General features: G+C 37.5%; 4 protein-coding genes across 4 annotated transcripts; 2 read left to right on the top strand and 2 right to left on the bottom strand.

Annotated features, from left to right (window-relative positions):
- Window positions 1-9,553: 9,553 nt before the first annotated feature.
- On the top strand, window positions 9,554-17,648 carry LOC139723775 (uncharacterized). The gene is made up of 6 exons (XM_071634984.1): window positions 9,554-9,746; window positions 10,085-10,155; window positions 10,528-10,750; window positions 12,045-12,167; window positions 13,083-13,256; window positions 13,738-17,648. Exons 1-6 carry the CDS (start codon window positions 9,644-9,646, stop codon window positions 14,226-14,228), a joined length of 1,185 nt encoding a protein of 394 aa, XP_071491085.1. The 5' UTR covers window positions 9,554-9,643; the 3' UTR covers window positions 14,229-17,648.
- A 7,800-nt stretch (window positions 17,649-25,448) lies between these two features.
- LOC139723748 (ras-related protein R-Ras2-like) lies at window positions 25,449-64,351 on the bottom strand. The gene is made up of 6 exons (XM_071634961.1): window positions 64,247-64,351; window positions 53,424-53,511; window positions 33,314-33,416; window positions 30,921-31,029; window positions 26,029-26,147; window positions 25,449-25,455 (listed from the first exon to the last, which is right to left on the bottom strand). Exons 1-6 carry the CDS (start codon window positions 64,349-64,351, stop codon window positions 25,449-25,451), a joined length of 531 nt encoding a protein of 176 aa, XP_071491062.1.
- Window positions 64,352-70,044: 5,693 nt separating this feature from the next.
- On the top strand, window positions 70,045-97,486 carry LOC139723764 (metallophosphoesterase MPPED2-like). The gene is given in 9 exon segments (XM_071634976.1): window positions 70,045-70,847; window positions 72,568-72,752; window positions 76,205-76,354; window positions 77,242-77,391; window positions 91,714-91,833; window positions 92,972-93,080; window positions 95,388-95,409; window positions 95,411-95,504; window positions 97,032-97,486. Coding segments are annotated over 9 exon segments (1,095 nt in total). The 5' UTR covers window positions 70,045-70,836; the 3' UTR covers window positions 97,286-97,486.
- Window positions 97,487-119,968: 22,482 nt separating this feature from the next.
- On the bottom strand, window positions 119,969-134,437 carry LOC139723774 (charged multivesicular body protein 2a-like). Its single transcript, XM_071634983.1, has 6 exons — window positions 134,353-134,437; window positions 127,436-127,692; window positions 126,813-126,992; window positions 124,970-125,100; window positions 122,550-122,611; window positions 119,969-121,986 (listed from the first exon to the last, which is right to left on the bottom strand). Exons 2-6 carry the CDS (start codon window positions 127,601-127,603, stop codon window positions 121,859-121,861), a joined length of 669 nt encoding a protein of 222 aa, XP_071491084.1. The 5' UTR covers window positions 127,604-127,692; window positions 134,353-134,437; the 3' UTR covers window positions 119,969-121,858.
- Between the last annotated feature and the right edge of the window lie 9,742 nt (window positions 134,438-144,179).

Here is a 144,179-nt window from a genome sequence, read left to right as displayed (position 1 = left end):
AGTACCTGAAATAAATGAGCTAAATCTTATATGAATGTAAGAATGAAGGACTTGGGTCATTCTTACATTCATACTATAGCGCCCTCTCTCGTCCTTCTCTCATCTCTATAGCAGAATATCATGTATATGAATCAAAGAACGACCCAAGTCCATATGATTCAAAGAACGACCCAAGTCCATCACACAAAATGGCCTCTCCACAACTAATGTAAATGTTAATTGCCATAATAATATATGTTCTAATTTGTATATACAATGTTGCCTTCCCATCACAGTTAGATAGAATATTATTGGACAAATAAAAAAGATATGAAGTTTTTTTAAGTTTACTCGAAATGGTCTTCCATGGACTTGGGTCGTTCTTATATTCAGATACTCACATACTTAATATTGATTATACTTAGAAGCAATGTAGTTTGTCTTGTATGTATACGGACTTTTCAGGCAAATTCCAGTGTATAAACAACAGTGAATTTTTCATATTTTTGGACGTTTCTTGTATGAAACTTGCTTTCTTCATGTCATTAAATAACTTAATTGATTCCTCATGCAACATTTCATTTTTACTCTGAAAAAAAAAAATGTTATTCTGTCCCTTTCGTTTTATTTCATTTATTTATTTCAGCACGGCACATGATACAGCCAGACGGCTGTTCTTCCTCATGTCCGTGCGTCATGAGGTAAAAATGACATACTTTTTTTCAAAACATATTCACATGTACATGAAACGTATACAAAATACAATTAGATGAAACAAATCAGAGCAAAAGTAAAAAAGAAAGAAAAGCAATAAATTCATACTCGGTTTATTTGAAAAAAAATGGGGGAGGAGTACAATTCATTGTGGTGTCAGATGCAAATTTGAACTCCGTCTATAAACGCAAAAATTGTTTGGTGTTTTACGCATGTTGGCAATGTATTCCACATAATTTTGGGCCTTGATAACTATAACTCCTTTGCTTGAAGCAGGTTATGATTTGATTTGATTTGATTTGATTTATTGATTCCTGTATTATCATTGTACGTGAACATACATGTACATATACATTGTTGGAGACATATACATAATCATCACTTGTTAACGGAATTTTTTTTTCTTCACTGCCTTTACACAATGTACAGCAAAGAATAATACAGTTTTGATATAATATGGTAACTTGAATATCAGCGTTGTATTCCCCTGTGCATGTTGTGTAGTATGAAATTTATGGAATTTAATGATTTTCGTTGTTAATCCAAGACTGCCAACAAGATGGCCGCTAATGACCGCCATGGGACACGTGCATGTTAAATAATTAACTAGATATTCTAAGGGTTACAAAAGTGTGTTCAGAGGGTGCAAGGGGGAGCCCCTTTTCCTGTCATATTACCAGTGATTGTAGTACTCTTGAAGATTTCCATGACTTTTTGCAAATATTTGAGACAAACAATCCACGAGACAGAAAGCAATGCTATGGGTGTACACAGATGCTTGACATCGCTAGAGATTGCAGTGACAAGTGATTCACGAAGGAGGAACAAAAGATAGGGTCAATCACAATAATCTTATTCCCTTTGAAAACAGTGTTTGATGCCGCTATTATACTCCATAATATTTAAGTGTGTACCAAACATGATCTGCTGTCGGGCGTAGAGGGTACAAGGAGGTATCACTCATTTTCTCAAAATTTAGACGCTATATACTTGAAATGATTTTATTTTAAAAAAGCTATTGTTCACATTTTGTTACTTTCTAACAATACTTAATATTGATTATACTTATAAACAATGTAGTTTGTCTTGTATGTATACGGACTTTTTAGGCAAATTCCAGTGTATAAACAACAGTTAATTTTTCGTATTTATGAACTTTTCTTGTATGAAACTTGCTTTCTTCATGTCATTGAATAATTTAATTGATTCCTCATGCAACATTTCATTTTCACTCTGAAAAAAAAAATGATTTATTTGTCTCTTTCATTTCATTTTATTTCATTTATTTCAGCACGGCCCATGATACAGCCAGACGGCTGATCTTCCTCATGTCCGTGTGTCATGAGGTGAAAATGACATACTTTTTTCAAAACATATTCACATGTACATGAAACATATACAAAATACCATTAGATCAAACAAATCAGAGCAAAAGTAAAAAAGAAAGAAAAACAATAAATACATGCTCGGTTTACTGAAAAATAAAATGGAGATGGGGTGCAATATCACTGTGGTGTCAGATACAAATTTAAACTCCGTCTATAACCGCTAAAAATTGTTTGCTGCTTTACGCATGTTGGCAATGTATTCCATAATTTTGGCGTTGATAACTAAAACTCTTTTGCCTAAAGCAGGTTTGATATTATGGTAACTTGAATATCAGCGTTGTATTCTCCTCCAGTGTATATTGTGTAGTACGAAATTTATGGAATTTAATGATTTTCGTTGTAAATCCAAGATGGCCAACAAGATGCCCGCTAATGACCCCATCTGACACGTGCATGTTAAATAATTAACTAGATATTCTAAGGGTTACAAAAAAAGTAAGTTACCAAAGTGTGTTCAGAGGGTGCAAGGGGGAGCCCCTTTTCCTGTCATATTACCAGTGATGGTCGTACTCTTGAAGATTTCCATGACTTTTTGCAAATATTTGAGACAAACAATTCCACGAGACAGAAAGCAATGCTATGAGTGTACACAAATGCTTGACATTGCCAAAGACTGCAGTGACAAGTGATTCACGAAGGAGGATCAATGATAGGGTCAATCACAATAGTCTTATTCCTGTAGAAAACAGTGTTTGATGCCGCTATTATATTCAAAAATATCTAAGTGTGTACCAAACATGATCTGCTGTCGGGCATAGAGGGTACAAGGAGGAATCACTCATTTTCTCTAAATGTAGACGCTTTAAGCTTGAAATGATTTTATTTAAAAAAGCTATTGTTCACATTTTGTTAATTTTTAACAATAGAAGACCTGAATATAAGAACGACCCAAGTCCAATTTTTGGCCAAATTCAGTTTGACATGGGAAATTGTAGCTTTTGCATGGACTCATCTTGTGTATAAATGATAAATCCTAATTACCCCCAGAAGTACCTGAAATAAATGAGCTAAATCTTATATGAATGTAAGAATGAAGGACTTGGGTCATTCTTACATTCATACTATAGCGCCCTCTCTCGTCCTTCTCTCATCTCTATAGCAGAATATCATGTATATGAATCAAAGAACGACCCAAGTCCATATGATTCAAAGAACGACCCAAGTCCATCACACAAAATGGCCTCTCCACAACTAATGTAAATGTTAATTGCCATAATAATATATGTTCTAATTTGTATATACAATGTTGCCTTCCCATCACAGTTAGATAGAATATTATTGGACAAATAAAAAAGATATGAAGTTTTTTTAAGTTTACTCGAAATGGTCTTCCATGGACTTGGGTCGTTCTTATATTCAGATACTCACATACTTAATATTGATTATACTTAGAAGCAATGTAGTTTGTCTTGTATGTATACGGACTTTTCAGGCAAATTCCAGTGTATAAACAACAGTGAATTTTTCATATTTTTGGACGTTTCTTGTATGAAACTTGCTTTCTTCATGTCATTAAATAACTTAATTGATTCCTCATGCAACATTTCATTTTTACTCTGAAAAAAAAAATGTTATTCTGTCCCTTTCATATTATTTCATTTCATTTATTTATTTCAGCACGGCACATGATACAGGCAGACGGCTGTTCTTCCTCATGTCCGTGCGTCATGAGGTAAAAATGACATACTTTTTTCAAAACATATTCACATGTACATGAAACATGTACCAAATACAATTAGATGAAACAAATCAGAGCAAAAGTAAAAAAAAAAGAAAAAGAAATGCAATAAATACATGCTCGGTTTATTTGAAAAAAATGGGGGAGGAGTACAATATCATTGTGGTGTCAGATACAAATTTAAACTCCGTCTATAAACGCTACAAGTTGTTTGCTGTGTTACGCATGTTGACAATGTATTCCATAATTTTGGGCCTTGATAACTATAACTCCTTTGATTGAAGCAAGTTTTGATTTGATTTGATTTGATTTGATTTGATTTGATTTGATTTGATTTATTGATTCCTGTATTATCATTGTACATGAACATACGTGTACATATATACATACATTGTTGGAGCCATGTATATACATAATCATCACTTGTTAACGGAATTGTTTTCTTCACTGCCTTTACACAATGTACAGCAATGAATAATACAGTTTTGATATAATATGGTAACTTGAATATCAGCGTTGTATTCCCCTGTGCATGTTGTGTAGTATGAAATTTATGGAATTTAATGATTTTCGTTGTAAATTCAAGACGGCCAACAAGATGGCCGCTAATGACCGCCCTGGGACACGTGCACGTCAAATAATTAACTAGAAATTCTAAGGATACTAAAAAGTAAGTTACAAAAGTGTGTTTAGAGGGTGGAAGGGGGAGCCCCTATTCCTGTCATATTACCAGAGATGGTCGTATTCTTGAAGATTTCCATGACTTTTTGCAAATATTTTGGACAAACAGTTCCACGAGACAGAAAGCAATGCTATGAGTGTACACAGATGCTTGACATTGCCAAAGACTGCAGTGACAAGTGATTCACGAAGGAGGATCAATGATAGGGTCAATCACAATAGTCTTATTCCTGTAGAAAACAGTGTTTGATGCCGCTATTATATTCAAAAATATCTAAGTGTGTACCAAACATGATCTGCTGTCGGGCATAGAGGGTACAAGGAGGTATCACTCATTTTCTCAAAAGGTAGACGCTATATACTTGAAATGATTTTATTTAAAAACAAATTATTGTTCACATTTTGTTTATTTTCAACAATACTTAATATTGATTATACTAATAAAATAATACAGTTTGTTTTGTATGTATACGGACTTTTAGGCAAATACCAGTGTATAAACAACATTGAATTTTTCATATTCTAGGACTTTTCTTGTATTAAACTTGTTTTATTCATGTCAGTATACATCTCCATTGATTCCTCGTGCCATATTTTATTTTTACTCTGAAAAAAAAAATGGTTTATTTGTCCCTTTCATTTCATTTCATTTCATTTATTTATTTCAGCATGGCACATGATTCAGCCAGACGGCTGTTCTTCCTCATGTCCGTGCGTCATGAGGTAAAAATGACATACTTTTTTCAAAACATATTCACATATACATGAAACAAATATACAAAATATAGATGAAACAAATCAGAGCAAAAGTTAAAAAAAGAAATGTATTTAAAGAAAGAAAATGAATACATTCTCAGTTTACTGAAAGATATGGGGAGGGTACAAAATCATTGTGGTGTCGGATACAAATTTAAACTCCGTCTATAACCGCTAAAAATTGTTGTTTGCTATTTTACGCATGTTGGCAAAGTATTCCATAATTTTTGGCCTTGATAACTAATCCTCCTTTGCCTAAAGCAGGTTTTGATGTATGGCAACTTGAATATCAGAGTTGTATTCCCCTGTGTATGTTGTGTATTACGAAATTTATGGAATTAATGATTTTCGTTGTAAATCCAAGATGGCCAACAAGATGGCCGCTAATGACCGCCATGGGACACGTGCACGTCAGATGATTAACTAGATATTCTAAAGGTTACAAAAACAGTTTAAAAAGTGTGTTCAGAGGGTGCACGGGGGAGCCCGTATGCTTACAAGACTACCAGTGATGGTCGTATTTTTGAAGATTTCCATGACTTTTTGCAAATATTTGAGACAAACAATCCACGAGACAGAAAGCAATGCTATGAGTGTACACAGATGCTTGACATCGCTAGAGATTGCAGTGACAAGTGATTCACGAAGGAGGAACAAAAGATAGGGTCAATCACAATAATCTTATTCCCTTTGAAAACAGTGTTTGATGCCGCTATTATACTCCATAATATTTAAGTGTGTACCAAACATGATCTGCTGTCGGGCGTAGAGGGTACAAGGAGGTATCACTCATTTTCTCTAAATGTAGACGCTTTATTCTAGAAATGGTTTCATTATAAAAAAAATTATTGTAAGCATTTGAATATTTGACAATACTTAATATTGATTATATTTATAAACATCTTTACATTGGTTGCTTCTGTCCCTAACTCTCATTTTGGAACTATTTTTGAAGCACTAAGGGTGTGTGGTTGTTTTTGTTTTTTTTTCATATTCAAATGCTAAAGAGTGGTTTCAGCATGTTTAAGTTCGTAATCGTGCTATATGCATATGGTCCATATAATGTACGAAATATATTGATGATAATGTTGACTTATTCTGATAAAGAAAAAATGTGTCAAAGCGTATCAATCTGGATCTGCCGGGGGCGGGGTTGTGGAGTGGCAGGGGGTTTCCACTTTTAAGGATGTTTATCAGTATGCTTGTGTAAATAATACGATATGATGCATCCTCAGTATACAATTACCTCCGCCAAGGGAGGAGGTTATATTTTCGTTACCGTTTGTTTGTTTGTCTGTGTGCAAAATAACACAAAAAGTAGTTAATGGTTTGGGATGAAACTTGTAGGAAAGGTTGAAAATGACACAAGTAACAAACGATTAACTTTTGGTAGTGATCCGAGAAGTTTTGGGAAATCTATGAAGGATTTTTGATATTTTGGCAGGTAGGATCAATGAACTTGGGAGTTCAGGCTGCGCGTATTTGAGGTTTGCATGCGCCCACTTAAGTGCGTGCGTTCTGCTAGGGCGAGGCGCGCCGTACAGCTGAGGGTTTATGACATATCAAAGGCGTCTATATTGGAAAATCGGGCGATTTTTCAGTGGGTGGAAATCACTGATCTCTATAGAAGAGCAAGATTGGCGGAGGTCTGCGCTCTCAGAGTCGTTTTCTAGTTATTGGTTAATTCTGATGCAAAAAGAAATAAGTCAAGATGTGGCATTGTTGCGAGTTGGAAATCCATGGGTTGCACTTTTTGTTGCTTGTTTGTGTGTTTGTTTATTCGTTTTCGCTTTTCGAGGGTGAGTCGTGAGGAGTGAGGGAAAGTCTGTCAGGCGTGTAAGCGTGAGTTATAGGCGGGGTCTTACGGTAGGTCTGGAGACTTTTTGAGAAATGGTAAACATATGTGTAAAAGGGCCCTTGTCTTGCACTAAGGGACCAATTATTGTGATGCAGATCACGGCCAATTAATTGATCCAACATCTATATGAATGATGAACCTGAATTTTCAATTCCAATTCATGTTCACATACCTCAATGAAAAAAAAAATGATTCATAACAAAAAGGAATGATACATGATGTTCAGCTTGGATGTGCAATAAGAATGTCACTAGCATAAAACAAAAAAAAAGCGCGATTGAGACAATCATAAAACCGTCCACTAGGTTCCTCTCAGAATATATATAGGGAAAGTATTGGCGAAATGTACCAACAATTAAAAAGTGATCTAACATCCATTTGCAATGGGGGGGGGGGGGGGACAACGCAATGTTCTGCTGAAACGTCCCCGAAATCTTTGAATTCAAGAACGCAATGTATAGCCCATGATAAGCTCAGGTCTGTACTCATGGCAGGAACCGAGTAGTACAGAACAATATCAATCCTAAGAATAGTAAAGCACTTCCGATGTTTAACTATAATTACCTATATGAGGTAGTTTTGCGGGGCAATTGTAATTGGTATTTTGATCGGTCGTCGAGGTCAGCGGGCGATATTAGTGCGTATCACCCACCATCCGGGTGTCGCCATTCACTTTACGTGTAAACATTCCGGTCAATCACTAAGAGGAGACATTCACAAATCCGGGACACACGCACCGCAGAAGAACGCCAACAAATCAACTCATACAAGGTCAACCAATTCCAGCAGCACTACGCGTCAAACAACGACTAGTCCATTTGTGCTCAATAAGTGCACAGTAACCATCGGTTATTACAACTCTGCAAAATTGAAACGGAAGCAAAAACAAAGTGTAAATACGTTCAGAAGTTTGAAGTTCGCCTGTCACAACTACATATGTATCTTAGAAGTTGGAGTTGAATGATGTACATTGATGAAAAATTTTGCAATTATTCGGCATGTTGGTGATGATCTACAGGTAGTTGAATGTGGCTTGATCTATATCATGGTGCATAGCCGTATTCATATATTTTTCCTAATTTACCTAGGGGATATGATATTGACTGGCCTTGAGGGACATACCAGATAAATATTGCCCGCACTAAAAGAATATTGCCCTCGTCTTCGACTCGGGCAATATCCTTTCAGTTTGGGCAATATTTTCTGGTATCTCCCTCAAGTCCAGTCAATATTATATAAATAAATGCTATCTTATACTTTATATTCACAAGGTGATCATATCAGTAAACGTATAACTTCTGCAGTTGTTTTGTTTTGTTGTTGGAAGTTGCTTGATGGAAGGTGATAAGTGTCACGGTGGCGAGATGGAAGGCTTTTGACAGAATTGTTTCCTCTTTAAGGAGACCTCCGGATAATTTTCAGATTTTTACATTTGAACAACTATAGATTAGTTATACTGAGGACAGAGTTTCAGAATTTGTAATAATTGGGATGAAGAATAAGAATATTTTCAACATTTAGAGCGAATTGCAATGAACAAGGATGATGACATAGCAGAGTCACCGTAAGGATGCATGACTTGGGGCTCAAGGAAGCAGAACAAAAGAAGAAGGCATGCATAGATTATACACAGGTGAACTCGCAAGCAAGCGGTATTGTAATGGAACTACACTTCTACATTTCTGAAATATGTGAACCTCCTATGTCATCATCCTTGTTCAGTGTAATTTGTTTAAGGTTTTTCAAAGTATTGTTTCTCTGCTCAAGAACCACAATAATTCCACAAATCTATACATGGAGTTGTCGATTTATGTACTACATGATGTGAAATTATGAAAATCGTCTGGAATGTCCCTTTAACGTTTTGTTTAAAAAAAAAAAACCTCAGGAAGATCATTAGACGAAATATAAAAAAAAGAAAATACTAACTAGACAAATCGGTAAACGTGATGTCTTTTTTTTTATTCGTGTGTATAAGATGAGTATCTGGCAATGTTACCTATTCTGATGAAGCGTTTTTGAAGAAGGAAAGGGGAATCAAAAGTAAGATTTGGGCCACTTAACCAATGCTAGACTTCCATGCTTGAGACATGGGGATTTATAGTTGAGTATATAATTATGTGTTTAAGATAATAGTTTCTGGGGGTATGCTTCTTGCATTGTTCCTGAACTGAATTAGCCTTTTCTCGTTTTGTACAATAAAATTGCTGTCTATGTGAAGTCCTCAAGACTTGGAACAATCGACCTGGGATAATCTGATGTCATCAATCTTTTCATGATCGGGAGTAGCTTGCAAGGAATTGCTGAAGAGCAGAATTTGCTTTGTCAATATCCAGTGACAACATATTGGCTTGGATCCATTTATTGTACGTTTATGGGGGGGGGGGAATGTGCGAGAGGGGTCGGCCAATCAAGATACGCAAATGCAGATTTGAGATTGTGACATCACATTATAAAAGAGCGCTACACAAGCGGTAACCGCACACAAAAGTAGTTGTTACTGAGCCGATAAACCAGAACCAGGAACATTTTTTTAGTTAAATATTCCTATTCATTTTTACTGTAACTGGACCAGATTAGAGTGTAAAGATGTCATCTGTGTCTGGATTATCCCGTGCTTTTATGTTCTTCTGTTTGATTTGGGTCATCTCACAGACCCAAGGTCTACCAAAGGAGATATCCGAAGGGGGAGGTAAGGCCATTCGGAACAAGAAACCAATCTCTCGTAATGAAAGGGACAACAACATTAAACAAGAACTTACTTTAAAAAAAAATTGCAGTAATTCAGGTTAAAATGTCACTGCATTGTCAGATATTATGCCAATATGACGACTTAATTGACATGGAATTTTCTTTTTGCTTTTGTGTGGGTGCAATCCTACTTATTTTTTTCATAGATGATGTATTTAATTTTGTATATATGTATGTATGTATGTGGGTATGTATATTCATATGCAAATACATGCGGTTCAGCAGACTTGAACAGTTTTTATTCTGTCAATCGTGTAACCATGGTTTATGTTGTTACAGGAGATGGGCGTTTATCAGATTCTGACACGGATTTAGTCTTGGCACTCCGAGATAAAATCCAGGATCTCGAGGTAAGGTTGCTCATTAATGTGCTTTTCATCTTGTACTTACCATCTAACATTGTTGTTGTTTTTCCCCCGATTCACACTAATGTGCACTGTTTATCTGTTTCGCTCTATAAGATTTGTTCGTTGTTGTTTTTTTATGTTGGTTCTTACATCTAAATCACGCTACTTGTGCACAGTCCGCAATGACTTTTAAATTGAAATAGCATTATGCTCCTTGATAGTGATTCGTGATAATGAAAAGATTAAGTGACATTTTTACCTGTATATCGTGCTTTTATTGCCACCCCCAACTTCCCTCCCCTCCCCCCCCCCTCTCTCTCTCTCTCTCTCTCTCTCTTGCCGTTTGAAATAAAATTGCTCAATGCAATACCACAGGCATCACTTGAGGAGATCACTCGCTCTTTTGCGACTCTGGAGCTGATTTCTAAAAACCATGCGATTTTTGGAGACATCAGTTTCCTTGACTACCGAGCCGATGAAAATGTTAAACGAACTCGACGAGGTGTGGACTCTTCTGTGCCAACGAGCAATCCGCCAGACACACATCAGAGCAAGGACCTAAATTTCCAGGGGCCTTTTGTGTGGCCGTTGTTCTCCGGTGAGTATAAATATACGAATCAAACGTACTCTTCAGCTTCATGAAGTTATCAATTCATTAACTTACGAGCATATGATTTCCTAATAAGATTTCTTTTTGTATACGCGCATACAAGCAACGATCGTGAGTGTGTGTGGGTGCGGTTTTGTGGGAAAGAATTTGTGCTTCTATTCATTGCTGTACTTTTTGAATCAACAGTCTGTCATAGTCTTGAGCAAGCGTGCACAATTAATGATTCTGATATAACGCATTTATAGTCAGATAAATTGGAAAGTTCAGCAAGCAAATTTCGTTCCAATTTCATATATTTTTTTTTCATGTTGACGCAAACGGTGTAAGTCACCATGAATTCCGGTCGAAAACAATAAAAAAGAACATCTGCACTCTAAAAGGGGCATTCCATACGATTTTCATAATTTCCCATCATGTTGTACATAAATCGACAACTCCATGATAGATTTGATGAATAATTATTTAATGTGGTCCTTGAGCAGAGAAACCAATACTCTGAAAAATCTTAAACAAATAACCTGAACAGTATTGATGACACTGGAACCTCACATACTTCAGATATGTAGCAGTATAATTCCATTACAATGCCGCCTGCTTAACAAGTTCACCTGTGTAGAATCTATGCATGCCTTCTTCTTTTGTTCTGCTTCCTTGAGCCTCAACTCATGCATTCTTATAGTGAGGCTGCCATGATTGTCATCATCCTTGTTCATTGCAATTTGTCATAGATTTTGACAACATTCTTATTCCTCATCCCAATCACTGTAAATTCTGAAACTCTGTATAAATACTGAGCATAGGTATTAGTTGTTTAAATGTAAAAGTCTGATAATCATCCGGAGGTCTCTTTTAATGTTATCAGCTGATATTTGTCAAACGTTACCTAAACGAGGTGTAGTAAGCCAGTGAAACAACGAAATAACAAATGGAGAGTGAAATAAATAGATTCGTTAATAAATGTATAAATATTTTAATGAAAATTGAATTAGCAGGAAAATTAATGGTGTAAATCTACAATGTGAAAATGCAAATCAGATTCATTATTCTACGATTAAATATTTTCACGCCGTTTCGAAGTTACATCTTTTGTTTGAGCAGACATGGACACGCATGCATTTAGGACTTGATGCCATTTCTAATGATTTTAAACGAAGTGGAGAAGTGTAATATGCAATACTTTCTAAACTTCAAATAATTTCAACGTTACTCATAAATCCACATGCCTGTACCACAGGGTTGCATAATGGCCATCTCTGATTGTGTTCTTCGTTTTTCACGGCAGGCCAGTGTTTTATGTGTCCGGCTGGTGTTCCAGGACCCCAAGGACCTTCCGGTCCAGCAGGTGTGGCTGGCAGGGATGGCCGCGACGGCAGAGACGCTCAACTCGGCTCGTTCGGTTTACGATGTACAGTATATCTTTTCATTTATAATGACAGTATCTAACTAACTTGCCCATCTAGACATATATTTCGCAATAATGATTTGTCCTTATCTTTCTGGAGTTCATTATTTGCGTATGTCATGATTTTATTGAACGGATATTCTGCCTTCTTCACATAAATAGGAAAATATCACTCCTACGTAGATTTACAACGATCATGGCAACAGGATGTAGGCCTAAGTCATTTTAAACTCTACAGAGTAAAAACTATGTCTACAAGTCACTGTTTTCTGTACATTTTATATATATTTCTATTCTAATTTTCAAAACCTGAAATTCAGCATAGCAGAAGAACAATGAGAAAAAGAAGAATGAAATCAGGGACGTCATTAGACCTTTTACACTCTACTACACAGCGATGATGCACATGCGGAATAAGAGCTAAGATTTCTTGATTTACTATCAATACTTCCTTGAAAAAAAAAACTATTCATTTCCCTAATTTTTGAGGGGGCTGAAAAAAAAATCTGAGTATTTCACCAGCAGTTTGCACCATAAATCGCTGCATTTCAGGCCTGAAAATGTAAAATTGTATTTTGTATTGTAAGAATCAATATAAGGAATTTGTTGAATTCATAACATTTTTATGGCACACTGTTCAATAATAATCTACATCTAAATACTGCTATCTTACTTCAACCAGTTGGACTGTTTCAAGTTCATATAACATGCCAAAACATGCATCAAATGAACCATTTACAACATCAAAATACAGAAAGTTCTCACTGCCCGAAGGAGGGGGGGGGGGGGGGGACACCCCCTCGCACGTCCTCCTCCCGTCCCTAAGATGAAATCCTGGCTACGCCGATACACGATACAAGTTAAGAAAGTAATTAGGTTTGTAATTTGAAGCTGTTTATGATCATTATTTTGGTGAAGGTGGGGATGAAACTCCAGAGCCATTGCATGGAACTCCAGAGCCATTGCATGGAACTCCAGAGCCAGTGGAAGAACCAGGGAAGACTCTTCCGGCTGGAAATCAGACAAAGGGTGTCCTTTACGTTCGATGGGGCAAACCTGTTTGCCCACAGGGCGCCGAACTCATATATTCGGGTAAGCAAATGAAACAAAATGGTTAGTTACGTAGTATCTTGATGCAATATTTCTCCACCCCTTCTTCTTCGTCCTCTACCACAGTCTTCTCTTCCCTCCCTTTAAACACTCATCCCAAACCTCTCCCGAGCTTTTAGATATTTTCCCGGTGGTCTGTATACCGGAAACTGTGTCTTGCATCACTATATTATGTATTCTTAAAACACGGTTCGATAACAACCATTACTTCACTTGATCTAGTAAAGGCACATTACATATTGCAGAAATGTTATGAAGTCACGATAAAGGACCATAAAGACTCTAAACTGGTGGATAAATCTTCTTAACCAAAATGATGAAAATGATAACAAAATTTGGGGATTATAAAACAGTGTAAGATTTTCAAGATTTTCAGAAAAACCGAAGATTATTCTTATGAAACTGATGTTATGGCTTAAAAATAAACTTGTAGAATGAAGTTTGGGTTATGCACTATCTACAGGGTCAGTCGGAGGTGGATGGTTCCATGAAGAGGGAAGTGGTTCTAACTACCTGTGTTTACCAGAAGAACCAATCTATGACGAGGTGGAACCAAAGCTGCATGATCACAGAGCTCGTATCTATTCTGCCGAGTATGAAACAGACACGTTTGTGGGCCACTGGCAACAGCTAAACGACCTCACCCCGAGTTGTGCTGTCTGCCTGGCTCCACCCGGACAAACGACCAAGTTGATGATCCCAGCTCGCAACGTGTGCCCTTCCGACGAATGGCGTCTGGAGTACGCTGGCTTATTGATGGCTGATTATTACAATTACAAGACGACCGAGTACATCTGCGTGGACGGCGATGCTGAAGCCGTACCCGGATCGGAAGGGAATCAAAATGGCGCGCTCCTGTACCCTGTGGAGACAAGGTGTTTGAGCGGGACCGGTCTTCCTTGTGGCCCGTATATCAATGGCTACGAACTCACATGTGCCGTTTGTACGATCTAAGACCCCTCTCTTTCTGTAGATTAAGGGCAAAGATCTTTAATGATTGGGGGGGGGGGGGTGCGCAAAACTTGTAGGATATGTGCGAGGGAGCGGAGCAACCGATCGGGTCGAGGTTTTGTCCCTCCCACACAAAGGAGATTTTTAATTTTCTCAACTAAAAATTTGCAATATGGTGTACAATGTTGGTGAAACATTAGATGGCATATCTAAAATATTTGCAAATCCATCATCTTGTGTTCACTTGTTGTAGAATATTGAAAATTGTGCAATCTCGAAATGCATGGAGGGGGGGGGGGGGGCCGGGCGCGAGCAGAAGGAGAATGTGGGAGGGGATATGTCTCAATCCATCCCATCGAGAGGGAGCTTTCGCGTTTTGATATCGAAATGAAAATAGATGTCTTCAAGACACTTTTGATGGAATGTGTCGAAATCTTCAAGTGTATCACATCGATTCTATGAAAGTGTCATCGAACATGAAAAGGGTTGATTAGGGTTGAAGGCAAGACATATTCACATGCACCTTCTATTGAGTTTATGCAGAAATATTGTAATCTAGCTGGATTTATTCGAGATTCACTGATTTTATTTTGTTATGCTGAAATTAATCTTCATTTATATATGATTTAGCCTGGATTGTGTGATTATGTCAGTCATGTAGACAGTGAATGATGTCATAATGTTTATGTTTAAGTTATGGATCAATAAAAGAACTGTAATACAAAAAAAAAGGTTGATTGGGAGTGGATAGGCCGATGCCCTTTAGCACGAGAGAACTTAAGCATTTAAATTGAAAGACTGATCGGGTACACACTAAACAGTGATGAAATATTCCGGACTTTCTCTCTCTTAAAAGTGGGCTGAATCTATGGGAAGAGACCGAGAGGTTATTTGAGTTGGTACCCTTGTTCCATGCGAGGGACATTTTGCATTTTCATAATCAAATTCAGCCATAAGGTGAACATGTCGGATAAAGTATTCAGCAATTTTTAAATATTAGATGTCGGTAATCATGGGAGGGGGGGGGGCAATGACATCATATTTGCCCCCTGTGTGGAGTCTCTGGTCTTCTTGGATATCCATTTAACAAATGTCGTGATTATGTTTTAACTACAAGAATGAGTACTCAAACATAACATCAGCAGCTACAGATGGGGGTGCTGTGACATAGTGGATAAGACTCCCGACTCCCGATCGGAGGACCCGAGTTCGAATCCCGCCCAGTGCTTACGTCCTTGGACAAGATGTTTTACCCACCCTGTCCCTCTCGACCCAGGTGTATGTAAATGGTAACCTGGCCTCGCTAGGGTAATTATGATGTCAGGGCCCTCTAGTAGAGCAGTGGCAACACTGAATAGGTTACCCTGGGTAAATAAGACTTTATTATTATTATTATTATTATTATTATTATTATTATTATTATCTTTGTCATTATTATTATTATTATTATTATTATTATTATCATTACTGTAAGGGTACCTATCAAAAATAATTATCTTGGCATGTTCTTCCTATATCGGGTATTAAAGATTTTCATTTTTTTTTTGTACTTTCCTGTGTCCTATCCTCTGTCTTCCAAATCGAATTCTAATGATGTGACACTCGATATGCGTGTCTTTATAGTTTCGTGTAAGTATTGCGTGTTGTGTGATGTCAGATGTAAAAATGTTTTACCTCATTTTTACTACTGACATTTTAACCTCTGTTATTTTTACCTCTGACATCTTTACTTCTGACATTTTTACCTCTGACATTTTTTACTTCTGACATTTTTACCTCTTATATTTACTTCTGACATTTTTACCTCTGACATTTTTACTTCTGACATTTTTACCTCTGACATTTTTACCTCTGACATTTTTACCTGGCACCTTTCTTGAAGTAAATTCTAGTTCCTCAAAATCTTCGCATATAGGCGTATACAAAATACATGGTAAAAAATTTTCAAAATTGTTATAAAATAAAAAAAGAAATATTTGATTTCATCCCCTTAAGGCTGCTGAATGGCGCCTTATGCAACTTAAAATACTACAGTGTGTTCCCCCCCCCCCAAAAAAAAAATACAATTATATTTTCGCATTGATAACACCCATTATGGTTAAATTGTCTAAATGCTACCTTAGGGTTTTTCAAATAAAACATTTTAGCTCTATTTTACAGAAAACCCCATTCAATTTTGTTTAGCGGTCACAGAGAAATGTGGACTGTTGTAAAGCATGTCATGAGTCTGTTTCTTCCACGTTTAGCACTTGGATGCTCTTGTGTGTGAACAGAATAGACAGAACTTGGAGGGAAGAGATTCCTGACATGCTCTACAAAATTCCTCATTTCTCTTTGACCAGTGAAGTAAATCATTATAGATATAGTTTCGTACCCTGAATTGTATTTGGATTGATTCACTGTTTTTATAGCTATCATTGCGGCAGGTCCCGTTGTAATTTTTTGGGGGACATAGGGTACAAGGAGGCGCTGGTCCTTCGAGGCGACAGTATAATTTTGTGATGACTCACCTATGAAATATACAACTGTGATGACTTTTATATGTCTAGTTAATTCAATTCAATTCAATCTAGGTTTATTCAAAATAAAACAAAAACATGTCGCTTAAAAGTCGAAATTGTTCATCTTACAAAACACATATATACGACATTCTTTTTTTGTATTACATTTGTTGAAATTTGCTATCAATGTGAATATGAATATGACAAAAACACTGTACAAGTGGTGAAAAATATTGAACAGTATTAGATAAAAGTAAATACAAACCATATTATAACCTTATAAGACTATAAAACATGGACTGATTAGATTTTGAATACACCTATGAAATCATATATATGATTATACATAATCATACTACTGTAATAATTTTTGTATTTCGATTTTTGTGTGTCAAACTAGGAGCTGTACATGGCTGAGTGGATGAGACCACAGACGTACAATCATAAGGTATAGGTTCAAGTAACTGGCTGCAGCAGTTGTGCCCTTACAGTCAAGGCACGGCACTGTGTTCTCATTGCCTAGTATAGTCCTTCGAAGGCGGCCATTGCCTTTTTGCATGAAGGCATCCCATGTTTCATAGCTACCACGTGATCCAAGTAACAAATCACATTCATATGTAATTTGCCAACACAATAGCATTTGAATAACAAATTAATCATAGGTTTAGCCGTATACGTTGTCAGCACACGAGAGTTAGTCAGTGATATAAAACAGCTGAGGTAATAATCGGTTCAATAAAGCTTAATCAATGCATGCAATAAAAGCAGTAAAGGGTGTAATTAGTTTGTTTTTGTATGAAGTGATCGTAAATATTTCCAACAATATGAAGCAACAAATTCATTTTAGTCTGTCTCTCTCTCCCTCTCTCTCCCTTTACGAACAATAATAATCATAGGTGTATCTGTATGTGTGTGTGTGTGTGTGTGTGTGCGTGTGTGTATGTTTGTAGATGATATTTTGTAGAAAAGCAACTGCATAGGATATGTTAAATTTCAATTGACAATAGAAATGGATTCTCTCTCTCTCCCTCTTCCATCTCTATCTCTCTATCCATATTTTTGTTTGCTTCTCCTAGATAGATAGATACTTGTAGATAGATAAATAGATAGGTAGATAGATAGATAGACAGATAGACAGACAGATAGATAGATAGATAGATAGATAGATAGATAGATTTTGGTTTACTTTGTGAAACAAGAATGGTACTTACCATCCCGGTGGCTGAATTGCGTGCCATTAATGTAAAATATATAAACAAACCAATCAATGATTTTTACATCAAACATGAAAAAACCCAAATGGGCCTCATTACATTACTCTGAATACATTTTACTTCAAAATACGATTTTATATCAAAATGAATCACATATGTTAATTACAACTGAAAATTAGATCAACTAATTTGGAAAACACACAGGTCTATATATATATATATATATATATATATATATATATATATGAATAACAGCAATAAATAGTTTCTGCTCGGAGTCCTAAGAAAGTATAGATTCACAACAGTAGGTCAATATAAACAGTAGGTTTATATTGACCTACTGTTGTGAATGTATATATATATATATATATATATATATATATATTTATATATATATATTATACATATATATATATATAATATATATATATATATATATATATATATATATATATGTATATGTATATATACGTGATGGAGGAATGACTCGCAGGCCATAGTGAACATTACTGCAACGTCTGCGAGTCATTCCTCCGTCACACATATACCCAAAGATAATGCAGCACCCACAACGTACGAGGCCAAGCCCGCTTCACGTTATATATATATATATATATATTTATATATATATATATATATATATATATATATATATATATATATCCTTATCTTAGGAAAACGACTTGGTATGACATATTGGATTATTTCTACACATATTTGTATTTATTTGCATAAGGAACAATGAAGGATAAAGACACTTGTAAAGTCCTGCTTCCGTGTTGAAATGGGATTAGTTTGTTTTTTTCTACATCGTTGTCACTGTGAACAATAATAAAGGAGACCTACAGATGATTCTAAAACTTTTACATTTGAACAACTACAAATTAGTTATACTGAGTACAGAGATTCAAAATTCATAGTGACTGGGAAGAGGGATTTTGTTTTCAAAATTTATGATAAATTTCAATGAACAAGGATGATGACATGGCAGCCCACCATAAGTATGCATGAGTTGGGGCTCAAGGAAGCAGAAGAAAAGAAGAAGGCATGCGTAGATTGTACACAGGTGAACTTGTTAAGCAAGCGGTATTGTAATGTAATTACACTGCTACATTTCTGAAATATATGAGGCTCCTATGTCATCAACACTGTTCAGTGTAATTTGCTTAAGATTTTTCAAAGTATTGGTTTCTCTGCTCAAGGACCACAATAAATTCCACAAATGTGTACATGGAGCTGTCTAAGAGAAATTATGAAAATCGTTTGGAATGCCCCTTAAACCCTAATCAGGCCGAGTTTTTTTTTTTTTTTTTTTTTTTTTTTTTTTTTTTTTTTTTTTTTTTTTTTTTTTTTTTTTTTTAAGGCTGATTTAAAACCGGAGGGGCGGATTCTGCCCCCCCCCCAACCCTTTAAGGGTTTTAAAAGGGAGTCCGCTTCCACGTGGTCAAATTATACAACATCCTTAGATCCTGTTTAAATCCTCACATTTGGCACTTTGTCACGTAACATTATGAGAGACGATGACATAGAATGTACATCTTTAGGTTTTAATGTTCATTACTCGTCATCCGGTGGAGTGTAGCGGAATCTCCTTCCTCCACAAACCACAACCTTTAAAGGGATGATGTAGTATTGGTTGAGGTAAGGATCTTTAAAGGGATGATGTAGTATTGTTCAATTGTCATCGTCGTTGCTCTCAGTGTAATTACCATACGCATCGATAACCTTATAAATGTTTATTCTCTTTTGTTCATAGTAAAGCGCTAAGTAACATTTTCGTCATAAGCGCTATATAAATCATTCATGTTGTTAATATCATTATTGTTTCTATCACCTGTATTTTCATATCATTTCCCATTTTCACTTTAATAGCAATATTCAATAACACTATCATCAACATCATCATGCTCAATGGTATCATAATCGTCACAATTTTTAGGCCTATTTAAAAAGTGGTACAATTTTGGTTGAGATGGGGATTCAGTTTCAAACCTAGTAAAAGGTTGGATCCACCTTTAATTGGGACCACTTTGTTTCATTTGTTTTTGGATATCAAAGCCATTTCAAAACCGATTTTCATCAAACAAATAAACTTTGAATCCTCCTTGAATTTTTATGATCTTTGATATTTTGTAAGTGATTTCTAATCATCTCACAAACAGTTAAAATCTTAATTCCCATCTCAACCAAAACTCAGTCTTCCCTTCAATATGTGTATTCATTTTTATTTCGTTTGGCCTCGAGTTCCGTATTTATCCATATGATAAATTTGCTCTGAGAAATATACATTGATGGCAGTCTAGGATTTGTAGTGTAGAACATCATAGCACGCCACATTATAAGTAGTCTGCGATAAAGTGATACATCCCCACACAAACACAATCCAAACAACATGCTCCGTCAGATACGCATCGACACCAACACATTAAACCCTCGTATTCCTATAGTCCTAGAATCGTGTTGACATTATATAAATACGCTGACCATAGTAATCAAATAGTTCATGCACTTCAAACAATTCCTAACAACACATGTCATGTACTCAGACACACTAATGCATATTTGATGTAAAGCTGCAAAATGAAGGAGACCTCCGGATTATTTTCAGACTTTTGCATATGAACAACTATAAATTGGTCACACTAGGTGCAGGGTTTCAAAATTTGTAGTGATTTGGTTGAGGAATAGGAGTGTTTTCAAAATTTTAACAAATCACAATGAACATGGAAGATGACACGGCAGCCTGACAATAAGAATGCAGAAGTAGGGGCTCAAGGAATTAGAACAAAGAAGAAAGCATGCATAAATCCTACACAGGTGAACTTGTTAAGCACGTGGTATTGTAATGGAATTTAATTGCTACATTTCTAAAATATGTGAGGCTCATCATCTTTGTTCAGTTCTTATTGGTTTGATTTGCTAGGGGGTATTTTTTTGCTGCTGAATTGTAACTACAACACGAGTATTATTATTGATATTGATAAAAGAATTTTTAAGTTTTATAAAGAAAACAGTGCAAACAGTGGGTCAACTGATGTTTTAAATCAGTTCGGCATAACAAACTTAAATTGTTTGACAAACATTCGCTGTTTTATAAAGATTGGTATGAAAGTGGCATACTCTATTTTGGAGATTTACTAACAATGGATGGTTTCCTGTCTGTGTAATACATTTTGTCAGAAATTAATTTCAAAAGAAGAAAATGTACTGCAATTTTTGATTATGCAACATTACAAAAAGCAATACCATTAGTATGGATTAACATGATAAATAAGGAAATGTTTGATAGTTATATTACAAAAGAAAATGTATTGTGTATACCAAGTATGTGTGTTTCAAAAAAAGGTAATCTTCATTATGGATCTAAGCAGCAAGGCTTTGTAGAATTTGATACCTCCAATAAATTTGTTAACCAATACATGTTCCTTATATTGGGAGAACAAGTTTCATTTCGAAGCTGATTGGGCCAGTGTATTCAGATATAATTTAGAATATATAAAAGAAAACAAACTACGAGGATTTAATTTGAAATTGTTGTATAATTTATTGCCAGTGAGAAGTAATCTATTCAAATGGGGTTTAAGTTATGATGATTTGTGCCCAAACTGCAACGTAAAAGGGGACATCGTTCATGCCTTCATTGAATGCAAACTTAATGATTTTTTTTTTCTATACGTAAGGAGTTCGTTGCAAGATGTATACCAACGTTTCGCATTTGCTGAAAATACAGTGCAAGAGTCAGTATAGTTTGTTTTTGACAATAGCATTTTGGAGTATTTATAAGCTTATTTTGAAACGGAATGAAACCAGTAATGATAAAAGAAGCTGTTCTTTAAAGCATGTGTTTATGAGAGAAATTATAACGAGAATAGAAATATGATGTTATATGAAACATAAAAGAACACTAAGGAAAAATGAACAATTGTTACCAAACGAATTGTTGAACCTCTAATGCACGATTGTGTTTGTATCACTTTTATGTGACATCGTTATGTTAATATTATTTTGATTGTGTATTTTGATTGGAATCCTGAATAAATCCTCAGACGAGGCAAAAGAAAAAAAATCTTTGTTCAGTGTAATCTGTTTTGGGTTTTTCATAGTATTGATTTCTCTGCTCAAGGACCACAAAATAATCCACAAATCTATACATGCAGCTGTTGATTTATGTACAACACGATGTGAAAATATGAAAATCATCTGGAATGCCCCTTTAATGAAGACAAGACACATTGTTTATTCATGATGCAACACAATAATGATTGAAATATCAAATAAACCATTTGCCGACATTTATTCGTCGATGCCAGCAACGCCCACAGTTGGTAGATTGGTGCCTTTCGCCAGTTCAGGACATAGGTTTTCTGAGTTAATTATGCCGGGTTTCCAAGCTGTAGTTTGAGCTGTTATTTTTTTCCCTGCCAGTGATGAAATAGTTTGTTTACATTTACCCAGTAGGTCTATATTGCTTTCTTCACCACAAAGGAAGATGTTTATAAAGACTTCATAAATTGACCTGACCGCATGTTCACCCTCTCCTTTTTTTTTCACTTCAAATCAACATTATGTAACTGGGTTGTCTAATGGACGGTTGTGATAGCACCACACTGAACAATGGAAAACATGAAAACATGAATACATAGTAGAATAAGTAAAGAGGTGGGAACATGAACGATATGAATTGAGTGGAACAATAACGACAATCGAAATAGTTATTTAGGTCAAACATAGCTCATAGTAATGTGCTCGATATTGTTCTAAATAATTCACATCCAGGGAGTGTATAAAATGAATGTTAAAGCGGGAGCGTTTTGATAAAAGGGTTGTCGGGGTATTAAATTTTGGAATGATTACCCTAGCTGACGAGGGTATAGAATTTGGCAAAAGATACCGCAACGTTGTCAGAGTAAAATTTTGCGGGAACCGCTTTAACAGGCGGGGTAAAATAATTTAAAAAAAATATCCACGCCCTACCCAGACCTTGTCGAGCTAACTCTCGTTTGAAAGGCTCTGTTAAAACGCGGTTTTAATTTGTGAGCATTACTTCAAGCATTTTGACAAGAACGGCGCTCCACTTCCGCGTATTTTACACTACATGCGCTGTATAGCAACCTCAGCCTATTCAATACATGCGATATTGATGTTTGTTTTTGTGTATCGTTTCTTTTTAATATCGTAAGTTTAGAGTGACCTGCACTATTCTTTCTCCAAGTCAGGGACCGAGCGCTTATTTCAGTAATACAGCGTGTCCCAGAAAAAAACGAAACCGGGTTTCCATGCAACTTTTTACTATCGAAATCATACATTTTCTTTATGAGATATACATCAATGGAACGATAAACTTTTCTTCTTTCATTTGAAGTACAACTTAATGTTCATCGTTCATGCAATTGTGACTTTTTAAAAGTGAATTTAAGTGAATTGTGACTTTAAGTGAATTTTCCAGACTTTTAACGTTACGTTACGTTTTCGAAAAACAAAGTTCATTAGCCAAATATTCATATTTTCTTCTTTCATATGAGACCTAACGCGTCAAATATGAATAACGCATGCTTGAGAAAAATTTGCATGAAAACATGCTTCATTTCTACCGATTCTACGGATAGTCGGAAAAACAAGCATTCAGCTCTCCCGACTTAGCCTTAGACAATGGGCTCATCTGCACCATTGAATTCACACAAAACTACCGCAGTGCTACAGTGAATGTTGTTCGGGGGGGGGGGGGGGGGGGGGGGAGAGGTATTTACAGAAAGTGCTGTATGAGACGGAAAGCCTTTGTTGTCATTTATTTAGAATAAGCTATGAGACATAACCAGAATTAATGAAGACTAATATCGTGAGTATGCTCAGGCTGCACGCAGTCCAATGGCTATGCAATCAACATTACAACAATGATACACATTTTGATGATTTTGTACAAACTGCACTGTTTTTCATTCTCTCTCTACATTTCCTGTCACGCGTGGTTAGTCCTTCATCACTGACAGGGTTTTGAAGTTTTTGAAGGGGGAGGTGAAGCAGAAAGAGAGGGTACATCACTTTATTTATCACTGAACATGCGCTTCTAACATTTCAAAGGTGCGAGTGCAGGACAGAAAGTCGTCTTTTTTCGAGGGGGGGGGGGGTGCTCGGAAGGTTTTTTTCCGACCGTTTCTCCCACCCCACCTTCCCAAAACATTCCGCTGATGAACACCCTTTGCTCTGTATTAGCTGCATAGTCAGGCAAGCTCAGATCATGTGCTAATTTAAGACCCTATTCACATCCAAACGGTCAGTAACAATCTCTATTACCCCCTCCTTCATGTTGTGTAAATTCATTGAAGCATGAAGGCCATTGTTATCTGCCAAGTTGGGCATGTCGGAAAGCTAACTGGCTCCTTATTTACTATCTATCCATCTGGGTAAAATGGAAGCATATTTTTCAAAATTAAGTTTTCTCGAGCAGGCGTTGATTAACAGTCCAAGCTCAGGTGAGAGTAACAACTGAGCTGTGTGAGGACAATCAGGCTCATTTCGCACTGATCCGTATTCCTTGCAGCATTGCATTTTTGCATTTACGTAATTACTACATTGTAGCAATCTGTCAGGATGTGAAATTCTCACACCTGAATTTTACATCTGGTAATTATTCCAGAAGTCTACATTAAAAAGAAAAAAAAAATTCTCTCTCAAACATATCTTTAAGAAATATCATCAGTTACACAGCAGTGTTGGTGTCAATCAGCAGGGATACCAAGTTCAAAGATTTTTTATGAGTGAGATTATCATGACTCGGCGTCTCCGCGAGCGAATGTGCGCGCAGGCAAGGGTGTGGGAGGGGGTCCCCCCCCTCCCCCCGCCCCTTGTGGCCTCCCATGGTAGGGAGCTTTTTCAATTTTCAGCTCTTAATGGTGCGATCAGGTGCATTGTCTTAAGTGACTATTTTTCACTAATTTTGAAAGACAAAAGGAAAATATACCTTCAATTGTAACTATCACTTTAATCCTTCAAGCTATGCTCCTTATTATGGGCCCATATTGCAGACTTTGCCCGATGTGTGAGAAAAATGGGTGCCATGCATGAGATCGTGAGACGACCCCTAAATGCTCGAGTCTCACTCAGAATGCGTGAGACTTGGTAGCTCTGAATCAGTACATTCTGAAGATGCTCATTAGTCGTCTTCACCTTCCAAGGACTGATGAGAACAATTTCATAGTTGTTGCCATGGCAGCTGCAATTAATGTCAGAGACGATTCTCTGCTAATCAGAACCTCTCTCTGATTTTCTTTTACGCAGCTACAATCTTCAAGTCACTTGTCATCAAAGTGACAGTTAGATCATAATCAGATAGGTCTACTCATTTGGAATGGCAGTCATTGTCATGTGAAGGGAAAAAAAAGTGGGATTTCAGGAAGTACAAAAATTATGGTCAAGAGTTCTCTGTCTTTCTCTCTTTCTCTAAAGTATCAAGCTCAATATACTTCTACTGAAGGTCAATGTTTTTTGGAACAATACTGCCCTTTGAGAAACTAGCAACTGAAACCAAGAAAAGAAGACCCATGAATGTTGTAATTTGAATCCTCACAAACTCTTCAAAAATGGCACAGCTCCAGAGTGCCCATTCATTTCCTGATCTTCTTTCACGGTTATCATAATCAATCAGGCTGGGAATGTACGCATCCTCTGTGAAGTTATTGGTGTCTTTCAAAGCCAGGAAGATGCTCAGTGTGGAAACACATCATGGTATTTGACTCATATTCCTTATCTTAACTTCATTACGAATTCTGGCTAAGCGTCGAACTTGCTCGGTTTACATTCCTGACAATTCTCTGATAAGATTTTATAGGAAAGAATACAATTAAGTTATGAGGCTGCCAATTAAAGGCAAATGTCATATTTTGGCTTAACCCGTTGAGGATGGACTGATTTTGCTACAACATGCATTTCCCATATACACCTGCCCGAGTATACTCTAGACTCGTCCTCAACGGGTTAAAAAAAGAAGGGGGGAGGGGGGCAAGAATAGATACACATTTACAAACTGCATCATCCCCCCCCCCTTCCCCCCCGCCAGAATCGAAAACTACCTCCCTGCAGGTCCATACTAACCTTATTCTCCTTACAAGCTCGTAGAAGGAGTTCTCTACATTCATCCTGGTCTTAGCGCTGGCCTCCAGGTAGTGCAGTTTGAGTTCCAGCCCCAGCCGCTGTGCCTCGTCTGCTGATACCTGAAACATACAGACACGGTTTATGGCCACTTGGTCTAATACTGTATACGCCATACATTTCGCGAGTCTAAATTTTCGTGAATCGGGACTTCCCAACAATTTCACAAGTGGTTAAATTCGCAATCCTGGAGTCCTGTAGTGAACGGAGAAATGTATACGCGTACGTCACATTCACATCGGCATTAGGCTGCGTTCACATAGGAGTATACTATTCAGGTATACAGTGCTTGTTTTCGAGGGCACCCGAATAGCTTGAATCGAACGATAGAATTTCCTTATACTGGTTCACATAAGAGGGCACTATTCAAAAATGCCGAATAGCTGGGTATAGTATAAAATAGTGGGAATCGTGCTTGTTCGATTTTCGAACAGCGTATATCATCTCTCGTTTATGAAATAATGAATATTTTGGTCTGGATTTGCCCTTTAGCAAAAATAAGCATGTAGACTGACATTCTGATGCAGTTTAGAAATTGTTAATAAGATTGCTGGGATGGTTGTGTAGGAGGAAGAAATCCTCACTGCATGGGAGTTGATGGTGCAGGTGATAGCGAATAGCGAATAGCGAAAAACGAATATCAAATAGCGAATACCGTATACCATATACTTTTATGTGAATGCAGCCTTAGAGTCAATATTTTCGCATGTTCTTAATTTCGCGAATAGCAGCTGACTCGCGAAATTCGCGAAAATAAAAACCTCGCAAAATATTCGGCGTATACGGTATCAGATGGTCTACTTCCCAGTTCGACTCACACCACTGCAGCTAAACTCATGTGGTCTATACTATCAATTTCATCTAATGCCTGTTTGGTCTAATCCTCACTTGGTCTAATGGCCAGTTTGGCTAATTATCATTTGGTCTATTAAATGACCAGATGGTCTAATTGCAATTCTGCCTCCTTGGAATTTTTCCCACTTAGTCTAATAAACTGTGGGTATTAAACCAAAGACCAACTGATAATAAGGCTAAGTGGCAATTGGACTAAATGGTCATTGGACGAACTGGATGTACACAAAATGGGATTAGACCATGTGGGTTGAGACTAAGTGGCTATTAGACAAAGTGGGAGTAGACCAAGTGATAGATCACCCCAGACATGTATACGGATGATCCTGGCATTGCGCTCCACCTGTAAAGAACTTGATTTCTTTCAAAACCGTTTTTCTCCTGTAATAATTCGTATAAGGTGAAATTGACTTTTGTGAATGGAGTAAAATCCAGCTAACTATAAACAACCCCTAGAAATTTCTCTATGCTCAGTATAGAACAGGGAAGTTGACACAGAATTGTAAAGTTTTACAAGTTAAATGCATTAAAGCGGTACTACTCGCAATGGAAATTGAGATGATACAATGATGTCATCACCCCACAGCCTTCTGGTTGGTTCAGAAAAATAAAACGTAAGAAAACTATTTAAGTTTTAGTTGATGATTTAGAAAAGTTATGTCCTATTTCCTCCTAAAAGTCATAATTGGCAAGCTGCCACAACTATTTGACAGTTTGGTCTGAAGGAAATGACAAATCTTTCATTTGATTTAAAAAAAAAGGAAGTTGAGTGAGAATTTGTGTGCAGGCCAACAACAGTGTGGTGAGGCAATGGCATTAACACCTCATATGATTGATATGACTTCTTTTGTGGAAAAAATGAAACTTCCAACATCCCATTACATATGCACTTTCTTACCTGCTTTATATCCAATTAAAACAACAAAAACACAAGCAGACTTGAACCACTCTGCACGTTTGATGCTAATACTGTAAAACATGATATATTCGCGGCATGAAATTTTTGAAATTGCAGCCGATGGCCTTTTTCGCAGCATAAAATTTTCGCGAATTGCCACTGGTATTCAATGTATATAGTGTAGAGAAGAACTTTCATGTGCATTTTAATTTCATGAATCTTGGCTCTTGTGAAATTAAAATGCACGCAAACATTCCTTGTTTTACAGTATTAATGAGCACTATGAAGATGGAATGGTTTTCATTTTAATTTTCTCTGCAACAAAAAAGAAGAAAAGTTACCACTTGAGATGCACATAGTGTCGTTTGATTATATCGCGCCATCTTTTGAAAAGAGAAGCCGACTTGGGTAAACTGTAAAACCAGAAATGTTCACATGCTTGAAACTTTCACAAATTTCACAAGGAGCCAAGATTTGCGAAAGTAAAATGCACGCAAAAGGTTTTATCTTCCCAATGCATTGAATGCCAGAAAAAATTCACGAAAATTTCATGCCACGAATGTTTCTGGTTTTACAGCATTAGGCTGAGAGGTCAGGTGAATAAATGGACTTTCCAATGTCTGTGAATGTATGGTCACGTAGTGCTTTGTTGGTCAGTGATACGTGTATGACATAGATCACCCCATGGTTGTGTTTGTCACATGACCAGGTCTGAGTCGATGACTTTTTCCCCCGGAAAGCCCTGCAAAATCTGACCTGTAAAAGTTTGCAGCCGAGTGAGAAGAGTTCATCAAAGTCTATTATCGATGCAGACCACGAAATAAATTACATGTCTGTCAGGGGCATTTCTTGGGTTTGTTTGTTTGTTTAATTCATACTGCAAACATGGCATACTTCAGCGATAGGAAGCAGGACCGACATCGAAGGGCATGCATATTTACATGACATCTGCAAAAGAATGTTTGAGCCTATCCTTTAACTGGAATAATCCACCAAAGACACCAATACACTGCCTGCCACAAGTATGTGGTTGTGGTATTTAATCAGTCTTACAATTTCAATGCCATCTCAAAAATATCTACAAAGTCTTCCTGTCTAGGCTTACATTCAGGGTCCAGCTTGATTTCAGACCTCTGCAAAATGACTTACACCCACACACACAATCACATTAAAGAAAAAAATAGATATATGCATAACACCCACACATAATATATAAGAAAAAGGCTCAAGGACACAGCTCTAAGCTGATAATACATGCTAAACTGTCATACAGTGTTACAAGGAACATAAGGAGAAAGATCAAGCACTCATTTCGAAAGAGATACAAAATACACATGCACACACAAACACACTTTCACAAATTATGAGTAAATCAAAACATTACAAGGAGTTCGGTGGAAACAAGCCAAAATAAATTTCATTCAAGATTTTTTCTCCATAAGCAAGTGGATTCCCATGACATTGGCCCAGAGTCTATAGTTTGTTTGAAAAAAAAATCCTGAGCAATCTTTCTTACTGCCCATAAGATTGGAAAAAGGTGAACCAAAAGAGAAACACTTGCTTTATCAAAGAGGAAATCCACCCAAAAAATAAACTTGAAAAGAAAAAGAAAAATATTCCCTACAGAACAATACAAAAATGAAAATAAAATTGGACAAAAAATAATGAAGATATGACATTTTGACATTTCACATTTTTTTTGGGAAAACATTTCTTGACCGGTTCTTATGAATATCAAATCAGCAAGTTGACAATGTCATGCTCTCACAATTCCTTATTCCTGACGTGTACAGAAATGACAAAAATCTCATAGCTGTATGAATATAAAACTTGTCTTAAAACCACCCAAAATAAGAACAAATGCTAACTCTGATATATTTTGGTATAAGAACATGTTTTTACTTGTATTAGCTAAAAATAACCATTTTTCTGAATTTCACACATTACATACATGAACATTTTGAGGATATGACATCATCAACTTGTTCATTCCAAATCCATTCCATCTACTTCTTCTCCAATATAAAAGAGGCAGTAAACTTCAGAGGTAAAAATTCAATGATCTCAAAATAATGATTTCTGCAGAAAAATTATCCTTGGGACATGATGTGTTAATGGCATGAATACAGGCATCATTATCCCATTCTGTGCCAATGAGACAAATGTGCACAAATTTCACACAAAAGCCTATGAGAAGACCTATGATTAATGTGGCACACAGAGGGTTAAATTACAGTGTACTCCCGTTATAACGAAATGCTTGGGACCGGCAGTTTTCTTTCGTTATAACGAAATTTCGTTGTAACCGAACAAATACAATATATAACGAAAACAAGGAAACCACGTATATATATCATATTCTGTTTGCTGAATACTCATCATTCACTGGAAAGCTATGTGAAATGGGATGGGATTATTGTATTACAATATTAAACGCGAGTTCCCCTCAGAAACTGTGCGTGACACAAGGAGCGAACACACTGCGATGTGAAGCAATCGCCCGTGCAGAGACGCTATAAATGCTTGTTCCGCTACGTATTTTCGAAAGCAATTCACATTTCGTTATAACGGAGCACATTTCTTTTGTTTTTCTTTGTCAGTGGCGCTCGGAAAAGACTTCGTTATTATGAAAATTTCGTTATAACCGTGTTCGTTATAAGCGAATTTGGTACCACGGGCTTTAATGGTGTTAATTTTGGGACCAGAAGTTTTACTTCGTTACAACGAAATTTCGTTATAACAGTGTTCGTTGTAACGGGAGTGCACTATACATCTACTATCCCACAGTGACACACAGAGTGGATCATACAACAAATGACTGACAATACAAATATTTCTGTGACAAGCGAGTCTGACACTCAAGACTACACAGCCAATTAAATACCTAATATTTCTATTCATAGGAATGAGTAGAAAATGTTATGTAGTCAATGTTATGTAGTCAATGTGCCACGTTCACCACAAAATACAGTTATTTCCTGATTAGACTGTGACCCTTTCTCAACATAAACAGTTGTTAATCATTGTGACAACTATAATCAATTATGGTTAGGTGTACAGCAAAAAAAAAAAGGGGGCTATTTACCACTCTGCCCTCCTCCAAATCTGCCTTGTTGCCGATGAGAATCATCGGAAACTCGTCCCTGTCTTTCACTCTCAAGATCTGCCGGTGATATTTGTAGATCTCATCAAAACTAGAGAGAGAGATGGGGATAAAGAGAGAGAGAGAGTGAGACTGGTATGTGCATGAAAAAAAAAATGCAATAAATATTCCATGGAGAATATTGGAAATAGAAAACTGGAGTAGCTCAATAGCAGTGACCAGTTGACTGAATGCCTTTGCTTTCCCACGCAATCGCGATAGTTACCTCCACAAAGGAAGGAGGAGGTTAAGTGATCATCGGCGTTGGTTTGTCGGTTTGCAAAATAACTCAAAAAGTTGTGAACAGATTTGAACAAAACTTGCAGGAAAACTTGATAATGACACAAAAAAGGGATGATTCAATTTTGGTATATTATCTAGGAATTTTCATGGATTTTTGAAGGATTTTCTTATCTCTTTGCAGATAGGGTCAATGAACTTGAGAGTTCAAGCTGCACATATTTGAGGCTTGCATACGCGCTCTAATGCGCGGGCTCTGCTCGGGTGAGGCGCTGCGTAGCTGCAAGCTGATGACTTAAATGGATGGCTTCTATTATTGGAAATTGGGGGATTTTCAGCATGCCTATCGGATGGAAATGAGCTGCTTGGCGGAGGTCTGCGCTCTACAAGTGCTTTTCTCCTTCATTCATTTATATTTCTATGGAGTTTATTGGGCATGGCCACTGACCAAGTATTGACTTGCACCCCTCTCTGCACAATGTAATTCATTCCAAATTGATTTCTATCCATCACATCAAATACGATTGTGTAAAACTAGCAATTACCGGTACATTATTTCATTGTACCTCCTCTAAATAGCATGCGTTTTGTGAAAAGTGATTAGAGTGTAACATTTTATATTAACATTCAATATTTCATACAATGTAATTTTGTATGCACAGGATATTAAAGGAAAAAAAGATGAGGACACCTTTGCCATATGACAAATCTTGAGACTACAGTCTTTAAAGGATCAATAGAACAGGAATGAATAGCTTCTGTACTACAACATCACCACTCAACTTTAAACATTCACAAGGCAATTACTCTGTAATTAAGGCTGGTTTCTAATGAACCACCAGTGGAAAACCACAACAGATATCCACATTAATTGACACCTCAAGGCATTTCAGAAAACTTTGTCACGCGACAGACGCACACAGCATATGGCATTTTAGTTTGACTGCCATGTCAAGGAGGGCAAAAAAAAAAAAAAGTTTGGAGGTCTGTTTTAAACCATGTGAATTGCCAAATATATTTAGCTGTTTAGTTGATATCCCCTTGACCTCCAACATGACAACCCCAAAATGTTCTTAAATATCAATAGAAATCAATCAAAAATGAGAGTCATTTCACTGTTAAAGCGTAGTGCTTTTAATCGCAGGTATTATGGCTATTTCTGAAGATTTCAATCAGTTTCATTCAATCAATGAAAAAGGTGATACTCCCCAAATCCATTTCAAACAGTACATCACAGCCAGACATGTATGAACCCATAAAGTAATGGAAACTTCCAGTTAAACCTAGAAGTGAATCTAGAGTGCAGTTCATGTGATAAGAAGAAATAAGTCACAATAATTGCAGCTGTCACACCAAAAGACTAGAGAAAATGTGTAGGTGATTGGCTAATTGTTGCCGACAAGTTACCATGGTGGTACTGTAGTGCCAACGGCTCTATGACATAAAGCCTAGGACCACTGTCATGATTAAAGAAATCACAAATACAAAACAGAATACTGATGCGGGACTAAAAACATCTCAGGGACGTTAAAGGACAAGTCCACCTTCATATACATATGTACATGTGGATTGAGTGAATGCAGCAATATTAGTTGAACACATCAGTGAAAGTTTGGGGAAAATGGGACAATCCATTCAAAAGTTATGAATTTTTAAAGTACATTGTATCTGCACAGTCACTGCTGGATGAGAAGACTACTACAGTCTATGATGTCACATGCGTAGAACAAAAATATAAAGAGAATTTCACGATTTTTTTTTTTAATATAGTGCATATTTCCTCGACATATCACTGATGTATGTTAAGAGCAATATCATTCCCCCTGCCTTCTGAACGAGGCAAGTCAAGCATTCTTTTACTATGTGAGAAAAGTGAAAATATGTTGAATTTTCTTTAGAATGCATCGTCAGGTTTTTCCTCAGACTCTCACTGATGTGTTCTACTAATATTGTTGCATTCACTCAACCCACATGTCTACGAAGGTGGACATGTCCTTTATCCCGTTGAGGACGAGTCCCGAGTATCCTTGGGCAGGGGTCTATGGGAAATGCGCGTTGTAGCAAAATCAGTCCGTCCTCAAAGGGTTAACAATTACCTCGTCCTGTTGATGAGGGAGAAGACGAGAAGGAATCCATCCCCTGTCCTCATGTACTGCTCTCTCATTGCACTAAACTCATCCTGGCCAGCTGTGTCTAGAACTGAAGGCAAGCGAGACAAAAAAAGAAGAAGGAACGCTTAAAGAATTATTACACTTTAAAGGAATGGTAATTGTATTGGTTGAGGTGAGGATTCAGCTTTTAACTTTTTGCAAGATACTTAGAAACCATTTTATGAAATGTTAAAGAGCATGCAATTCAAAGAGGAATTCAAAGCTTATGTGATGAAAATTGGTTTTGAAATGGGTGAGATAGAAAAAAAAACCAAAGTAAAATGAAGGGATCTAATATAAGGTGGGTCCCACCTTCTATTAGGATTGCTTTGTTTTGGATATCTCAGCCATTTCAAAACCAATTTTCATTAAATAAACTGTAAATTCCTCCTAGAAATACATGCTCTTTCATATTTGATGTTTCTCAATACTTTTAAAAAAAAAATCATAAAAAATTGAAACCTGAAGTCCCATCTCAACCAAAACTGTATCATCTCTTTAACCTTCTCACTGAACCCTAGTTCTGTAATCATTATAAAAGAAGAATGTTATATGACAATATTCAGTCACACCTTGGCCAGTCTACTCTTGCTATGATCCCTGCATGTACACTTACACCACTGCTGAATAATTAGGAATTAGAGAGATCTGTGATTGTGACATCTAACCCCCCTTTCACACGAAAGTGTTCTCGTATCAATATACGACTTACAGATATATAACCTATGGATATGATAGAACATTTTTTCCCTCAGCAACAAGTAATCAGTTTGACCTTTGAACCCTTAACCTCAGACTTTCGAAAAAACATTATGACAGAATTGTGCTGTTACATCTTGCTCTGGATTGATTATGTGGCATTCTCTGTAATGGTGACACAGACTCTATTTTCAAACCTTATCCTCTGCTCCAGAGACATCTAGGGTCAGGAACCCACTTCTCCCAACCCCTCTTCCTTTCTCCATGTTGATGCCCTATCCCTCAACCCTTGCAGACCACGGTACAATTGTATCTTATGTACAGGTTTGTACTATCAAATTAGAGTAATTTTACAGTTCATTCTGAAGTAAAACAAAATATGCACTTATGTTTTGTTCAATGCTGATCATGTGATAAAAAAGGCATGAGTCAAGATGGACAAAAAACCTTAGCAGAGCTCAGAAATACATGTACTTGTACATACAAAACCTTGTACATACATACATTACATACATGTACATACATGTATACATACATATTTACATATAATAGGGGACCTACATACTGCAAATACATTCAAAACATAAATATGTCATGTCATGTCATGTATTGTATTGTATTGTATTGTATTGTATTGTATTGTATTGTATTATATTGTATTGTATTGTATTGTATTGTATTGTATTGTATTGTATTGTATTGTATTGTATTGTATCGACATATTATGTGTGCTACACGTATGTATGCACATATGTACACATACGTAATATATGTCTTGGTAATTTTGACAAATGGCATAGTATGCATATTATTTACAAATATGAATTGTTAATGGCCAATATTTGTTGATGCTTGAATACATCGATGCACAAAACAAATTGACGTCATACTTAACCTTGATAACATCTAAATGGTTAACCTAATTCATTAAAACTCCATTAAAAATCCCACACATGTTTTGATGAACACCTATTTGCATTTCCTTGTGGTATTTGGTAATATCAACAGAAACACATTGTTGGTCAATTGTGAAATTACCTTTGAAACAAGACAAACACAACATAACAATGGAAGAGAAAAAAAAAGGAGGAGAAAGAATAAGAAGAATAGCTATGATGAAATAATACAAAAAAAAAACTAAAAAATGAGTATCTCTGTGCCTTCCTTCATGTGATTGGCACTTGCGCCAATGAAACGGACCCATTTATCATCTTCGCTTATAATTACTAATTGCCACTATTACCTCCATGAAGTAATTATCAAAATACAATACTTCAGTGTCAATATGAGAGCATTGGGTAGCGTGTGTTTGTCATTATACTGACAAACAGCATGTGACAAAAACATAATATCTAATTTTGATGATCTGTTTGTGCCACTCAGTCAACTTGTTTATACTTCCACTGACTTTTCCCAGGGGTGCATATCCCTATTCCTGTACAGGAAAGGAAAAATATCTCACTCTATGGACATTTACTTTCCATGACCAGGAAAAACAATCTGATTTCATGGAAACTGCATCTTATATGTAAACAGGATTTTATTTCCTATATCTTTATTGTTGTTTCTTACATACATGTACAAAGTCCATTACAAACAAGAATTTCTGCTTTCTAGACAAGTACGGTAAAAGACAGAATGCTAGACATCCAGCCTGTCCCTAATGATCACACCTAGATCAATACAGTCATATAACATTGATTGATAAAAGCCTGTTCACGGAGTTGGTAGTTGAAACACTGGGTTTGTTTTGTAACATGGATACGAGTAGAATATGTTTCCGATCATGATACATTACACTGATGTTTGGCAGGCTACGAAAATAAGTATTTATTAAAATGTTACAGCAGTGGAATGCACTTTCAGCACTTTCACAATGTCCAAAGGCACACCGACTCCTACAATGACTGGTTAAGGACAAGAAAGGCACAACAGAAAAATGGGAAAATGTGAATTGCATCTAACATTGCAATATGTTCAGATCTGCACAGATTGCGGCATTTGTATTTGTGTACTTTCCTTTGTTTCCATTTTTTTTTTTGTGGGGGGGGGGGGATTGTAGTGACAGACTTGTATACAGTGTGCCCCAAATTTAAAACATATCTAGGGTAATTCATATTCCCCTGTGAAAAAATGGCAACATTAGAAAAATTGTGACATATGGTCGAGAAGTTGGTAGGCAACTGTACCAAATGCGACCTGAAACATTGCCAGAAACCACTCACTGTAGTGCTCCATATTCTTTTCTTTTTGAAGGAGAAACCATTTGTTTTCTAAATTAGAGCTGTTTAGATACAAGATGAAGACAAATCTGTCGCAGCTAAAGAAAAAAAATGAAAGAACATCTGAATGTATTACCTGACATAATTGCCTAAAATATGATACCTTGGCTACGTTGTATTATAGGCACTAAAAATACCAGATGTCAAGCTAATATGGCATTTCTTGGTAAACCACTAATTCTCTTTAGTATGCTCACTACAGAGCACACCAGTTTCTTTATAAAAATACTTTCTATCTATTAAAAGAATAAAGTTTCCTCTTTATAAACTAAACTGTGCTGTGAGGAAAATGTTCTTTCGATGACATGTAAGGAATAATGCATTTTCGGCTTGATACCCATGAGGAGCGAATTGTCATGTACATCAAAGCTCTCAGGCGATCATAAATGTCATAGCACGACATATTTTGCCATATTTGAAGAGAAAAAAACCCCTTAAATCAGTGATCCGTTTTCTGTGCTTCCATAGCTCTCATTGTCATTTGGGATAACCTGCTATTTAAGGTCAATTTTCAATTTTTGTTGCAATTTCGGTGTGATGCCGGATCAGCTTCTTGAGACTGCATTCTTTAATCCCATGCTATCAGTGAAATTGGAAGACAAGAACACTGGTACATTGTACAACCTCCTCTCCTAAGGTACCAGCCAGGCATTCGATGAATGGCAATCATTGGGAAAGAAAACAAACTGACAGAGTAATGCAAGAAGATAAGCATGCCATTAATCTTTGGAGGTGTATGACATTCCAATGGCACAAGGTCTACGTCGTGCACACATCAGATTGTGTTTTGAATGTTTTCTATATTTTCTCCTATATGCTAATTCACATACTGTACGAGCTGAAATTTTCGCAGTGGTTTTATTTTCGCAAATTTTGCGAATTGCCTTGGAACCACAAAAATAACAACACATGAAAATATTCAACGCGCAAATAACTACGCCGAGTTAGACCCTTGCAACCGCATAATTAACAACACGTGAAAATGTCCTCCAAGTAGCAATTCGCGAAAATATCTGTACGAGAAAATTTCAGCTCGTACAGTAATTGGGATATGTATCTCAAAATGGATAACAAAATCATTATTTTTTCTAATACAATCCTCTGGCAAATAAATCAGAATTTGCTTGGCATTGCAACAATCAGGAGAGTTATGTTTATTTGTCTGCTTCTTGTTTTAATATCTTATGGAACATGTGGAGTATGGGACAGTTTAACCCGTTGAGGACGGATCGATTTTGCTACAACACGCATTTCCCATAGACACCGACCCGAGTATACTCGGGACTCGTCCTCAACGGGTTGATAAATGTATATGACCTGGTACTTATTTATAAGGAAATTCTGAATTCAGCTAAAAGTTATAGTCTGATCAATCTTACATAGCACAACTGTGAATATGTAATTAAAATCAGATAAATATAAAGTAGATTATGAAATTATGAAGTTTTACTGATTTTTGCAAAACATTTCTTGAACAGTCAATATGAATATATGCAAATAAGTGAATTGATGATTTCATTGTCTCACAACTTGCTCCATAGTTTGAACACAAAATCTTTAAGTTTCAAATTCTTTGGTTCAAATGCAATTATGCTCCCATCTCAAATCTCAATATATCTGAATCATCATTATTTTGAACTTATCCAGGCAGGAATAGCACTAAGTTTTACATTTTTATAGCAGAAAATCCAATTTTGTATATTTTGCAGGTATGTGCAATGGAATATGAGCTGATAATATCATCAGCTCAATATTTGCATATTCATATCAACTGTTTTGGAAAAACTGTGAAGTGTAAAAGTTAGTGAAATTGCACAATTTCATAACTTCCCGAATGTAATGTTTACTGTTGCTTTTATACAATTTCATTTTTTTTTCTTTTCAGACTAGTTTTCAACTTGTCTGGAATTTGTTAAGTGGAGAGTGAGCTAGATGGACTGGAGTTTTTGTGATGGGTTGTTGATTTTATAGGGTTTTGGCCTAGTATATGGATGGCTACCTAGCAAGCCAAGTCAAAAAGAGTCTTGGGCTTTTATTTTGGTGCCAATGTCATCATTCCTTAAATCCCAAAGCAGTACATGTAAGCATCTATGGCAAAGTACCTTTGAAGGTCAAGATCAACTCAGTCTTCTCAGCAGCTTTATTGAATATGCAACCCCTCACTTGATTCCTGGTGACAAGTTTGCGTCCTATCAAAAATCCATTCCATCTGCTCACAAAACACTGAAAATGCCGTGATAGAAAATTCCCTTGATAGAAAATTCCCTGATACAAGTGTACTTAAAGGAAGGAGGAATTGCTTCCACCCAAATTCAACATTTTAACACTTTCATTTATCTTCAATTAGTAAAAGATATGGCATACAGTGATTAATGATATGACACACTGCTATAATTCATATTCATGAAGACAGCACATAATAATGATAAGAAAATTACAATTACATCATAAGAAAGGTATTTATGTCAACAACAAAATATGTGTATGTATACTTCCTGACACTGGTCATGCCTGAAAATGTTAACATCAATTAAGATTACAACTTCTAATGGCATATACAGCAGATAGGAGCTCGTGTCATTGTCCTTATCACAATATCAGCATAAATTATTTGGTGGTATGAAGAATTTCATTGAAAAAGGTGTGCCTTCAACTGCATTGTCTTAAAGGTACTGTTTACCATTGGGAGCAGTGATTTATAAATTTTTCGAGATATCACACTTGATGCATTTGTGTAAGTCATGTGTACCACAAAACATGCCCATTTCGCAACAAAGCCTAAAATATAAGGAGATATCACTACTTTTCTCAATAAACCATAAATGTAGATGGTTTGAGTCTAGAAACATTTTTTATTATAATCATTGTTAACATTTTGTATATCAAACTATACTTAATATTGATTATCCTGATTCAGATTTTTACATTGATGTTTCTTTCCCCGACTCACATTTTAGAACTATTTTGAAGCATTAAAGCTGGGTTTTTGTTTCATCTGCAGATGGTAAATCATGCCTTAAAACTTGAAGGTACAGGTATAAGTGAGAGATGTTGGAGAAAAATTTCAATTTCTAACAGCCCGGTGGCAAAGCTGCTTAATCTTTCGATTCACCACCAATTATTTTGATCTGCAATTTTGCATTATAAAGTATGTGCAGTTGGGGGCTGAGGGCTAGTACTACACATCATCCATCTCTTCGAGCAGAATGCACAGAATTTTGACACACACTATAGCTGCTCATGGGAGTGAACCTTGCTCTTGCACTAAAATGGTATACCTGTGATGAAGTGGCTGGGCTGAACGAGCTGTGCATTGCTGGATGAGCCAAGTCACTACAGCTTCGCCACAGCCATAAATTCTCATTATTTTTCCAGTTTCATAAATGGGAAGTTGTATCCAGTGTTTTCTTTCCTCTTTTTTCCCCCTTTCTTTCGGTAAAGCTACCCACTATGTAGCAAGGTTGATAAAGACTAGAAGGTCAGTATGGGGTTTTGCTGCCTTAACCAGTTCTGTTCTTTAAACCCTGGGCGCAGTTCCCTTATATTGTCAAATATACATTGTATATATTTCTTTTTTTCAAAAGGGTGTGAAAAATGCTTATATTATCCCACATAGAAAGAATGAAAATGCTTCACACTCTGTTTTATATTCAAACACTCACCCATCACTGAGCAAAACAGCTCTCATAAGTGTCAATGCTGAATAAAAGATGGGCTAGAAATTGATCATGTCTGCAACACCATTTAGCTTTACATCCCTTTAGTGGTAAGTCACTAGCTGTAACTGTCAATCACTGTCAGTTATAATTTTGAGTGTACACATGAAGACTTTGAAACCTGACTCGTATTTTCCACAGGAATAATGAACCACAACACTGAGAGTGTACTAGCAAAAGTACGGCCTCTTGAGCACATTTGCATGCGAAGGATCGACATTCGTGAAAAAAAAACGTCAGTTTTAAAATGGACAAGTCAAACCTGCGTCATCAGTTTTGTCCATTTTGTAACACAGACACACTCACATTATGTAGGAGGTACATTGTGATAAGTTATGGTAAACTCTGGTCGATCAATAAGGTCTAAAACATTTCATTCTAAACTACTATTACATTTCAGGCTCCCGGCCACACATCATAAATCATGTAATGTTGGTTGCTTCACAATAACGAGCTATCATATTCTGAATCTAGGGTGTCCTGGAGCTCTACCATATTAGCACTTATTAAGATTAATGATTAGTTAAATGTGTATCGATGCAAGCTATCGGTTGCGTAAATGATCATTTAAACCATTAGTTTTTCATGATACAAACAAACTTGGTTAGCTACTGTATACACTTATAAATTCTTTGCGCAGCAATGTAAACATTCTGCACATAAAGTTGTGTGAGGGGGCAAAAAAGCTCAGAGAGGTTTGATTACAATGAAATATTCAAATGTCTGCCAATATTTAGTGTGCAAATGATGTCAACCTTTCATCCCAAACCAACCGCATGTCACAACACGCAGGACTTCCTCTTACACTTGAAAAAAAAAAGGAGAAAAGACAGCAGAGACTAGCCACACACACCGCAGATTGATTCCCGGTTGATCCGTAAAGGAAACATGAGTCACGGGTTAGAAATCGTTTGGGAAGTGTCAAGTGATATATGCCCTCAATGTCTTTCCATTGTTGCACCCATGGCAAATTGCTGATAAACCAAAAATGATCAGGACATACTCTGTAACAAGCATTTAATTTATGTGGTTACATGATTACATGTCACCTATTTGCACACACATCCCCTTTTATAATAAACAGAAAAGTCACGAAAGTTATCATATGGAGGCAGCAGATACATCATCATGATGGGAGTGAAATCTTTAAAGGAAACCCAAACACAATCTCGAGCAATGTGGATTGAGTGAAAGCAGCAATATTAGTAGAACATACTGTACATCAGTGAAAGTTTCAGGAAAATCAGACAATTGATGCAAAAGTTATGAATCTTTAAAGTTTTGGTGTTGGAACCGATGGATGAGGAGACTACTAGATGTTATGATATATGTGTGGACAACAATATACACAAAATATAGAGAAAATTCAACATATTTTCACTTTTCTTGCATAATAAAAACACTTGACTTGCCTCTTTCAGAAGGCAGGGGGAATAACATTACCCTTAACATATGCCAGAGACAAGTCGATGAAATATGCACTATTTCCAAAAAGTGAAATTTTGTGAAATTCTCTTTTTATAATTTTCCTTACATCGTTCTACGCATGTGACATCATACATTGTAGCAGTCTTCTCATCCAGCAGCGACTGTGCAGATACTTTAAAAATTCATAACTTTTTAACTGACTTTTCCCAAAACTTTCACTGATGCGTTCTACTAATATTGCTCCATTCACTCAATCCACATGTCTATGAAGGTGGACCCGTCCTTTAAAGTATGTCAACAGTAGACGCTTCATGAGGCTCCAGTGCCATCCAAGAGATCTTTGATGGTAATAAGACTACTACTTCAAACAAACAAGTCCCTACGCATTGCATTGCACACTTTCATACTTCTAATACCTTTCATTCCATCAGTAAGGATGCTGATTTAATATGCTTCATATCAAACATTGCTGATGACATGATAAGCAATTTCTTTTCAAGACAATCTAGAGGAAACTTTACTCAATAATACCTCTAATTGAACATCCCTCTTGAAGCAAAAGCACCTAAACTTTTGACTTTTCTGCTCTGCTTTATAGTATAATTCATACATTTTAAAAAAAGTGTAGGGTACATGCAAAGAGCTGATTAAAAAAAAAATGTCTTTCTTTCGCAGCATTCAAGAAAGCACATGAAATAGAAATATCTGACGATAAAAAGAAGGCATATCTCACAAGAGGCAGGGTGGTTTCAAGTTACCAAGAGCCCAGACTAAACAAGATACTCTGACTACTTGTATGAAACTGCGGATACAGTTTCTTGTATGTACCTCACGATTCACAGGACAGAATATTCCAGAGGGAAGGACTGCATGCTCTTCAATAACAAGCCACTGGATTATTTACGGTGAATGCCAACGACCATCTCTTGTACCCTCAAAAAGTTTCTTATTCAGATTTAAATGATGGTAAAAATAAATGGATTGATACAATATCTAGCTTTTATTACACAAATTCACATTGTAGGACCATGGACCTATAGGTCCCAGAACACGGTACTGTAAGTCAATGGTTAATATATAAAGACATCACATTTTAGTATCTCCTAACCTCACACACTACAACGAACACACAAGAAATCTGCCCTGATGCAACTGTCTGAGGGGAAAAAAAAAAAGAGAGAAAAAAAAAGAAAAAGCATAGAATGTAGTCTTTTTTAATGAAAACTTAAAGGGGGTGTACAGTACGGGTTGAGGTGGGGATTCATTTTTTTTATGTTCCTATAAAGTGAGATAATGAGAAACCTCTATGAAATACGAAAGAGCATGTGATTTTAAGAAGGATTCAATGTTCATTTGATGAAAATTGGTTTTCAAATGGCTTAGATATCCAAAAAATTGATAATAATAAAAGGCAACATGCCACAACTTTATTAGGATCTCTTTGTTTCACCTTGTTTTTGGATATCTCAGCCACTCCAAAACCGATTTTCATCAAATAAACTTTTGATACCCCTTAGAATTGCATGCTCTTTGACACCTCATAGAGTGGTTTCTGAATAACTCACAAAATGTTAAAAGCTAAATCTTCACCTTGACCAGAACTGTACACACCCTTTAACTATGCCAGGTAATCAAGAAATTACCATAATCTCAACTATACTGTACATATCATTGTGGCATGCACATTTGCATGTTGGTTCACAACTTGATATTCAAGCATGTTTCATGGAGGAAAAATTTATGTTATGAGTGACTGTATTTAGTGCACAGAGCACACAGTCACCTGCCTCGGAAGCTCCAGGGTTCTTGATGCTAGCCTTAAAACCATCTGACCACAGTGATTGAGCTCTGATCCGAGGATTAAACATGCTAACCAGAATGAAATCTTTACAGATAAACTGGACTTAATTATAAGCTCACTTTCAGCGGTGTCATCAATTGTGGGCATGGCACTTTACTAAAGAGATGGTACCGGTATAGTATTGGTGGAGATGAGGATTGGGCTTTTAACTTTTTTGCCAAGATACCAAGAAACTGCATATGAAATATTACAGAGCATACCATTCTAAGAGGAATTCCAAAGTTTATTTGATGAAAATCAGTTTTAGAACGGCCAAGACATCCAAAAACAAAGTAAAATAAAGCATTCCTAATAAAATGTAAGTCCCACCTTTCATCAGGATTGTTCTTTTTTGGATATCTCAGCCATTTCAAACCAATTTTCATCAATTAAATGTCAAATCCCTCTTGGAATTACATGCTCTTTTAAATTTCATTTAAGAGTTTTCTAATCATCTCACCAAAAATGTTAGAAACCTGAAATTAGGTCTCGACCAAAACTATACAATCCCTTTAAAATGTCCTGAAAATTTTCAAGCATGTTGCTGTGACAAGGTACAATCTCTTCTGAGCCACCTGGCACATGTACTCTACCACACTGGGTGTGTTAAAACCTCTCTGTCAAAGAATGAATGAATGCTAAAGCAATGCTAACACTTCTGGCACCAAAATTGCTACCAGCAGATGCACGTTGCAAAAAAGTATCTGCAACATGAAGCTACATGGGAATCATATTCCTATCATCCCCTCCCCTCCCCCCCCCCTCATTCCTAATTTGCCTACCTACCTTGATTCTGTTATCACACTGAGATAAAAATCACTTCAGTCATTTCCATGGAGGCGTCTCTATCAATGCAGGTAGTAACCGCTAGTGGAGCTGGTTTATTATCTGTCAGTCATCATATGAATCAGTTTGGTTTTCCTGAATGTCACTCTTGTAGTAAGTAATGGGCTCTCTTTTACTCATTTGTAGTGCCTCGCTGCACAAAATGCATAAAGTTGTTGTTGTTGGTTGTTTTGGGGTGTGTTTTTTTTTGGCCAATTATCACACGCTTCTAGTCCCATAGATTTACACCCTCCCATGCACACGTTTGTGAGTCTACAACATGCCATGGACGAATGATTCACACATGACAGCTAGCATCCATGAATCATATCAGCTGAAATTATGTTGCCTCATCTTTAGCCCCTTAAACACACCAGATAGGCAAAGATGTGTGTGCGCCTGCTGGATGTGATCCAGATAAGGTGCAAACATTAAGCGCATGGTAGTTTGCACCTTCTTCACTTTACAGGAGTCCTTAATCATATCAGATACACATCAATATAATAAAACACGATACTACAGGTTTACATACAATCTATTGTCTAACGTCTTCCTTGAACAAATGTGTTACAGTTCATTCAAAGCAAACTTCAGATATCTTTATATTGTCAGAAGATGCTATTTACGTCTCAGGTCAATATATCCACTACCTGTGATATTTTCTGCAGTTTTGCTCCCTGGTAATATTTAACCAATTGAAGACTTAGTCCCAAGTATACTCGGGGAGGTGTTTATGGAATATACATGTTATAGCAAAATCAGCTCATCTTTGATGGGTTAAAGTCAGAAGGTATTGCTTTCAGCTGCTACATGCAAATAACATGAGGTGATGATGTCAAAATCTCCCACAAATCTTTACTAAATTCATTTGTTTCTTTCAATTTTCTTTTGAAATGAAAGAAAAAAAAATCATTCTGGCTCCTTCACTTCAAGCTAGTTTAGTGATGCAATAATCTACTAATGCCATTGGTGATTTATATTAGGGGTTACAGGTTGTAGTTTATTGAATTCCAAAAACTATGCAAGTACAGTTGAACCTCTCGTATCCGGACAAGTCGGGACCGGGGCTCATCCGGATAAGGGATTTGGCCGGATACGGGAGACTCAATGCTTTATACATGTACATACACATGTACTGATGTAGCCCATTGTAGTACCACAAGTAGTAATGTGTATACTACAACCTTTTCATTGTTACATTTGGGGATGTTTGGGGATGTTGAAATGTCTGAAGGTACGCAGTTTGGAAGGAAATTTGATGTAATGTATGTTAATCATGTTGGAAGTAATATGTAATTCATGTGTGTTTGGGTAGGAGTTGTCAAGTAGTTGGGAATCCCCCTTCCCTCCCGTAATTATTTTAAAAAAAATCACGGCGAGATTGTGTCCGTATAATAGAGAGATCCGGATAAAGGGAGGATGGATAAGAGAGGTTCAACTGTATACAAGCTTAGGGTAGTGCTGTGAGGTGCTGACTTCATTACCTGTTATTTGAGGAGGACACACAAAAAATGTATTACTCCCAGTATACCCACAACAGGTCTGAAGTAAAATTTTCTCGGGAGAAAAATGAAAATTGGTGGATTTTGTATACAAACGGAATGGAGAGCTACTCTACACCTTCATCACACGGAGATGTCAATTTGCCTTGGAAGTACTTTCTAAATTTTCATGATTTATAACTTTTTATGTGTTTGCAAATTTCTCTGATTTTTCTGTGTTCATTCATAGGTTTGGAGAGTTCATTTGAATCAAGTTATTAAAGCTGAAAGTCTGCTCTTTCAGAATCTGTCCTTAACTAATAATCCATGTCTGATGATGTTTTGTTGGTTTTTGTGGTGCATATGCATGGTCACATTTGATAGAGTGCCAAATTGAGATCCCCTTTTGCTTTACCAAATAACAACATTACAGGTTTTCTGAATTTTATCTACCATCAATTGGTCTATTTCAAAATGACACTGTTTTGGGAGAAAAACAATTATTTAATAATTGAAATCAATTATCTTCCAAAAGAAAGAAAGAAACAAAGAACAAAGAAAGTGAGTACTCTTGAATCTAAACCCATACATATATTCAAAGATGACTTACTACCCCTGGGAGGCAACATTTTCCTACAAAGTTCCATCGGGTGCAAACTTTAAAAATGGCAACACAGAATATTCTTCTTATGGACTACATGTTTCTCCTGAATGTCATATTTATGAAGTCTGCATACCAAGTGAAATTTTGTATTCATTCTAGCACTGAATGATGCAGAGATGTTTTCTGTAAACACAATGCAATGAAGTGTAATTTAAAGTATAGGGCCTAGAAATTTCTTGTTTCCCCTTCATATAGCATAATTCTATACAGTACAGTAAGATTTTCAAAACCGTCTTTTCAAAAAGACTACTAGTATCCTGGTTTGGCTTGTATTTACTAGATGTCTCAAGGACAAATCCGCATAAATTGTACTTGCTGTACGCTCTGTAGGCCTATATTGTATGTTTAAAAGGATGTGAGACAGAAGGAGTTAAGCGATCTTGATAATCCAACGACCGGAACATTACACTCCCATGCTCTTCTGGGCTGCTGCAGGGTTCAAGGATCACAAGAAAAACATGTGCACATCCATGGCCAACCATCAGTCAGTGCAATAATATTCACACGGACTCCATACATATCCTATATCAGTGTTGGGGTACTACTGGCCTGCCATTGCACAACATTGGTAGGAATGGTGTGCACACATTTCCAATGCAACAGTACAAATTGTATAATTTTGTAGTCTGCATATTACAGACAGTGAAATACAATTTGCAGAAATGCACTTCCCCATTATGCGATGTGCATGCACTCACTCCCTGTGAGCCACTGTTCACATGAGTTGAAATTAGGATGGACTCCCTGTTGATACTTTTAAATGCAAATAAAAGAAAACTTTTGCCATGTATGTACAGTAATAATCAATATCCACTCTGTCACATTTGCTGTGAAGCATAGGAGTGGTTCAGTCACTGAGTATTAAAAAGAATGATAAGAGAATATAATCCGCTGCAGATCATGATAAAATATATCTTATTCTATATTCTATACATGTCTACCTTCAGGTAGTGGCAACTATAACTGAGGTGTAAATACATTCCTGGTGTCTCTTAGAAAAAAACTTCTAAGGTATTAGAATAGTACTGTGTGCGCTTCTTTCCTGCTAGGCAATTGGAAATGCTGTTTAAAAGGTCTCTTGACTTCCTTGAATGTCTGTGCAATGCTTAAAGGTAGACCTCCTTGATCATTTACTGTATCAAATACCAAATATTTTGAAGGATTTTATTTTCACAAATTTCGCGAGTCAGGTGCTAGATTTGCAAATTTAAAGACACATGAAAATATTGATTCTGATCCGATGTGAATGTGGATGTGACTTGGATGTGACGTGCGCGCATGCTTACTTTCTCCATTCAGTAGGCCTACATTCAGTAGGCCTTGAAATCATAGAGTACAACTGTACTCTACGATTGCAAAGTAAACCACTCGCTAAACTGTCGGGAAGTTTCGATTCGTGAAAAATTAGACTCGAGTGGTGCTGAATATATGGCGTATACTACTGTAAAAGTGGAAATTTTCGCGGTGTTGAAATTTTCGCGCAACCCAAAACTAGCGCAAAAATAAAAGCACGCGAATATTTTTGCTTGCCATATGTTCCAGTAGTTGATGTCTTGATTCCACGGAATTAAAAACACGAGAAACTCTTCTTACCCCGCCAAGCACAAAAAATTGCGGGGGCGCTGTTGGATGATAGTGCTGATCACATTAGCATTGATACGAAGATTGCCGAAGTTGACCTGCCATCAAGAGTAAAGCGCGTAGGTGTTGCTATTAAAGTAATGTTGCCTTTGTTGTCTTCTCTGCGCATCATCCAGTCTGTAGTGATGCCAGGGTGCATGCTTCTTAGTATGACATCACAGAAGAAGTTTGCTAAAGCTGTCATCATCAGCCGAATCATGAGCCGAACTGCGATCGGCCCACTGACTACAGTGGATCCGACTTCTTTGGACTCATGGAAATGGGTCTAAGCGTTAGCACTGAAGAAGAGTCGACAGCATAGGTCTCTGTAGGAAACTTGCGTCGTCTGCCCGTGTACGCATTAGACAAAACCACTGGGTCTATGTGCCTTTAAATGTTGCATGACATCAACCAGTGTACAAAGTAATAGACAAAGAATGGCTTGCAGAATAAACAAGTTCCCATTGCTTAGAGATGAGCATGGTAATGTAATCGCACAAACCACACAACCATGTCATACTAATAAGGTATCACTGGCACTTTGGAAAACGTGCAAAGAACTTAGGAATGGCAAAAAACCACCATTGGTATCACTGGCACTGAAATGTTCAAAGAAGTTAGAAATGGCAAAAAACACCACTGGATGCACACAGGTCTACCCTTCAATCAAAATGACTGTGGCATTTGTTGTTGTTCCATCTCTCAATGTTTTAAAGCCCATTCTCTGTTTGTGATTTAACTCTTTTAACTATTGTTTTTAAAGTGATACATGTACATATGTAGCTATCCTTCACTCTTGACCACATTACAAAAAAAAAAGGTAGGTTTATTACACTTAGTAATTGTCAATGCATTCTTTACATCTTAGTATCTGTCACTCTTTATTACCTACATATTGTACCTTACTTCCTAGATCATATGATCCTGATTATTTCATTTTTTAGAAGACGGATGACAACTGACTGTAAATGCTCAAAATTTGTTTCAGGTCAGTAGATGAGGGAGCTAGGTTGCAAATAACAGTAATTAACGAAATTTACTTGATACTTCAATCAAATAAAAGGAAGTTAAGATTAAAAAAACAATATATTTTAATGACTATGACATTTTATGATTCCATGCAAGGCTCAGACATGGTTTTTTTTTTTTTTTTGGCAACAAAGCGATCACATTTTCAACTATCTTTTCTTTTTTAATCTCATGAATTACTCAGTGTGCATAATATGTAACCTACACTGGTAAGCTACTCACAGTGGTAGCATATGGGATGACTAGCATTATATCATTACCATGAATACACCACACATATTTGTTCAAAAGCTTACCTAATGTACTTTGAACTTCTTCATAAAACCAAATAACGTTTACAATATTCATATCCTGCCACAGAATCAAACTGCACTCAAAACAAACAGCATGTCAGTTTTAAAAAAAAAAAGGGGGGGGGGGTAGATGGAGAGGGAGAGAGGTAAACATATCAGTCAATATCATAAATGCACCTACTGTATAAGTATGGTCCTGTCTGCTTTGTGATCAATGGCAGGAGTTTCACTCAGTGACAATATACATGTATCATTGCAACATTTGTCATCATGGCTAGTGCACAATTTTGCATTAGTTAAAGCTATGCATTCACCCAGGGGCAGAACAGATTAAAGTAATTGTATTTGTTTATTTATTTGTTATTATTTATTTATATTTTCATTTATCATTATTACAATTATTATCATCATCATCATCATTATTATTACTATTATTATTATTAATTATCATTATGTTATTATTCTCTTTCTTTCATTAAAGACTGTATTGTATTGGTAGAATTGAACTGTCTCGATGTTATTTTTCATAGTATGCAGCATTTTGGTTTCAATAAAAATAAAATACACAAAAAAAGTTCCCAGAGCAACACGAAAACAAACTCGGGAATGAGAATGTTAGAATCTAACATCGTACCTTGCTAAAAGTGGTGGTGCATTGTCTGTTGGTAAGTGTATCTATGCAAAGAGTGCTCTTTGGTGTATGTTGATGATCTGCACGGAAGTAGAGAAATACCAGGAAACTGTATTCGATCTCAGCAAAAATGTAAAGCATGTGAAATCTACATTCCTGTATGATTGGGACTCAAGACTGGGCATGTATGTCAGCTGAAATTATATTGTCAACTCTCACTGTATGATAAAGTGGAAGAATTTGCAGGGGTCAACGCCCTACCAAACATGAGCAAGGCCACTCTACAAGAGTTCCATGTTTACATTCTTTTTGTTGCCCCTATATATAAAGGGGTGACAGAAACAAAAGTATAAAGCTGGATTTATAAAGCTTGTATGAAATGGAAAGCAGAATGACACAGAGAAGTTTTGTTCTAACCATGTATATTGTAGCATACAATTGTACCAGTGATGGGATTGCTCTTGAAAGAAAAGTGCCAGCCCCAGGTATGTGACTGACTTGATGACAAACTATAAGCCCTACAACCAGTTCTAATGTACTTGTTGGTACCCCCTCCATCACATTAGATGCTTGCACCTGACACTTTTGTTGAGCATCCCGCTAATTATAGATGTTTCAACCTGACTTGGTATTCGACCGTCCTGACCTACCCATCCACCACTGCCAGTGACAGTAATGAGTCCGAAAATTTTTCTGCGTGAGTAATGCCATAGGGAGTTTGATCTGGTCCTGGAGCATAGCCAACTGTGGGCCGGTCTTATTTTCTTTTCTGTTTTTTTTTTTTTTTTTAATGCTCAAGTGTTGCTAATGGGTGCAGCTGTATTCACAATCTGACACATTAGATACTACCCACGAGTCTAGACAAACAGGTGTAACATGGATAACATAGGAACATAGACTTCACATCAATATAAACTACTTACTCTGTTCCACAAGCAACCCCCACAGGAAATCAATGGACTATATCCTCTTCATAGGTGTGTGTTTTTCTTTTCTTTTCTTTTTGTGGGGATAGTCTTTCACTGATAAATGTTTGGTCTTCATATGTAGGACACAATTTAATTTACTTCCTAATAATGTCTAAAATGTTGCTATCAAAAAATCCATACATCATTATCTTGTATTGGGAAAGTGCACTCCAAGAAACATCAAGGAATATATACATTAAAACTCATCACCAAGCTGTTCCAACGGAGTTCTTCCAGTATGATATTCTAAGTAGAACTCCATACTGTGTTAAAGTAAGGTTTGACAAGTACAGGAAATACAAACAATCAGTGTGGAAAAGACTTTCATTCAAACTGGAGAATGTGGAATTTCTAATCAAAGCTCCACATATCTTCACAAAACAGTGATATCTGTGGCACCACATACACGTACAGTACTGTAAAATCACAAAGAATTGTGGCATGAAATTTTCACGAATTGCCACTGGCATTCAATGCAGATAATGTAGACAAAATCTTTTGCATGCATTTCAATTTCGCAAATCTTTGTACTCGCAAAATTCCATGCACATGAACATTTCTGGTTTTATAGTATTCAAATTAGATGAGGTGCCAAGGAATGGCTCCACAAGTCATCATTTGTGCACCAAAATCAACAATTTCCCTTTTCCAGGAAAAAAAAAAAGAATCCCTTTGAGTAACTCACATGTGTTGTGATAAAATAACAATTACAACTTTAAAGGATAAGTTCACCTTCATAGACATGTGGATTGAGTGAATGCAGCAATATTTAATAGTAGAACACATCAGTGAAAGTTTGGGGAAAATTGGACAATCCGTTCAAAAGTTATAAATTTTTGAAGTTTCTGCTTAGTCACTGCTGAATGAGAAGACTACTACAGTGCATGATGTCACATTTATGTCAGACAAATCCTCACATGAGCACTTTGGTGGTCAGACACAATCTTTTATTTTCATTTAAATTTATGTGCGTGTTCAAACTGATCTATTGAGTACCATGAGTCATTGATGTGTGTGTCTACATTGTACCACACAAGCTCTGCCCAACTATTTGTTTCACAGCTCGAGGTCATTTCTGTTTCAGATGCCCAAGGACTTCCTTTAAAGAGTGACTATAGAAGTGAGTTATTTTCACATGTATGCAACAAGAAAACAGAATATTTGTTGAGCTCTTTGGCATGAAAACTGGACACAAAACACCGCATGGAACAAATTTCTACAAAATCATGAAACAAAGCCGTTAATTTTTGCACTATAAGTAAACAGACACATCTGTTTTACTGATAGTCATAAATATATATGCCACAATAATTCATCACACTTTATACTCAGTGCAAATAATAGAAGACACTGTACATGTACTCTTTCAACTTCTTTGAAACAAAAATGCTGAATGCATCTGCACTGCATTTACTTCAAGTTTTCCACTTTAGATAATGAATGATTTTGAGCAATTGATAGACAATGATCTCTAGTCTTCCCAGCAGATACAAAAAGTGAATCTTTAATAAGCAGTAACACATTATACATATCCATTGCAGTGACCAGTTCCGTCAGACTAATTAATTGGACTGCTGACCTTTGTAATAGACAGGGATAAGATAGATAGGGTAAGAGACACATGTAGAGAATGGTGTGTTGTATCTACTGTACTTCAGCAGGGTTATGAGATTACAGACCAAGACTGTGCATGGGGTAGTCAGGGGCTGTGAAACATTGTTACTGCTCTTTCTTTCTTTCTTTCTTTCTTTTTCTTGTCTGACAGCCCCTGCCTTTGTTTTACGGCTCCTGGTAATTGAGTGACCTGAGTCTGGTGATTTCTGCTGAACTATTATTTTCTAAGAATTTGGTTTCAACATGCAAAATTTTCAAAATCCTCTTCATTCCTAAATTCATGAGCCATCTTTAAATTGGCAATACATTTTTATAAGATTACAGTTCCTGTTTCTCTGGAATAACTGGCGAAGTTTGTTGAATTTTTCTTTTTATTCTATTCATTTTGAGAAGATTAAATGATTTTAACCAATTCCATCTAATTTTCTCCAATAGAAGATAAACAGTAAAATTAAGAGATTTTGCCAATTTAATGAGAATGATACAAGTTTAATACAATGTTTCTTTCTTGATTGGACTTGTAAAAATTTGAACAAATTTGAACAAGTATTTCAAGATATTACTTGCAAGTGTATGTTTGTGAATTTTGTCATTGGATTAATTGGCATAAGAGTGGCTACAGTTTAAACCCATGCATGGCTTCTGTGACCTGTAATTGATGTCAAAGCAAATTTCAATTCTTTAAAGGATATTGTATGTGACATAATTCCGGGATGAGAAAATACAAGCTAAAAGTACAATATGTAACAATTCTATTAGTCAAGACCACAGGAGTATGTAAAGGTTACGATAAAGACAATACACATGTATTAAGCTGTAGCACAAACAAACACCTGCTGAATGGTTCTCTTTAAACACAATTTATCAAAAATTGTAGGTGGTTAAAGTACATTACAAAAGCAGGTATGTCAAAAATCATGTCACCAATGTAGGTACAAGGTGTAGAAATGATGATGGTGTACTTACTGTCTAATTTGCAGACGATGTTATCTATGACACACTGCTTGGTATATGAATCCTCTATCGTTGGGTCATAGTCTGTGACAAAATAGGACTGGAACAAAAATAAAACTTTTGTTAAAGAACTTTCAAGTCACAAACTCAAATCAATGTTCACAGTTTATAAACGTGTACATGTAGCTCAGCTTCTCTGATGTCTGACACAAAATTTACAGACCTACAAAGTACAGACTGTAAGTGCCATAAAGCACAATTCATCAATACATACAATCACAAATGAGAATGTACAAACATGTAGAATCAAAATGGAGGTTACAATACTTTAAAAGTGCAAATTTTTGTGAGTTTTCTGCACTGTTGGGTAAAATCAATCTTGTGTTTTTCCTGTAATCAAGATACACGTACATGCACATATGCCAACAAAGAACATTACCTGTTCTACAACAGCAATTTTTTTGCACTCTGTCGGGAAAGATGAATTTTGCATGTTTTTAATCCTGTGGATTCTTATATGAAAAGGTATCAGCTACAAGACGAAGTAGAAAAAATGCATGTTTTTAATTTCATGCTAGCTTCATGTTGCATGAAAATTTCAATGCCACTAAAATTTCCACTTTTACAGGTGTTTTTTTCCCCCAAACAGCAGAATGGTAATGTAATTTCCTAATGGGTTGTGAAGAAATCCTTCACGAAACATATTAATTATATGAAAATGATAAAACAAATAATATTTTGTGGCATGATTTCAAATCATTGCTAACTTTTCATGAGTGTTCGTGCTTTTGCTAGTGGTATTTCTTTATTGTTAGTGTTTTCATCTCTGGTTTTGCATTGTTTTTATAGTCCTGTTAGAAAAGCTTCAAATGACTGGATATACAAATATTAAATGTCTTACAGTCCCAGTCAGGCTCACATTGTTTGGTATGATATTCTTACACTTCCGCCTCTGTTTCCTGTAATCAATATGTATGCCGACAAAGAACAAAAAAAAAAATCCCTGGCAGCATTCATCATCCTGTGTCTTCTCACATTGTACCCGGAAGACACGTTTATACACAGGTTTTAAAAGGCATAATTTACCATTTGCAGATGAAACAAAAACCCAGCATTAGTGCTTTAAAATAGTTCTAAAATATGAGTTAATGATAGGAACAACCACTGTAAAAATTTGAATCTGTATAATCGATGTTAAGTGTTGTTAAATACACAAAATGTGAACAATAGTTATGATAAAAATGTTTCCAGATTAAACCGTCTACAGTTATGGTTTATCGAGAAAAACACTGATATCTCGTTATATTTTAGGCTTTATCGCGAAAATTCTACATGATAGGATGTTTTGTGATACAACAGACCTACACATATATGCATCAAATGTGATATCTTGAACATTTTTGAAATCACTGATCCCAAAGGTAAACTGGACCTTTAACACTTCAGGACACTACAAGATGATAATGTAACTAGGGTATTTGAATTGTTAAACTCTGAATAAAGGCTGATTTGAAGTCTTTATATGATTGATTCTAATGTCAACCATTTTATATATTTTAAAGTGGTGAAACAAGAACAACTGGACAGTTATTTGCATGTTTGACACACACTGTACATGTATTAAAGAAAAGGTAATTTATTGTTTATAAAAACCCCGCACAAATTGTTTTTCGAATGTCAGCATTACGTGACTAAGCACTTCAACTATTATGTAGCTTAACCTATACATATTGGTGATGAACAACAATTTTATATTGATCTATTGATTCTCATTGACCCCAAACTACTTTGAAATATATACAGTCCTATATAACAATGTGTTAACACATATGACCAATGCTGGATTGATGGCATTTGTGTGTGTGTGTGTGTGTGTGTGTGTCTGTGCATTGTTGTTGTTGGTGGTGCTTTGTTTAGTTTTGTTTGTTTGTTTTGTTGTTGTTGTTTGTTTGTTTGTGTGTGTGTGTGTGTGTGTGGTTTTATTTTGTGTGTGTGTTTTTTGTTTTTTTTTCTGGGGGGGTCTTCAACCTGATGCTAGCAGCATGCTACCAGTTGTCATTAGGCCTGTTCACACACAACGGAAATCGAAATTACAATCGCGATCCAAATTTCGATTTTTTTTTCCGACCGTTCATACACAGGGAAAAATCGCACTTCGCAGCAAGGAAAGAACGATCTGTGGCCAAATTGCGCATGCGCGATACTTGCATGACCGAAGACTGACCCCGCAGTCCCAATAGAGTTTGGCGTACGCGCGATTCAAAGAGACTCGATTTTGTAAACAAGCAAAATAATCGCGATTATTCTGAAAAATCGCACTAATAGTGCGAGTTGGATCGCGATAAGGATCGCGGTAATTAGTGAGATTTTTCTGTCCACACACGAAAAAAATTCGAAATTTTGATCGCGATAAGAAAATCGATTTTCAAATCGTACTTTTTCCCTTGTGTGTGAATGGGCCTAATCTAACAACTTGGCCTAGACCAGCTGACATGTTTGAACAGCTGGATGGCTACCAGCTGAGAAATTCCCTTCCCTGGTCTCATTTATCTCAGCTGCACCTCATCTTCTCTACCGGTACCAGAGGGCGTGTCTGTCTGTATGAAAGAATTGTCATGTCTTCATGTGGAGCCAGGTACCTGCAGGTTTCATCGAGATGATGCATAGCAGATGTTCCCATCATACATATTTCGCATAGATCTCTCACTAAGTACGCACAGTTCACTAGAAGTTCATTGTCAGATGTACTTTAATGTATCTTCTACAGGTGAAATAGAAATTTCCACTGCTTCAAGCTTACAGGTTTGTTACCATAAATTATGCTGAGGGGCAAATGTACACCCTTGTACTGTATGATAGGCCATATGCAAATTGTAAGACATGTTTGTTAATAATATGTGAAGATGAAAGTGTGTTGATGATACCAATTGATTAATGATAACTGTGTAGAACTATGTACTACAATTTGTGAACATCAAATGTAAATCATGCCACTTTGATATCCCTGATAACTTAATGACAGCAAGTCTTTAAGGACATAAACGTATCGATAAAATATGTTTAACCATTTATTCTAAAAAGCAGCATATTTCACAGCTAAATCTATATTAGAAACAATTTGTGCACAAAAAATAAGTACTAATCTAGATTTGAATACCATTTGAGAGAAGCCCTGATTTGTGGCATACTGTTTTACAGTTGTATGATTTGAAGAAGGTTTCATTCGTATTGTAGCCTCTAAACATGGCTCACGCTGTCCCATGACGGTGACACTTTGCCTTATATGCCACTTTCAGATCTCACTTTGGTGTAATAAATGCGATAACATGGTGATGTTCCGAAAGAAGCTGAAATCCTTTACCAATCTCTCCCTTTGATTTTATTCTTGTATCTTTTTATAGCTGACATGAGCATAGTGTAGAATTGCGCTTTAAAGGGACTGTACAGTACTGGTTGAGGTAGGGATTCATGTTTTGAACATTCCTAAGTGAGATAATGAGAAACCTCTTATGAAATATGAAAGAGCACGTAATTTCAAGAGGGATTCTTGGTTTTCAAATAGCTGAGATATATCCAAAACAGTGATAATGATAAAGGCGACAGGCCACGCCTTTTATTAGGGTGTCTTTGTTTTACCTTGTGTTTGGATATGGGCAAGTCCAAGATAAGGTCCCCTCAGAAGGCAAAATTTCATCTTTGCTCAATATTGACATGTTTGGTATCATTTTGAAGCTTATGAGTTGAAGTTTTGATTTCCATGGAGGAAAAAATTATATTACGTAAATTTATGCAAATTTCAAGGGCTTCATTTGCATAAATGTGAAACACAGCGTTACGTATGGGACATTTATAAAAATTCATATTAATTCAAAGGAAAGCAAATGATATTTGATTAATATGTGGACATAAGAAGTTCATCAAATAGTTTAACTTGGTATGAAAACTTAGGGATTATGCAAATGATTATGCAAATTAGCTCGTGTCCTATCATGAGATGTCCCATACGTAACAAATTGAGGTCATTTTTTTAGGTTTTTTTCTGAAATTGCTAAGGTTATATTAATGCCCTTTTGGAAAGTTCTAATTTATTGTTTAGAGAAATTAAATACCACAGAAAAAAGAAAAAACAGTAAAAGGAATATTTTTTATAAGGCATTGAAATAATGTTACGTGTGAGACAAATGCGTTACGTATGGGACATCCTCATACATAATGCATGTGAATGCATGTAGCTAGCTGGGAAGGTCTCTCAGTACACAAATGGTCAATCATCCTGAAGAAAGCATCCCAACATTGTCGCTACTTTTTGAGTTATAGACACTTTAAACAATACATGTACTTGACTGAACAATTTTCAGAAAGGGGGAGGGGAAAATGGCAAAATACACAATGAAAAAACAGCATTAAAGAGATGGTATAGTTTTTTGTAGAAATGGGGATTCAGTTTTCAACATTTAATGAGATGATTGGAAACCAATTATATGAATTACTAAAGAGCATACAATCCTAAGACTAGAGGAATTCAAAGTTTAGTGATGGAGATCCAATTTGAAATGGTTGTGATATAAATATTTAAAAAGAATATGAAGTAAAATGATTTTTTTTCATTGCAAGTGATACACAAATTGTCCTTATTCAGGTTTCAATAATAGCCACGACAAAATTCATGGGTATACATACTGAGGTGTGACTCGAATCAATGACCTGACTGCTAGACAGACATCATATATCTACTCGATCACAGGGGTTCCACGCAGCAGGTATTGCTTATTCATAAAAATTAATATTTCTTGTGTCAAGTTGTTTTTTATTGAAACGAAATGGCAAACTGCCCTTCATCAATGGAAGTAAACACTTTAAACTATTCAATTTTTCAGTAGTAACTATCCTGATAAAAATAGGGCATACCCCATACTCAGGTTGGTCATGAAAATATAGAATATGATTAAATATGATTATGATGGTAAATATTTGGGGAATATTGTTCCCTTGTCAATCTGGATCAGTATTTGAGTAGTTTCAACTGATTCCATTTCAATAATTATGCAAAAATTTGTTTATGGGTATTTTGCAAAATTATTTTGCAAAATACCCATAAATGTGTCTCTCCACACACTAAACGAATGGGGGACAAAGGGCATGCATACTCAGGTTGGTCATAAAAATATAAAAATATGATTGAATATGATTAGGATGGTGAATATTTGGGGAATATTGTTTCCTTGACAATCTGGATCAGTATTTGAGTAGTTTCAACTGATTTTACTTCAATAATTATGCAAAATACCCATAAACATGGTTCTTCACACACTAAATGAATGGGGGACAAACCTGTCCCATACGTAACTGTCCCATACGTAACACGTCATGTCTGTCTTTAATTAGAACCTGTAATTAGAGCTTTTTACCTAATGGCACGAAACTTACCTATGATAATCTTGAGTGTTGTGACTTTCATCACAGTGAGTTACAAGTTGTAGAATGAAATACTTTCAGAGAGTTTTGAGGTTGAAAAAAATGTTCAAAAAAACAAAATTTTTCTGGTCCCATACGTAACGGCACATATTTTCTCTTCTAGAATATAATTGTGAAGGTCATTTTTCTCCATTTTTTGCATGATTATACTTCTCCTAGATATCAATCACCATGATAAAGTTTGATATGATCAAAAGCCATTAACACTATTTTTCAGGTCATAAAAGTCTCTGAATGTCCCATACGTAACGCGCGTGTTATCTTGGACTTGCCCATATATTCTCAGCCATTTCAAAACCGATTTTCATCAAATAAACTTTTGATACCCCTTAGAATTGCATGCTCTTTGACATCTCATAGAGTGGTTTCTGAATATCTCGCAAAATGTTAAAAGCTAAATCCTCACCTCAACCAGAACTGTACACACCCTTTGGCCCGAATTCACACGAGGGTGGTACAAATGAAACCATGATTTAAACCATGGACAAAAACCATGGAGCACCAATTGTCGCAAGAAAAATTTCGTTACGAAATTGGTCATTTCGTCGACAAAATGACCATTTCGTTAACAAAATTATCATTTCATGGACGAAATGTTCATTTAGTTACAAAATGTTGTCATTTCGTTACAAAATAATCATTTCATCGATGAAATGACTGATTTCGTAATGAAACATTCCATGTGACACTTGGCGCTCCGTGGTTTAAACCATGGTTTTATTTGTACCATCTTCGTGAATTCGGGCCTTTAAGTCATCAATGAAAACTGAAAGGATATTCAGCATTTGACTTTCACTTTGCTCTTCATTGATCATGAGGGAAGTTTGAAGCAAACAGTGACAACAATATTCCGAAACCAAATGCTCTCAAGATCACGACTGCTTTGATCAGACAAAGCCTGCTTGCTATACTACAAAGGAGAGGAAACTTCAAGCAATGGTCACATCTAATTCAACACAAACCCATATTTTTCGGCTACCTACATGTATCTAGATACATCCATATCACAATCATAATTTCAAAAGGCCTTGTTCAGTGAGGAGGCACAATAACAATACGGTGTCGTTTATTTTGGTCACTTTCATGATTTCCTTCATTATACCTTCATCACACAATAAGATACCGCTACAGGATATTTCCTTCAAATCCAATCTCATCAATGGGGGAACTGTTCAAGCAACTAAATTTAAAACGTTCTGCTGGACTGCAATTTCACATTCTACCTGAAGGTCATTTCAACATCTCCATCCCACTATATAGTATTCTTTTCATTGTATGACCAAAAAAAAAAAAAGAACAAGACTTTTTTTTTTTTCAGCAAACTTGGCTCTTCACATGGACATGGTACATACCACAAGATTTAGTTGTAACTCCTTGCTATCATAAAGTGGTAAATGTGCAATTCTTAGGCACACACATACACACGTCTATGAATGTATACAAATTGCATGCATCTGCAGTAAGGTACGTGGTATGCCAAGTGTTCAAACCTTACCCTACAATTAAAAAAATTGCAACATGTATCACTCTAGATCTGAATCATTGGTAACAAGATGTAGACCCCCTAATTTCCTATCTGAAAAAATTGTCTCCCTACTGTGTTTTTCTGATGGGTTTTGTTAGATATCATCCAGCAATAATAGAAACATCCCATTAAACAAGGATGATAGCACATTCAGGCTTTGAATTCCATTTGATTTGGGTCATGGCCATTTTTGCCTGGACTCTCAATTTTTTAGGAGTAGGCATCAAGGCCAATTAGGGGGCATCAAAGCCAAAACTGATTCATGTTTAAAATGACTTTTCACCTTCACCAACATTGGATTTTGATGGTTGTTTTTCAAAAGGAAACCAAAACCCAAAGAGCAATGTGGATTGAGTGAAAGCAGCAACATTAGTAGAACACCATGAAACTTTGAGGAAAATGGAACAATCGATCCAAAAGTTATGAATTTTTAAAGTTTTGGTATTGTAATCACTGGATAAGGAGACTATTTCAGTTTATGACATCATGTGCGGAATGGACAACAATATAAAGAAAATATAAATAAAATTCAACATGTTTCACTTTTTCTAGCATAATGAAAGAGCACTTCACTAACCTCTTTCAGAAAGCAGGGGGAATGATATTACCCTTAAGATATGTTAGTAACAAGTTGATGGAATGTGTAATTTTCATGAAAAATGAATTTTTGTGGAATTTTCCTTTAAACATTTTCTTAATATTGTTGTCCACTCATGACGTCGTGAACTCTAGTGGTCTCCTTATTGGATTTCAACATCAAAACTTTAAAAATACATAGTTTTTGCATCGACTGTCGACTTTGGATCTGTAATGAATCACCATATCCTCAGTCAGAATAAACACACTTCTTTATTTCAGATCCAAAATCTGTCAGTCGTACAGTCGTGAGTCGGAAATGCATGCGGCAGGCTTTACACCATATCAGGGCAATTACCCCCCCCCCCCCCCCCACCCCTGGCTAAATACTGGTTAGCGATAAGGTAAGAGTATTGGCCAAGATTAGGGTTAGGGTAACCCCAGGGCGCTCCTTGTACACATTTATACTGTGGGAGCGCCCGAGTTGAAAGAGTGCTGTCACTGAACATTGGAAGACAACCCCAATTCTTTTGGCTCTATAAGTTACGAATTTCACCAGCAAAAGGCTTACTTTTATACTCTACATGAGTCTCTTATCTAATTCATACTTGCTGTTCACTTGCACATTTTGAAACTGATCCTACGGTCTTGAAAAGGCGTTTTTCTACGAGTCCATCTCCATTCTCGCAGTTCCTCCCTTTGTTTTTGGAAACAACCTTTGCAAAGGCACATAGCGCATTGGCACTATGAATATGCATGAAAAGTGCAATGTTTTTCGCCTTTGAACAAGGCCCTTTTGCTCTCACGCTGTCGCGCTTGGCTGGGATATCGCTTCTTCATTCACCCGGAAAGCAACGCAATACAGCGAGAAGGCCTTGCGAAAAGGCTACATCGCACTCTGTTTATAGCGTATGCATACAGGTTTCAAATCCGTCGAACAAAGCAGTTGTCATTCTCACAGATTCCTCTTGACTGGATCATTTGGCATAATCGTGATATAGTCCCCACCACTGCGTGACTGTATTAAATACAACCCTACCTAACCCTATACCCTAACCCTAGTCCGCGGGTGCACGCGCACTGCGGTGGGGCCTATGGTGGGGACTATATGATCACGATTATGCCGATCATTTAAAGTCTCCAGTATTTACAGAAAGGGACTACAGGAGGAGCAAAACGTACCCAGGCAAGTGTTATCAACAATTGGACCAAATCTGTAAGTATTCAAATTGAAGAAATTTTATGAACTTACGACTCTTAACAGTCTTGAGTTGGAATTTACCCGCAAATCTACCCTCTACCATGACTCAATATCCTTCCCTACACAGCCCGAATGGGCTGTGTTTCGCAGCTAGGGTTAGGGTTACTTTTAGGTTGAGGGTTGTTTTGGTGAGTTTGGCCTATATTTGGGGTAGGGTTAGGATTAACCAGAGACTTACGTTAGATTCTATACACGGCCCAGTCGCTGATTAGGCTTAGCATTTAAATTAGGGGTCAGGGGGAGGGTCTTGGGTAAATGTCCAGGGGTGGTATTCTGAACACCGTTTTATCTCTGTTGTAACTTGTGTTGTAACTTGTGTTGAAAGTCTGTGAGTTACAATTGTACAACACCGCTAAAACAGTCGTAAATCGGTATTCTGAAAACTGTTTTAACGGTGTTGTAAGTCATGATAACCCCGCCCATCGCAATAATCATATCCAATAGGAAATATTGTTAGAAGTAGCATCTAAGACATTTCAACCAATAAGATTGCTCCCTTGGGCAAATGCGCCTTGCTTAACCCTGCGTGTTTTAACAAGCGCTCATTCTCTGGTGTGCACACAAATAGGACAATGGCATGCGCAGGTAAAGAGAGCCAGAGATAGAATATAAGTTACAACAGAAGCTTGATCATTTATGCCTTCTTACCGGTTTTGATGTATAGTTGGTGCGGTAGGGGATTCGCAAAGCTATCTCAGATTGAGTCTTTTTATTTGAAATTTTGTCTAAAGAAATAAGAAGATATCTGGTGTTCATAAGAGGAACCCAAATTTCATGGTTTATGGGGAACTAGACGCTTCTAAATTAAGCTAAGCCCTTGCAATGCCATGTTATTATTATCATTATTATCATTGTTGTTGTTGTTGTTGTTACTATCTTCACAAGATATCTCTTGGAGATCAATATCACGTCAAGTTCCATCATGGAACCTTGGACTTCTAATACTTTTCTCCGGATTCGCGCCATCCCCAGCAATAAATATTTTTGAAACACCCAAAGGTACTGATAATGAATTCTTATTGGTGAAGATAGTGAAATCATATTAAAAAAAATGTTTAATATTTTGAAACACATTTTTGAAATGGATAGTGCTTAAAACAAATTGCTGACGGTGCCGGTAACCTTTCTGTTCATGCGTTTGTGTTTTTATCTAGATGTGCATTATTTATGCAACGCGTATGTATACTTGCAGAGTTACTGTTACCAAATTTTGTATTGTGGAATGAGTTTACATTTTGTCAAACTGCTATATCTTTTGCCTTTCTGTACATACATTGCTTTTATTTTTTGTATATCTTTTTATTTTGAACTCGCATACCACAATATTGACTCGATGAATTATCTCACTATCTAACATAAGTTAAAACGAAAGTTACAACGGAGTTAAAACACCTTCCACCCTGTTTTATCTCAGAAGCATAAATTTGCACGGGGCGTGACTTACAACAGAAGATAAAACAGTTTTCAGAATACCGTGTAATCTAATGGGTGTTCAGGTTTGCGCCCACTGTTACGCGCGTGCGCATACCCTAAGACAATGGTATGCGCAGGCAAAGAGTGCGCAAGATAAAACACAAGTTACAACAGAAGTTACAACAGAAGTTACAACACTTACAGAGATAAAACGGTGTTCAGAATACCGATTTGTTACAACAGACTTACAACAGAGATAAAACGGTCTCAGAATACCACCCCAGGGGGGTAATTGCCCTAGACCCCTTTAAACTATCAATCCCCCCCCCCCCCCCCCCCCCCCCCATTTACATAGGCCTACAACAATTGCATAGCCTAAAGGGGCACAGGGCAAACAGTAGGTCGCTGCGTTAGCAGAGATATGACACCCGTCGGGCTGCTCTTGCTCTTCACCCCGCTGCGGTCGGGGTGATGTGGGTCAGCGATGCGGACGGACATGCGCCTAGCAGTAGTTGTTAAATAGTTGGAAAATACACAGAAATCAAACAAGGAACGACTGACAGAGATTCAAACGACGATATTTACCTGGATAAACTGAATAGTGATGGCACTTTTTCCAACTCCTCCACCACCTACAACGACAATTTTGTGCATTTGCACATGATTATTGCTGGTGGCATTCGACGACATCGTAAGCTATCGTAGCGGCGTGATGTACCAGTATGATCCTGAATGACTCCTCCAGACTATAAAGGTGCGTACAATTGGAACTGTACGTGTAGCTAGCCTAGCACGCTTGTAATACAAGCGGTCATCAGAGCAGACAGAGCTGAGGACCTCGGTATTAGCTTGTTTTTCCACTAACGATAGTACACAGCTCGCTGTCTGCACTCGTAGCACTGACTCCGAGCTAGTCACCAGCTAGCCTGCCTGCAGCCCAGCTAGCCTAGCTACCTCCGAGCCGTAGATGTTTACGATTGACACTTCGGCACGTGAGGGCGTAGTCCGTAAATGCACTACGCACATAGAGCTGTGTGTATGCGATATATAAATGCAGCTCTATGACTACGCATCATTCATCGTCGTCGTCGTCGTCGTCGTCGTCGTCGTCGCAGCATACTCTTGTCAGAGCGTAGCTTCCCTCACGGCAGCATGATACAAACGTCTGTTTCGAGCCATTCCAGTTGCTTTCTCCATAGAACCAAATGTCTCCCTCACCGTTCTGTCCCATCAGTATATCTTGGTCTCCCTCTACTACGCTTTCCAGGGAATTGGGCCATAAGGACTCTCTTTTCCATCCCACTGTGTCTCATAATATGCCCAAAATATCCCAGCTTCTGTTTCTTTACATACTTCAGTAGCCAGTCACTCGGTACATTGAGTACCTTTCTGATGTCTTCATTTGTTCGTCGTTCCACCCACGGGACTCTCAAAATTCTGCGATAACATTTATTTTCAAATGCACAGATTCTTTTCTCATCTGCCTTCCGTAGAACCCAAGCTTCGGATGCGTAGGTTGCAATTGGGAAAATGCAGGCTCTGAGAACTCTGAGTTTTGTCTCCTTGTCTTGTCCTTGCCGCAGCTTCTTCATGGCATTCAATGCCTTCAAACCCATAGCTAGTCGGCTTTTGATTTCCCTGCTGTTATCACCATTTTGCTGCATTCTCACCCCAAGGTACTTGAAGTTGTCAACCTCCTCCAGTATTGAACCATCAATGCTAACTCTTTCATCATTTCCCCTCTTCTCTTTAGCCATTGACATAACTTTTGTCTTTGATGCGTTCATTTTCAGACCATATGAGTTGCTTCTCTCATTTAGGGTTGTGACAAAACTTCTCAGACCAGTTTTTGATTTAGAGATTATAGCTGCATCATCTGCATATCGCAAATCTCCTAGCTCTTTCCCTCCAACATGTATGAGATCAAAATGTTCTGCTTGTTTTCTGTCCAGTACTTCCCTCATTATGTTCTCTGTGTAGATGTTGAAAAGTGCTGGAGAGAGTGTACATCCCTGTCGTACTCCTTTCTTGATGCCAAACCAGTCCGTGGTGCCACATTCCAATCTAACAGCTGACTGTTGCTCTGCATACAAAAATTTTATCAACTTAATTACATGATGGGGGAAGCCCATTTCCAGCATCACTTTCCAAAGATGGTTATATTTAATACTATCAAAAGCTTTGGAATAATCTACAAAACAAATGAATACCTCCTGGTTCATTTCATGACATTTTTGAATGAGCAGTTGTAGGTTGAAGATAATGGTCTCGAGTGCCCCGGTGTTTCCTGAAACCTGCTTGGGCATCATTTAATTCCATCTCTAGTTGATGACTGATCCTACTAAGAAGTATATTTAGCATGATCTTGCTTGCATGACATATGAGGGAGATTGTTCTGTATATAATTTTCACAAATTTGTAGATCACCTTTCTTTGGGATGGGCACAAACAGAGTACGGCACCAGTCAACAGGCCATTCCCCTGTCTGCCATATCTTCACACAGAGCTTGTGCATCAATGTAATGGCTGCTTCACCACCAGCAAGGAGTATAGTTCTGCTTGAATTCCATCACAGCCTGGTGACTTTCCTCCTTTCAGAGCTTTCATTGCCTCTTCTACTTCAGATCGCAGAGGGGTCAGGCGACTGTCTTCTGATGTCTTTATCTTCCAGTTCAGCGGACTTTCTTCTGCTTCTTCCTCCACTTCCTCATCCTCGTACAGTTCCCTATCTTTCCAGCGATCCAGGACGTCATTTGTTTCTGTTAAAATATTGCCTTCTTTGTTCTTAATAACATTCAGACTGGGTTTAAACTTTTTGGTCAATTCTTAATTTCACCATACATTGCTTTACTGTTGCCTGCTTTACTGTGTGCTTCTATACTAACACTTGTTTAATATATTGTCTCTTGTCTTTTCGGCATGCCCTCTTGATATCCTTTGTTGCATTACGGTACTCCAAGCTGGCAATGCTAACACCTTCCTCTTTCATACTTCTCCTCTTTTCAATGAGATTGAGTGTTTCTTCTGAGATCCACTCTGATTTTTTCCTCCTTCTCCGTGATAGGTGTTTTTTGGCTGTTGTAAGTGTTGCTTCCTTTGTTTTCTCCCAAAGATCATTAGGTGACATCTCTTCTGCTATCGCTGCTAGGGCCTCATATTGGTTATGTACCTGCACTGAAAAGGCATCTGGTATGCTTGACACATCAAATCTCATGACTGGTTGACACTTTTTCTTGGCTTTGACTTTGCATTTCATATCTAAGCACAGTAGCTGATGATCCGACCCACAGTCTGCACCTGGAAATGTACGGGTGTTTCTAACACTTTATCTCATGGTTCTGCGGACAAGAATGTAGTCGATCTGATTCATTGTTGTTCCATTTGGGGCTGTCCAAGTATTCATCGTACTTGAGTAAAAACTCCAAGTACTAAAAACTTGGTACATTCATCCATCTATCCAGGGCATCCCCTCGGCGATTCCTTTTTAGTAATTCACTGAACCACGCCTAACTCATTAATAGGGCCTATTCATTAATCTGAGGAGAGAAAAAATGGAACCAATTCAAAGCTGAACAACGTCTTGCATTATCAGCAGACTTTTACTGGGTTATCGGCCAATTTTCAACAAGGGTTTGATGATGTCTTTCTAGGATATGGTTGGCATTGCTGTCCTGGAGGCGGGAACAGAGGATGGGTCCCCGTCCAGGCTCGTTTCTCTTATTTTTTTTTTGTTTTGTTAATGGGGGGGGGGGATGTCCCCTTCACATAATCTTGTTGGCATTTTGATGGATTTTTTATCTGTAAACACAGTTGCCAGCAAAAAATAAAACCCAATATTCCGTCATATATATTGTGTGCATCCCTCGTGCACGGGGGATACCCCCTTTCACACTTTCAGCTCCGATCAATCTCCGTTCGGTCGTGGAGCTCTCACCTTGCGAATGCTGTACACAAAACTCGTTCTGTGCTCCATGCTGTAAGGCCTTATAGGTCTTATTCAGGTACACAATAGGCCCCTATACATGCATTACAAGCACCAAAATGAAGTATTGTCTTCATTACTTATAAATCAAAGTGTCTAATGCACAAAATGTGAAGAAAGTGCTTGATCCTACATAAAAACAGAATGAATACATGCACGCACTTATGCCATTAGGCCTAATAACCACTTGTATAAGGATTGACTATTGTTATATAACATCTCTGTTCTTTTGATATTGTCTTGTTGACATTATTCCTTGACAAAGTGAATAATTATGTGTGTTATCAGTGGCGGATTCGGAAAACAAACGAAATAACAAGAAAAAAGAAAGAAAAGGTCGGGTTTTGTTTATTATATTTTGTTTATTTGTTTTTTGTTTGTTTTTTGCATGTCAGCCGATGAAACCCGGAAGTAGCGCGAGAGACGGCACCGGGAGCCGCCACCGCCCATTCTTTGTTGTTGCTTGTCAGCTGATTAAACTCGAAAGAGTCACCAGAAATATCTTTTGTGCCCCCCCCCCACTTTCTGTGAAATCAAGTATATAAATAGGCCCATCAAGCAGACAAACAAACAAAATAATGTTTTTATAGTGGCGATTAAACCTATACTGAGAAAAGTGATGAGGAAAGAATAAAAGTGACTGATGATTTGCTGTGATAAAATCTATAAATCATTCCGAACAGTTTATTACCCAAAATAATATGGCATGAAATATTCCATTCCTAGTTTTATAACGCTATAGGCCTATCAGAGTAAATAAAGTTGAAGACAGTTTAATCAAGAGCTGATAAGTATCAATATAGGCCTAATATTTCTTAAAAGTTCCGTGTTTACGGTCACAAATCTTCGCAACGATTACATAAGTGTCACATGGTCCGCACGCTCCCTTTAGCTTCCCGGCCAAAAGTATATCATCAAAGTTAGTGGGTCGACAATCTAATGAATGACCACAATCCTGCCCGTGAAAAGTGCGCTATATTTTGTAAGTTATACCGGCACAGCGACTGTACTAAATGTGCTGTGATATCATTCTAATTGATCTTTTCAAAGGGAATATAAAGAGAAGAGAGTATAGGTCTGTGATAAGAGTTTAAGACAATGCCATACAGTTTGCGAGCCCTGGATATCATTGATTCGCATGTTAACAGTTTGAAACCACAAACCGATCATTCCTCGACTTCCAAAATAATGTCCTATTTTATCAATATCTACCGTTCAATATAATGATTCTGTTCTGTTACCTTTAGGCCATACAAAAATGTGTGTGAGAGAGTGTATGCATGCATGCCATTGTGAAATGAAACTACAATAAAGATTTTGTGAATGAATGTCCTATGTGAATGAATAATGAATGTCCTATGTGAATGAATGTCCTACTGCCCTTTCTGTTTTATGTAAGAAGAACAGTCATGTTCACAATTACTCAACTCGTCAGTAAAACTTTTTCCATATACCTCGTACACGCACCACCTTTGCACAAAACACTGTTATTTTTTCTGGCCCTACTAAGCTTTGGAACAATTTGCCAATTGATGTTAAATCTGCCCCCAGTTTATCTGTATTCAAGCAAAGATTTAAAAAACATCTCCTTGCATCTTACGTTGATTGATGATAATATGACTTTTAATTAATGACCAATGTGTGTATTTACACCTATTTGAACTGTATGTCACTACTCTCCGTCTTTTATTTCTTTTCCTCTCTTCCTCCCTCCTCTTGTTTTTTGTTTCCCACCTCAGCCCTTCATTCATTTTGCAACACACTGTATATCACTTCCACTCATCTGCATGTAATATTTCTTTTTTGAGGGGACCTTGTTTAACAAGCTGTGCTTTCTCAAGGTCCCCCACGCAACATTCCATGTAAATATCAACCTTGTTCAATTTTTTGTAATTATACTTAGCAATGTACTTGTCCCCACAAGGGTTTGTGACACATGAGAATGGTGTGTGAAATAAATTGAATTGAATTGAATTGAATCATCTTCCCTCCGTAACAATCCCAAGCTCGTATGTCGCAAAAGAACCTCCTTAAAGGGCGCCCCCTTGTGTCAGCTTAATTGAAAGCAGCTAGCATTATACCATTTAGCGAATGTTGACAACAACAGGGCTATACAGTTGGCAGAGATTGTATTCTGCTACGAATCTGGCTAGAAATCTTTTTACCATGCAGATCATCTATTCTTTGATGGCAGTGCAGTTTAGATAACTTCAAGTGATGCCTTTATGCCTTAGGATACCCAAGAAACAAGCTAGACATTTGCTAGTGTGATTTTTCGTCTATGGATCAACTACATCTATGACTAAGGAGAATAGTTATATGGACAGTGTCTCATTGCACGTGGAAGTGCCGGTGCGGTGGTACTAATGTGTGTTTGTCATCCCGAGTAAAGATCTCCGAAACCCAGAACAAGCAATATGCAATGCCGGTAAAATGCCCCTGGCCTGGCTGGTGGACTGGATAGCTGGACGGACGACTCGGACGCAAGTAAATTGACCAGTCAAGACACGTATTAGCAAGGAATTGCTCCTTGGTAGTATATTAGCTGTATGATTAACTCGTTAGCATTACCACTAGCAATCACCGCACCGGACAGGAACAGCCCAACGATCGAGGTCTGACGGAATTATCGCTGTGTTGCAATACCGCAATCACCAGACGAGGAAGTGACTGGAGCTGCGTTGGTCACCATGTGTTAATACGAGTAATGGTCCTGAAATAGATCATTGTGTAATGAATAGCGAGCATGCCCAATGATGGGAGTGCCTAAACTGGTTTACATTTGATGGGACAGTACCATGGCCACTGAAGTGAGCTTCCATTACATCAGACTCAGACAATGATTTTTAGGGTCTATAGCTATAATCACACCTTCCAGTCTCCAGTGCAGTGAGAAGCCATACTGGTAACAGAGGACAAATTTGTGTATACAAATTTAACGTCATTGACATTGACATAATCTTGTCATTAGCATGATTAGCATCATCCCACTCACTCTTGTATGTCGTATCAGCAGTATCTGTCGTCTGCTTAATTGAACTTTGTGACTTTGATTCTATTGCGAGCTCATAATTCTCGTTCAAGAATTCACAAGTGCAGCTGCAGTGCAGGTGTTGGGGGAGTCAAAGAAGTTGACCCACAATTTTTTTATTGATTCAGGCTTGCCGTGCATGTGAGCATCACTGTCAGGAAGATGTCTTTCAGGTAAGAATTTGGTGAGAAGTCTGACCAATTAATCACGACATTTAAAACAAAAAATATTTCTAGTTGCTAGTCTTTATATTGAGATATTTAATATTTGTTACATTTTCATACCGTTTGTAAGATCTGAATTCTAATATCTTTGGAACAACTTGTTTATGATATACATGTATCATATTTCATTTAAAAAATTTGATTTAACTGCTCCCAAAGGTCCTGTTTACCTTTGGGAGCAGTGATTTCAAAAATGTTCAAGATATCACATTTGATGCATATAGTAGGTCTGTTGTGTCACAAAACATCCTACACTGAGTGTACCATATAAAATTTTTGCAATAAAAAGGCCTAAAATATAAGGAGACACCAGTGTTTTTCTCAATTAACAGCAACTGTAGATGGTTTAGTCTGGAACCATTCTCATAACTATTGTTCACATTTTGTGCATTCAACAACACTTAATTTGATTATACGGATTCAAATTTTTACAGTGGTTGTTTCTACCCTAAGCTCACATTTTGGAACTACATTTTAAAGCACTAATACTTGGTTTTTGTTTCATCTGCAAATGGTAAATTCACAGCAAAGTCCAACGCTGACTTAGCCCTGTGCACAAAGTGATAATTAAATTTGTACCATTCGGTAATAAACGGCAAGTTGATTTTGTGGCATGTGGATACTAAAACTAGAAAGAAGAATGGGCAAATTCTTTTGTCTTTCGCCTTTGGCTGCAGCTGTTACATTTCTGTTTTCTGTAAAAAAAAGATCAATTTTTCTTTACTCCATTCACTAGTTCTTTGGGTCCACATATTGCTCAGTTCATTTTGACAGGTGGGTACACTCTAGGTTGCAGCCATCAAACCCTTGTTTTACACAACAAGATATCTTGCGAATGAATGCAAAGTCTCCATTGTGGTTACATTTTGTTCAATTAATTTTGCAATTCCTGTGATTTGTTCTTAGTGTTTTCATTTTGAAATAGTTGTTTCATCATGCTTGCATGAATTGAAAGTGATCCAGAATGTTAATAATGAGCAGTCATTGGCAGTAATTTAGTCCAGAATTTGAGATCTGTTTTGAAGTCCTGCCCGGCCAGAGAGAAAAAATGCAACCCAAAGTTAATATTCTTTTTTCAATGTGTGAGAGTTTACACTTTTTTTGACATTTTTTATCGTGATCTCTTTTTTTACTGCATGATTCCACGTCATCAGATAGACAGCTGTTGGCCTTCCAATTGTAAATTAACATGTATAGAGTCTAAACAACACAAGTTGGAAAAATAATACACTAGTCTATCACATCATAACATTCATGCAAAGCAATACCTAGCTATAAGCAGTGAATTGTATTACTAATTAGAAAAAGTGTGTACAATATGGGGAAAAATGTTATACAATGTACTGTGAATCGAGCCATCCACTTTTTGATGGTATATTGTTATAACTCTTTTTCTTTTCTAACTTTTCTGGCATGTTGTTTCTCATATAGGCTTTTATCTGCAGTTTTCATTTCTTCATCTTATGAAATGGCTTCTTTGTAAGAGTTAACTTTGTACATTTTTCAGACTTGTGGTAGTGAAAGAACTAAATTATGTATATTGTAGATTGTTTCTTCATTCAACCAATCGTTTTGTAGAGACATGGGTTATTTGGAATACAGTGAAGAATTCTGCTTGATGGATATTTAGTGTGGTCAGCCTACAAAAACACAATTTTTGCTGTTACAGGCGTATGCTGAAAGGAGCTAGTAGGCGGAGTTCAGTGCCACAGCAACCAGATGAAGATTCTCAGCCAACAGAAATTACAGTTCATCCTAAAACAAATTACCCTCATCATGTATGGGACACACTGAAGAACAAACAGACTGTTGAGGTGGTCACTCCTATTGATCCAAGTACCCCAAAACCTAAAGGTAAGTTTGTTGCTCTTGCCGCAGGAAACATGTGTAAGATACAAAGTATTTCAATGTGGATAGAGTAATCTGTGTCTACACAATAGCTACAGACTTTGTGAATGAACTATCATGGTGTCAGCTTTGTGATATTTAATTAAAGAACATTTGAATATCTTGCATTTAAAAATATAGATATCACATGCTTAAAGTTACTACAGCTGTAGGTCTCCGTGTGGATGTTTATCCCAGCCCCCTGACTCAGGTGTATGGTCAACCAAACACATAAAATGGTTGTTCCAGATTCTTGGAGATACCCGCCTAGCACTTTTAAAAGGATGATGGGATAGGATTTTGACCCTCTATCACAGGCTTTTTGAAGGGAAGCCATCAAAATTACCTCCCACACAGACATTGAGAAGGGAAGCCTGCTTGTGTACATGTACATGCAGCATGACGTACAGCGCGTGTGACAAAATGTCCTGGGGATTGGGGGGGGGGGGGGGGGGGGGGACAAGACAAGGTTCCTGTGGTGGCTTGGTTTTAAATAATACAGAGAATTTAGTGACTTCTTAGTTGTCATGTTTTTATTCAATATTACTGCAAACTATGGAAATTACATTGTTCTAGTCTGTAGCAACTCTGAAATCTTTGTTTTCATATCTTACATGAAGTAGAAAAATATTTGAAAAGATACCATATTTGCATGTTGTTCCATCATCAAATTTAGTGCAGTCATTGTAATTCAAGATTCTTTATGCGACAATTTACTTTTTTTTTCATTTTCTTGATATGTTTATTATGCTCACGTTAGCATTGTAGCATTCAAGTTTTACTGTGATCAATATAAAATATTTTTAAAACGAGAAGAATGTTGATTGCTCTGCCAGAGATGTTTCATGATGTTTGTGTTTGATGTATTCAGTACTTTTGATGTATGAGTATCCCTCATGAGCTATCTGGAAGCATGCCATGAAAATTGTTCAAGATTTTTAATGACTCCTGCAGTGATTTCTAATTCTACTTGTAAACAAGAGAAATAATTTTGTGGCTCTTTATCCTTTATGATGCATGAATGCATGATTGTTATTGTATCTAGATTAGTCTTTAGATATCCTGAAATGTGCTAAACCCAAAGATCATGTTTACATCAATTTCATTTTAGGTGTCTGCACATGGTGTAGCATTTCCAATATCTTTTTTTTTTTTTTTTTTAAGGATCATAATAGCATAGTTTTTGTTGAGCTCTACTTCAGGTTTCTAATATATTTTATGAGATAATGAGAAACCTCAGTATGAAAGATGAAATCTATGAGCATGTGATTCAAAGAGGGATCCAATGTTTTTTGATGAAAATTGTTTTTAAATGGCTGAGTTATCAGCCATTTATTTATTTTGTTTTTTATCCAAAACAGAGCAATCCTACTAAAAGGTGGAATCCACCTATTTATAAGGAGTGCTTTGTTTTACTTTGTTTTTGGATGTCTCGGCCATTCCAAACCCGATTTTCATCTTTTAGAATATCTTTATATGCTCTGTATTCTTTCATTAGTGGTTTCTTGGTGTTTTATACAAAAAAGTTAAAAGCTCAATCCTCATCTTCACCAATTGTATACCATCCCTTTAAATGAAATATTTGGTTTGGGGCTACATCATGCTGATGGTAAAATTTATTTGGCAACAACTGAAATATTATACATTGTCTTCTTTGAATGAAAATCATTTAAAATCCTCTTATGACTCATGCGGTCTACAGCTTGTGGCAAATACTTTCTGTACATGCTGCAAAACCAGTTATTGTATGTTTTAAGAGAGACTAAATGTATGTGAGGTGCCAATGACTCCCTTTAACATCAACTAAAGAGGACTAGAACTTACATCTGAGTGCAATACTTACATGTACAGTAGTTTGAGTCATTTGAGTTTTCCTGAACAAAACTGAACTCAGATACTTCATGGAAAATAACAGTTTTAATCACCCAATCAGTTCAACTCCTGTCTATTGCAATTATACTGGAATGTTTGATGTCATGTGAAAAGAAGCATACATATTAAAGCTAATTTGAATCAGTGATCAAAGCAAAAGAATACAATAAATAAAGAGTTTTGGAAATTGGAGAAAAAAATTGTATTTCTTGTCAACTGAATTTGAACTACTGTAAAAGTGGATATTTTTGTGCAAGTGATTTTTCGTGCTCGGCTGAGTAAGATGGATTTCATGTGTTTTTAATTCTGCGGAATCAGAACATTAACTACTGGAACATATGGCATGCAAAAATATTCACGTGTTTGTATTTTCACGCTAGCGTCTGGTTGCGCAAAATGCGCAAAATTTCCACACCGTGAAAATTTCCACTTTAACAGTATACAGAACATTAATCAAGTATATTGAACCATATTTGTTCAGTTGTCTTTCTTATGTGATAAGTACGGTACCCATGCAAATTATCACTCTTGTGTTATATTATGAAATGTTAAAGGGATGATACTTACAATGTCTATTGAAATTGGGTTCGAGGTTTCCAGCGTTTTTTTATTATGATTTTTTTCAGATAATGAGAAACTTGAATTATGAAAAATGAAAAAGCATTATATAGTTCTAAGAGGAATTCAAAGTTTATTTGGTAAAAATTGGTTTTGAAATGGCTGAGATATCCAAAACAAACCTATCTTAGAAAAGGTGGGTACCCTCCTTTTATCAGGATTGCTTTGTTTTACTTTCTTTTTGGGTATCTCAGCCATGTCAAAATCAATTTTCATCAAATAAACTTTTAATTTCTCTAATAGAATTATAGTAAGCTTCTTAACATTTCATTAAATGGTTTCTATTGAAGTATCTCACAAAAAAAGTTAAAAGCTGAATTCTAACATCAAACCAATACTACACCATCCCTTTAATGGTATCCATTTCAACCCCCAAAGAGTTATGGTACACTGAAGTTCCTCACTGAGGCTGCTTGCGAAAGATACTAGTAATTGAAAGGAAACCATTTGAAGATTAGGGAAAAGTTCATTCTAGTATCATACAAACATGTAGTGCAATTTTTATCAGTACGTAACTCCCTACTTTAATAGCGGAATGAAAAACAACTTGCATGAATGAACCTAAATTCACACTTAATAGCTGTGTAGGACAGATGAGCAGCTTTTTGAAATGTCATTGTAGTGTACATGTACAACTGTACTTGTTGAATTATAGTACAGTGTAAAAAGTTTATTGCATGAATGTACTTATGTACAAGTTTGTGAAATGTTTGATTGTTTTGTTTAGATTTGAATTTGTTCTTTATGGAAATGGTTGATATTGAAAGCATGAGCATTCTGTTGAATCTGTGTCTGACATGTAGATGGAAAGCCATTTTACAGGAAATATGCATGCATTGTGTGCATCATGGTAATGAATAGTGCAATCTGTTTTTCTGTTCTGTTACTTGTGTCCGTGGTGTGCATCTATGCAACCCCCCTCCCTGCAGATCATGTCCGCTTTGTGTGCATATCTGACACGCACTCCCTCACGCACCGAATGAAGGAACCGATCCCAGATGGTGACGTTTTGATCCATGCTGGTGACTTCACCAAAATCAGTGGCCCTCAAGAAGTGCAAGATTTCAATGATTTCCTCGGTGAGTGCTGCTTTGTGAGAAGACAACAATTTGAGTGTCCCTCTGCAGGCATGCGAATATGCTGGTTCAGTCTTTTTCCAAATCCCAGGTTCACAAAATATTTATTTATTTATTTATTTATTATTATTATTGTCTATTTATTCATTTATTTATTTATTTATTTTTTTTTTTGGGGGGGGGGCAAAATTGGTGCTTCACAAAGCCCTTACAGCTCCTATGTTTGGTTCTTTTTCATTTCCTTATACAACGTACATTGCCACTCTGTGAAAATCACATGAAAACGTGTGCTTGTGACGAGATGCAGTTGTGTAGCTTTTAATTCTATGAAGCTGATGTGATTGTATCAGATTTGGAGTGTCCACCATCTTTTTATCAGCTGCTATACACCGTACATTATCTGACAATTGCAAACCCCAGTAAAGTAAAACTTTTGCCATGCAAAGTGTATCAGTGCATACCTTCTTGCATCTTGTATCTAAAGTTTTGGACCACTTTTTGCGAATGGAATGGGAAATCATGTGCAGGCCCGGTTTCACATGGAAGCCCTAGGCCCAGATATCAGATATCTGCATCTTTTTGCAACATAGGGAACTGACTGCCATCATATTCCATGCAGAATTACACCCAAACTTGAAGTCCCCATGGTTGCATGTCCTATTGATGTATAGTTGTACATGTTTGCATGTCATAAAGTGAACACTGACGTGTACTGTACGTACGTCTCTTGGTCGCTGTGGTAGAGTGTGGTAGAATGAAAGAAAAATAAGGTTTGCATCCTTATGACATCAGTGTTGAAAAAAAAAAGATAATCAGGTTTTTTCTTTTTTTTTTTACTTCATTCTGTCCATCTTACCCTCATGAATCGCATCTTGCGTGGGATGTCAAAGGGCGCACAAGATTTGTGTGCATATCAGACACGTTATCAAAGATGAGCTACCTCAGCAAGAGTGTGCCACGTGGCGATGTTCTGATCCATGCGGGGAGTTTCTCTAATGTAGGGCTCCCTCGTGAGGTCAGTGCCTTCAATGACTTCATGGGTGAGTGTTGATGGCAGGTTTAATGCATCAGCCAGGCTCATTTTTTTATTGTTGTATTTTGTTTTTTGTTTCCTTTTCTGGGAGGATGAGCACTGTCAGGCACAAATGCTTGTAAACCTCTCTCACCATCTCTAGGCACACATAAATGCACATGAACCTTCACTGCTGTATAAGTGGATGTACTTGTGCATTTCGCGCAACATGAAACTAGTGTGAAAAATAAAGGCATGCAATAAATTGCATTTTATTATGTACGTATGTAGAGTGTGGGTACATGTAATAATAATTGTGATGTGTCATTACAAAAATCATACATGTATATCGAGGAAAATAATATGTTAGTTTTTGGCAGAACTGAGATTATTTGTTGTTAGATGCAAAACTTTAAATTGAACAGAAATTGCCCTACTTCATTTCACAGAAAATATTTCAAAAATGAGTCAAAAGTTAGGAAACTGTAAGGTTATATTTCCAAATTATGTGATTTAAAGAGCATATTTCTTTCTTTCATGATCTCCAACTTTTATGATCCCTCACAATTTTTTGCTCACATAAAAAAAAAATGCAAAAAAATAGATAGAATAAGAACAAGACAAAACACCAATGACTTTCTTAGGGTTCTGCCCCAAGATTCTTCCCTTTGGGTGTGGGGATAATATTGACCCTTGACCAAACCATTGATGAGTGCTACCATTGATCCCCTCACCATCCCCTCGCTCCTCCGCAGCCCCTACCCTCACATTAAAAAAAAGTTTTCCACAGCCCCTGCATGGGTCTCTTAAAATGGAATATGGCTGCTGTATGGCTCTGTGTAGAAAGATTATCTGTGTCCGCACCATTAAGGTCATTGCAACAATCTCCATTGAGTGGACTTTTCTGTACAGATTTGGCAGTAATGTTAAAGTTGAGAATACAGAAATTCAGAATGGGAGAGGGGGGAGAGAAGAAATAAGTAATCATATCTATATCAGCATGATTTATGAGTATAACGATACATTCTATAGAGATCATTAAATGATGACAACACAAAGGAAAGCATGGTGAAGTGCATAGTACAATGTACAGTACATTGTATGTATGATAGTACAACTTGTATTTAATTTATTAGTGTACATGTACAGTGTGATTATCATAATCATTATAGTGTGCTGCACTGCATGATATCCAAACATAAAGTTGTTGGTCATTTTTTAGTCATAAGGCAGGCTACCTCATACAAACCTTTGATTCAACTATAAAATGTATCTGACATCAGTAAATGCAGTCAGTCTGGTCATTATCAAACATACATGTACCACTGGTACCATGAATCTAATTACCCTGGTGCATCAACTCAGCCCAAAGTGATATTCTGTTAAATGTGGGTTGTACATAATTGTACATCGACCAACTACAACAGTGTTTCTCAAACAGTGGATGCGTTGCAGCTGGCTTTGTGACAGAAAATCCAAACCATTGCCTATAATACAACTGTACACTGTACATGTATAGAAAGAGAGTGCGCCGTGCATACAAATGTAGCTCTATGGGAAATTGGCTTATCATGGGGGGGGGGGGGGGGGGGAATGTTTTTAACATGGCCCTAGAAAAGACATGTTCATGGCATCGCACTCAAGCTGGTATTGTCCTTATTGACTAGTGAGTTTGCTGAGCAATCACTGCACACTTGCTTGTTGCATGAATTCATGCTCAGACACATAATTTGCCCAATTGCATTTTCCATTGACTTAGATTTCAACGAGTCATATTTTACTCTTGAGAATTATTACGCTTAAAAGGTACCACATAGCTATAGAGTCTCCATTATTGTTAGAATGTCTTCAATCCTGTATTATGAATGAACTACTTATATCTTTTTTGGGGGTAAAATTTGTCTTTAGGAATATATCAGGTTTATTAAACAGCCAGTGAAAGAGTTGTCCTGTCTTGTCCAGCTTCAAGACGTGATTATCTCGGTCTGTTTCTGTGCACGATAACGATTTCTATGAAGATGTCATCATTGTAATATACAGTCCATAGGATGGCATTAAGACTTTTATTCTGCACATCCTGAATTACACTGTATCTAGACAACTGACTAACATGCCAACTCTCATTACTTAAATGATTTTTATCTATATTTAGATTAGTTTTGTCTGACTTTAGTTTTAAAGTACAACTTTCCCTTTAAAAGTGAATAGTAATGCCTCTGTATCAAGAAGGTTGCGTAATACACCAGTTTCAACTTTATTATATGCTTCTAGACTTTAAATTTGAGTGGTCAAAATTTTCAGTTGCTTTGAGCTTTCTTTCTCCAGGAATGTTGATGGTACAGGGAGCAAGGTGATAAATTATTTTACATGTGTACGCCTGTCCAGCATGTATTTTGTGTTCTGATGTAAAGATTCTTATTCCTTTATCAAAATTTCCTGATTCCTTTGTGTATGTGTGTGTGTTTGTGAGAGTGTGTGTGTGTTTGTGCATGTATTCATTTGTGAGTAAAGATAACTGTGCATTATTATAGGATCTGCTCTCAAACCCAACAAATTCCTCCCAAAATAGTGTTCAAATTCCCTTAACCTGTTGAGGACAAGTCCTGAGTACATTCGGGCAAGTGTGGGAAATGTGTGTTGTATATAGCAAAGCCAGCCAGTCCTCAATGGATCGATACTGCACCACTTACAAGGTTGTAGGATGCAAGGGCATGTGCATAATGTCATTGCGACATCTATTTACCCACGCCGATGAAAATCGGCAGGGGGTTATGTAAAGGGTTCCGTATGTTTGTTTGTTTGTTTGTTTGTTTGTTTGTTTGTTTGTTTTTTTTGTTTTTTTGTTTGTTTGTTTGTTTGTTTGTTTGTGTACAAGATAACAAGAGAACGGGTAAACGGATTTGCACGAAATGTTCAGGGAATGTTTGGATAATGACAGGAAAGAATCGATTAGATTTTGGTGATAATTGGTTGACCCTTGCAAATTCTGTGTGACCTTGAAGTTTTGACCCCATGGTATAGTGACCACTCCGAACATTTTCCGTTTCTTTGCGATTTTCCGCTCCCATACAAATATGGCGCGCCATTTGATCAATAATGCCGATTAACTGTTCATCTCCGAAAAACACTGTTTATCGGCGATAAACACTGAAAAAACACTGTTTATCGGCGATAAACAGTGTTTATCGAACGAAAAACACTGTTTATCAAGTGATAAACAGTGTTTATCGAGAAAAACTATGTTTATCGACCAAGTGATAAACAGTGTTTATCGAGGAAAAACTATGTTTATCGATCGACCGATAAACAGAGTTTTTTGTGATAAACACTGTTTATCGACCGCCGATAAACGGTGTTTATCGAGAAAAATTCAGTTTATCAGTTGATAAAGGTGTGATAAACAGAGCTTCATCTTGATAAACAGAGTTTATCGCTCGATAAAGTGTTTATCGCCGATAAACAGTGTTGTTGGTCGATCGGCGCGCCATATACAAAAGCGTATCTCCCAAACGATCCGACTTCGCTGCATGCAACTCTGTTCGTAAGACAATCCAACTTCGCTGCTCAACACCATTCGTAAGAATTTCGAAATTTACGTTTATTTGAGGAACTATGTCCTTCTTGATTTATGAAAGTTCGGGGTTCGCTCTCCGTCGTCACAAACTGTCCCGTATTTGGTGATTTTTCAAATTAACATTGATTCTTTTTTTGTTTGTTTGTTGGGGGAGCATTCCTCAATCATGAAATAATTTTGCTCGGTCCCAGTCACACTGCACGATATGCGCACTCATTGTCAATGCGTGTTCAAGGCCGGTGAAAATGCATCGCGCTCTACCCTGTTGGCGCAAAATTGCATCGCGGACGTTGCGGCGCTCGTTGGTGACCGAATACTGGTGCAGTAGATATTTGCATTCAACCCTTGCATTGAATAATTGCCGTAGAGGGGTAATTGCCCAGGGGGTACGTAAATTTTGTTTTTCTTTTTACCCACGCCGATGAAAATCGGCAGGGGGTTATGTAAAGGGTTCCGTATGTTTGTTTGTTTGTTTGTTTGTTTTTTTGTTTGTTTGTTTGTTTGTTTGTGTACAAGATAACAAGAGAACGGGTAAACGGATTTGCACGAAATGTTATGGGGATGTTTGGATAATGGCAGGAAAGAATCGATTAGATTTTGGTGATAATCGGTTGACCCTTGCAAATTCTGTGTGACCTTGAAGTTTTGACCCCATGGTATAGTGACCACTCCGAAAATTTCCCGTTTCTCACTTTGCGATTTTCCGCTACCATACGAAAACATAAACTCCCAAACGATCCGACTTCGCTGCTCAAATGTTCGTAAGAATTCCGAAATTTACGTTTAGGCCTATTTGAGGGACTATGTCCTTCTAGATTTATGAAAGTTCGTTCTCCGTCATCACAAACTGGCCCATATTTTGATGATTTTTATGCCTCCGCCACGAAGTGGTGCCGGAGGCATTATGTTTTCGGGTTGTCCGTCCGTCCGTCTTTCCGTCCGTCCGTCCGTCCTTCCGTCCGTCCGTCCGTCCTTCCGTCCGTCCGTCCGTCCTTCCGTCCGTCCGTAATGAATTTTGTGGACAGGGTAACTACCAAAACCTTTTGAGGTATCCTAATGAAACTTGGCATGTATGTGTATTAGGGGGTGAAGTTGTGCCTATCAACTTTTGGGTGCACATGCTCAAGGTCAAAGGTCAAAAGGTCAAGGTCAAATGCTTAAAATTTTACTATTTCCCCCATATCTATGCAATGCCTGAAGATATTTTCTTGAAACTTAGTGTATACATGTACTACCCAATTAAGATTCTCTTGTGAAAGTTTGGGGTCATGAGGTCAAAAGGTCAAAGGTCAAAAGGTCAAGCAAAATGTTAAAATTTCACTTTTTTCTCTGTATCTTGGAAATTGTTCAAGGTATCGTCATGGAACATAGTATATATGCATCTACTGACTGGCAGTGGTTATCTAGGGAATTTAGGGTTCATGGGTCAAAGGTCAGGGGTCAAAGGTCAAGGGCAATACTTCAAAATTTTACTATTTTCCTTATATTTATGCAATGCCAGCAGGATTTTTTTTAAAACTTGATGTATGCATGTATACCGGTAACCCAATAGAGATTCTCTGGGATTTTTTTTTTTTTGCCAAGAAGGTCAAAGGTCAAAAGGTCAAAGATCAAGTGAAAGTGCTGAACTTACTTCTTTCTCCATATCTCGGAAGTGGCTCAAGTTACCTCGAAACTTAGTACACTGTACATGCTGAATTTATGTATGTTCTGCCTGACAGTGATTCTCTTATAAATCAAAAGCCAGATGAAAATGATAAAAATTTACTGTTCAATACAGAAATTGCGGTTTTTCTCCATACCTTGAAAATTACTCAGTGTATAAACTTATGAAATGGTCAAAGTCAAGTTAAAGTTTTTAAATCCTCAAATACATGCTCTCCTATTCATCCAATTAAACATAGGTCAAGGAAGGTAAACATTCAATACATTTGTGACAAACATGTCATTTTAATATTTTGCCAATTTTGTGAAAATGTAATCACACATTGTCCACATGTACTATAGACGTATTAGGAGAGTCATGCATTATGGCGGAGGCATACCAGTCGCCATAGCGACATTTCTAGTTCAAATTAACATTGATTGTTTTTTTCGTTGGAGGAGCATTTGCTTGGTCGCAGTCACACTGCACGATATGCGTGCTCAATGTCAATGCGTGTGCAAGGCCGCTGAAAATGCATCGCGCTCTACACTGTTGGTGTAAAATTGCATCGGGGACGTTGCGGCGCTCGTTGGTGGCCGAATACTGGTGCAGTAGACATTTGCATTCAACCCTTGCATTGAATAATTCCCGTAGACACTAATCATAGGGGTAATTGCCTAGGGGGTACGTAAATTTTGTTTTTCTTTTGCGCTTTTGTGGATACAATCGTACCATCGAAGATCGTACACTCATACGACCTTTGATATCATCACACTCTCGGCTTGCTATAATCAAAATATCCCGCAAGAAAACGGCGTATTTCTCGATTTTTAGCGCTTTTTCCGCGACCCGTCGCGTAGACAATACTCTTAAAACTGGACTTAATTCGCGCGCGCTTGGAAAAGTTCCGATTCTGCACTTTTGACTGTGGAATTTGGGATTTTCGATGGATTTTTGGAGGAGACTTGAGGACTTTCCTGTACGTGAGTGAGTGTTAATACCGTATGTGTAATGATGTGATTTGCGTGTGATGTGACTGTAGAACCAAAGATCGTACACTTCAGTGTACGATCTTTGGTAGAACTCACTGGCTGGTGATAAAGCACACTGGCAATTAAGTGGCCGAATTCTGGTAGATGACCGAATGCACATTATGTTTACCCCGACTTTGTACTTAGGCGTGGGTCTGCCGCCATTGACGGCCCCTCTCTAGTTTATTACTTTTTTTCTGTTTGAACTTTTGGCAGATCTGTATTGAAGTATACAAGTGTATGTATAGTTATGCCTACCATGAAACTGAGAGAAAAAAAAAAAGTCTGCAGTATTGTGACACGTCCACATCTAAAGGAGATTTTCACCTCCGTATACAAGGAGTATTACTTTCTTGGATGCAGTACAATTGTTACGTTCATGATTGCTCATTATTGTATTATTATCATTTAAGATGAATTACAACATTTTGTACAATACAACAGTACAAGTATTAAGTATTGCTGCATTTCTCTTTTTGTTTTGTTCTCTGTTTCATATTTTAACAATGCAGAGAGGAAGGGAGAGGCTGAAAAGAATGTATTGCCTTTTGAGATTTTGTGGGTTTTCCTTACAAAAGCTTTCTTTTCTGTGATCTCCATGAAAACGAGGATATGTTTCAAATTTCTGTGACGATCTTAGTCAGTGTGCCGTCGTTATAAAACAAAAAGAAAATGTATACCATCTACTTCAGACATACAACACTTGTTGAAATACATTACTGTTGCTTATGATGGAAAAATGATGAATTGTATACTGATATATAATTAGATATATGAGGGAACAAAATCATTGCTAGTGAATTTTTCAACATAAGCTTGCCTTGTTATGGCACCCTCATTATGGAATAACCTCCCTCTCAGTATTAGATCCATTACAGATTTTGATAAATTCAAATCTGTGTTAAAAACTCACCTTTTTGATAATTGTTGATTACATGTTTGAATAGAGAAATATGTGATAGATTTTGTTTTCATTAATTTTGTTCACGCATAGAGACTATCTTATGGTAATATGCGTTCTAAGAACTGACTGTTATTATTATCATTATTCTAGAAGCCTAGGTGGTGGTGGTGGGGGGGGGGGGGAGGGGGAATCCATTGAAGACATGTGATTTAACAGATGGGAGGAGGAATATTTTAAAAGTTTATTCACCCTTTAAAAACCATCAAGGGAGACACATTGCTGCGCTTTACAACAATTCAAAGATGCTATCTCCTGATGCCGGAAGAAGAATTAGGACTTACCTGACTGCACTCTCTCCTTGGCTCCCCCGAGGATGTTTTCCCAGGGTATGGGCTCTTGACTTTACCCTAGAAATCCCCTCCCCCACCCCCAGCTGCCACCTTCCACACATCATTAATCAGTTCCATGTCAGCCTCACATTGTACTTGTAGACTGCTTAAACTTCTTGGATGTAGGGGGCTAAATGAGTAGGCCATACAGGTAAACCGTACCGCTGAACAATCTGTAGCATGATAAAGTTTGCATTTCATGTCAAAGGAGCAGTCAGTATGTCCACATGTTTTTGGTGGGTTTTTTTTTAAACTCCAAAAATGATTACTAAGCACAGACAGCTTTAGAAATATTCATATTTATACACTTCATGCAGTGTTTTCTTTAGACTAAGTTATACAGTTTATAACTATCATGAATAGGCCTACCATTCTTATTTGTGTTTAGTGGCATTTGTCATTCTGTGAGTGTTACTACCACCATGACCATTTCCACCATCACTGCCACCAGCAGCATCTTCATAAATATGATTCATCATCGACACTATCTTCTTTTTTTTTTTTTGCTTGTCATGAACATTGGCATTGAAAAACAAGTGTCTGGACAGACAGTTTACATCAAATTGGCATGTATACTTTGTAGGTCGATTTCTAAATATAATGCAATTTAATGAGACTTCATATTGTCTATTGTGACGAGAACACTTTGTCACTATGTTCAACATGATTACCACTGCCAGCTAGATTGCTATTTTCATTGTTATCATCATTACTGTAATTTGTGGTAGATGTTCCAAGATTTTCTTACTGACCCTGATGAGTTTTCAAAGAATTCTGCATTTGTCATCATCAATTTCCTCATCATCTGCTTTATTTTCTCGCTCATTTTTGTCATCATCCTATTCATCTTTATCCATCATCATCATCTTTATCATTTAAATTTTCATCATCATCATCATCGTCATTGATATACATCTTGCATCATCATAATCGTAATCTTCTTCTTAATCATCGCCATTATCATCTTCATCTTCATCATCAGTGATCCCCATTCTCCATCATTATTATTGTAATCACCATCATCATCCTCATCATCATCATCATCATCATCATCATCGTCATCATCGTCATCATCATTAATTTCATCATGGTTGGCAGCACCACTGCCCTCATGCTTGTATCATTAACAGTGTCCATGTGCCATTCATAATAAGAAGTGTTTAAGGCAGACCAGACATACACACTCACTCTGCTCCGTCTGGGTCATTTGTCTCTCCGAGCGGAGATCTTGATGACCTGCGTCCCTGGGAAAATGCGGCCGAACTTCCAGGGTATGAATATGGAGGATGGAGTGGTGTTTGCTCTGGTGTCTCGTTTGGATGGATGAAGTGGGGAAGGCATTGCAGCGACGGACGTTGCATATAGGCTGTCTGCGTATGCCCTCCCCTGTAGATGGATTCCTTCGCTCTTGCTTGATGCATTTCATCATCATTATCCACTGCCTGAACATACAGCTGAAGTGTATTAATGAGCATCAACATTGCCACGCTACCATGTAGTGACAATGGCATGGACATTAGAGTTACCAAAACACTGTTGATATTATTTTACTGGATGTGAATTTTATTGATATACTTGGGGGAGGGGGTGAGGGGGAGGGTGCAAAGTAAAAAAGAAAAAATCAGAATGAACACATTACTACTACCAGTACTACTAATGTGTGAAAATAATGTTGTCAGAATGATTTGTAGAGCATAATATTGCATCATTGCATAATACACCAAAATGTGCCAAGTTATTTATATTGGCTGTATGCAGTATTTACTGACGTGAGCCGTTAAAGAGTGGCAAAGCTTATGAACATGATACATTTGTATCATGTGAAACTCAGGTTTACCATGCTATTAAACGAAATCCACGCTGTGAACAATAAAACTGATAAGTAGGCCTGATCAGTCAGATCCGCAGATAATTTTTTTTGTTTTTGTTTAGGAGAAAGCTACATTGTAAGAAGCATGAGTCGACTCGTAGTGATCTGAAGCACCTCATCCAGGTATACAATCTATTAGGTGTATCGAAAATGACACAGCAGTTTAAAATGGCTCATCAATAGAGGAGAACCGTGTCACATCTAATATATTCTTGAAAATTATGATGGACCAAGTAATAACCGTCAAGTCTTATCAACACTGCAATCCAGAGCTTCATTGTAATTTTTTATGTTGACCCGTGCCAAGAGGAGGGGACCCCCCTTCCTCTCCCCCTTTTCTACTTTCTTTAAGAATTGAAGAGCCCTCCTGTCAGAGCAGTCTGCTTTCTCTTGAACTGTAGCTTGCAGAGAGAGTTGATGCCGACAGAACCCTGGGACTGGTAGTCTGTGCAGATTCAGACCCAGCAGTTATCTTGCCCAAATTATTATGCCCTATAACATGCCCGAACAGTTTAATGCACGAGTCCCCTGTTGACATGTACATCAAAGTACTGCCTACATCTGCACAGATACGAGATCAAGAAGTGTAGACATGATATAAGAGAGGGCAGTAAAGAGTGACAAAGGGCGTGGAATGAAATTTACTAACTAGAGGTGTTGTAAAGGTTAATAGAAGCCCCCCCCCCCCTTTTTTTCCCCCACCTCAAGACAAGTTCTACCATGTGAGTCTGAGTGATGCTGTGCTTATTGTAGATGAGAGCTTGGGATAGGTGTGTGCATACTCTATCTGGGCAGAGGGTGCAGTGTGTTACAGTCCCTGGGTAGTGCCTTGAGAAAGGAGGCACGAAAGTGCCCTGCTTATAAACGTTGTGTGATGTGCTTTGTCTTTAAAATCAGACTTTTTGTTTAAAAACACATCTTGAATTATTTTCCAATTGAATTAATCTCTTTTTAGTGTCCATACCAACAGAACAACTGAGATAGCACGTATGGTTTGTGTATGTGATTATTTAAGGTAAACGTTGCTGAAAATAGGCATGCCATGAGATGTGATAGGATGCTGGTGGGTACATTTGTTATCCAACTGTCAACAGTTTTTGAACAGTAGTGATTATATCTGTTGCACCATAAGCAAAGAACATGTATTCTTCAGCAAATCATGCTAGGCTGATTTAGGACTCAGATACATGTATGATGCGATAGAAAAAAAAAAGAAAGAGAGAGAGAGAGAGAGCGAGAGAGGGAGGGAAGAAAAAGAAGAAGAGAAAAAAGAAAGGTGAACACATTTTGAAATCTAGTAGATACTTTGAGAACATGCAACGTATACTGTAAAGCAAGAAAATTTAATGAATTGCCACTGGCATTCAATGCATGAATAGTGCAGACAGGAACTTTCAAATACATTTTAATTTCAGGAGTCTTCGATTTTGCTAAGTTCACAAAATTAAAATGCCCGTGAAAATGTCTGGTTTTACACTATCTTGACAGACGGCTGTATTGATACAGACAACAGAGAAACAGAAGAAAGCACACATAAAAATAGATTAAAAGAAAAAGTAAGAGAGAGAGAGAGGGAGAGAGAGAGGGGGGGGGGGAAGAATTGGGAGAAAAGAGTGGAAAACATGCATTTATTGCATTAATGAGATGCATTCTCTTTCTTTATTTTTTATTGAACACCAGACAGATTTTATGTATAATGTGGAGGTGCTTGGTCGTTAACAAGGAATATGCCCCAGCCTAGAGCACATGAAACATGCCATGCTATAAATGCATGCATGGATACTCTTTCTACTCTGTCCTTCGAGTGGCCACATCAGTCATCCATTACAGAGCAAACGAGGCATTCTCATTCCCAATTTTCCCCAGCAGAAGAATATTTAACTGGGGCAGCCCAGGGAGATAGTGAGGCCGTAAAATGGAGGGAAACCTATTAGGGGATTTCCCCTGATGGAGCCTTTGTCTATGGCATTTTGCTGTCGTGCAATAGTCTCTTCTCTCTCTCTCTCTCTCTCTTTCTTAAGACCTTGAGGGGGTGGGGTTAGGCATTTTCAGTTATTGAGCAGTTCCAGGGTTGAATTGATTCTGAATTTAAGTGAAAAAAAAAGAATTTACCAGCCGCCCAATTGACAATGAATACAGTGTAATATTAGAGAATGTGTAGGCATTTCAAAAATGGGAGATCTCCAAGTCAAATGTTTCAATGTCTGAAATTTTTGCAATAGTTCAGTGAAAATGTTCAGCTTATGGAATATGGTAAAGATGTTTTATTTTACAAAGAGTGATAATTGTTTACCTATTTTGTGCCCATCTGAAATAGAGTGAAAAGAAGAAAACCCAAAACATTTTTTTTTGAGACCTGTATCAAAATATCTACAGAAGTCCTCCCATCCACAAGATTGTTACATAAGTGGCAATCACTAAAATTTGCCAATTGTGAAAAGTTAAAGGTCCTGTTTACCTTTGGGTGCAGTGATTTTAAAAATGTTTAAGATATCACATTTGATGCATATGAGGAGGTCTGCTGTACCACAAAACATCCTACCATACAGTTTTCGCAATAAAGCCTTAAATATAAGGAGATATCAATATTTTTCTTAATAAACTGTACCAGTAACTGTAGATGGTTTAGTCTGGGAACATTTTTATTATAACTATTGTTCACATTTTGTATATTTAAGAACACTTATATCGATTTTACTGATTCAAATTTTTACATTGGTTGTTTCTTTCCCTAATTCACATTTTAGAACTATTTTAAAGCACTAATGCTGGGGTTTTGTTTAATGTGGAAATGGTAAATTATGCCTTTAATTGCACAAAAGTTTTCACTTTTATAGGGCACATTGTTCGATTCTGTTGATGCCAGCATATCTTACAGTGTCAGGCCTGCTCAATGATGCAAAGAACAAAGAGCCCAGGAGGCATTCTGTTTAGTGAATGCTTAATTCTCAACTTCTTAGCAGCTGTCTGTCATATCCAGATTGTTTCGAACCATACATGTACCTTTGTTTCAAGCTATGCAGAGTTATGGCTACAAGGTGGAAGACATAAATATACAACTTGTATTGTGTTTACTGCTGTTTGCTTTGAGTGATTTTCAATTTATCTTCACTTCAAGTTTTGTAGCATTTTTGCAGATTTTCTTTTATCTTTCATTCTCCAAATGTTTGTGCACTGCTCATTATTCAGTAAGAAAAAACAAAACAAAACAAAACAGAGAGACTTGGCTTCAACTTTCACTGCTCTTGAACTACAACTATGTATGCCTTTCTGGATGTATTGAGAGAGTGTTTTGTTTGAAATTTTCTTATTACATCCAGGTATTAAGATGATTATTTCAGTGCGTACATTGTCATGAACTGGCCGTGGTGATTTTTTTTTTTTTTTCTGAGGAAAGCAATTTGTCATTAGAAAAGATGACATCATCTTTTTCTTACTGTCATGTTCTGGCTGCTTGTATATAGGGGATGCACTTTGTAGCAAAGTAAACAGCAACAAAGTATGTAGTCCTTCAAATTTGACTGAGCTTCCATGCTGTAGCTAGGCAAATTCATGTAGTACAATGATATACTGTGTATACTGAAGTTCCATGTTCATGCACAATATTGGCAATAATTGTTTAAATGCCAAATGTGCTAGTTAAACTTGAATAGCTCTACATTTGCTAATTAAATGCATTCTTTTTTGTGTGTACAATAGTGTTGGAATGTTTGTGCTACTTATAAAAATTCAGTTAATTTACTGCAGCATTTGTGCCTATAGGTATGTGGATACAGTTTGACCAGAAGCAAAAAGTAATGGTCAGTCCAAATCACTCTGTTAGAGACAAATTCTAATGATTGTATGTACATACGTGTATCATATCAAGACCTCATGAAAATCCCCCACAAGGAAAGTGTGTAGCAAGAACCTTTGCATAGCAAACAACTGCCAAACACGACCAGCGACTAAGGATTTTATTTCCACCGCAGTGGCTCATGCCATTGTGCACACATGACAGAATAAGTCACTGCTCACTATCAGAATTAGATGTGGATATAGACATTAGAAATGTGAAACTTGTTTTTCTTTGTGGGTGGAGGGGGAATGGAATATTTTTCTTTAGAATATCATACTTTTATGCCTTTGATATGGTTTTTTTTTTGTACAGGCTTGTGATAACTGTTTCACTGAAACTGTGTGTCCTGCTGGTTTGAATTCCTGTTGAAAAGTGTGCTCTGAGATTTTTCCCTTTTTAAAGGAATAGAAAAAATGAGACCGGTAAAAGCAAGAACAAAAGCAAATCACTGGCTTTAGTGATGGTAAATACTTGACATTTACACAATTGGTAGGTGAATTAGACAAATCACAGAAATCTAGACAAATTAATTTTAAAGTTTTTTACGTTGAAAATACTTTAAGCAATGTAAGAATAACATAAAGATATAATAGAAATGATAGAAAAAACAACATGGTCATAACATGTTCATTTTTTTCCCTTTGTGGAAATGCAGGGCTGCATACTAACCCATTTTTTTTCTTCTACTGGTCTAACCTGTTTGTCTGACCAGTAGGTACCTAATTTTTCCGATTTTTACTGGTCCAATCCTAAAAATATTACTGGTCCAACAATGATCTTTACTGTTCAGGGACCATCGGACCAGTGCCAGTGTGCAGCGATGGAACGTAATGACTGTGTATACATATGCAACATTGAAAATGCCTACGCTGTACGCTGTTTTTTAATGTTTCCCTTGATCTATTATTGAAGACGGGTTTAATGGCATGATATGTGCGTACGTACACGTGAGTGAGACCTTATTACATGATATCTAGTATGGCTTCAACTTTTAATAAAGTATGTTGATTGATGGATTTGTTGCTCCTGGATATGTCAGTTCTTAAGTGTGGCACTTAGTAATTGTGTGTCTTCATTTCCCAACTGCTACCACAAACAGGCACGCTCCCGCACAGGCACAAAATCGTCATCGCGGGAAACCACGAAGTCACCTTTGATGAAGAATTGATGAGGGAGAGGAACAGCCACGTGTTTATGAGCTTTGCTTCAGCTTTTCAAGGTTCCTAGAACTCTTACGTCCTTCTATTGTGGATGATATTTTCCTTTTATGAGACCTTGCTCTGCCCATTTAATTTCTCTCTACTTCTGTTTGTGTGAATCTCCCCTCCTTGGGAAGCCACTCCTGGTAAAAAAGAGAAGAGAAAATTCAGACCTGCTCGACATAAGACTTTGTTGAAGATTTCTCCTGTCTCGTGATGTATCAGTCATTATGTGTATGATTTTCATGTATTTCATCCACCTTATGATTCACATTTACTTATAGGACAAGTTCACCTTCATAAACATAAGGATTGAGAGAATGTAGCAATATTAGTAGAACACATCATTGAAAGTTTGAGGAAAATCAGACAATCCGTTCAAAAGTTATGAATTTTTGAAGTTTTTGTGCAGTAACCGCTGGATGAGAAGACTACTGCAGTGTATGAATAACTTAGATGTCACATGCGTACAACAATATAAGGAAAATATAAAGAGAATTTCACAAAATTCCATCTCTTGAAAAAAGTACACATTCCCCAGACTTGTTACCGACAAATGTTATGGGTAATATTATTCCCCCTGCCTTTAGAAAGAGGCAAGTCAAGTGCTCTTTTATTATGCGAAAAAAGTGAAAATATGTTGAATTTTCTTTTGCATTTTCTTTTGCATTTTCTTTTACTGTTGTACGCATATGACTCACCAGCTGTAGTAGTCTCCTCATCCAGCGGTTCCAACACAAAAATTTTAAAAATTCATAACTTTTGCATCGATTGTCTAATTTTCCTCTAACTTTCACTGATGTGTTCTACTAATATTGTTGCATTCTCTCAATCCTTATGTTTATGAAGGTGAACTTGTCCTTTAAAAAGAGTAAGATTATTATTTTGTTGTTATTGTTATTATTATGATTGTCATGATTATTATCATTAACTGCTAACATTTTTGTAGTTACACCCTTTTTGCAATCTGAAAAAACTATTTAGAGTGAAGCCATATGATTAAATAAGTAAATATTAGAAATGATAAAAAACAGAATTACCATGACATATGTTGAGTATTTTACCATTGGTCCCCCCCCCCCCCCCCCCCCCCCCCCCCCTGCTGGTGCTATGTGTAGACTTCAAATGCAAACAAAAGTTGTGCAATGTTCTCTGCAGGTCTAAAAGAAGACGACTGGAAATCAATCAAATCAAAACTGACCAACTGCATCTATTTGGAGGATTCTGAGGTCCGAGTGATGGGATTCAGGATATATGGATCTCCCTGGTGAGTCATAAATTATATTTCTGTATCTTGTCTGTGATGTCGTCTCCAAAACAGTTGTTTGATTGGAGTTATTTGCCTTAAGTCATCCTTCAATAGTCATGTTACTCTCAACTATTAAGCAGGCATTTTAGTTCACTATCTTTTTACAGTAATTTAACCCGTTGAGGACGGTTTGGTTTTGCTACAACACGCATTTCCCATAGACACCTGCCTGAGTATACTCGGGATTCGTCCTCAACGAGTTAAGGAACTACACATCCTTGGTTGTGATTGGCTTACGCCTGAAATTCAAATTTACTTCTGGTTACACCTTCCAATCTTCCACATCCTGAAACAAAAAATCTAAGCTTCATAGTTATTGTGCCAGTATTAACTGTTTCAGAGATATGTGTAGTTGTAATTTTGGAACATTTGTTGCTGTTGTTTTTTTCTCTCTCCAAATATTCACATGAAATCTATTCAAAAAAAATTCTGATCTGTCCTCATTTCTGGTTCTGTGGATTATTTTGAATGTACAGCTGCTCATCCAGTTTTGTCCTATTTTGTTAGTATGACTTCTACGGTAGTACAGGGGAAACTCGGTATAACGAACTCTGCTATAACGAGATATCGGTTATTACGAGGAAATTTTCCCGGTCCCAAATGTCCTTCCACACAAGTCTATGTAAAGTGCTACTCTTATAGCGAGATCGGCTATAACGAAATAACTGCTATAACGAGATAAATTTTGTGATTTCCAAACAAAGAAAAACATAGCCAATCAAACCTGATATAGCGAGGTAAAGCAAAATGTCTTCGGGTAAAGCTTTACTTCGCCTGTGCTATCATGTTCCGAGATTGTAAAGCTCGATGCGCCAAAAACTGTCTTGTACACACATATTTTCTTCAGTTCACTCTACAGCTAGCACCGCATGTTGTACGTGTATGTGTGTGTGTGGTACATGCAGAAAATGTGGTGGGACGGCCGTATACATGACATCATCATGACGTTTAGCAAGTGTGAGGCAATCTGATGCTGTGATTGGCTTTCTACGTAGGGAATTCCCCATCTTCACACACACACAGTCACAATGTACTTGTACATACAGAATGTGTCACACACACATACACACACAGCATTGTGCAGACCATTATTCAAGCTTTCCACACACAATACAAACCCATACCATAACCACACACCAATCCCCAGACGATCTCCACATAATTGCAAGCTATTATATATAGATTTACGAATTCAAACATCTACAGCTGATAAGAAAAACATTCTTGATATCGGATTTCATTGGCGAAAAAACATCTTCTTACCCATAAAGGTGAGTAATTACCTCACACACATTACCAAGTTATCAATATAGATTGAAAGATGATGGGTAGTCCCACATGTGCAAATTAATGTCTTTATGTTATGCTTTCTTTTATGCCTACTGATATAACGAGATATCGGCTATAACGAGGAAAACGACTCGGGTCCCGACCATCTCGTTATATCGAGTTTCCACTGTATTATGTTAAAGGCAGCCGATCGCCATCCCTAATGGTACGTAAACTCCGAACGACCGAAGTTTGTGCATGCAATTGCGCAATGCTACCACTGAGACAAGTGTGTGTGTGTGCGTGTGTGTGTACGACATCATACACAAATATTGTCACCGCGAGCTGCGGTGATTGGAGGAGAGAGGCCAGAAGACGCGTGGCTCTTTTGGCCTCTCTTCATGCGCATGCGCACTGAGAGTGGGCGTCCATTCGGAAGCTCTCGTGGCTCGCTGGGACAGCCATTTTGGGTTAGGAGATAAGCACAGGGAGCTTTCTTGTAGCCTACCCGTATTTTCGCTGACCCATTGAGCCAGCGCTATTCTCATTCGGGGGTCACTACATTTGATACAGAATGGGGAAGGCAGCGTGTTGCGTTCGTCTCCGTGCCGCACAAACCACTCGCCACGACTGAGTGTCTTTAATTTGATACTCACCATAATTCATTTCAGACACTTTTAATATTGTGTGCCTTTGTGCTGTGAATCCAGTCTATGGCTTTTTTCTGATGAAATTCTTTCAAAATTGTTCTCAATGAAATCAATTTCTATGACTCCTGCCACTGAGATGTTTGAATTTGCTGCCTGATCGTCACACTTTGCAAGATCTTTCTCGTTTCCTGACAGGTATGTCTTATTCCTCTTTGTCTGTCCTGCAGTGGGCAGCATACAAATTTGCACATTTTCATAAACTGCTGTGACAGAAACAAAACAAAACAAAGCAAAGCACCATATCTGCTGTTTCTTATCTTTGACCTTGATGCTTGTGTATATCCAGGCAACCTGTGTTTTGTGACTGGGGGCTTCAACCTGCCCAGGGGACAGGCCTTGTTGAACAAGTGGAACAAGATCCCAGAGGGTGTTGACATCCTGGTCACACATGGACCCCCTCTCGGTAGGCACTGCAGACTCAACTTATTACTTCTGGCCATTTGACAGAGAAATCTGTTAAACTAGCAAAGTAAAACAAGTGTTTATACGTTGAATCGAATTTAGCAACTGAGCTGTGTGGTTACTGTAAAGGTGAATATCTTTTGTGTGAGTAATTTTTTGCGCTCGACTAGTAAAGATGAGTTCACATGTTTTTGATTCTATGAAATCCAGACATGAACTACTGGAACATATAGGAAGCAAAAATATTTGTGTGCTTTTATGTTTTTAACATCGCAAAAATTTCCACTTTTACAGTCATGTCCAAATAAGGGAAAGTCAAGGATGACATGTATTGAGTTTATATGCTCCTCCTCTTTGGAAAGTCAGACTTTTTGGCCCGAATATATGAAAGTGATTTAAAGGACAAGTTCACCTTCATATACATGTGGATTGAGTGAAGGCAACAATGTTAGTAGAACACATCAGTGAAAGTTTGGGGAAAATCCAACAATCCATTCAAAAGTTATGAATTTTTAAAATATCTGTACAATCACTGCTGGAGGAGAAGACTACTACAGTGTATGATGTCACATGCGTACAACGATATGAGGAAAATAAAAAGAGAATTTCACAAAACTTGACTTTTTGAATAAGGTGCACATTTCCTCGACTTGTTACTGACTTATGTTAGGGGTAATATTATTCCCCCTGACTTCTGAAAGAGAGAAGTCGAGTGTTCTTTTATTATGTGAGAAAAGTGAGAATATCTTGAATTTTCTTTATACTTTCGTTATATAGTTGTACTCATATGACATCACAAGCTATAGTAGTCTTCTCATCCAGCCGTAACTGAGCAGAAACTTCAAAAATCATAACTTTTGAACGGATTGTCCGATTTTCCTCAAACTCTCATTGATGTGTTCTACTACTATTGCTGCATTCACTCAACCCACATGTCTATGAAGGTGAACTTGTCCTTTAAATTTAGACCATTGCTTGAATAGTCTATAGTCTATATAAATAAGCATGAAATAGGGTACTGTTGACATGAGCGTATTAATGCATGTTTGCTACTTGACATGTGTAGGCATACACAATCTGTCACCAAATTTAAACCACCTTCGTGAATTGGGGCTGTTGTGTTTGGAAAACTAGGGAATTTTGAGGAAATTATTACTTCCCCTTAATTTTCTACCAGGTAGGTAGTGTTGTATGTAGTAAACCTTCTTTCTCTTCAAAATCACTAAAACATCGCAGCTGTATGTATCTAATCTGCAGCTGCTTACTGCTATTCAAAAAACGACATTGTGATTAGGAAGTATTCTTTTTATATGACACCATTAGATTTGTATTTCATTAGATTTTTGATATTGAAATTTCTTCTTCAAAATGCACAGAAGTCTATAGATTTGGTAAAAAGAGGTAGCAAATATTTCACAGATAATTACAGTGTAATAGAGATTGGCTGTTGCATTCGGAGTGATGGCATTAAATAGATCATTGACAAAACTATATTTCATCTTCATATTATTTGTCTCGTCGGTATCAGGCCATGGCGATGTCACACGTGACGCTACGCGAGTTGGATGCGTTGAGCTCCTCTCCACGATCCAGCGCCGCGTACGACCAAAGTACCATGTCTTTGGACACATTCACGAGGGTTACGGCATGACGACAGATGGACACACAGTGTTTGTCAACGCTTCGATATGCGATGTGCGCTACCGTCCAAACAACAAGCCTATCGTCTTTGATCTTCCAACCCCCCGAGTCCCAACAGTGGAGGCTGAGAGTTCAGTGTAGCCAATCATGAAATACTCACGTTTTCATGAACGACCTTTGACATTGATCCTTTTTATCCCAGTTTTGTACCTTTTTTTCATGTGGAATTTTTTTAATTGAAATCGTTGAATGCATCTTTTTGTCTTCGTATCATGGTTGCTGGAGGTAGTGTTTCAACTTGTTGATCCTCACAGAGGTGTTTACAATTGGACTGTTGAAAAGTGACTGTGGTTTGTGTTGAGGATGCCCTCAAAACAGTTCTCCGTTTATGGGAGAAAAAGGCTCGAGTTGCCCATTGAATATGACGTCAACAATTGGTCTTACCATTGTCCAGGATATAAATGAACCATGGGTAGGTTTGAATCAATTATCCTCATTGGATCCATCTTGCAAAGAAACTACTCTTGTAATCCTACAATAGTTTATTTGTTTTTCCAGATGTTTTCAGGTGTGGACAAGGGGATGGCATGGTAAACATTGCAGTAGGAAAACCGATTCTCTTTTTTTGTGCGTGTCTTACTTTAATTTTTCTTTTAGAATGGAGTTACAGGGAAGATGCTTCTGGATGAAAGCAAATGCCAGATTTTATTAATCTCTGCCTATATGAGAGCAGTGACCAGAGGGAAGAATTTTACATATGTGACCGTGCACCTCAAAACGAACATAAAGTCGCACACACTGATTTTGCGTGAGGACTGAAAATAAGTGAAATGGGTCAACATAGCCGAACTTGACTTTTTCATATTTTCTGAAAGAACGGGTCTTCTTTTACATCATGCTAAAATTTGGCATCATAAAACGGGCAGGAAAGTGTGTTTTTTAGCAGTTTATCTCGAACATTTTTGGTAGAATATTGTGATTAGGTGCGTCTTTAGAATCCCTTTTGCATTTCTGAAAAACCTTGTCCACACTCTTCACTTTCAACTCTAATAACTTTTGAAAGGATAGTGCTACTACTTTGAAAGTTGGCATTAATTGTGGACAGAATGTGTTAATAAGACATATTTAATTTCAGTTTAATCTGATAATCCCTTCATTGTTGTTACTCTGGTGGTTTACTTCCTGTTTTTTGTCCCATTCATCACACAGCCTGCACGGTTTGGTAAAGATTAAGTGCTTGAATAGACACTGTACTTCAGAGCCTCTTTTCTCAGTTAACACTTTTTCTGAGTTTGTGCTTTCTTTCCAATATTTAGATTTGATTTGAGTTATAAATTATTTTAAAGTTTAAAGTCTGCTCTTTCAGAATATGGTCTTTTCACTAAAAATTCATGTCTGGCGACTTTTTGTTTGTTTTGAGGTGCAGGGTCACATATTATGCCGTCTGAACATTTCCGTTTGCTTTTAATTGATATGAGAGAGGTGGCCACAAAGCGACCGAAGAGCTTGTTGAAGAAAGTTTGAGGAAGGGTTTGTTTGAGTGAAAAATCTCATCATGATATCATGATGGATGCGAAATCAATTGTAGCATTCAGAGCAGGTTGTTTGAGATCTGATCTTGTCGATGACTGATGCTTTCAAAAGCTGCAACAATTGAAGTGGAACTGTTGCCCAAAGCCAACAGGAGTTGTTAAAAGCTGTATGTTGGAGCTCGCAGACTGTGTCTTCGGAAACCAAATCGATGCTTTTGAAAGTTGTATCTTTACTTGGAGGGAGATCTGTAAGAAACATTACTTGTTACTGAGCATGGACTGGACCAGTGCAGGAGCACAAAGTGGCATTGATGAAAAATCTACTTACAAAAACAAAGCGAGAATGTCGCTTTTTCTTTCTACCTCGAGTACCGTGATGTCAACTTGACACGGTTACTTCACATTCATTGGCAAATTATTTATTACAAAGATATGATTTTTTTTTTCTTTTCACTTGAATTTCGAAATGAGAAGGGCTGTTGATGCAGCCACAGATCATATTCAATCATCGTCTGATGTGCTGTTACTAAGTAAGAGACCGTCACTTTTATTGAGGAAATGGATGGCAAGATCAAGTACAATGATGTACCATATTGTCACCAAACACCTGACATGGGTTGTTAAGCAACGCTTGAAACATGGTGTGGTGAGATGCATCTTTCTCTGATGTGCTTGCATCATCATCATCATTAGTTGAGCAGCAGAAGGATTTTTATGCCTCCGCCACGAAGTGGTGCCGGAGGCATTATGTTTTCGGGTTGTCCGTCCGTCCGTCCGTCCGTAATGAATTTTGTGGACAGGGTAACTACCAAAACCTTTTGAGGTATCCTAATGAAACTTGGCATGTATGTGTATTAGGGGGTGAAGTTGTGCCTATCAACTTTTGGGTGCACATGCTCAAGGTCAAAGGTCAAAAGGTCAAGGTCAAATGCTTAAAATTTTACTATTTTCCCCATATCTATGCAATACCTCAAAATATTTTCTTGAAACTTACTGTATACATGTATTACCCAATTAAGATTCTCTGATGAAAGTTTGGGGTCATGAGGTCAAAAGGTCAAAGGTCAAAAGGTCACGTAAAATGTTAAAATTTCACTTTTTTCTCTGTATCTTGGAAATTGTTCAAGGTATCTTCATGGAACATAGTACATATGCATCTACTGACTGGCAGTGGTTATCTAGGGAATTTAGGGTTCATGGGGTCAAAGGTCAGGGGTCAAAGGTCAAGGAAAATACTTCAAAATTTTACTATTTTCCTTATATTTATGCAATGCCAGCAGGATTATTTTCTTTTTAACTTGATGTATGCATGTATAACCCAATAGAGATTCTCTGAGATTTTTTTTTTTGCCAAGAAGGTCAAAGGTCAAAAGGTCAAAGATCAAGTGAAAGTGCTGAACTTACAAGTGTACTTCTTTCTCCATATCTCGGAAGTTGCTCAAGTTATCTTGAAACTTAGTGCACGCTGAATGTATGTATGTTCTGCCTGACAGTGATTCTATTACAAATCAAAGGCCAGATGAAAATGATAACAATTTACTGTTCAATACAGAAAGTGAGCTTTTTCTCCATACCTTGAAAATTACTCAGTGCATAAACTTATGAAATGGTCAAAGTCAAGTTAAAGTTCTTAAATCCCCAAATACATGCTCTCCTATTCATCCAATTAAACATAGGTCAAGGAAGGTAAACATTCAATACATTTGTGACAAACATGTCATTTTGATATTTTGCCAATTTTTTGAAAATGTAATCACACATTGTCCACATGTACTATAGACCTATTAGGAGAACACTGCATTATGGCGGAGGCATACCAGTCGCCATAGCGACATTTCTAGTTTATCCAGGTGTTTGCACTTGTATGGATTCCATCTGTGACGAGATGCGCAGTCAATCGTGGTAATTTGCCATCATTGCAATTGCCCTTGTAATGACTTTAATGCAACTCTTTGGTTGTGCAACATAAATGCCATCATGAAAACTGCCAACATTGATTTTGGAGTACAGTGTAGTTATGATCTGCTGTATCAAACTGGACCCTGGATATCGACTGGCAAAATGCTGACATATATGTTGTCTCGTTTTTCGTATTTTCGAAGTCGTGCCCCTTGTTTAAGGAGGTGAACGAATTAACCACTTTGGAGAATTTTGAGTGGATTTGAGAATATTAAACAAAGTGACTTGTCCATTGGTACACTCACTGCCAATTTTCTTCCTCTGCACCAAGAAAGCCGGTTACATGGCTGCTGATTGTCTGTCAGTCTGTATCAATGTATATTTGTCCAACTATTTTGTTCATGTGAAAAAACAGTGATGCCTTTACCTCAAGTTTTGTGCAGACGTCAAGTGAGGCAGGCCAAATCACCAATTAGAATTAGATCTTGCCTGGATGAAATAAAATATGTTAGAGTACGTGTATATTGCTCAATATTCATAAAGTGTGCTGCTGCAGTGTGACTACCGGTAATCCTTTTTTTTTTTCTTTTCTTTTTCTTTTCTTTTTTTTTCCGCAACTCATGCCCCTACGCTTCAAGTCTTCTGGGTACTGCTTTACTACAAACTCTCAAATACCATTCATGTTGTCATCGTGTTGCAGTCATTTGCTTCTTCAGGTAGCCGTCTTTCATATAGAAGTGCAATATGATTGTAGAGCGTTCAGAAACTCAAGAGGCTGCTTATCTGTATGTGGCCATCTTTTGTGGCTGGAAGTGTTTTGTTATTTGCTATGGAGCCAACGCTATCATTTGATAGCACCAGTGTCGTTGAGCTTAGTTGTGCAGGTTGTGATGTTTAGACAATTCCAAAGACTGGATAAAATGAAGAATCTCTTAAAATCAGCATAATTCCAAGAGGTGGGAAACTACTTACAAAATGAAATTGAATGTGTAGTTGAAGATACTTGTGAAAGCACTTCTGTACTTACATTGTCTGTGTAAAGTTTATATTCATTCTTTTTCAAATTATGGTATGTAGAAGCAGCTACTTAATGCAATCTAATGGGTTTTATTTCTTTTTATATAGTCTACATGTATGTGTATTTTACATTGTACAACAGTGTAATAGTGTGCAATTGTAATGCTTGAAACATAGTTAAAAAGTAGGTAAAAAGTAAATGTTTGTAATGGAAATGGAATGGGACCAATATCAGTTTGAGCAAATATGAGTCCTGTGACTTCCATAAGATTTGCAAAGAAGTTAAAGGGGAAGTCCAGGTGATTTCATGATTTTACATCATGTAGTACATAAATTGATGGCTCCATGGTTAGATTTATGGAATTAATTGTTGTCCGTGAGCAGAGAAACCAATAGTATGAAAACCAAAACAAATTACGCTGAACATGGATGATAACGAAGCAGCTTCACCATAAGAATGCATAAGAGGGGGCTCACCACTGGAACACATGAGTAGGAGGCTCACATATTTCAGAAATGTGGCAGTGTAATTCCCCATTACAATACCGCTTGCTTTTTTTAATTTACAAATAATCTTTGTAGAATTTATGCATGCTTTCATCTTTTATTCTCCTTCCTTAATTTCCCACTCCTGCATTCCTACTGTATGGTGAAGCTGCTATGTCATCATCTTGTTCGTTTTGATTTGTTATAAATTTTGAAAACGTTCTTATTTCGTTATCCAATCACTATCAATTCTGAGACTCTTACCCAGTATAACCAATTTATAGTTGTTCAAATGTAAAAGTCTAAAAATCAGCCGGAGTTTTCCTTTAATGCTGTATGCACACTTATAGAGTGCTGATTATCCCAGAAGGGAGAACATTTACTACTAATGACTGGTTAGAGAGAAAGAGAGAACATACGGAATGTTCCCTCTAAGAATTAGAGATGCCACACGGTCGTAGGTCCTGAAATGAAGCTGTAGGACTAGACATTCCTGAGACAGCATTTCAAAGCCATTGGTGAGAACATTCTGCTGTGGTTCCCCTTCAGGAAAAGTCATTTTATGTTAAAATATGTGGGGTTACTCCTAAGAAACATGACCTTTGACCTTTCATGAAAACCTCCACTGCACCTGAATTAAAGATTGTCTGCAGACACTCCAAAGTCTTTTGATTTCTTCAAGCAGTCTCCTGATGAAATCACATATCTGCCTGTCAAGCAAATGATCAGTTGTCTATTTTTGAGATCACAGTTATTCTCTTTTTTCTATAAAAAAAAGAAGAAAATGTGGTTCAGAAGCTTGTAATCAATGATTTGGCAGATAAAGTACAGTAGAAATAATTTTTTAAAAGAACATGTTTATTTATTTGATACAAAAGTCAATTTTGTATCTGTCATAATTTTTTCAATGAATTTTTGTCCATCCCCCCCTCCTTTATGGGGGGGGGGGGTAATCAATTTTAGTCCCTCTTCATACTTATGAAGGCCGTATGAAATATTGAGATACATTGTATATGAACATTTCTAGAGCTGAAGTAAAAATTAAGAAAAGTCTGCAGAGGCACTGTACTTTTATTGAGGTGCATTCCAACTCAAAGATGACATCACAACAGCATATATGCAAATGTGCAATTCTTAGTATGCTAAACAGCTCTGTTTTTGTACATTTTTGTGTTTATATGCTGCCGAGAAAGGAAAATGTTGGCCTTTTTTGTTGTTGTTATTGAGTTTGTATGAGCCTCTGATACTTTTGTCGGATATGGTGAGAATATATGAATTTGGATAATTACGTGTAGTAGCATTTTGTTGACTGTGTATGTGACAGCATATCTGTATTTCAATGTGTATGTCAGTATTATTCTTGTATGGTTTAATTTGCCTTTTCACTGTTTTTACATAGATATTAAAGTGAAACAAGTGAGAGAAAGGCTATCTACAAGATTTTTGCCTCCCTTGCTGGGGCACGAGACCTGGAGAGAAGGAGGTGTTTGCATATCTTACCTGTTGCTTTTGTATGATAAGTTTTCAAAGAATATTTACGTCTCTTTTGCCTATGTTTATATACCTCATTTAGAGACAGGACATCTACCTTTAATACATGTGTGCCAATCTCTCATAGACATTTGTAATTTGAATCAGATGTAGGGTTAAGATCAATGTGCTCAACAAAAAGAAAACAACCCACCAAAAACCCCACATACATAAGAACAACTCAAAGAAATTTCTGCCTCTGCCTATATGGGTGCCGGTAACTTTATGCATATTTTTTTGTTTTGTTTTTGTTTTCGTCTTGCATTTGTCCCATGTCTACTTTTTGATCTCGTTGTTCACAATATTACAGTGAGATTTCCTCAATGATTTTGCAGTACCGTGCACTCCTGTTACAATGGACATGGGTATAATGAAATTTCATTACAATTTCATTGTGATGAAGTAAAAATTCAGGACCCAGAACTATTATCCAAGTATACATTATTCTTATGTGCTTCATTTTTCCTTATTTGTTTGGCTGTAATTAAATTTTGATACAATGAAAGAAATCTGCCAGTCCCGAGGATTTTGTAATATAACAGGAATTTGCTTCAATTCGCCTTTACTTAAGCTGACTAGAATGTGGACCAAATGGGGCTGTGACAAACACAGCATGCCGCTGAAATGATTGTATATGACCTGAACACAGACTCTGATAAAGCTGCATAGCAGGGATTTTCTGAGCCTGGTAAATTTTGGTGTTCAAGTCTGCTTCATCACTTTTAGCTTTCCAAGGCTATATAATTTGTGCCACTTACTTTCTTAGTCCAGCAAAGAAGCTAGGAATGTTAGCCAACCAGGTAAACACATTAATCTTTTTTTGGGAGAGTGAACTTTAAAGTTCAGGAGCAGTCAAACTTTAAAAGATTCGACGTTCAGACACAACAGGTCAATTAAACATGCTGGGAGAGTACCTGGTAGCTTAGAAAATACCCTCAAACTTTGAAATTAGAACAGGAGGTAGTGTTAAACTTTCACATTTGAAACACAAACCTCAGTTTTCATGTTTTTCATTTAGGTTACATTTTATTGGCATCAGGGTTTGAGATTTATCAGGGTATATGTGGTGATTTGTCACATAATATGATCTATTGTTGTACTTATTGCAATGACTTGAAAATGTGTAGCGGTATCTCATGGAAACGTGGAATATTTGTGTGTCATCGCACAAGAACGTCCTATACTGATGTATAAAGGTTCAACGTGCAAAGATTTCGCAATGTGGTCAAAGACAGCTAGACTGTGCAGGTTTGCATATAACTAATTTGTTCCAGCATGGACTGTTTCTACAATTGAGTAAGCGTGACAGTTACTAAAGCAACTGAAGTATAGGAATGTAGTTGGCCAGTGCTATCCATGATATGATACACAGACACAGCAGCTGCCCCACTCATCCCTCCACTGCCAGCCGTTTTGGGGATTGGTAAATTACCTTGATGTGCAAATTTGAGCCAGAATGTGGCTTCATTGTGGATGATATGAAAGACTCTAAAATGGCTGCACATTCCTTTGGTTGCAGTAGCAAATTAACATCTATTTTAATTTTTATTCAATTGCCAAGTATGTCGATGGTAATATATTGCTTATATCATACATATATATTCATGAGTGAGTGTAATATTTGGTACAGGCTGTAAATGAAAAACGACAGTGATGAAATGAGAAATAGGAGTTATCCCTTTTCAGGAGAAAAGGTCCAATCTTGGGGATGGTACATTTTGTGTAACTTGAGGAAAAAATTTTTGTGAGTTTTTAATTCACCCAATGTCAGTCAACTTCCACAAGTAGCAAACTAAAAGCATTGCAAAGTTCACAAATATAGAAACATGGCAAAATATACACTATGCCATTCTTAGGCCAGTGTATGAAAGATGTAAATGATTTATGGTGCATATGCAAATTATGGAAATATTTGAAGGGAGTGCACTGTCACACCTTGAAAGATTTGCAAGTAAGGAAGAGTCAACTGCTCTGCTGAGTACATACATACCTTGAGATGCCATGAGGCTGCTTCCAGTCTGGTGGTATCCACTTTGATATTGAAGTGATGTACAGTGACTGACCTATTGCCCCCCTTTAGGGGTACACGGGTTTTGATTGAACCCTCCTCATCTCATTAGGAGCATCGCTCATATCCCTTTTATTGTCATTTGGGCTTCACGTCAAGTCGTCGTGGGTGGTTTGGAGTGTCTCCGATTATCCGTTGCTTCATGTTTTGAATGCAACTTTGGCTGATTTACATGCAACTGAGGAAAAATCTTTTTCACCTGATGCAGGAGTCCCTTTGGGGTGCTGTTTGGTGAATCTTCCATGTATGCAAAACTCATTTTGTGACCAAATATTTCTGACCAAACTGGGTTCATATTTCAAGCTGGTTTTGAATGGTACAGTGGACTCCCGTTATAACGAAGTCCTGAATTTTTACTTCGTTGTAAGCAGAATTGTGTTTTACCGTCCTCGTTATAACGGGAGTACACTGTTACATTTTTTTAAAATCATTTTTGTTTTTACTTTGTATGTAACTATTTAAAACATTGCCCAAATGAAGTGGACTTCCAACTTTGGATGGCAGAATTTTTCTACTCTGTTTTGATACTGACATTTTTGTAATAGTTTTGACGTTCATTTTGACATTTGGGATGCTCATTTTGACATTTGGGATGTTCATTCCAATGTTTGGGATTTTCCTTCTGATGTTTCATGTTCACACTACACCAGTGCATGTTTGATTTGTTGTTTTTTTCTCGATGTTGTGTGTGCAGTACTCTCACTCACCAGTTTGATGTTTTGACTGCCACTGAGGCAAAGGCTGCTGACAGAAAAGGTTGGATAGATGACACAAAGAATGAGGGTTTGAGGGTACATGTTTGAGGAAGAGATCCCACAAGTGAGTGAAAAATTTTAGCAGTTTGCGGAGTCGGGTTATAAGTACATTTTGTAAAAGACTTTTCATGCAAGTACACGTGTGCAATATACAGTATGCTCGCTCTAATGAAAGGAGCAACTGACTGGGCTAAATAAGCTTATAAAGCAAGGCTCAATAAGGATATGAAACAAGGATGTCAATACAATCCTTGTGGTTGTGCAGGCCAATGAAATCTTCTTTTAGGTTTGTGTGTGTGTGTTTGTGTGTGTGTGTGTGTGTGTGTGTGTGTGTGTGTGTGTGTGTGTGTGTGTGTGCGTGTGTGTGTGTGTGTGTGTGTGTGTGTGTGTGTGTGTGTACGTTTGTGTGTGTGTATGTGTGTATGTGAGGCATTTGTTGGTTTGTGAATAACAATGCAGACGTGATATCATGACGTGGATTGGTATTACATTCATGGACGTTTTTCAGACTGCCGGTTATATAAAGAGAGAAATTGTCTTGCTTGGTGTGTAGTATAGACACCAAACTTGTTATCTCCTTTTTGATCTCTTCTTTCTGCCAGCTGTGGGCTGAGATTCAAAAGGAATATTTTAATGGTTTCAATGCTGGTGTGATAGGTGTTTGAAGATATCAGATTATGCAACCAGGTTGTGAACTTTGGAGATTTTTCAGAGTGGTTATACAGGGTGTTTTTTGGATACCCTGGGTATAATAGAGAGGAATACTTGAGCTGTGGATGAAGACACAAAGGAATGTAGATACCCACTTACGTGCTGGCATGACGGAAGTGGTTTTGATTGTTGTTTTCTTTATTTGTATATTAATAATGATCAATTGTTTGAAGCCAAAGAATTCATCAATGTGCATTACGTGGCATGTTCATGAAATTTTTAAGAAATCCAAGATACAGGAATGATATCGAGGTTTGTTGTAGAAAAAAATCAGAAATCAACATTTTCAGGTGATTTTGAAACATGGTAAAAGCAAAATGTGTATAGACTTCAGAAAAAAAAAAATAAAATCTGAAATCAGATTTAAATCTACAAAATGTCATGCCTGAAGATGCATGTACCAATGTTGGTGTGATGTACACATACACGGTGAAGGAACTGAAGTGGTGCCTTTTTAATAGGCTCATCTCATTCTCCCTGACACTACTTTTATTGTACAAGTCAATAATGGTTATATGCTCTGGTTGAGACACAGCACCTGTGAGACCCATGATGTCTTTGAAGGGAGACAAATGTTCTGTTACAGGAAGGATCGTCATGTAGGTTGCATTTACTGCAAAATTGCGGAGAAGTTTTATCTTTGTAATTCTCTAGCAATCATGCCGTAACCACCCATTTGTTAATCTCAATAAAAAATATGTAATGTCTGCAATATACCTACTCGTGGTTGCATGGCATTTTATTAGTTTCTGTGTTATTTTTGTTTGTGATAGATAAAATTTATGTATATGTATGGTTTCAGAGCAGTTTCAGTGTGTTTAATAGTGGACTTTGTATCATCATTGCTGATTGAGTAGAATTTTTTTTTTTGTCTGCCTTAGTAGATGTCTGTTTTCACTCATTATTGCCTAGGGAACACAAGATTAAAAAATTTTATAGCTATATTACCAAGGGTACATTAAAAAAAAATGATTTCCTATTGTGGACTTGCTTCTACACTGTATACTGCTGCAGAAGCTGCACTGAACAGGGGTGGATCCAGGAATTCTGTAAAGGGGAGGTGCCTTTACAGAATTAAAGGGGGCACATGACCCTCCCATTTTTTTTTCTTTTTTTTTTTGTTTTGACAAAAAATAAAGAGGGGCGCACGCCCCCCATTTTTTCTTTTTATTTCTTTTGTTTTAACAAAAAAGTAAAGAGGGGGCATGTGCCTGGTGAGCCCCACTCTGGATCCGCCACTGGTGTATGTCTTGGATGACTACGAGACGGTTTGTGCAATACTGATTATAAGTTCTCATATCACATCCTAATGACTTTTCGCTCATATGACACATTCATGAAAGACTTTATGAAATGGATTTCAAAGTCTCATATAGCTACATACAAGCAACTTTGGTCATTCTGAGATTTATGTAAAGACTTTTATGTGATGACTTCATGAAACAGACCCCTGCTGATTTATTCTCCTTTTTTATTTGGTAATAGTGTTAATTTTGGTAGACTTTCAGAAGTCCTTAATATCTGAATTCCCCCATCACCTGCTCATTTCCTATGCCATTTAGCAACTCAGGAAGATGTCTGAACTCTGAACGTCAAAAAATTAATTTCAAAGGTAAATTCATTGCATAAGATGTTAAGATGGGATATGAGAACTTTTGATACACTAGCAAGTAGTATTAGAAGACACTGACCTGACCTTAATGCACTTTGGGTATTGTATTATCTGTCCAACTCTTCACAATTTCATGTAAAAAAATAAATATTCAATATGTTTTAATTCGAGTGAATATGAGAAATACAGGTTGTAACTCGGGTGTGATATGTCTCTACATACAACTGGATAATAGCAGCAAGAATAACCTGCTCATACAGTGGCTAACAAAAAGATTCAGTGTAATGGTTTTAATGGTTTTCCTGCAACATTTTCCTGTTTGTGTACAGTAGACCATTTGTCGGTGACTTAGATGCTTGATGCTTTGAGGAGAATACTCTAAACCAGGGCTGCACACTGGCGCCGGTCCGACGGTCAAAGACCGGTAAAAGTCACTGTCGGACCGGTAACTTTTCAGGAAATCCACAAGTTACCGGTCCGACATGACCAGTAAAAAAAAAAAAGCATTGGTGGGGTCAATAGAAAGGAAAAGAGCAGCCCCGATCAGGGAGAAACAGAATGCATTTATTGCAAGATATCGCACTGTTCAACAAGTTTTACGCAAGTTTTCGTTTATGTCTACCGGTGCAATTTGTACAGTAAACATAGTTATGAGCACTAGCAATCGACCAGTTACATTCGCGCTCGCTTGCGCATTTGGCGCTGCTCACGCACTGCCATGCAATGCTGCAATACATGCAAAGCAAACGATGCAAAGCATGTACAGTGTAACTGCTTCTCGTTTGCTTGCGATCGGCGGTCATGCCAGACAAGAAGCATTGAAAGAAGCGCACGCATTTCTGGGTCATTTTACTCATGATTTTTTAACGCAAGATCGATCCGATCCCGGCTTCGCAGCAGCGTGGCAGTTATGTTAGAACTAATAATTACTTGTGTCGATTTTTAGAAAAAGTAAAAACGCATTCGATATTCAGCGATACAGTAAATGGATCTGATTGCATTTATTTTCATTTTGCACAGTCATTTCACAAATTAATATTTTCATTCGCTCAGAATGTTCTCATAACGAAGATAGGCGCAAAAAGGATCACGAAATCGGCCCTTCCGTGTACTTTTTAAGAACGCATGCACAAAATGTGAAGAGATAATACTAGGGAGAAAAAAAAATCATGAAATCATGGTAGTCCCGCTTACATATTTCTGGTAGAAATCGTCCCAAAAAGGATCATGAATTCGACCGGCCGCGTCGTATCTTCCAAAAGATAATGTACGAAATGCGAAGAGATTATAGAGGAGAAAAAGAACAAAAATAAAGGACACATTTTGGTGAGTGCATCATAAACGATTACAGCCGAATAACAATTCATGAAATCAACGCAATCCCGTTGAAATTTGAGGAAATAATAGGCGCAAAAAAAAAAAAAGGATCTTGAATTCAGTCCTGCATGCCGTCTTGGTTATCAAAAACGCATACACAAATGCTACGAGATTATCGGGAGAAAAATAAAAAAGACATTTTTACCCTTCTGGTGCGTGTATTACAAAAGATCACATCCGAAGTAATTCATGAAATCGCCACAATCCCGCTGATATTTGAGGTAGAAATAGGCGCAAAAAGGATCGTGAATTCGGCCGTGTCGTATACCTTGTAGATAAGAACGCATGTACCAAATGGGAAAAGATTAGCGGGAGAAAAATAAAGGACACATTTTCACCCCTTTTGGCGCTTGCATCATATAAATTACAGCCGAATAGTAATTCATGAAAATTTCGCAATCCCGTTGGAATTTGAGTAAACAATAATAGACGCAAAAAGAATATCGAATTCGGCCCTGCATGCAATGTATAATTTTGAAAACGCCAAATACGAAGAAATTATCGGGAGAAAAATAAAGAACGCATTTTCAACCCTTCTGGTGAATGTATCACAAAAGATTACAGCCGAAATAATTAATGACATATCGCAATCCCGCTGATATTTGATGTAGAAATAGGCGCTAAAAGGACCGTGAATTCGGTCGTATAGGCATGTACGCAATGCGAAGTGATTATTGGGTTAAAAAAATGCAGCACACATTTTCAACCCCTTTTGGCCCGTGCATCATAAAGATTACGGCCGAATAATAATTCATGAAATCATCGCAATCCCGTTGAAGTTTGAGGAAACAATAGGCGCAAAAAGAATCATGATTTTTGGCCGTGTCGTATATATCTGTTTAGAACGCATTACGAAATGCGAAGAGTTTATCCGGGAAAAATAAAGAACACATTTTCAACCCATTTTGGCGCGTTTATCATAAAAGATTACTGCCGAAGTTATTCATGAAATCATCGCAATCCCGCTGATATTTGAAGTAGAAATAAGCGCAAAAGTGATCGTGAATTCGGCCGTGTCTTAGAACGCATGTACGGAATGCGAAGAGATTATGGGGAGAAAAGTAAAGAACGCATTTTCAACCATTCTTGCTGGTGCGTGCATCACAAAAAGTTACTTCCGAAGTAATACGTGAAATCGCCACAATTCCGCTGATATTTGAGGTAGAAATAGGCGCAAAAAGTATCAATGAATTCGGCTGTGTGGAACATCTGTAAGAACGCACTTACGAAATTCGAAGAGTTTATTGGGAAAAAATAAAGGACACATTTTCAACCCCTTTTGGCACGTGCATCATCAAAAAAGATTACAGCCAAAGTAATTTATGAAGTCGTCACAATCCCGCTGATATTTGAGGTAGAAATGGGCGAAAAAAGTATCATGAATTCGGCCATGTGGTGCATCTTTTTAAGAACGCACTTTTAATAGGAAATTCGAAGAGTTTGTCGGGAAAAAATAAAGGACACATTTTCAACCTCTTTTGGCGCTTGCATCAGAAAATATTACAGCCGAAGTAATTTATGAAATCGTCACAATCCCGCTAATATTTGAGGTGGAAATGGGCGCAAAAAGGATCGCGAATTCGGCCCTGCATGTCATGTACCTTTCAAGAACGCATGCACAAATGCGAATAGATTATCGGGAGAAAAATAAAGAACCCTTGTAGCGTGCATGTGCACCAGAAAATATCACAGCTAAAATAATTCATTAAATCGTCGCAATCCAACTGACCCAAGAGCAGGTTACGCAGCAAGTTTGTGTGCCGATGTTTAGAAAAAGTCACAAACGCATTTGATACAATCTGATTTTGTTTTGATTCTGTTCACAAACAAACATTCTATTTTTTACTATCTTTTTTGTGCAATAAATAATGCAAGTTATGAAAAATATATTAATCTGTAAAATGTACATGGGTGGGGGGGGGGGGGGTACGTCCATAAAAACCAAGAAAATAAGTTTGCAAGTCATTTAATGTTTTTTTAGGTTGTTGTTGTTGACCGGTAAATTTTCTGTTCCGACCGGCAAAAAATGGTAAAACGGGGCATTTACCGGTCCGACAGAGACAGGTTGGACCGGCAGAAAAAATGGGTTAGTGTGCAGCCCTGTCTAAACCTTGCAGGAATCAAAGTGCTTGGGACTGGACAAAGTTCTTTGACAAGTGCACTAGTAGAGTTAGTGAATAAGGAGAGCACATTGGAATTGTGTGCAGTGCTCATTTAGTGTGTTGCATTGTGAAATTTGCGAGAAGACTCGGCCACTTTGACTCTAATGGAAAGTGTAACCCGTTTTGAGTGAAAAGGACTGGATTTTGTTCACTGACTCATATGATATTCGACTGCACTTCAACTCGGCCATTTGTTGTTGTTGTAAATTAATGCATAGTGAAAAGTCTGGCCTTTTTTTTTTGGGGGGGGGGGGGTTTGAGCTGCAACTTGCGCTCTTGTGGAATTTACCGTAAAATAGGGAAATAGAATGCATAACCCTTCTTTCTCAGTGGTAGGTTTAGCAAATAAAACAGATGTGATTTGAATATTTGGCACATTCTTTTGGTGGAAACATGATAAATGTGGAAGGATATGAATGAAAGGCTATTACAATAAATACCCATTTGGATTGAAATTTCAAAGCTTACGTCCATGTTGGAAGTGAAGTGTGAACATGAAGTGAAGTGTGAACATCAGTATCTAATAGAACCTTGAATCAGATTGAATTGAGTTGAATATCCCATATTAAATTTATTTGCTGCAATGCTAGGTGCAAAACCTTCAGATTGCGGAATGAAGAGATGGAACTGTGGTGTGCTGGATTTTTTAAAGATCGCACAAAATGTTTATGTCAGACATCAGAACAGGTTCACAGTCATTTTTATTGCCATTCACTGTACTCCACCCTTCAAGTGTGTTGACAGGAATGTTGGTCTACGTATTGTACTTGTATGTAATTTTGTTACTGAGAATTTACAAAAATAATAATGACAAAGAAAAAAAAAAAACCCAGCCTGCCTTCTAATGTGTTTCATATTGAGACGTCTGTGTTTATATAGCAGTTTTATAAGTGTAAATTATGTCTTGCATATTTTGATGAGTTTTAATCCCCCCCCCCAAAAAAAAAAAAAAAAAAAAAAAAAAAATATATATATATATATATATATACATGTAGATACCAAACACCACGACAGGATTTGCTGCTACTAAGCACTAGTATATTGCATTGCATATACTGATATCTACTAACAAGAATGTTTCAAAAGCCACCTTCCCTTTTCCCTCATGTATTTGTAAATAAGTACAATGTACACTTACAGATGTAGAAGTGAAAAAAAGATTGAATAAATTGTCTCAATTTCAGGGGGAAGGCCCTAATGATACAATGTATCTTCTCAGTGTTAAAAATAATGCAGCAGACTCCTCATGTACCAAATTCTTTTGTACAGGACACTCCCACTATTTAAAACAAAGTCCTCAGGACCGGCAGTTTTCATGATACGTAGCTGGACAAAAGTATACAATATCATGTAAAGACAATAGATTAAAATATTTGGACCTGAATTTGTGCTTCGCTGTACTGAAAGTTTGTTTTAATCGTGTTCAGTTTAACAGGAGCACACTGTACATTGAACCACAAACACAAATCCTATTCCTCACATACTATTCGTACATTTAGCTGCATATATACAGCCCATGAAATGAACTGATATACTAAGTATATGGAAGATTGAAGTCTGAAAAAAAAAAAAAAATTGAGAATTGGCGAGGAAATACATTTCCAGGAGTGGAAGTTGTTGCACGTAAGCTGACTTTTCCCATGCCCCCAATTGATTCATGTGCATATTCAAAGCTTCCTGTTTTTAGCTCACCTGAGCCAAAGGCTCAAGTGAGCTATTGCGATCGCCCTTCGTCCGGCGTCCGTCGTGCGTCGTGCGTCGTGCGTCGTGCGTCGTCCGTCGTCCGTCGTGCGTAAACTTTTTACATTTTCATCTTCTTCTTGAAAACCCCATGACCGATTTTCATCAAACTTGGCAGGTAGCATCCCTAGGGGGTTAGGAACTCAATTTGTTAAAATGGGCACCATGCCCCACCCAGGGGGCCCCCAGGGGGGCCCAAACCCCCCAAAATTAAGGAATCTGTAAAAATCTTCTTCTCTAGAACCAGAAGTGATAGAGCGAAGTTAATACTATGAGTTAGTACATTGATGACTGTAGTTTCAAGTTTGTTCATGGCAGAATCAGGGGTGCCCCCCTTGGGACCCAGGGGAGGGGGGTGGGGAAGGGTTCTAATGGGGCCTAAATTGTACATTTTCATCTTCTTCTTGAGAACTCCATGACCCATTTTCACCAAACTTGGCAGGTAGCATCCCTAGGGGGTTAGGAACTCCATTTATTAAAATGGGCACCATGACCCACCCAGGGGGCCCCCAGGGGGCCCAAACCCCCCAAAATTAAGGAATCCGCAAAAACCTTCTTCTCTAGAACCAGAAGTGATAGAGCTAGGTTAATACTATGAGTTAGCACATTGATGACTGTAGTTTGAAGTTTGTTCATGGCAGAATCAGGGGTGCCCCCCTTGGGACCCGGGGGGGGGGGGGGGGGGTGGGGGTGAGGAGGGGTCCTAATGGGGCCTAAATTGTACATTTTTATCTTCTTCTTGAGAACCCCATGACCCATTTTCACCAAACTTGGAAGGTAGCATTCCTAGGGGGTTAGGATCTCAATTTGTTAAAATGGGCACCATGCCCCGCCCAGGGGGCCCCCAGGGGGCCCAAACCCCCCAAATGAAGGAATCTTTAAAAATCTTCTCTAGAATCAGAAGTTATAGAGCTGAGATAATACTATGAGTGAGTACATTAATGACTGTAGTTTCAAGTTTGTTCATAGGAGATCCAGGGGTGCCCCTCTTGGGGGTAGGGGGAGGGGGGTGGTTGGAAGGGTCCAAATGGGGGCCTGAATTGTACATTTTCATCTTCTTCCTGAAAACCTCATGATGGATTTTTGTCAAACTTGGCAGGTAGCATCCCTAGGTGGTCAGGATCTCAATTTATCAAACTGGGCACCATGCCCCACCCAGAGGGCCCCAGGGGGCCCCAATTCCCCCAAATTAAGGAATCTTGAAAAAATTGGGCCCTTATTGTACATTTTCATCTTCCACTTGAGAATGCCTCGTCAAATTTTGGTAGAGCTGTGAATAATTTAGATTAGTGACTGCGTGAAAGGTGAACTTGCGATACTCAGGTGAGCGCTAGACCCGCGGGTCTCTTGTTGTATCTTGGCGTGATGGTTAATTCAGGGGGACCGAAAAAAAAAGGACAAAGGAGGCTCAGATGTGATACATATAAATGAAAATTTTTACTTTCAATATAAATAATAATGTCAGAGAGATGATAAGACAGATGATGCTTTCATTTGTGTCTTCATAGTAAAGATTTGGCTATCACTGACAGAACTGATTTTAGGTACAAGGACAAGAAATTATTAAAAGATACAACATATTTGCATCATAATACACCACACCATTTCACATTCAATGGAATGTGATATCGTGACATCACAGGATATGACACATGGGAGAAGGAAGTTCAGTCATTTCCTTTGGTGAGATACGTATGTTAACCCGTTGAGGACGGTCTGCTTTTGCTACAACATGCATTTCCCATAGATACCTGCCCGAGTATACTCGGGACTTGTCCTCAACGGGTTAAGGCCCCGGTAGCAGGGAGATATCATGGAGAAAGAAGGCTGGCCTGGCTTGGATATATATTGTACAATGTATTCAAGAATCCCCATAACAGATTATGTACATCTTCATCACTGCTCTCTACGTAAGTACACACACAGCCAAAGTATCTCGACTTGAGTTGATTGTTACTGATGAGCATACACTTCAATGCACATAGTCGCTGAATAGTGCCATTCGTAGTTTTTTAATGTACCCCGTTGGGCCGCGAATGAAAATCAATTCAATCGGGCCACCATGAATCCCCATGCTACCCGATCTTTATCAAGAACAGATGACTACTAACCTTTCAAATGATTGCTTAAAATGAAACCGCTCTTCTTGACAAAGGGCTACAAATTATGTTGTGTAAAGGCCAGCTTAGGCATGAACAGGCTATGATTGATGGCAAAGGAACAGGTAACATATTGTAAAATATTGCATCTACTAATTCAAAAGCTCTCATCATCATCTTTGAAGTGATAATTATATGTTATCCAACTCTTCATGCATCTTGTAAAATGTACAATATTTACAAGTGACAAGAATATTTACAAGGTAACAAAACTACAAACACTTTCTAATGCCTTTTTCTTTCCCCCCCAACTGTTCCAACCTAGTGAAGATGAACTGAAGTACATCCATTACACAATATTCTATTCTGTACCAACATCCACAATGGATTTAGCTGCAGTCTACTACACAATGTACAATGGATTTGTGTTTCTTGTTCATTATCAGGTCACATTGAGAGGTCAACTCCTTGTACCTGAAGCACTGAGCATGCTTCAAACATGATTTACATAAAATCTAATTGATTCTATCCCACAAAACCCACAATGTTTGCCACAATGCAAAGGGTAAAAGTTTTGAAGAACATACCGGTGGAAGAGAGATAAGCATGCACTAAAGGTGCATACAGTGTACCTTCAATAAGCCAGTTCACAGTTAGCACCAGTCTGCAATGACCTCTTGAACCACAGACTTTACAAAACATGGAATTGTCATTAAGAAGAGCAGTTGAGCACAGCCAAGCAGAAAGTGGTAATTTATGTGCAAGTGTTGCATGAATGTCTTTTGTTGATTTGGTTGAAAAAAAAAAATGCACATTCACCTGTACATTCCAACGTGCACCTGGTTCATAATTGATAATTATCTATAACATAATCTTCATGAAGACTATCCATTTTTTTTTTAATATCTCAGTGAAACTCCACTCAAGAGAAGGTCTGCAATGGCCTTTATCTGCACATGCTCAAATGGTAACTGTAAACTGGCTTATAGGAGCAACACTGTAGGTGCACACTGTATCGTGTACTAATATTCCAACGATAGGCAAGCCTCATTTTAATTTCTTGCATGATTATAACAGTAATGATAAGTCTTCATTTGTTGGGAGTAGCCTTTTTAAGCTTTGTCATTGATGTACATGTACCAGAGGGCCCTGCCATTATCAATGCATTGCGAGGTCCACATGACACCTGGGTCAAGAAAGATATCACTCATGGTGGGTAAAAACATCATGTCCAGGGATGTACATGTAGGTGCTTGACAGGATTCTAATTGGGGACCTCCCATTTTTAAAGTCAAGAGTCTTATTCACTATGCCACAGTGCCCCCTGCACAGACTGAGTGTTGCAAATTCTCTCCAGAAATCTTCACAACATACATGTAGTTTTATGACATTTTAAATGTGAGTTTGATCTCATACAAGCAGAGACTTGTGCCATTACAGGTAAAATACAACTTTAATGATTGACCTAAAACTATAACAATTCAAATAAAGGCATGGACAGCTGTCTATCTTCCTTCACTTACAGATACAATACTACAGTGTTTTGAATTCAACTCCATACAGGTAACTAGTATTCATGATTAGATTCTACATTCAATGTACAAAAGACCAGTCACCTCACGAAAGTCTCAATCCTGTAAAGAAAACTAGGGATAGTAGTCATTTTCAGGCTCATCAAATAGTATGGTGAAAACTACTTTTAGGAATCGAATTAAAGGAATGACAGCTTGCTTTGAATAAAAAGAACTCCCATGTAGTTCTAGCTTATGACAGGCAGCATATTTGTATCTGTATATTTAAGACTTGGAAAAGATGGACTTCGTTATAGGGTGAAAATACATATTTGCCTATTTCAAATATGCTGTCTAAAGACACTTTTTGAATAATGTCTCCATACAAACTTTCAGAACGAAGGAAAACAAGTCTGTTGTACTGACTCTAAAAAGTATGAAACCCATTTACTCTTTTGTGTATTTCACAGGATTTTTATTTCTTCCCCCCCCCCCCCCCCTCCACTTTCAATGTGAAAATTTAATTGTGAAAGCTGTATTCTATTCTCTGCGTCTACTCTTTTGGTTACTACAACATTGCATATCAATATGCTACACACAATGTGGGAGGGAATCTTTTTCAAGTTCTGAATTCACATAACATGCTTTCTACAAATAGCAAAAGGCACGTTGGGTCAATGGATTAATAAAAAATTAAAGCTCATTTCAGCACATTCATACTTCTGTCTACTCATGTGGGGATACAAATGTACTCACAAGCAGCTGGTGAGAATGACTATTATGTGAAGTGGCTGAGATCAAAGGAAACTGCTGAAGTACATGTAATATTGAACAATTAACATACGCAGAATGCAATATTCCATTTTTCTCATCTCCCCTGTCATGCAAAAGACCAATATTACAAAAGTGTGGGGGCCCACTTCCGGGTTTAATGAGCTAACAAGCAAAAAACCAGGCATTCTCAAGTAGAAGATGAAAATGTACAATAAGGGCCCAATTTTTTTTAAGATTCCTTAATTTGGGGGATTGGGGCCCCCTGGGGCCCTCTGGGTGGGGCATGGTGCCCATTTTGATAAATTGAGATCCTGACCCCCTAGGGATGCTACCTGCCAAGTTTGACAAAAATCCATCATGAGGTTTTCAGGAAGAAGATGAAAATGTACAATTCAGGCCCCCATTTGGACCCTTCCAACCACCCCCCCCCCCCCCTACCCAAGAGGGGCACCCCTGGATCTCCTATGAACAAACTTGAAACTACAGTCATTAATGTACTCACTCATAATATTATCTCAGCTCTATAACTTCTGATTCTAGAGAAGATTTATAAAGATTCCTTCATTTGGGGGGTTTGGGACCCCTGGGGGCCCCCTGGGTTGGGCATGGTGCCCATTTTAACAAATTGAGATCCTAACCCCCTAGGGATGCTACCTGCCAAGTTTGGTGAAAATGGGTCATGGGGTTTTCAAGAAGAAGATAAAAATGTACAATTTAGGCCCCATTAGGACCCCTCCTCACCCCCTCCCCTGGGTCCCAAGGGGGGCACCCCTGATTCTGCCATGAACAAACTTGAAACTACAGTCATCAATGTACTAACTCATAGTATTAACTTAGCTCTATCACTTCTGGTTCTAGAGAAGAAGATTTTTGCGGATTCCTTAATTTTTGGGGGTTTGGGCCCCCTGGGGGCCCCCTAGGTGGGGCATGGTGCCCATTTTAACAAATTGAGTTCCTAACCCCCTAGGGATGCTACCTGCCAAGTTTGGTGAAAATGGGTCATGGGGTTCTCAAGAAGAAGATGAAAATGTACAATTTAGGCCCCATTAGAACCCTTCCCCACCCCCCTCCCCTGGGTCCCAAGGGGGGCACCCCTGATTCTGCCATGAACAAACTTGAAACTACAGTCATCAATGTACTAACTCATAGTATTAACTTAGCTCTATCACTTCTGGTTCTAGAGAAGAAGATTTTTACAGATTCCTTAATTTTGGGGGGTTTGGGCCCCCCTGGGGGCCCCCTGGGTGGGGCATGGTGCCCATTTTAACAAATTGAGTTCCTAACCCCCTAGGGATGCTACCTGCCAAGTTTGATGAAAATCGGTCTTGGGGTTTTCAAGAAGAAGATGAAAATGTAAAAAGTTTACGCACGACGCACGACGCACGACGGACGACGGACGACGGACGACGGACGACGCACGACGCACGACGGACGCCGGACGAAGGGCGATCGCAATAGCTCACTTGAGCCTTTGGCTCAGGTGAGCTAAAAAGGTCCTCAGCTCATCTCTCCCTTTCCATTTCCGGGTTTCTTCAGCTGACAAGCAAAAAAAAAAAAAAAAAAAAAAAAGGTCCTCAGTGGAAAAACACAACCTTACCGCGCTCACACTTCAAGATCTCTATCTATTTCTCTTTAGTGCCACTTACGTACTTCCGGGTTAAAAAAAGTGTGGGGCCCAAAGTGATGACATCTTATGTATTCCTTTGTATGGTGCACAAAAAAGTGTGGGGGCCGAGCCCCCATGGCCCCCATGGTTCCGCCGGCCATGATAATAACACCATTTTACATCTTTCACATCTTCATAATAGATTTCTGTCCACCACTGAAAACAGCTGTGACAATGCTGATACTAATGCTCTGAGGAGTTACATTTCATTTTGCAAAACTGCATGACCAGGCCTAGCCTGGGGTGGTATTCTGAGGTCGTAATTAAGTCTGTAATTAACTTCGTGATTAAGTCGTGAAGTTAATGGGCCCTTAATCATGGGCAAAATCGGTATTCTGAGGATGTAATCAAGGTATGATTAAGTCCCCTGTAATTATCTTAGGTCCCTCCCATCTAATTGTTATTCCATCCAATCAGACGTGTTGTTAGAAGCCAAAATGATGATTACACGCGCAAATATGCCCTCAATGCGCGCTCCTGCACGCCCCCTGTAATTACAACCCAAGAGCTCCGTGCGCACACTCCGGTATTTGATTACAACCCCTCACCTACGCACGCGAAGATCTCAACCTCTTTGCTCACATAAAATGACAAAATTCCTCGAAGATCGGCTATATTTCTTTTTTTCTCTGAATTCTACGGATACCATGATAACAAGATTCAACCGCTCCTCGGTTACCGAAGACGGTAAGCATCGTTGTGGCAGAGGAAACGCGATGTAATGTGTGATATCGGAGTAGTTAATGGCACTCTTTGGTATCATTAAGTTTTCCATTAACTTTCATACTTAATTACACCCTCAGAATACCGATTCGTAATTAACTCTGTGATTAAGTCCTCTCAGAGGTGCACGCGCATTGATACGCGCAAACGCGTAGGTCCTTCCCGCCAAAACGCTTGTTGCTATGGTAATTAATATACCCCCTACTTAATCATGCTCTCAGAATACCAATTTGGTAATTAAGTGCTAATCAGACACTTAATTAGCTCTCAGAATACGGCCCCTGATATTTGAGCTAGTAGCATTCTAACCACTGACTACAAATCAAGGCATATTAAATTCACACCAACACCAAGGTCAGTCAAGACAACTTTGAAAAAGACAAGACTAGATATTGATCACATATACATATGAATTTTATGAGTAATCTATAAAAATATCATATATTATTTGTTTTGCGCACTACTGTGAAAATGGAAATTTTTGATGTGTTGAAATTTTTGCGCATTTTGTGCAACCAGAAACCAGCGCAAAATTAAAGACATGCAAATATTCTTGCTTGCCACATGTTCCAGAGGTTGATGTCTGGAATCCATGGAATAAAAACACACAAATTCATCTTACCCCACTGAGCCCGAAAAATTAATCATGCAAAAATATCCACTTTTCCAGTAATCTGCCATACACATTCTTTTGATGGCATGCATATATTCTATGCGTGTGGTGTGGTAACCTTGTTAACTTATTGATCAATTCAATCTCTGTTCCTGCACTTTCTGGGGTCCTAATACTATCATCTTGTAATATCTTGTCAATGTAACAAAATTCTACAGAATTTCAGTCCACTAAAACTTCACTCCTGGCATTAAAAAAAACCCCTACAACAAGCATATACACTGGTATGACAGCAAATATGAGAGTGGGAGGTCTGAAGTGAGTGAGAAAGCTTTGCTTGCGACGGTCCCTGCAAGAGACTGAGAGCTGTCTGCTTGTGGTACTTCAGCATCAAGCAACGATCGATGGATCTGCGCTGGTGTATGTCCTATCCCCACTCCTATTCTCTCCTGAGATTGTCCAACCTGGCTTGTAGGTCAGCATCGGCGTCACTGAGGCCTTCAGCTACGGGTGTTTTGGCCGCATCCTTGTTCTTGGATCCCAGTGCACCTCCCGTTGATGGAATTCCTGAAAATATCAAACATGAGAGAATTACAAATAACATTCTGCAGTGTATGTTCATAGGATAACCACAAATTTTTAAAGATTTAAAGAAAAAACCATCACAGTCCACAGTCACTTTTTTGTTGACATGGAACACACATACCTAGATATTTAGAAATGCTGTGTTCTGTACAGAATAGTCCATTTAATATCTACAGACAAAAGACAGTCAGGAGCTGTAACTTACAGTGTATTTCAGGCTCACAGAACCATGACATTAATATTGCACAATGATAAAAAAAAAAATCCTAAATATCACATCAACACTAAATGTTTAATAAAAAAGGGTGTTAATTACTGAAAGCTTTCTTTGGGTAGACTTTGTCCAGAGTTCAAAACCACTTTCCTTTGTTCAGCTGCTGAACATTTAGAGGACAGGATTTGTCATTTAGAATAAGACACAGATACACAGATACACGTATTTGATTTTTCCTTCTTAGAATCATGCAATCAAAAGTTTTCAGTAGTTTTCATAGAAAACAAAAGAGAAAAAAGAAAAAAAGAAAGCAGACTGTAATGACACTCACCCATGAGATCATCTGTTAATGAAAGACCTAGTTCATCCAAGACTTGTGAGACAATGGCATCACTGTGAAAGATGGAAACACGGTAAATCTCATGTTAATGGTACTAGCCCACATTTGCAAACCCACGAAAATCAAAACTGCATAAAACAGGTCCAATATGACTTCAAGTACAAGTTATAACAGTAACATACCTCACCTGTTGCTCTTTGTCTATACCATTCGATAAAAGAGAAAAAATCATCGTTTTAAAATCAATTTTCAAACCGGGTCAACCCGACCCAAAATCGAATTACGAGCGCGGGCTATAGCTACGTACATGTCATGTATTGCATGCATGTAGTACGTACATGGACCGGAGCTAGCGAGCGTTATACGCATGTATACGGTGCATTTTCATTTATTTTTATGAAAGTAACGGACTAATTGGAACGAAATTTTGCACAGGTGTTACTGCAATCATACCCAAACTCCATGCTAACTATGAGACCAATTGCTGGAGGTTTACAAATGTGGGCTAATACCTTTAAACAAATTGTGATTTAAATGGCATGGAATATCACGGTAAAACAGACCATTACAATATTTGGGAATTCAGAAACTGAGAATTTTGGACTGTCGCTATTGTCACTCACTAATGACATAAACTTGATACAAATATTTTCAACAATATATCTAAACATTTTTATTTAATTCATGTCAATAGATGTAATTTCCTTCTTGCATAGAAGTGTAGATGCACTTTCATATCGGTAGATGGACTCTTGAGAAAACAAAAGAAACTGTTTAGAGATAATGCACACGATAGTAGGAGAGAAATATTTGTTTTCCTTCATATCAATTCTTATTACAAAGAAAAATATGACAGGTGTGATAGATATAGATTTCATTCCATGTCTTCTTCACCAGCATCACACTATACCAACTAAATACACCACCCCAATGAAACTCTACACTTCTTCTGTAATCCCTCGTGTAAATCTGTCTGGAAAAGATTACAGCGTACAGCTAAAAACAAGAGAGTAAGCTTATCACTGAAACAAAGATCACATACTGTAACACCAGGAATGTTTGCATGCATTTTGATTTTATGAATTTCAAGAGAGCCAAGATTCGCGACATTAAAAATGCATGCGAAAGTTCTTGTCTACACTGTTGCATTGAATTCCACTATTATACAAGTTGTGAAAATTTCACCTTGCAAAAAAGGCTGGAGGCTACCATTTGTAAAATTTCATGCCACAAAAATATCTTGCTTTGCAGTAACTAACACAAGAATGACCAGTAGTTTTGAAAGATGCATTATGATATGCTACATACAAAGGGTCAGGGAAACAAGTGCATGTCTGAATGCTTCAGAAAATTGTTTCATATTTCCCTCATCACTAAATGTGACCCTGCACCTCAAAACAAACAGAAAGTCGCCAGACATGAATTTTTAGTGAAGACCATATTCTGAAAGAGCAGACTTTAAGTTTTAAAATGATGTATATCTCAAATCAAATGGACTCTCCTAACCTATCTAGATATTGGAAAGAAAGCGCAAACTCAGGAAAAGTGTGAACTGAGAAAAGAGGCTCTGAAGTACAGTGTCTATTCAAGCGCTTAATCTTCACCAAACCGTGCTGGCTGTGCCATGAATGGGACAAAAAACAAGAAGTCAACCACCAGAGTAACAACAATGAAGGGATTATCAGCTTAAGCTGAAATCAAACATGCCTCATTAACACATTCTGTCCATAATTAATGCCAACTTTCAAAGCAGTAGCGCTATCCTTTCAAAAGTTATTAGAGTTAGTGAGTGTGGACAAGTTTTTTTCAGAAATGAAAAAGGGATTCTAAAGACACACCTAATCTATTCTACCAAAAATGTTCGAGATAAACTGCTAAAAAAACACACTTTCCTGCCCGTTTCATGATACCAAATTTTAGCATAATGTAAAAGAAGACCCGCTCTTTCAGAAAATATGAAAAAGTCAAGTTCGGCTAGGTTGACCCATTTCACTTATTTTCAGTCCTCACGCAAAATCAGTGTGTGCGACTTTATGTTCGTTTTGAGGTGCACTGTCACAAATGATTCAGGGTTCATACTCTTTCTCATGCATTAAATTCCATGACTTTCATCATAACTTTTATACAATTTTTTTTTTTCAATGTTAGACTAAAAATTGATCTCAAATTAAAGGGAACCAAAGGGTGTTAATGATTATTTACACATCTCACAAAAACATCAGATAAACTTCTACAATGTTTGCAATTCCATGACTTTCCATGACCTTTTCATGAAAATATCAGTTTTCCATGACTTTCAAGGCCTGGAAAAAGACTAAGCCAAATTCCATGACTTTCTGGGTTGTCCATGACCCATACAAACCCTGTGATTAGGCAGAGGAAAGATACAAATCATGGTACTAGCTACTCACCTCTCTTCCTCGTCTTCATCGCCCTCCATGACATCATCAATTGCATCATTCATCATCTCCTCCTTCATGTCCATGATCTCCGACTCACGTTCAAACTCCATCATGATCTTCTGCATCTGAGGCAGCTTCATCTGTGGGAACCAGGCAGGAAAATCAAAGAGGTATCAAACATGGATGCTACCCACACAAAATCATAAAACTTTTGTGCTGCAGCCTTATGAATTCCCCTTTCAGTCTTCCTTGGTTTCTTTCAGAGCATCTGCCATTATCTTGAGAGCATTTTGATTAGCTACTCCTTATTGAAAAATCATGATGGCATGTCCTCACTTTTGTAAATAGTGATGTAAAAATAAACTAGATATATCGCTACGGCGACTGATATGCCTCCGCCATAATGCATGGTTCTCCTAATAGGTGTATAGTACAATGTCTTGACAATGTGTGATGACAGTTTCACACAATTGGCAAATATTAAAATGACAGGTTTGACACAAATGTGCTGAATGTTCACTTTCCTAGAACTAGGTTCAATTGGATGAATGATTAAAATGTCAGAGTGCAGGTATTTGGGGAACTGATGATTTTTACTTGACTTTTGACCCTTTTATAAGTTTATGCATTGAGTAATTTTCAAGGTATTGAGAAAAAGTATAATTTCAGTATCAAATGGGAAAAGAGCATTATCTAAACCTTTCGTTTGACCTTTGACCTCACAGTTCCACAGAGAATCACTGTTAGGTAGAACATGCATACATGTAAATATGTAAGTTTCATGATGATACCTTGAGTTACTTTCGAGATATGGAGGAAAAAGTGCAATTTAGCACTTTCACTTGACCTTTTGACCTTTGACCTTTTGGCAAGAAACTTCCCCAAAAATATATATTGGGTAATACATGCCATACATCAAGTTTTAAAAAAACAACCTTCAGGCATATTGCATTTTAAGGAAAGTAGTGATATTTTGAGGAGTTGACCTTGACCTTTGACCCCCTGACCTTTGACCCATGACCCCCAACTTCCCTAGATAATCACTGCCCATCGGTACAAGCATATATACTAAGTTCCATGAAGATACCTTGAACCATTTGCGAGATATGGAGAAAAACATGAAATTTCATTTTTTTTAAACAAAATAACCTGACCTTTGACCTTTGACCCTGTGACCCTAAAATCCACACAAAGTATTATCCCCCAAGGATATACCCTCATACCAAGTTTGATGTAAAACCACCACACGGTTCTTGAGATATCGACAAAAAAAAACGGGACGGACGGACGACCCGAAAACATAATGCCTCCGGCCACTTCGTTGCGGAGGCATAAAAATAAGGACTTGCAATTCCTTTCCTTTTTTGCCTGTCTTTGGTTGTACATGAAAACCTCTACTGACAGCACAGACACATTTTCAACTTTCAACATAGCCATGACCATCTTAATATTTACAGACCCATTAAGAATGTGGAACTATGAAAGAATTATCTTTATTATGACAATTTTCATTCTTCCAATACCTTTCTCCATAGCTATCATGTGCAGCTAAATGAGTGGGACACTAATCAAGACCATCATTCCCATTAATCAAACTTTCATGGGAGAAGCCTCATTTTTGGAAGTACAATGATCTTTTGGCATACCCCACTACTTGGCCTCCAATAATCATTGCTGTTCAGCAGCCCTACGAGATTTCTGGGCATCTTTCATGAATAACTGCTTACATGGCGGACACCACAATATTGACAAAGACAGGCCTATGAAGGTCAGTTCCCCCTTCCTCGGTTGCGATTGAGTTCTTCTCCCTCTCTCCCTCCCCACCACTACATTCTCAACCTTTGACCCTAACCTTTGAGTTCATTGACTTCAGAGCCTTAGACACCCCCTTCATGGCGTTGGCCATGGCCGCCTGGGATCGCAGAGTCTGTAGTTTCAGGGAGACAGCCTGGATGTTTGCCCTCATCAGCACGAACCTCTTGACAAAGTTTCTCGTTCTCACCAGGTCCTTGGCCATTATCTTCACTGCATCCTGAAGGAAACCACAATTCAAGGGGTGAAAAATAGTGTTTAAATGATACAACATGTTGGCAAGCATCTCACAAAATTCCACAACACATGCACTGAACATGACAATAAACATGAAGTGGCAAACCAATGCTGCTGTAACTGAATAACAGTTTGCCTCCAGATAGCTGGAGAATAGCATGATTTCACCTTACATTTGTTACAAGCATTGTGCTGTCATTTTGCATGAGTCTGTCAATGCACAACATAATAGTAAGTTGACATCAGAACTTTGATTGGTTTCTTGATACATTATTACAAATTGTCATTCAAATAACATGCCACTGGGTATTGAAAAAGGGACCCATTCTGAGTGAGGCAGGTATGCTGCTTACTGTGGCAGCTTTCCACCCAATAGATATAATGTGGCAGGACACAGCTATAAACTAATGAAGGGCATTGACCTACCATCTGGCCCTGTTTGGCCATCTTCTTGATGTCTGCAATGACCTTCTTCTCCTGCTGTTCCATGCGGGACTTCTCCCGGTCCAGCTCCCTGATGGTCTTGTTGAGGGCGCGCTGGTTCTGCTTCAGAATCTGCTCGGGCGTCTTCCTCTTACCAAACAGAGCATTCATGGTGATGCTTTTGGGTGCTGCCCCCGATTATCAATGAAGACTTCTATTTTAAAAAAGAAAGGGATAATCGCTGGTAGGACCCCTAGAATCTGTGGAGGATTGTAAAGATATGACAAAATGTGATATCGCTGGAATATCAATGGCATTCGAGATACACTAGCACCGTCCATAGAGCTAGGTATTTGTATCAATGACCAAGTCACCAAGATGGAGATGCATATCTCCTCTCCAGTTGACAGCTTGCTATGGCGTTCATTCTGAATCTCAGTCAAAAGATCGAAAGATCAGTCTGTATTTTATCATCAGGGATATGTTCTGCAGAGACCACATGTATGTCTGGCTTCATGGAATCCTCTCCTCTACTCTGGGGTTCGAGAAGGGATGGTACAGTATTGGTGGAGATGATAATTGGGCTTTTAACTTTTTGCGAAATACCAAGAAAACACTTATGATATGGTACAGAGCATACCATTTTAAGAGGAATTAAAAGTTTATTTGATGAAAATCAGGTTTGGAATGACTGAAACATCCCAAAACAAAGTAAAACAAAGCGATCGTAATAAAGTCCCACACTTTATTAGAATCGCTCTTTTTTGGATATCTCAGCCACTTTAAAACCAATTTTCATCAACTAAATGTTTAATTCCTCATAGAATTTTACATGTACATGCTCTTTCATATTTCATAAGAGGTTTCTCATTATCTCACAAAAAAATGTTAGAAACCTGAAATTAGGTCTCAACCAAAACTATACGATCCCTTTAAACTCCTCTGAACAGACAGATTTTTCTGTCTAATACTTGTAAGGTGGGTAGTGGTGTTGCAATGAGTATTACAATTTGTACCACAACTACAGGTAATAATATTCCTGATATCGCATCGCAATTTGCTATGGGCAATTCCGCAGTTAGAGGGACATGACCATAAAATTTCAATTTGGTTTTTTCCTTGATTTTTGTGTTTGACTTTAGAAAGAACACATTGATAACTCAGGAAAAACTATTTTTCAGGGTATCTTGATAGTTTAAGGTATTCAATTCACCAATTTTGAACAAGTAATCTTTCAGATTGAATTTCATCAGCAAAATCTCCATAATGGCAAAGAAGATAGCTAGTCAAGTTAAATGCCATTTTCTAGCCACAAATATTGAATTCATAGAGGCAATGCAGTGCTTTCATGGATAGATTAAGTAAAATCAACTTACATGTCTTCAAAATGCAAACGTGTGCATTTCCCCAACCATCGGACAGTCATGTAACGTTACTATTAAACCAAAAAGTGAAATTATTTACCTCCAGAGAGTATAAGGTGTCTATGAATGATAATATTTCAATTTTTCCTGCTGTGTCCAATGACTAACTGAAATATAAAAATAAGTATTACTAATCATTATAGAAGTTAGAAATAACAGCAGTCAAAATGTGTAACGTTACTATAAACCACGTAACGTTACTAACCACAGCCTGTGTGTATTGTAACGTTACTAACCATGAAATAAGTGAATAAGACTCCAATGGACAGGTCCTGGTCTGGCAAAATTTTGCTTGATGATAGAGCCAGATGTCAACTACAAGATTACGTGTCATGCAGTAAAAAGATATTGGCTTTTTTTTTTTATAGTAAATTAATTATGCAAATTTACGCATGAAATCATATTTTCACCTCTAACTCCATAAAAAAGACTGAAGGATTGCTAAATTTTTGTGTAAGAGTTCCTCAAGACACATCAAACAATTTTCTTGCAAAAAAAAAAAGCAAAATCAAAATCAGTTTCTTTTGTTTTTTATTGTTTTGTTAATTTCTTATAAATGTATTTTAGTGTTTTTTTACCTTTTGTTTTCTATTGGTTTTTTTTGCCAAAATTTGTTGCAGGCACTTTTTCAAGCTTCTCTACATTACAATTGATTAATTTCACTGGTCAAAGGTTGAAACAATCTAGTTAATATCAAATTAACAAAAAAACACAATTTGCATTGGATTTGCACACGATATCATGAATTTGAGCTGTTTTCAGGTCGACATGCATTTATGTAAAACATTACATAACTGCAGAACGGTGTACCCGGACGTCGCAAATTTGGTCTCAAAATATGCGGGAGACTTCAATGAAAAAAGTCATGAGACGATGCAGCAAAATCTTTGCGCGTTGCGAAATCGTGGTGGGAAATGTTGGGGGGGGGGGGTCTACAGCATTCGCATCACTACAGAAGGCTCACAAGGTGCACATTGAGTGATTTTTTTTTTTTGCCACTTCGAAGGGGCAATTGATGGAATCTGTGGGCCAGCAGAGCATTTTGTGTGGAAAGTAGTGTTAAAAACAATTGAGGCCATCACTTCAAATTTTCTGTCCCAATTTGAAATTATCATAGAATGGTTTGTCGGGGTTAATTACGCTTCAGGTACAGCGAACAGACTTTTGTTTTCAGAACAATGCAGAGATTAGACATTCAAACTGGTCTAAAAGATAAAAAAATACAAGTCTCTAGACTTGAACAAACATGAATTCAACTAATACACTGTATTATTTGAGTTAATGTCATATGACTTACAATTTTTGTAAACTACTTTCACAATAATATAAAACATTGCATTATGCTGGATTCCTATTATGCAATGACTACGCACACCACAATTGGCCATACACTGTACATACTACAATTTTTATACCGGTACATTAGTTTTTGCTCTTTGATTTCTTTCCCCTTTATTAAAGGTACTCTTGATAAGGAACACATTAACTGTTTTGCTCAATAAAACAGGCTACTTTTGTGAATTACTGTGAGTCATGATGAACAGTGATTGGTAAAGTTATAAAACTGTGGATATCACTTGACCCAGTCTTTAAAAGTGGTACTTTTTTTTAGTTTGTAATTTATGCAAACTTTTTTTCTAGTCTTTTTTAACATGTACAAGTACAATGGTACTATACTGCATGAGTTTGATGATTGAAATAAGAGTTTAATGTCTTATCTGATGTTTCTTAGCTTTAACTTTGCATTCTCATGGGGAAACATGTAATGATTTGAGTTAACACACAATTCTGTAATCACTGGACAAACCGTAACGTTACTAACCGTAACGTTACTAACCATGATTTTTGTACATAATTTTCAAACAAAGTTATAATGAGAAAGGATATTTGGGGTAGATATTGCCCTTAAAGCTAGAAATGAAAAATAAGTGTTGATATATTTCAAGCTATACCAGTTTTAGCAAACTTTTTGTTCAAAGATGCTCATCATTTTTTTTATGTCCTTTTTTTGTAACGTTACTAACCGGCATTAAAAGCAGACCTTTCTTCTAAAATAATTCATGAAATGATTTCATTCTTTGCTCTGTTCTAGGTCTACACTAGAATGATCTCTGGTGACATTAATGAGACTTCACATCCACAGATAGAGAAATGAGTCTAATCTAAATCATGACAATGTCCCTAAAATGTAACGTTACTAACCGCGGAATTGCCCCTATGCGTTTTTACGTCACTGCTACACAAACTAACGTTCGTGTAGCTGTTTTCTTCGTGTACAAGGGTACAGGATACCATTTGAAATATTGTTCATTAGCTGAAATTGCTAATCAAATTTGAGTTGGAAGACTATTCCCTGAACTATGATAGATTTTTTGAGACAAGAACAAGAGGTTAGAAGCCTAGAATTTTATAATCATATCTAGCACTGTCCAAGCTATTAAAAGCAGATACAGCTTTATACAACTAAATGTAACAGCCATCACAGTACTGCAGCTGTACATGATATATATGTAACTTTTAATTTGCAACTGATTAACAAATTGCCCTACATTGACGTAAATGAGCACTGAATTGATCAGTGTTTTAGTATCCATGATAAAAAAATCATGGGCGTACATACTCGAGCAGGATTCGAACCCAACGACCTCCTGATCACCGGACAGGCATCATCTCCACTAGACCATCGAGCTTCCGCCCGACAGCAAGTGTTGGTTCTAATTCTTATAGCAAGCAGCGGGTACTGCATAATTATTTAAATCCATGAAATTCTTCCGTTGAGAAGTTTTCATTGCAACTGATTGAAAAATTGCCCTACATCGACGTAAATTTACGTCGATGTACTTGTACACATTAGGGCAATTTGTCAATCATTTGCAATGAAAACATCTCGACGGAAGAATTTCATGAATTTTAATAGCATGTACAGTTGTAATTCGTATCAACACAGCCAACAGGCTCTAACACAGATATGTAGAATGGCAAGACTCGGGTGTGCATGTAACTACATGCCAGTAACTCAAGTCTAAAGGCCTAAAGCCTTTATCCTTGGGCTGGACCCTCTTTGCAACCAACTGACAAGGAAAGGCAAAGGCAGAGCTCCTGAATTACAAACCCCAAGGTGATATAACCGGTAACAGTTACAGCTCAATGACAACTTGCGTGCAGCTTGATGAAGTGATCAACATGTATTGTACAACAATGTACATACTGTAACTGTAAGCTGTACAATAATACGAAGTGTACAGGGACCAACATATTAAAAGCTCAGACATTAACTAAGTCTTATGGCAGATTGTCAGAGATCGATTCCTCAGCACTTGAATAATGTAATAAGTATCTTATCTAACAGATCAACTACAAATCTTAGTACAAAACCCTGTTAATTTTGGTCTATAATACTACTTGTACTAAAGCCATATCAGGAGATATATCAAATGGGATAGGCAGGGCTCGACACTAACGGTGGCCCGGTGGCCCGGGGCCACCAAAATTGAAAGTCGGGCCACCAAATTTCACAAAAGGGCAAATTTGGTGGCCCGAGTCGGGCCATCAAAATTTTTTGAAAAGTACATCAATTAATTCGTAACTTTTTGCGCCGAAAATTAGCAGTTATATTTGTTTAAAGGAAGGATGTCAAGGACTGAATGAGTGCCTGAGAGTGAGTGTTGCGCGTTTGTTGAGGTTTATTTATGAGTAGATGTATGTCCAACTTCCAATTCTTATTATGACTGGATAAAACTTAGATATTTGACTCATTAAAAAAAACAGGACTTTTAATGTTTTTTTATTGTTTTTTTTCGGGGCCACCAAATTTTTCTCTCGGGCCACCAAAAATTTGAAATTGAGGATTTTGGTGGCCCCATCGGGCCACCAAACAAAAAAGTTAGTGTCGAGCCCTGGGATAGGGTTGCCCTGCGACCCTGACACGAATGTGTCACGTAAAGCATGTTGGGGTTGCCAATGTACAAGATGATCCATGGCTTGATAATCAGGGCATAAATTTCTGACTCCAATTTGATTAGCAATTTCATCTGAAGAACAATATTTCAAATGGTATCCTGTACACTTCTATGGAAGAAAACTGCTACACACGTTTAGTTTGTGTAGCATTGGTGTAAAAATGTATCTAGCAAATTGCGATGTGATACCAGGAAAATTATTCCCTGCTTTAATGGACATTAATGATTAACCATGTTAACTACCGCATGGATCCTGTACATCTCTCTGCAGCTATAACATTCACAAAGGAAAGTTGGGCTAGACAAGGATAGATCTATAAATAATTTCTACTTCTTGTAACCCTCAATTTGGCATCAAGCAGATGTTCATGCACACAGGCACTACTGTACTGGCTTCTCAGTAGCCCGACCAGACGAAGCGCGAAGCACGGCATACAGTGACTGCGCTGTGTATAGATCTCGTTAGCTTCTCAGGAATCATACCAAACAAAAAAAATAATTGAAATTCATTAGTGAATTGTCTCCCCTCTTGCTTTCATCAGTTGTTAAAATGTTACCCATCCCTAGCCTTGGCCAGAACTAACCCCGGCGCGGGGCGCTGTAACTTGTTGTATTGCAGGGATGCCAAGTTCAACAAAATTTTATGAATGAGATTTTCATGACTCGGCATCTCGGCATGCGAATGTGCGTGCAAGCGAGGGTGTGGGAGGGGTTTTCCCCCCGTGGCCTCCCACGGTACGGAGCTTTTTCAATTTTTAGCTGTTAATGGTGCGATCAGGTGCATACTTAAGTTAAGGTTAAGTGACTATTTTTTACATACATGTATTTTGAAAGACAAAAGGGAAATATACCTTCATTTGCAACTATTACTATAATTTTTTGAGCTATGCTCATTATTATAGTAAAGACCCAAGTTGCAGACTTCGCCCGATGCGTGAGAAAAATGTGTTCCATGCGTGAGATCGTGAGATGGCCCCTAAATGCTTGAGTCTCACGCAGAATGCGTGAGATCGTGAGATGGCCCCTAAATGCTCGAGTCTCACGCAGAATGCGCGAGACTTGGTAGCTCTGGTATTGGCCCGTGGGGTCGCTGGTGCGGTTAGGCCGGAACAACAAAATCAGCATTTTAAGTTGGTGACTGACACCGACTGCTGATATTAGCCTGAAACCCAGGATAGCCCGCCACAGTTCCAGTCTAAGCCCCATGCCAAGCCCAGTCTTACAAGTTACAGTAAACATTATGCTATTGGCCTTTGCTTTCCCTTTCAGGAGGATTCTCTACCAAGTTGTCTATCTACGTCAGCTCAGCTGTAGTCTTTTGACTACAGTATTACGTTGTTACCAGGTAGTACGTTTGATTTGTACACAATGCAATGTTATCATTCTCCTTATTAACGTTACCGCTATGCGCTACTAACATTGTAGTAACAATCCATATACCATAGCCATTGATTGATAGTGTAGTCTTCACTACCTCGATGTCACGATGAACTATGCTGTGATTTTCACCCTCAATAACATTAGAACCAGCGCTCACCTTGTATTAGGAACTGCTCCTGGGCTACAGTAATGTCGTTTCCATGCACAAATCGAACTTCGAGAATTAGAACCGAATAGAAAACTCTTGTGTGAACGTCACATCACACGTACGAGTCAAAAGGGCTTGACATCGACTCGACTCTCGATCCCCATCTATCACATGCACACAGCTACAGCACAGCCCATCACAACACACAGGGCGCAAGGCAGCATACAGTCAATCCTGTTTATGGAAATGATGTCAAGGCGACATATGGGCTAGACGTGTAGACCATGCGTTTATTCTCGTAGTTCAAACGCAGTTCTGCAGCACTGAACGTGCTCAAACGCCCCATAAATCTATACGTGAACAAACAGTCTGGCATCAAAACTATACAGAATAATGTCAATTGATGTTTGTGTGATTGAGTCATATTTTTCTTATTTTGTTGTAAAAAAAAGAAAGAAAGAAAGAAAGAAAGAAAGAAAAAAAGATCACGACTTTCCGAGGGCCCTGCAAGAATCTTCAGGAGTGAAGTAAGCGTATTAAGAAAAAAAGAGGGGGGGGGGGGGAACAAGAGAGAAATAATTCCAACCCTTGATTATATATATATATATATATATATATATATATATATATATATATATATATATATATATATATTATATTAACACTATAACTAGCACTGTAAGTATTATCAGTTGCGTGCTTTTATTGTAATATATTTCAGCCTCTGGACTGCTATTTTCAGTCAACGAACCTCATCACTTCAATTCAATATGAGGATAGATATACATGTATCAAACCCTAAATTCGAGAAATCAAGAAACCTGAGTGAGATAAGCATTATCAAAAGAATTGGATGTTGTTGTGTATCAGTGTTCAAGTTACATGAAGTGTATTATGATTTCCCCTATTACTGAGTAGACCTATACCCGAACCAAATTGTGATTTAAAAGAAACTGATTGACAATATATATATATATATATATATATATATATATATATATATATATATATATGATACATGGGATTCAGTGCATAGGCCTACATCCATTTAAACCAACAATACATTGAATACCACAAATGAAAATAGCAACCAGTTTATATACAAATATTTTTGATATTTTAAGTGAATTATAGCGTCAGAGCTAGGGAATCTTATAGTTCAGAAACAAAGTCTTAGACAATTACCTGTGGAGTTCCACAAGATAGCATTTTCGATCCTCTATTATTTGTTCTTCCCATAACGGGAATGAAATGAAAGAAATCTTCTGACTTTTTCATTTAGATCTTTTCTCTTTGCTAACGACCCCGATGTTTTTCTACACAAACATGATCCACAATCGCTGAACACAATGAATGCTGAATCTAACAAGGTGAAATGGATGAAAGCTGATAAACTATATAGTGAACTTGGGAAAAAACACCCTAACACACCGTTTAGTCCATCATTGTCACATCTGTCGCATCAATAGGCCTCATAATAATACTCTATATAAAGGGATTGCTAATAGTACTATACTGAGATTAAAGAAGTAAAAACGACAAAATTCTGCGTCTAGGGGACAATCGATAAAAAAACTGTCTATATGGACATCTTATATCAAAGATGTTTTCAAATATGTATAGCAAGAAATACGGGATTATTCAAACTGGAAAAACCTCTTCAAATACCGGCATTTTTACAATATTGTAATTGTACATTAATGGGATTCTGTCATGGGCAATAAATTGCTATATACCAAAACAAAACCTTTAATGTTTCGCTGCTTCAGAAAGTAATTTGAATACGCATATTAGGCATACTAATGGATCATTTCGTAAGAAAATATAAATGACTTTTATCGCTTAAATTATTTTAGAGCAATTATATCAGACTGACAGAGTATAACTTGAAAGAGAAATGAATGAAAATAATTCTTAACATGCATACTGTTATACAATATTAGACAGACAAAATAGACAGATATGACTATCACTTATACTTAAATATTCAAAGCAGAACAGTACCTTCTGGCAAATCACATTTCCCCCAAGACCCCAGTATACTGGAATTCTTCAGATTAAAAAAAAAAAGCAACAGAATAGGAGGCAGCTATACTCTCAACTGATTAAAACACTTGTTAAAACATCCATGTGCCCAATTCTTACTGATCAAAATAGATATCATATCAATTCTATTTTTATACCTTTCCCCAAACTCGTGGAAATCAATGGTAAATGAAATAGTCAGACCTATGTTATTTTGTGAATGTGCAATGCACATATACATAAAATGTTACAGTGTTCATTTCTACTCTTTAATGATAGTTGCAGATTTGCTTGTTTTAATCATAAAAATTATGTTTGAATGCTATTTGAAATTTAAATCGTCAGGTGATTTACATTCTATACAAGCTAAGTTTCCTAGTGAACCCCCATTTGTTATTTTATTATAGGTATAGGCCCTATAAACATTGCAATTTAGATTAAGCCATTATGTACATTCTTTTTATTTTCTTCCTATTAAATTGATTGTATAATACATTGTAATACATGACACACTATGCTCACATGTTTTGTTTTGTTTTTGAAATACGAATGGAAAACCAAAAATGTAAAACAAACAAGCAAGCAAGCAAGCAATCTATCAAACAAACAAACAAACAAACAAACAAACAAACAAACAAACAAACAAACAAACAAACAAACAAACAAACAAACAAACAAACCAACTACGAGCATTATACCTCCCTGATACCAGTGGCGGCAAAAATGTAACAACGATCATGGGGGGGGGGGGGCGGAATCAACGAAGGCAAAATGACTATGAAATACCATTCAGTAAAATGATTATTATGTTATAGTTCAACGCATTATAATCGTATGATTATAAGTGATGTCGGTACTCCTTCACGGCTCGTTGAACGCGAATCACATTCTCCAGAATGTGTCAAGCGAGTCACGCTCGTATTAAAATTCTGGAAATAATTATGTGGTGACCAAAGAGATTATGTAGGGCGACAGTGGCGACTCACTATAATACTCAACCTCTTTCATATATCATTATGACATGCTGCCCTCTACATGCAGGATTGTGCTATCAGGGCTGATTGTGCTCTTCAGCAGCGTCCATGAGCAACCTTGAAGTTAGAGTATTGGTACTATTATCGTACAATGCATGGAAACAAGGAAAGATTTAAAGCAGAACAGAGATGGACAGTGTTTGCACTGGCGTAGCCAGGGGGGGGGGGGGGGGGGGCGATGGGGGCGGTCGCCCCCCCCCCCCCCCCCCTAAGATTTGGACCGGGGATTTGGGAGGCGGAAAAAAAAAATGCGTGTATACTGTATGCATGCACATGAAGCGGGTCTCCTTCGCAACCTTTCATCAAATAAGATATTTTTTTTGAATATTTCACTCAAAGTGTGCACCAGATCGTTGAATTTCAATTCAAAATATGCAAAATCTCTCGTGCTTGGGAGGGGGTATCCCCCTCCCAAACCCTCCCCTCTGTGCCTCTTTCCCTAGCTAAGTACACTTTTTAGATTTACAAAAAATTCTGAATAATTGTGGGTGCACAAGACTTATATTGCGAAAACTGAAGGTTCCCTCATGTATAAGGGGAATTTCCCCTTTTAATCGACTTTTCCTCCCTCAGCCCCCCCCCCCATCAGTTTTTTTTTTGTGTGTGTATGTGTGTGTGTGTGTGTGTGTGTGTGATTTCCCAAATGTTGCTTCCATCAAATATGCGTATGCGAGATATCTCAATTTCAACCTTAAAAAGATAAAAGCTCCATCGGAAGGGAAGGGTGGAGACAACACTCGCCCACGCCTTCTCCCTGCTCGCCCCCCCCCCCCCCCCCGCCATGCAAAGAAGTAGACTGTGGCTATACCCAGATCGCTTTATTTCAATTCTAAAAACGCAAAAGCTCCGCGAGCGGGAGGGGGAATCCCCCTTCCCCTAAGCTCTATCTCACTAGACTTTACACATACGCACAGATGGTGCACATTCGGAATAAGAGCTAAATTCCGTGATTTTAACACTTCGATGAAAAAGTATTGCACCAAAAATTTGCACCAGATCGCTGAAATTCAGGTCTGAAAACGCAAAATCCCCTTCGTGTGGGAGGGGATATGCCCCTATCTACACCCTCGTGTGCATGCTTTTTCTGTTTGATTGCTGAACAGACAGCGTTCATGATATTCAGTGTAAGAATTAATACAAGAAGACTAGTGTATTTAAATTATACCATTTTATAGGCAAATTGTTCAATAATAATCTACACACCTACTGCAACCTTAAACAAGTGGGACTGTTTCAACTCGTTAAAACACGCAAAAACATGCATCAAATTGCACCATTTGCAACATCAAAATGCAAAAATTTCTCACCGTGGGAGGGGGACCCTCCCCCTCCCACACCCTCCCCTACCCCCTCGTTCGCTCCACTCGCTCGGGTTAAGTCGCGTTCATGATATTCAGTGAAAAGAATTAATACAAGAAGTGTATCTAAATTATATCATTTTATAGGCAAATTGTTCAATAATAATCTACACTAAAATATACTGCAACCTTCAACAAGTGGGACTGTTTCACGTCGATAAAAACGCGCAAAAACATGCTTCAAATTGCATCATTTGCAAAATCAAAATGCAAAAAGTTCTTACCGTGGGAGGGGGGACACCCCCCTCCCACACCCTCCCCTCCACCCTCGCTCGCTCCGCTCGCTCGGGTTCAGTCGCGTTCATGATATTCAGTGAAAAGAACTAATAGGCCTACAAGAAGTGTATTTGAATTATACCATTTTATAGGCAAATTGTTCAATAATAATCTACACTAAAATATACTGCTACCTTAAACAAGTGGGACTGTTTCACGTCGATAAAACGCGCAAAAACATGCATCAAATTGCACCATTTGCAACATCAAAATGCAAAAAGTTCTTACCGTGGGAGGGGGGACACCCCCCTCCCACACCCTCCCCTCCCCCTCGCTCGCTCCGCTCGCTCGGGTTCAGTCGCGTTCATGATATTCAGTGAAAAGAATTAATACAAGAAGTGTATCTAAATTATACCATTTTATGCAGGCAAATTGTTCAATAATAATCTACACTAAAATATACTGCTATACCTTAAACAAGTGGGAATGTTTCACGTCGATAAAACGCGCAAAAACATGCATCAAATTGCACCATTTGCAACATCAAAATGCAAAAAGTTCTTACCGTGGGAGGGGGGACACCCCCCTCCCACACCCTCCCCTCCCCCTCGCTCGCTCCGCTCGCTCGGGTTCAGTCGCGTTCATGATATTCAGTGAAAAGAATTAATACAAGAAGTGTATCTAAATTATGCCATTTTATATAGGCATATTGTTCAATAATAATCTACACTAAAATAATACTGCTACCTTAAACAAGTGGGAATGTTTCACGTCGATAAAACGCGCAAAAACATTCATCAAATTGCACCATTTGCAAAATCAAAATGCAAAAAGTTTTTACCGTGGGAGGGGGACACCCCCCTCCCACACCCTCCCCTCCCCCCTCCCTCGCTCCGCTCGCTCGGGTTCAGTCGCGTTCATGATATTCAGTGAAAAGAATTAATACAAGAAGTGTATTTAAATTATACCATTTTATAGGCAAATTGTTCAATAATAATCTACACTAAAATATACTGCTACCTTAAACAAGTGGGACTGTTTCACGTCGATAAAACGCGCAAAAACATGCATCAAATTGCACCATTTGCAACATCCAAATGCAAAAAGTTCTTATCGTGGGAGGGGGGACACCCCCCTCCCTCACCCTCCCCTACCCCCTCGCTCGCTCCGCTCGCTCGGGTTCAGTCGCGTTCATGATATTCAGTGAAAAGAATTAATACAAGAAGTGTATCTAAATTATACCATTTTATAGGCAAATTGTTCAATGATAATCTACATCAAAATAAACTGCTACCGTAAACAAGTGGGACTGTTTCACGTCGATAAAACGCGCAAAAACACGCATCAAATTGCACCATTTACAACATCCAAACGCAAAAACTTCTTACCGTGGGAGGGGGGACACCCCCCTCCCACACCCTCCCCCCCCCCCCCCCTCGCTCGCTCCGCTCGCTCGGGCTCGGTCGCTTCGCTCCCTCGCAGACTAACCGCCCCCCCTAAGATGAAATCCTGGCTACGCCGTTGAGTGTTTGGTGTAAACAAGTGGTGAAGTGCATAATTCCAATTATGAGGACACAACAGCAGTTTGCTCAGGAGTAGGCCTGTAAAGGGGAAATCCAGTCCAAAAACAAGTTAGTCTGATAAAAAAGAGTGAAATCTTACGAGTTCAACGGGAAAAATTTGACTGAAATCGGATGGAAAATAAGGAAGTTATTAAATTGTGATGTTTTGCTAATTTCTGAAAAACAGTTCTTGTATAGTGGATATGAATATGCAAATGAGTGAGCTGACCATGTCATAACCTCATCACAATTTTCCATTGATCGTGTACAAAAAAAAAGAATGACAAAAATTCAATGTTTCTGTCATTGAAGTCTGAAACATGATGCTATTCCTGGTTTAATAACTTCAGAACAGTGATCAGTAAGATATATCAGGATTTGTGCCTCGGGCATAATTGCGTTTGAATGAAAAACTGGAAATTTCAACATTTTATGTACAAACTATAGGGCAAGTTGTGAGGGAATGACATGATCACTTTTCCATCTACATATTCATATTGACTGTTCAAGAACTCTTTCCTCAAAAATTAGCAAAACTTCAAAATGTCATAACTTCCTTATTTTTCACCCGATTTCGATCAAAATATTACCCTTGAAGTCTTAATATTTTACTCTTTCTTAACAGACTAACTTATTTTGGACTTGATTTCCCCTTTAAGGGACTGTTCACCAGAGTGACTTTATGCAAAATATTGCACGTAAATCTATGGCGTATTTTAAATCGAACATGCAGATTTTTATGCGTTATTCATGCGTGATTTATATGTTGTCATTATGTTAAAAACCCTGATAGATAGCCATTAAGACGAGTCAAGTGATATTTTGAGGAGTTCCGTTAAACAAATTACAAGAAATACGCTGTGTTGGATAATTCTGGTCATTACTCAATAATTGTAAAGTGTTTTCACATCACGGATCTTTCTTTGACAGGCCACGGAGTGGTTGATTTAGGATATACAAACAATGCTATCGTACAGGGGGGCGTTTCATCAACGAGTTCGTCGGAGGTTTTCACCGACAAAGTTGCTATCAGCCAATCAGACGCAAGGATTTACACTGACAATTGTTAAAAGCTAATGAAATCCTTGCGTCTGATTGGCTGATAGCAAATTCGTCGGTGAAAACTCCGACGAACTCGTTGATGAAATGCCCCCCAGGTGTGAGTTTCTTCAGTTTGTCTCCCTCTACAGTCTGTCCCCTCTGAATAATATCTTTCTTTCATAAATGCTATCGTACTGCCTCACTTTGATTCGATGGATCTTGATGAGATTTTGGGCTTTACATTATACAACACATTTTTTGTTTTTATTGCAACCATACCAACAATCAAAACGCTCAAACAACACAACAATGAGCAAACTGATATCAAATCTTCATTGGCAGCCAAAATTTAAACGGGCAGAATTAAATTATTTCAGTTTTCAGTTGCTATCGTATATGAACATAATTATGATACTATGAACTATGCATCTAGTTTACCTTTTTCATTTGTCGTATAAGATAACAAAATGCAGTGAATATGCCCATTGAAAATTTGATATCCTAATTCCCAACCATGTCTTCTGTCAAATTTCAAAGTGTACATAGATGTTAAACATTCAAAAACATGAAAGCATGAGGCTTGTTCTCTGACGTAAATGTTCATTGATTCAGTGTGTTTAAATGCCTATGATCGTTTACGTTATTGCTAGCTGATATATTATTTCACAATAATGGCAAGAATCTCCCTAAATACACACTTCCCCTTCTTTTCACGTATAGACGGTTTCTCAAAACTGTGATTGTTGCTAATGCGTCAGAAGAATACATTTCAATCAGAGCATGCCTACAGACATACAACAGAAGACCTTGAAAAAATAGTTTGTTGATTATACTCGACAGCATCCTTCGCTTGACGAAGCTTCAGAAAGTCGTATATATGCGCCATCATGTCTCATCGCAACTTTCCTCACCTGTTTCAATATCTTAGTATATACGTGACAAAATAACGCGTTGACTCCAGGTTGTATATTAATTGTAAACGTATATTCGTTTATTCAAGAGAGTATAATCATGAACCCGCAAAAGCCAAGAACCTTATTAATACAAACAAAAGGAAAGATACATTCCACGAATGACCAAATGAAATATCTATTATTAAGGTATACACCATTCAAATCTGATTCTAAGCATATAATTACAGCAATGATAGCTCACGATATCACTTAATATTGTGCTATTATAGCACCAGCTACTCAATGACAATGATGTCATCACTGGTCATGATCTAATTTTTGTGTAACTGCTGGTAATCATAACAAGCAGTTCGTTGCAATTCTAATAACCATGATACCTTGAAAGAAAACAATTCTGACATTATACAGAGCTTAGACACGCGAGAAGTATTTCATGCAATTGGAATAATGAACATAGAGTGTGAAATGTAACTCCCTATAAGACTTGTGTTCGCAAAATCATGCACGAAACAGACCAGAGTGCTTTATGATATGTATCACACGAACAGAATAGAGGAACATAGTAACGTAAGATACAGCACAAAACAGAACAGAATCAAATAGATACAAATTCATAGTCAGAAGACGTTTCTTTGCATACACACCTTAAGCCAACTACACATGCAATCAATATTGAAGAACACAACAACAGTTTAATTGATTTAATCGTTTATGGATGAATGAACACGCAGTCCGACGGTCGTGGTGGAAACAATGAAAGAGAAAAACCGTATTATAACTTATCTTGTGAAACCTTAACCAAGATCTCTTGATCTTACACAGGAAGATACATTTTCCCTACTGAAGATATTCCAGGATAACATGTAGTGTCGAAACACCGGACTTTGATGCAACCAACTTCTCCTCATGGCGGCATGAAGCCAGAGCTACGAATGAGACCTACGAACCAAAGAAGCCATTAATTATATCCATAGATCGGCCTACACTGACCTTCAAAGACATGGACAGTCTTTTCCTCCATTATCAGCTGATTATTAAGTTCGCTAACATTATATAGAGTTCTTGCCCTGTTTTTCAATGAATAGGCAATGGTAAGGATTAATGCCAACAAGGACAATATATAAGCTCTTCATATTGTCCTTTTCAGTGTATATATCAACGGTAAGAATTCACGCATAGGTCGTATACGAAATGCTCTACAAGGCATGAGTAGACCAACAACATAATAGAGATTAACTGTAGGCCTATAGACCCACTATACTACATGCAGGCATAGATGAAAATGCTCAACAATGTATAATTATGCAATATCATATGACACGTACAACAGGGAAACAAACGGCAATAAAAATGACAAGCTACTCACTGTATCGCGTATACACATTATTGGTACATAATATTTTACAATACAAATTTGAAGCCAATGGAGACAAAATTACTTTGCAAGCAACTGATAATGCATGCACATTTTATGTGTATGTACAATGGAGATGCAGGAACAAAATAATAATCAAATTAAATCAATGCTGTCTTTGGAAATTAATCATTCGTGGTCGATGATGATTCCTTTCCGGAAGGTAATGTCCAACATTACCTTTTCACACACACAAAAAAACAACAACAACACACGGAGCATCTAGTCCTAACTGGACTTGTAAATGGCAACAGAGCACGCGGTCAAGGCGG

This window comes from Diadema antillarum, unplaced genomic scaffold (genome assembly GCF_040938485.1).
Source record: "Diadema antillarum isolate AM-2024a unplaced genomic scaffold, OU_Dant_1.0 scf00000199, whole genome shotgun sequence".
NCBI lineage: Eukaryota > Metazoa > Echinodermata > Echinoidea > Diadematoida > Diadematidae > Diadema > Diadema antillarum.
This window is presented reverse-complemented; position numbering and strand designations above follow the sequence as displayed.

Bases quoted from the DNA above. Each gene is read 5' to 3' on its own strand.
- LOC139723775 (XM_071634984.1), top strand. From the start codon at position 9,644: ATGTCATCTGTGTCTGGATTATCCCGTGCTTTTATGTTCTTCTGTTTG. The intron at 12,168-13,082 runs GTACAGTATATC...ATTTTGGTGAAG, and splicing joins CGGCTCGTTCGGTTTACGAT to GTGGGGATGAAACTCCAGAG. The intron at 13,257-13,737 runs GTAAGCAAATGA...CACTATCTACAG, and splicing joins CGCCGAACTCATATATTCGG to GGTCAGTCGGAGGTGGATGG.
- LOC139723748 (XM_071634961.1), bottom strand. From the start codon at position 64,351: ATGTCGTCGAATGCCACCAGCAATAATCATGTGCAAATGCACAAAATT. The intron at 53,512-64,246 runs GTAAATATCGTC...TTTTTGTTCCAG, and splicing joins TCACTATTCAGTTTATCCAG to TCCTATTTTGTCACAGACTA. The intron at 26,148-30,920 runs GTAAATAGCCCC...TGTATGTTTCAG, and splicing joins ATTTGGAGGAGGGCAGAGTG to GTATCAGCAGACGAGGCACA.
- LOC139723774 (XM_071634983.1), bottom strand. From the start codon at position 127,603: ATGAATGCTCTGTTTGGTAAGAGGAAGACGCCCGAGCAGATTCTGAAG. The intron at 125,101-126,812 runs GTTAGGGTCAAA...TGGTTCCCACAG, and splicing joins TGAAGTCAATGAACTCAAAG to ATGAAGCTGCCTCAGATGCA. The intron at 122,612-124,969 runs GTGAGTAGCTAG...CATCTTTCACAG, and splicing joins GATGAAGACGAGGAAGAGAG to TGATGCCATTGTCTCACAAG.